The sequence below is a fragment of the Anarhichas minor genome, unplaced genomic scaffold (assembly GCF_050575085.1).
Source record: "Anarhichas minor isolate MPS153535 unplaced genomic scaffold, ASM5057508v1 ptg000096l, whole genome shotgun sequence".
Taxonomy (NCBI): domain Eukaryota; kingdom Metazoa; phylum Chordata; class Actinopteri; order Perciformes; family Anarhichadidae; genus Anarhichas; species Anarhichas minor.
In genome coordinates this window covers 1,055,291-1,199,469 of record NW_027466542.1, presented here as the reverse complement: position 1 = coordinate 1,199,469, position 144,179 = coordinate 1,055,291, and the positions used below count along the sequence as shown (strand labels likewise).

Sequence of the window (144,179 nt, the reverse complement as noted above, 5' to 3'; positions counted from 1 at the left end):
CATCACCCGGCCACAATACCTCCAGAATGTCCCCCGGGTGAAATCCGGGACTTGGTTTTATGGTTCCGAGTGGCGGGCGCTTACCCGTTGGCGCCGGACGCGAGGTCTCCAGCCGCCCCCGCCGTGAGGCACCCCATCGTCAGGTCTGTCAGCCCTCGGAACAGGCCGCGGGGCAACAACTTGTGGGTGGCGGGGGTAGAGGCGAGGCAGATCACAGAAAAATAATAAAGACTAGAGTATGGCAAAGATATGTTGATGAGAAATGTATTTGTAATACGTCAAACACAAACGTAATCAGGGAGAAAATACGTTTATGGTCAAACGTAATTGAGAATGCATTTTAGTTTTGGGGGGGAACGTAATTTTTAGGAGACAGGACTGCACCATTAGACCACCATTACATTTTTCCTCTCACGCACCCTCTAGAGGCAGCGCGAGTTTATTTAGGGTAAATAAAGGTAAATATGTTAAATTTTTGATTGGCTCAGGAGGCATACCAATTAGTGAAATGTACACAAAGCCCTTATCCTGTGTTAGATAACATCACAGTCAAACATTCATTTCTGCTGTCCGATCACTGCCCTATTAATTTAATAGGTAGAGAAATTATGTATGATGGACATTTATTAGACAGAAAATTCTGCTGGTGTCTCTGTTTCTCTGCCTCCCACACAATCTGAGTTTAAGGGGGAGTTCACACATGTGTCCTATGCACAAGGCCCATAATTGGAGGTGGAAGGACATGTCTGACTGGCTGTACAGACTCAACCACACATTTTGGGTATTATGTGTTTATGTTTCGATATGCCCCTGATTGAAGACAGGCTACCATGAAATCTGTGGTTTCAACACCTTAATTATACTGTCCGCACGTCAGTAAATTTCTCTACTCTCGCCTGCCAATGTTAACCAAATTAACTAGTGGCCTATCCAGATGATGGTATGTGTCAATCCTTTTCAGGTAAACCTGTCTGCCTGTTAGGCTACATCCATACTACTCGTTTTTCAAACGAAAACGGAGTTTTCAAACAAAAACGATCTCCGTCCACACGGCGTTTCAGCATCGTTTTCGAATTGATCTCCGTCCATACTAACACACCTGAAAACGAATATCACGTGAGTCTTCACGTACACTGGGAATGCGCGTGGGTGTCGATGTAAACAGGAAGTAGATTGGCTGCTTAGTTTAAAAAAATACGACAGAGTAATAAAGTAGTCTTTAATAATGAAAGGTCGTGTTTACCACGGTAACCACGGGTCTGTCGCCAAATCAGCCCAGACTGAAATCTTTTGGCATATCAACTGTAAGGCACCGTCTGCCATTTTAGTTCAATTAGCTCTGAGCGGTGGGGATGTCGTCAGCTTTAAAGATGTAAAACAGCGTATTTTTGTGGTACAGCTTAAACTGCAGCTTCTGGGCCGGACCGTTCTTCTCCTCCCTCAGGAAAAAAACGAGCAAAGGCCGACTCTCCAACGCTGCAACATCCTAAAAGGGAGAGATAATTACTCAAGCAAAAAAGTTTATAAAAAAGCCACACATAAAATCACAACATAGTTTCATCTTTAAAAAAGCTGAATCATTTCCTAAGACAGATTGCCACTGTAGCTTTTATCAAACGTTAGGAGGAAAAAGTACATTTCTTTAGGGACTATTTTCAGCGGCGGATCAATCCACATGTATTGCTCTGGTGAGTATTTGTGGCAGCAGGATGGTGTATGTGTGAGTTCATGGTAATGAAGGAGCATGTCACCCAACAGTGAGGCTCACAAAGGATCCAAATGGGAGCCTTTGAACCCAACAGGGCCCCGGTGTCGACAACGGCCTTCGCCCTCGGTCAAGATAATAATACACATATATTTTGAAGGCAGAACAACAGTACAACGTAAACTGGATTTAATGATCACTCACCAGAAAGAACACGTGAGGCTGCATGACTTTCCTGGACAGCTTCATTAGAGTGCCCTCCTTCGGAAACACCTGAAAATAAACGGGCTGCATTTAGAAAACACCTGCAGCATGTGGAGTCCAGTGGCTAAATAATGACTTTTTAAGACTCAATCGATACCTGAAACAGAAGCACAGAGCAGCGTGATGTGATGGTGGGAGTAGGTTTGTCATGTTGGGGTGATATCATCAGTCATACAGACTTAAACCACACATGAGTGTATTCTGATTCACAGAGAACCTGCAACATTATTAATGACGCTGCAAAATCTAAAAATGATTAGCAAGAAACTGAAAGATTACATTACATTACATTACAGTAATTGAGCAGACACTTTTATCCATAGCGACTTACAATAAGTGTATTCAACATAAGTATTCAAGAGAACTAGTCACCAGAAGTCATAAGTGCATCTCCTTTTTTAAACAAGCATCTGAGAGCATAAACCACAGCAAAAGTACAGAAACAAACAAATACAATAAGTGCAGCAAACTAGTATGAATACTATATGATTAAAACTAGGAGGGATTTGTATTATTATCAGTTATGGAACCTGTTGAGTCTGGAGTATTTTGTACTGTCTTTGTAATTTTTGATATATTTAGTTAGATATTCGATTTGCGACTTGCAGTTTTTTTGTCTGTTTGGTATAAATTATTCTGAGTGTTCTGCATAAACATTCATCAAATGAATAATAAACACGTTGCACTACTCTTCACTAGTACACCATGGTTTATTCAATGAATGGCCATCTTTCCTTCACTTGGGCTTTTTTAAATTTTGATGGAATGTGCATTCTCAAATGTCTGCATAGAATCTTAAAATGTTAGGTTTCTGTGACTTGTCTTATTTGTTAATTGAGAGAATTTACACCTGTGCGAAAATTATCCCCGCATGACAAACCAAACTGGAATATGAACTTTGGTTTGTAAAAAAAAGTTAGCAACACTTTTGAGACTTACTCTGCCTGGCTGAACGACCTCATGGTGACCAATATGTATAGAGAAAACACATCATGTCCTAAAAAAAGCACATCAAGGACATGCAATACATGTTTTGTAATACATTTTTCAAATGTGTACATTGTGCAGAATATGCTCGAAAAGAAACAAATCAATATCTGCTCTAGGTCTTGGCACCAGGGGAGACATAAAAACAGATATTACAACATGTTATTTCCTTTTTTCCTCCTTTGATGATGTAAAATGTGAAATTCCTTATTTTCAGTGTGCAGTCAGCTTCTAATTTGCCTTAAAATGATTTTAAATATTTGAAATCTGTTCTGCAGAATTCCTCCCTTGTGTTAAACTCCTCAGGTTTGTATTACCGTTACTGTCCACTGGGTGCCAGTACGGTACCAAAGCAAAGAAGGACCTGACTTCAGTCACGTGCTGTCAATAAAGGAGCGCCATGACTCCATGACTCAGGAAACCCTTTGACTTTCAGTGAACAGTGAATGTGTGTCGGGTGGTTGTACCTGTGAGCAGCAGCTGGTACTGAGGAATCCTCTGCACTGGTGTCAGCAGGTAGTGCTTCAGAGCCAGACGGACACATCTTGAACTCATGTCACAAAACAAACACAGCACCGTCCAGTTTACTGTTAGAGATACGCGTAGGGTGTTTTGATGGCTGCTTCTGATAGCAACACTTCTGGATCGAAGCTGCAGACAGCTAAACTATATTACTTTATCTTTAAATGTTAGTTACAGTGAAGGAGTAAAGGCTCCTGAAACTGTATTTCACACATAATATAACATAAATAATCTCAATTAAAATCCTGCTTGAAAACGGTGCTGATGTGATTTAATCTATTAAGTGATTCGATGTTTGAAAGAAAAGCACAAAAAAAAAAAACCTGATCAAATGTTCATATAGAAACCCCAAAAATAATTGTTTTTTGTTAAAACTTTATAAACTAAAGAAGAAGAAATTACTTGCTTACATTGTTTTGCAATTAATACAAACTTTTTTTAAAGACAGGTAATTCAATAGTGGAAAAATTGTTGATTAACAAATATAATCATGCAAATTTAACAACAAGAAAAACACTGATATTACAACGTTCTCTGTAATCATTCTCTTTGCCTCCCCTCCAGCTTTGAGTTTGTCCCTCATGTGCAGAAACACACATGGGAAGTGGACAGAACTGGGACGTTGGTATTTTCTTTACAGCAAAAATGCTAAAGGAGCAGGTCTAAAAATGAAAACACTGAAGGCATCGACTCTGAACCAACAAGCACAGCACAACACTTGTAGATAAAAAGGGAAGCCTGATCATCAAGGATCTCACACTCAAATCCACAAATGGGGAGGAAGTCGGGCATGAATGATGCAAGAAGAGAGGACGAGGAGGGAGGAAAAGACATTGGCGTTAAAGAGAGTAGATGGACGAGGAGGAGGTGATAGACAATGAGTACAGATGAGAGATATGACAGTTGGCAGGAGGGATGATGGAAGATGAAAGAGGGCTAGACACGGAGCATGTCTGGTATCAAGTGTCGTGGAAAAGAAGTTCAGACCAGGCCAGTTGATGAAGTCTAAACCGCCATGTTTCTACAGCAGCCCAGAACAGACACTGGCTCTGGTGAGAGCCATTCGTGTTTTTTGCATTACCTAAAAGGTATAGGGACTGAGACTCGGTATTAATTAAACGTGGCCCGGATTATTAAAAATCGGAGTATTGATAAACTCTGACGTCACTGGTGCTTTTTATTAGTAGTTTTTAATGGTTAGGTGTAATTTAATATCACGCTGAAGTGAGCATTTCCACTACTTTCTCTGTGGGGCTGAGCTCCTCCAACTACACATAGACACAAACACACACATGATGCATCAGTGAGCAGAGAGGCGGGACGGTGGTCCCTGAACCAGGTGAAGTGAAGAATACTTGATTGGACGGCAACTTCGCTTGTTACTGCAAAAAAAAACATTCGCAAGTAAAAGCCAATAATTTATCAATACGTCTGTTCCACAACCACTAACATGTAAACAAAACCTAATTCAATTGGCCGCTCTCATCCACTGTACCCTAACTCGTTATGTTTACACAAACACAGCACATGCGATCAGCCAAAAGCTTTTTTTTCTCTTTTTTTTTTTTTTTTACAAACAAGCTAAAGCGAAGGCTGTCTGTCTGAAGTTTACTGTTTATCTTAGTTTGTTCTTGTAAACTTCTCTACTGGCTGAGACAAAGCAGACAGGAGGACAGAGGACGGGAGGAATGACTGATACTATCTAATGTCTGTGTTCCTCATTATTATTATTATTTATAAACTTTACTCAGGAGGTTTGAAATATTAATGATGTTATATAGTGACTTTGCTGTTGTAAACGTTACTGTTGCTACTCTAGAAACAATATTTAGTAATATCAAAGTTATAATTAATTTCTAATCCTGTTCTGAATTTATTTGTATTTAAAATTCTATATATGCTTTCAAAGCAATAATTTGTCATGAAAAATAACTGAGTATTGATAAAGGTAGCTGTTTGCAGTAATAAAACCTAAAGATAACTATCACTACCTGAAAGCCACCGCAGTTCTCCGATAGGCTTAGAAAGGGGGGGGGGGGGGGCTGAGCTGAGGGTCATATTGTTGCTTGCTATCTGCAACCTCACCACTAGAGGCCACTAACTCTCACACACTGTTCCTTTAAGTTGATTCAAAGTTAGAAACAGTTTTTTCTTCATCTTGAAGTATGCCTTCATGCCACACTGAGTGAAATATTCAAACCCAAGCTCCCACATTGTTTCCCATCAAATGGAAATATTAACTTGGTGTGCATTATGTAATGGGAAATTATGTTATAGTATAGATCGTAATACAGATATCTTGACCACGTATATAGGTTAGGTTATGTTATAGTATCATGTGTAGTGTTTAAAGAATGTACTACTCGATGTGAGGAAGTCAGGAGATGATTTTAAATAGTTTAGTATCCAGGTGTCTTGTTATCTGTTATCTTGTACACTGTTTCTTTGTTGGTAAGACGGAGACACAGAGAGACCTTGACTAACAGACATCCTTTGTCTGAAATACTTTTACTCCCCTTATGACGCATTATCTGAAGTTGTAAAGGCGTGAACTTTTGTATGCATAAATGATGTTGAATATTGCACTTCGAAGAAGCTTTCTTCGAAGAATTTCTTGTATAGTCCATCTTGTATTATCCAAACCGCTTATCCTGTTCAGGGTCGCGGGGCGCTGGAGCATCCCAGCTAACATTGGGCGAAGGCAGGGTACACCCTGGACAGGTCGCCAGTTCATCGCAGGGCACATATAGAGACAGACAAACATTCACGCTCACATTCACACCTACGGGCAATTTCGAGTCTCCAAATAACCTAAGCTGCATGTCTTTGGACTGTGGGAGGAAGCCGGAGAACCCCATGCTGCAACGGGGAGAACATGCAAACTCCACACAGAAGGACCACCCGGGATCGGGGGTAGAACCCGGGTCCCTCTTGCTGTGAGGTGACAGTGCTAGCCACTACACCACCGTGCAGCCCAGTTCTTGTATAGTAACCAGCAAAAAAAAACAACTTGACGAGTTCTTAGTGTCATTGTATATTTAATAGTATTAATAGGTAATTGTGTTCTACGGAGAATCAGCTTGACATACTTTCTATACATACAATCAGCTGCATCTGCTGTGATATTCAGGTTACAGGCATCAAATTTACTATTACATTATTAGAGAATGTTATATTCCACGACTCAAAGAAATACAGCAAAGCAGATTTCACATACTGGTAGTAGTAGGAATAGTAATGTTCTTACATAAACTTAAAATAGGAAAACACATAACAGGAATATAATAAACACAACATTTGATCAAAATATATTGTAATAAACCATGTGATGTTGAATAATGCTAATGACATTTAGACATCACAGTGGATGTTATTAAAAGACCAGTGTTATTGAATGATTCAGCCTGTCATACAAATCGAGTGTACTACTTCCTACGAATATATAGTTGTTTTTTTTAAAAGCTTTTGTGTTCCATTAACTACTAAAGTGTAAAATATTGCAGACACCTGCGTTTTAAAAGGATACAGCTCAATTAATAAGTATTCTCAGATTTTTTTTTTTGGTAATGCAATACTTTTTTTTTTTCTTCAAATTTAGGACCAGTGTGGCTCTGGCAGGTTTTTCAGAAACTCCTCTATTTCTGTCCACATTGGGTTCATGCCTGTTTTTCTAATCTGCTCCAGAACTCTGATGCTGTTCTTACGATAGGAGGAGTGTTGCGGTATCTCTGCCGCCTTCCTGTGATATTCTATTGACTTGTTTTCACCCTGTCGTTGGAAGTATGAATATTTTGCGTAGTTGTTGTAAAGCAGCTGTTTGTCTCCAGGTTCCAGATCACTTTCTAGCAGTTCCTGGTACATCTGCTCAGCTATAGCCTTGGTGTGTTTGGACTTTGAGTATATATTTGCGAGGTCTACTTTCTTCTCACATGAAGAATGAGGGTAAAGAATAATCATCTCCTTATGGAGACTGATTGCTCTCTTTAGCGTTGGACTTTGCTTTTGCCAATCGTTTTTGGAAGGAATGATCTTCCATTTGAGAGTGAGTGCGGCACATCTCTTCAGAAAACGCTCATCTGGATGATTTTTCAGAGCCTCCTCTGCCAAAGCAATGGCCTCATCCTTTGATACATGGTTGCTGCAAACCCTTAGTATTGCTTTCATACCACCGTAGCTGCTGACAGGATTTCTCAAAACCTTTCCGGCTAACTCACGTGCTTCATCCTCAACTCTTTCTCCATTCTTAGCACGTTGCTCAAGGTAGTAAGCAGCAAGGCACAAGTTATCTGGATCGTTTTCCTTGGCGACTTTCATTTTCTTCAAGAATTCAGCCTTCGACCCCTTGTTGCTGAGCAGAACGTGACTGGTGTTCCACTCCACCATGTCCGGCTGCATCCTGATGGCTTTCTGGAAGCAATCTGAAACCAGCTCTCTGTCTGTGTTGAACTTCATCAGGGTCCAGGCTTTTTCAGCGTAGATCTCTGCATGGAGCTCGTCCTGCGATGGAGATGGGTATTTCTTCATCAGGGCTTCAACCTTGGACAGGTAAGCCTCGCTCTCTGCTTGGTCTCCCAGGTGGTGGTGCAGCCAAGCCAGGTTCCCGTAGTTCACCACTAACCAGGGACCGTCATCTGCTTTTCTCATCTGGCGGAAGGCCTCTGCAGCCTTGTTGAAGAAACTCTGGGCGTCTTCGGTGAAGCCCAGCTTGTACTGAATGAACCCCCTCAGGTTGTAAATGTGACCCAGCCAGGTGTTTCCCTCCGTGCCGATGTCCACCAGCTTGTCCCCGAGACGAAAAAATTTCGTCTTGCTGGCGTCCGGATCCCAGGTAAAGTGGCACTGCAGGGCCTTCAGTTTTGAGATCAGTGTTGTTTGACTCTGAGCAGCACTGATGGGGAATAAAAATGCCAAAAATTAAAAGACATCACTAGGTTAATATAATATGCTCGGAGGCGTGCTATGTTTGGATAATCATTGTTCATTTCATGTTGAGGAAGGGAGGGAGATAGAAATAGAGTAAGGAGCATTGAATCTGTTAGCTGCTTCCTTGATCTGGACACAACATAATTTCATTACACATACTGTGTATGGTTGTGTACGGTGGTTTGATTTGAAAGGCAGCAAGAAAAAAAAAGGAATTAAGGAAGGATGGGGGAAATGAAAATGAGTAGGGCGCATTGAATGGTCAGAAAGGAAATAAGGAAGGAGCAATAAAACAAGATAAGGAAAGAAGTATGAGAAGGGGAAGAAAAAAATATGGACCAATAGACAGCTGCAAAGAAAAAGTAAGGTAGTGTGGAGAATTTCAGTATTAAACGCATTATTAGTAAGATTTAATAACACCCCTAGTGGTGAGTAGAAGTGTCACAATAATAAATATGTTAGTCACAATATGTTTCCATATGGAATGTATTATAGGTTTACAATATTCTTTCTTATAGAGGATATTATATGTTACAGTATATTAACTCATTGAATGTATTAAATCATAGAAGTATAGTCACTGTAGGTATTAAAACACTAAGAATAGTCTTGAGGGTCAGATAGGGATTCTGAGTGAGGTGTCAGACATGCAGCAGCAAATGGAGGCGACCTCATCGATGGAGGATGGGGCCAGTGGGACGGTCAAATGCCAAGCTGACCAGCAGGACAGAGAGGAGGAGTCCAAGATGTTTTGCGAGGAGCCAAGATGTTTTGCTAAGGGATCGATAATGGGAGGGGGCATAATTCAAATGAAGCCAATCACTAATCGCCATGGAGGGTCATTCACACATTTTATGACAGTGTCGGACACTTTCCGACTCTCAGGGGATACAAAAGAGAATGTTTTAGGGAGTTTACCTCAGATTACTGCAGCTCTCATTTTCAGCTAACTGGCCGCGCCGGACTGTGAGGAGATGCGTGTATGTGGTCTCTGCTCTCGAGAACATTACTATTGATAGTTAATTCAGTTTGTAAGTGAACTTTGTGTAGTACATTAAATATTGTTTTAATTTTGGACCGGGTCCAGCTCATTCTTCTGATGCGCGTGCGCAGTAAGAAGCTCGCAGAAGAAGAGTACCTGCGGCCTGCAAGCTCCTTCATCCTTTGTTCTTAAAAACCTAACAGTAGGAAGAGGAAAGTAAGTAAAGAAGGAAAACTTGAAAGATAAACAGAAGAGGACAAAGGAAGGCAAATGAGTGGACGTAGAGGAAATGGGACAATGGAGGGAAGGAATGGATAAGAAAAGAGGTATAAGAACGGACAAAATATAAATCCATGGAGGACAAGAAGAAACAAAGGTGAACAAAGTATGCAATGAATACATAGATTAGTAATGAAAGGTAGGATGGCGTCTGTGAGGAAGGAAGAAACAGAGTGAGGCAGGAGGAGGAAAAAAGGGGGGGGGGGGGTCAGAAATGAGAAAGAAAAGATGGCTGAAAGAGGTAAGGAAGGAGGAGGCAAGGAAGAAAGGTAAAGAAATGGTGTGAGCCACAGAGGAGAACAAGGAAGAAAAAAAATGGAGTAAGGAGAATAAAATAATTCAACAACAACGTTTCACATTTGTCCACCAGAATTATATTCCTGGAAGTGTGGGATGAAACAGAAAACAACTGATCAGTAATAATTGTTAAAAAAAAGGGTTTTTAAATCCCTGTGGCTGTGACTGAAAGGCAAGACTGAAGAAACACAGGAGGGATAATAGTAGTAGCTAAAGACAGAAAGGAGGGAATGAAGGAAGGAGGTACCAGAGATCTGACTGAACAACAGTGTTTGAATACATTATCAATGACTTGAAGGATCCATAATGTTAATATTTTTTGGTTGTAGGACACAATGATAAGATATGAAATAAACCATAACAAATACTACCCAGTGAGCACCAACTGGGATTTCAACGTTGATATCTGGTTGAAATTGGGTCTGAACGTCTTAGACCTATTTTCACCGTCTTTTCAATGGGCTAAAATGCAGTTACAACATCAACGTGTCACAAAACACCAATTTATTTTAAAATATTGATGGTTTGTCAGTTGTAGGTTGAAAGAGAGATAATAATGGTTACTGTGAATGTATTTGTCCAAAGTCATATTACACTGGTCGGTGAAATGTGGTCTACACGAAGACGTGACTTCAACGCATTTGATCTTTCATATAAAATGTCATAAAAATGGAACTATAGACTGTGCTGCCAACAAGAAGCTCCCAGGACATCGTAATCAGAGCAGAGTACATTCTGTCTGTATGTTCATGTAAAATACGACTCTGTGTTTACTGCTCGAACACATATGCACAGGAACTTAGGCTCAGAAATCTTCTAAAACTTTGAAACATGCACTGTTTCTGGATACTCGGCACAGGACTTGAGGACCGAATTAAACGAGCTGACGGAATAAACGTGAGGCTTCACGCCAACGACATACTCTGTAAGTACTTGAACTACTGGATTCCAATATTGCAAACCGAAATTAGCACCATTAATATAATTTTATGCTCACGATGCGGGCGAGGCTGCTAGCTTGTAGCATTGGCATGTTAGCTGGTAGCGTTAGCTTGTAGCTACAGCAGCATGGGCCAACAGTAAACATAAACATGTGTGTAGGTCATGTTGGAGACTGTATTTATGGGCTGTCACTGTAGCCCATTGAGTTTTTAGGCAATTTCACATGCAAAATACACGACGCGAGTGGAGCTGTACACAGTTTAAATGGGGAGGAAGTGAGTAAAACAAAGTAATTCATGTAACAAATCAAAACATTGTTGTTTGGCTTACAACAATATACAAACAATATAAAGTATTATACTGTGTAATATCCAAGTAAGCATCTTTCCGTTGAAAATACGTTTAAAAAAATGACTATGGTCAGTGGTGAAAAGACTCTGTCGAGCAAAATAGTAATAAATCTAAAGACAGTCGCCCTACGCGATTTGCCACATGCTCTTAATTAAGTGTCAGTCATTCAGTCATTTATCCATTAAGTCATACCTCGTCAGTGTCCAGGGAACGTTTTGGTTTAGGGTGATCTGAAACAACTGGTTACCTTGGGCGTCTCTAGGGGTGTAATAAATACAAATGAATTGTTTCCTGTGTCACTTGGTCTTCTTTGTCCTGTAAGTGGAAACTGTTGATGTGTTACTATGACTACTTATTTAATTGCAACAGTTTCAACGTTTAAAAGACATATAAAACACGGTGATGTTTTAAAGTGGTTCAAAAGTGAACGTTTTTTCAATGACTATTGAAGACATTGAATAAACGTTCACGTTTAGACCAGATTTCAACGGGATTTGCAATATTGTCTTTCAACTGAGAAATGTGGATTTGGTTTCTTAGTAAGCCTCTAAAATGATGATATACTATTATTAGCACAATGTTTAGTATTGCAAATCCCGTTGAAATCTGGTCGAAACGTCAACGTTCAATCAATGTCTTCAAATAGTCGGTGAAAAAACGTCTTCTCAACAGAAAAATGCTCACTGGGTGATTATTTACTCCAACAATGATATGAAATGCAGAAACAGCTACTCACCTCATCATTTAGCTGTTTCCTCAACTCTGTAACTTCTCTAAGTTAGTGTGGCTGGTTTTGGCTCTTGATGCTGCTTTGGCTTCGCTGGTATAAATGATAAGATGTTGTTGAGCACGCAGCTTTATATGTTCACAATCACGTCGAACCGGATCGTAGAGGAGGGGCACTTGAGTATCATTCTTCTATTCTCTTCTAGAAACACTCCTTGACTTTCGTTTCCTGGAATTGAAGCCTACAGCCATCTGATTAATCTAAAACATGACTCATCAAATGTTGTGATTATATTTTCTCTTGAGAAGATGTTGAGTTAGAAACAGTTTTTTACTTCTTCTTACAGAACATGATGCCACACTGGGGGAAATATTCACATCCAAGATATCACATTGTTATGGCTGCACCTTCACATCGAATGGTAATATCAACGTGTTGTGAAACCTTTGAACGCATCTGTATGTTTTGTGATCTGTCTTCGTCTTCACTTTCATCTGATCAAACTGAAACAAGAAAGTGGATCACATCACTCCAGTTCTGAGGTCTTTGCACTGGCTTCCTGTCCAACAAATAATTGACTAAAATCCTGCTGCTGGTTTATAAAGCACTGAATGGTTTAGGGCCAAAATACATCTCTGATCTGCTCCTACCTTATGAGCCATCCCGACCCCTTAGGTCGTCTGGGACCGGTCTACTTTCTGTTCCCAGAGTCAGAACTAAACATGGAGAAGCAGCGTTCAGTTTTTCTGCTCCACATATCTGGAACAAAGTCCAGAAAGCTGCAGGTCTGCTGAGACCCTCAACTCCTTTAAATCAAGATTGAAGACTTTTCTGTTTGCTGCTGCCTTTAATTGAACCACTTACACTGCTTTTTTGTCTTTTAATGACTGTTTTTAATGTTTCAATTAATGTTCTTAATTGTTTTAAAATCTCCTTGACTTCTGCCTCATGTTTTGATGCTTTTAATGGTTTTATGTGAAGCACTTTAAATTACCTTGTTGTTGAAATGTGCTATACAAATACACTTGCCTTGCCTTTGGCTTCGCTGGTATAAATGATAAGATGTTGTTGAGCACGCAGCTTTAAATGTTCACAATCACGTCGAACCGGATCGTAGAGGCGGGGCACTTGAGTATCATTTCTTCTATTCTCTTTTAGAAACTCTCCTTGACTTTCGTTTCCAGGAATCGAAGCCTACAGCCATCTGATGAATCTAAAACATGACTCATCAACCTACCACATTGTTATGGCTGCACCATAACAAATGGAAATATCAACCTGTATATCAACCTTTGAACACATATGTTTCGTGACCTGTCTTCACCTTCACTGTCTTTCCTGGGATTGAAAACCTACAGCCACATCTGATCAAACTGAAACATAACTCATCAACTTTGGTCACTCAATTTTCTCTTATGAGTTATGAGTTACTGTTTTGCAATTACGAAAAAAGAACTCATACTTATGACAAAAGATCTCGTGATTACGAGATCCGGATTTCATAATTATGAGAAAAGTTAAGGTAGCCTAGTTCGGTAAAGTCGGAGAGATATTCAGATCCGGACTTCTGATATGAAATGCAGAAACAACTACTCACCTCACCATTTAGCTGTTTCCTCAACTCTGTAACTTCTCTAAGTTATAGCGTGGCTGGTTTTGGCTCTTGATGCTGCTCATCTATAAAGAGAGACTTCGCAATTATAATTTGGAACTTAGCAATACAAGGCAGTCCTTCTTGTCTGACATCGTAACCAAAAACAATAACAATACACGCGCCTTATTTGCTACCATCGACAGGCTAACAAACCCTCCAGTGTCAGTAGCTGCTGAGCTCCAATCCACCTGGGCATGCAATCAATTTGCCTCCTTTTTACTGAGAAAATTAGACAAGCAGTCAGTGCCTCCACACCAACCACAGGATATGTGTTGTCCCCATGTCTAAATAACATCCATTCAAATATCATGACACAATTTCATTCAATCGACCGTAGAAGCCTAGAAGACATTATACAACATCTGAAGTCATCTTCCTGCTGCTTGGATATTCTACCAACACACTTTTTCAAAAATATTTAAACTGCATGACCACTGATCTTTTACAAATTGTAAACACATCCCTTCTCTCAGGTGTCTTCCCACAAGCCCTAAAAAATGCAGTTATTAAACCACTCCTAAAGAAGGCTAATTTAGACTCCGCAACAATGAAAAATTATAGGCCCTTATCAAACCTCCCATTTTTAAGTAAAATAATTTAAAAAGCATTTTTTCAACAGCAGAACAACTTCTTGGCCGTAAATAACTGCTTTGATGTCTTCCAGTCAGGCTTTCGACAGCACCACAGTCCTGAAACTGCTCTTTGTTGGAGAAATTTATCATACCGTTCTTCTGTTGTCTTGTATCGCTAAACCTGCATATAATCTCAACCCTGCATTTGATTATTGTTTATTCAAGTGTAAAAATATTGTACATGCAGTTATATAAATGTAAAAATATATTTAAGCACATTTCTGTTATAACTTAAATCCTTTTAATTTAGGGTTAAGAAACCCACATTACTCTATCAAAGATCAAATAATTAAAGAAAATAGCAAAGACAAATATCAAACACAAGTTATTACAATAACTTTGTTCAAGGGTGCATTTGCACAATCCCACGTGAAGTATTTCATGTGTTGTAAAGCTACGTTTAAAGTAGTCTTCAATGTACTCGCAATACATTTCCATTTCAAATGTACAGTAACCAGCCAAAGAGCTGCTTCTATGACTGTGTTTAAGTATCTCACAATTATGACTTTCTATCTCATAACTTCGACTTTCTATCTCATAATTTCGACTATGGGGATATTTTTATTATCAAATCTAATTTAAATTTTTTTTTTTTTATCTGGCAGATTCGCGGGCCACATAAAATGACGTGGCGGGCCGAATCCGGCCCGCGGGCCGTATGTTTGACACCCCTGGTCTACAAGGTGCAATGCTTAAAAAAAGAATAGACATATCACAAAAATATTCAATAACTTCATTATTATGCTGTGGAGTGTGACCACAAGTGTCAGTCATTCAGTCATTTATCCATTAAGTCATACCTCGTCAGTGTCCAGGGAACGTTTTGGTTTAGGATGATCTGAAACAACTGGTTACCTTGGGCGTCTCTAGGGGTGTAATAAAAACAAATGAATTGTTTCCTGTGTCACTTGGTCTTCTTTGTCCTGTAAGTGGAAACTGTTGATGTGTTACTGTTACTTATTTAATTGCTACATATTGAACTGTGAACATTTCAACGTTTAAAAGACATATAAAACACAGTGATGTTTAAAAGTGGTTCAAAAGTCAAGGATTCAAGGATTCAAGGATTAGAGGACTTATGTCTCAACAGGATTTGGAAAAACATGTCCATGCATTGATCTTCAGTAGACTCCACTACTGTAGCGGTGTGTTTACAGGTCTCTGTAAAAAGTCAATCAGAACGCTGCAGCTGATTCAGAACGCTGCAGCTCGAGTCCTCAAGACCAAGAAAGTGGATCACATCACTCCAGTTCTGAGGTCTTTGCACTGGCTTCCCGTCCAACAAAGAATTGACTTTAAAATCCTGCTGTTGGTTTATAAAGCACTGAATGGTTTAGGGCCAAAATACATCTCTGATCTGCTGCTACCTTATGAACCATCCCGACCCCTTAAGTCGTCTGGGACCGGTCTACTTTCTGTTCCCAAAGTCAGAACTAAACATGGAGAAGCAGCGGTCAGTTTTTCTGCTCCACATATCTGGAACAAAGTCCCAGAAAGCTACAGGTCTGCTGAGACCCTCAGCTCCTTTAAATCAAGATTGAAGACTTTTCTGTTTGCTGCTGCCTTTAATTTAACCAGATTTAAGGATATTAATCAAATTCCTGCAATTCTGAATTTTACTACTGTATTTTATTTCTTACACTGTTTTTTTGTGTTTAATGACTGTTTTCAATGTTTCAATGAATGTTCTTAATTGTTTTTAAATCTCCTTTATTTTTGCCTTATGTTTTGATGCTTTTAATGGTTTTATGTGAAGCACTTTGAATTACCTTGTTGTTGAAATGTGCTATACAAATACACTTGCCTTGCATGCCTTTGGCTTCTTTGGTATAAATGATAAGATGTTGTTGAGCACGTAGCTTTAAATGTTCACAATCACGTCGAACCGGATGGTAGAGGAGGGGCACTTAAGTATCATTTCTTCTATTGTCTCCTAGAAATACTCGTTGACTTTCGTTTCCGGGAATTGAAGCCTACAGCCATGTCTGATGAATCTAAAACATGACTCGTCAAATGTTGTGATTATATTTTCTCTTGAGAAAATGTTGAGTTAGAAACAGTTTTTTAGTTCTTCTTACAGAACATGATGCCACACTGGGGGAAATATTCACATCCAAGATATCACATTGTTATGGCTGCACCTTCACATCGAATGGTAATATCAACGTGTTGTGAAACCTTTGAACACATCTGTTCAAAGTTTGTGACCTGTCTTCGTCTTCACTTTCATCTGATCAAACTGAAACAAGAAAGTGGATCACATCACTCCAGTTCTGAGGTCTTTGCACTGGCTTCCTGTCCAACAAAGAATTTACTTTAAAATCCTGCTGTTGGTTTATAAAGCACTGAATGGTTTAGGGCCAAAATACATCTCTGATCTGCTGCTACCTTATGAGCCATCCCGACCCCTTAGGTCGTCTGGGACCGGTCTACTTTCTGTTCCCAAAGTCAGAACTAAACATGGAGAAGCAGCGTTCAGTTTTTCTGCTCCACATATCTGGAACAAAGTCCATAAAGCTGCAGGTCTGCTGAGACCCTCAGCTCCTTTAAATCAAGATTGAAGACTTTTCTGTTTGCTGCTGCCTTTAATTTAACCAGATTCAAGGACATTAATCAATTTCCTGCAATTCTGCATTTTACTACTGTATTTTATTTCTTACACTGCTTTTTTGTGTTTAATGACTGTTTTCAATGTTTCAATGAATGTTCTTAATTGTTTTTAAATCTCCTTTACTTTTGCCTTATGTTTTGATGCTTTTAATGGTTTTATGTGAAGCACTTTGAATTACCTTGTTGTTAAAATGTGCTATACAAATACATTTGCCTTGCCTTTGGCTTCTTTGGTATAAATGATAAGATGTTGTTGAGCACGCAGCTTTAAATGTTCACAATCACGTCGAACCGGATCGTAGAGGCGGGGCACTTGAGTATCATTTCTTCTATTCTCTTTTAGAAACTCTCCTTGACTTTCGTTTCCAGGAATCGAAGACTACAGCCATGTGTGATGAATCTAAAACATGACTCATCAACCTACCACATTGTTATGGATGCACCTTCACATCGAATGTAAATATCAACCTGAACATCAACCTTTGAACACATATGTTTCGTGACCTGTCTTCGCCTTCACTGTCTTTCCTGGGATTGAAAACCTACAGCCACATCTGATCAAACTGAAACATAACTCATCAACTTTCGTCACTCAATTTTCTCCAATGAGTTATGAGTTACTGTTTTGCAATTACAAAAAAATAACTCATACTTATGACAAAAGATCTCGTGATTACGAGATCTGGATTTCATAATTATGAGAAAAGTTAAGGTAGCCTAGTTCGGTAAAGTCGGAGAGATATTCAGATCCGGACTTCTCAGATCAGTAACTCAGAAGCGAAACGTTGTTAAAACACAAACCAAAGAGCACAAGAGTGCGCAGGGACCGTCTACAAGGTGCAATGCTTAAAAAAAGAATAGATATATCACAAAAATATTCAATAACTTCATTATTATTCTGTGGAGTGTGACCACAACTAAGTGTCAGTCATTCAGTCATTTATCCATTAAGTCATACCTCGTCAGTGTCCAGGGAACGTTTTGGTTTAGGATGATCTGAAACAACTGGTTACCTTGGGCGTCTCTAGGGGTGTAATAAATACAAATGAATTGTTTCCTGTGTCACTTGGTCTTCTTTATCCTGTAAGTGGAAACTGTTGATGTGTTACTGTATTTAATTGCTACATATTGAACTGTAAACATTTCAACGTTTAAAAGACATAAAACACGGTGATGTTTAAAAGTTGTTCAAAAGTGAACGTTTTTTCAATGACTATTGAAGACGTTGAATAAACGTTCAACGGGATTTGCAATATTGTCTTTCAACTGAGAAATGTGGATGTGGTCTCTTAGTAAGCCTCTAAAATGATGATATACTATTATTAGCACAATGTTTAGTATTGCAAATCCTGTTGAAATGTGGTCTGAACGTCAATGTTCAATCAATGTCTTCAAATAGTCGGTGAAAAAACTTTGAACTTCTTTTCAACAGAAAAATGCTCGCTGGGTGATTATTTACTCCAACAATGATATGAAATGCAGAAACAACTACTCACCTCATCATTTAGCTGTTTCCTCAACTCTGTAACTTCTCTAAGTTATAGCGTGGCTGGTTTTGGCTCTTGTTGCTGCTCATCTATAAAGAGAGACTTCGCAATTATAATTTGGAAATTAGAACGGGAGATGTGAGTTAGCTGTTAGCCCTCAAAAATGTCAGCCTGTGTTAAAAAAAGAGACTGACACAGAGTGTAGAATTTTTAACAAAATATGGACTTTAAAGTTTTTTTTACTGAAGTCAAAGGTAAAGCCGTGTGCATAGTTTGTGGATAACAAGTCGCAGTGTTGAAGGATTACAATTTGAATCGTCATTACGAGAGGTAACACACGGAGAAATACGAAAACTTGACGGATGCAGAGCGGGTACGGACGTCTGAGGCTTTGCTAGCTAAGCTGCAAAAGCAACAAGGCCTTTTTACCAAAGCTTCACACATCCAGGGATGCAGCCGCCAAGACCAGCTTTGTGATATCCCACAAAATTTCAAAAAACAGTAAGCCATTCTCTGATGGGGAGTTTATCAAAGAGTGTTTGGTGGACTCTGCTGTACTACTATGCCCCCAGAAAAAAGACTCATTCGAGAATGTGCAGCTCTCCAGGCGCACCGCAGCGAGGAGGATCGAGGACATCGAGGGAAATCTGGAGCTTCAGCTGCAATAAAAAGCAGACAATTTCGAACTTTTCTCCTTGGCTCTGGACGAGAGCTGCGATGTCCGCGACACAGCCCAGTTACTCATCTTTGTACGTGGGATAACGAAAGACTTCGTGATTATAGAGGAGCTGGCAGCAATGCAGTCAATGAAAGGGACGACGACGGGGAGTGATTTGTTCACGGAGGTAAATGCATGCTTCCACAAGCTGGGACTCAAATGGGACAAACTGGCATGTGTCACAACCGATGGTTGTCCAAAAAATCTGACGGGGAAAAATGTCGGACTTTTAAAGCGGATGCAAGATAAAGTGACTGAAATCAACCCAGAACTGAACTTGGTATTTTTGCATTGTATTATACATCAGAATGTGTTGTGTAAGTCAGTGCTAAAACTTAACCATGTTATTGATGTTGTAACTAAAATAGTTAACGTCATCAGGGCAAGAGCATTGAATCACAGACAGTTTGTTGCACTCTTGGAGGAGCATGAGACTGAACACAGCTGTCAGGTGGCTCAGCCTGGGCAAAGTGAGTTCGGGACCTGAGAGCAGAGATTCAAGAGTTTTGTGAGAAGAAAGGAAAGGACATCCCAGAGCTCTCTGATGTAAACTGGATGACAGATTTTGCATTTGCTGTTGATGTGATGAATGATCTGAATACCAAACTGCAAGGCAAGGGCCTCTTTGCACATGACATGTAGCCTGGTGAAGGCTTTCATGAGAAAGTTGCAGTTTCTTTCAAGCCAGATGCAGGTATAGGGTTGCACGGTGTATCGATACTAAAAAGGTACCGCGGTACCTGTACGTTAAAAACTATACGATTTTGCATATTTTTAGTATCGATACTTTATTAAAATAGCGCGCGATCAGTGCGCACTCGCTGCTCCGCTCCCTGTCATGCTGCCTGCAGGCACTAGGCTCGTTCGACTTAAGCCAGGCGTGCGCAGAATCGATCACCGGCGATCAGCGCACACTGCATGCTGGGTAGATTTGCGTCCGACTTGCTCTGACGTCATGAAAACGTGCGTAACGATGATCTCACGTGAGCGAGGCGGCCGCAGATTTTAGAGCCAGGCTATGCAGAATTGCTCTCCACCGACTGCATGACCCCAGGGCATGATGGGACTTGCGCTGCCGTCATGATCACGTGGGCAACGATAACCTCACGAGAGCGGGGTGGCCGCAGATTTTAGAGCCAGGCGCTGCAGTTGCTCTCCACTGACTGCGTGACCCCAGGGCATAATGGGAAACTTCTTGCTGTCTTCGGATCAAAGACCTGATTGGCTCTTAGGTCGGCTGTTCGAGCCTTGGCCTTTGACGTGTCATGTGTCGCCTGTCAAAGACATCCCCATATATAGGGATGGGTCAAATGCAGAGACAAAATTATCCTTAATTAACAGGATAAATATAGTATAAACAAATTTTAATCCTAATTTTCTGTCTAATTGTAATACTTAACGCTAGATTGTTGGCTATTAGTCTCATTTTGTGCAATAACAATAATAATATATAAGGTTATTTATTTAGCATCTGTAAATAAAGATATTTATTGAGAAAGCCTACATCCTACTTGATGTCAACATTTTTTCAGTCAGAGCACTGGAATGTGTCCATTGATTAATGATTGTGAAGCATCACAAAACGTATTGAAAGAAAAGCACAATTGTCACTGATGGAAACTTGCAGCGTTGCTTTTCCTCCGTGTGTAGCCTGTTTATGTAGCCGTGATGTTTGGACAGTTGGTTCAGGTTTTTTATTTCTTAAATTTACGGTTGTATGATTTAGAAATGACGCTATCTTCACATATATTTATTTATATAAATGTTTAAATGTTTAAACTAAAATATGCCCAATCTTATATCCTCAATTATAATAATAACATAGTTAAATATATGAAAAGACATCCAAACTTAAAGACCAGCAATTTTGGGGTTAAGTGTCTTGCTCAAGGACACATCGACATGCTCCTAGAGGAGCTGGGGATCGAACCGCCGCTCCTCTGATTGAAGGACGGCCCTGCACTCCAGTTAGCCACAGTCGCCCAAGATCGGTTCTAGACTATGGCTGTGTGGCTTATAGGTCGGCGTCTAAAACCTTGTTGGGAAAACTGGATGTAATACAAGCGTCAAGAATATGTAGTGGGGTCTTTAAAACAACATCTGTGCCGGCATTGCAGGTAGAAATGGGGGAAATGCCGTTGGAGTTGAGAAGAATACAGATCATGATGACATATTGGGTCAGTTTACAAAGACATAACAACCACCCAACAATAAGTGCAATTGAGCCATGCTGGGAACATGACAACAGGCCAACACAGAGCTCTGGTTGGGTTGTTCAGAAGAAGGCTAGTGAATTAGGTTATAGCAGTTATTCTCCAGCTGTGGTCCAGCTGTTCCTCTTTGGTTACTGCCTGTTAAAGAAGCCCAGTCGTGTGGCTGTAAGCTCCTGAGGTGCTCCTCCCTCGGAGTAGCCTGGTTGACGCGCTTGCGGTAGGCTATGCTAAACTATCTGTGAGGTGTGGTGCTTTTGACACATCACAGAGACCTTTGTTTGCTGATCGATAGCACATTTATTTTCGTCGTGGAACAATGTACAGAAAGCCACTCTTTCTCACGATGCAGTAAAATGTGTATAGTATCGCGGTCAAAACCTTTTGCCCTTCCGGGGTCAAACACCTGACAAACACAGTGATTTCAGGACCTATATACCCGAGCCCCGGACAGGAATACAGCGCCACCCAATGTACACACAAAGAAGTACAGTTGTATTTATAATACCATTTTTGGCTCTAACACACCGGCCCCTAATTGTTAACCCAGACAGACATAACAATTCAAACAAAATACAACAAAGGAGCCAAAATGTTAAGTTATGACCAAGTGCATTACAGACAAATCAATTTACACTCCCTGTAGCAAAGATAGTTTTGTGACTGGCCTTTCAAGAATGTTAGATTTGGTCTGTAATCTCACCGAACGCACTAGTCCCTTTTTGTCCGTAAAAACTTCCAGAACCTTGCCCAGTGGCCATGAACCACGAGGAGCTGAAGGATCCATGATTACCACGATATCTCCAGCGACCAAACTCCTTTTCCTCTGGTTCCATTTTTGTCTTTCTTGGAGCAAGGGTAAGTACTCCCTCACCCATCTCTTCCAGAAAAGATCTGAGAGGTACTGCACCTGCCTCCATCGTCTTCTTCCATATTGGTCATGAGGCTCGAACACTCCAGGTGGCAAAGCTGGTTTACCCTTCAGGAGAAGTAGATGATTAGGCGTGAGCGGTTCCAGGTCATTGAGATCATCAGAGAGCTTGGTAATTGGACGATCATTCAAAATAGCCTCCGCTTCACAGAACACTGTATGAAGCCCATCATCATCCAAGCTCTGCTGACGTATAACGGAGCTGAGAACCCTTCTCACCAGGCGGATCAACCATTCCCACACCCCACCATGGTGTGAACCTGCTGGTGGGTTAAAACTCCAACGAATTCCAACTTGTGACAGGACTCCCTGAATCCGATCATGATTCAAAGCAGTGAGTGACTCCTTTAGCTCTCTTTCTGCCCCAATGAAGTTGGTACCATTGTCTGACCTCAAGCTCACCACTTGTCCTCTCCTGCTGATAAAGCGCCGTAAAGCATTGATGCATGCGTCTGTTTCCAGTGAAACGGCTACCTCCAAATGAATGGCCCTGCTCGCCATACAGGTAAATATAACACCATATCGCTTACAGGTTGACCTTCCCCTCTTTACTTCAATTGGTCCAAAGTAATCTACCCCCGTGTTGGTGAATGGTGGTAGATCGGGAAGAATTCTCACCGTAGGAAGATCTGCCATCTTTTGTTCCACTGCTCTTCCATTGTAGCGTTTACAAAAGCTGCATTCAGCAATGATCTTTCTGACAGCGGAATTGGCCTTGGTGATCCAAAACCGCTTCCTCACCACAGACAGTGTATGAGTCCTTCCACCATGGCCCAGATTCTGGTGTACATGCTTGAGAATGAGCATGGATACATGTTGGTCCTTGCAAAGGATTAGTGGATGTTTGGCTTCTTCAGGCATTGCTCCTCTGCTCAACCTCCCTCCAACTCTCAAGAGTCCATCCTCCAAAATTGGATCCAACTTATACACGGGACTCAGTCGACTCACGGTTGCTTTCCTGGATGACAGGGCAGAAATCTCCTCACTAAACCTCTCTCGCTGACAGTAGCAAATGATGGCAATCTCTGCTCCCATTAGATCATCCAGTGTCAAGATGTAAATCTTTGGTTTCTCTATGACACCTTGTCGTTTAGCCTGCATCGACCTATCCTGACTGGTGTTCTCCGGATGATTAGCCACAGACGCTTCCAACTGCTTTCTCGAGCGACTCTGTGCCAACAATATGGCCTTTAACCTGAGAAACCAGGCAACTGCTTTCTTGAGCCTGATCCAGTCAGAAAAGTATGCAATGAGTTGATCAGTAGGACTAGACACGTCAAACACACAGATGACATTTGCTGTGGCCTTCTTTCTCACCTCTTGGTCATCCGAGTCCACGGACACTTCCAACACACTTTTAGGCCAGTCTTCCTCCTGCTTCCAAAGAAATGCAGGACCTTCAAGCCACCTGCTATTCTTCAGAAAGTCTGAGACCTTCATTCCCCTCGACGCATCGTCCGCTGGATTGTCCTTGGAACTGACATGTCTCCACTGTGAGGGCTCAGACGTTTCTCTGATGGTCGAGATTCTGTTGGCCACAAACGTGTGAAAGCGCCTGTCCTCATTGTTAAGGTACTTCAACACTGCAGTGCTGTCAGTCCAAAACACTGAATCCTCCAACTGGAAATTCAACTCTGCCTTTAACATCAAGTCCACTCTGACAGCAAGGACGGCTGCTGACAACTCGAGTCGAGGAATAGTTACAGCCTTCAGTGGTGTCACTCTGGCTTTGCCGAGTAAAAAGGTGACCTGGATGCGGTTTTCCTGATTTAATATCCGGATGTATGTTACAGTTCCGTACCCATCTGTGCTGGCATCAGCAAAGTGATGTAGTTGGGCTTGTCTGACCTCTCCAAAATCCACTGACTTAACGCACCTGTCCACGTTGAATGCAGCCAGCAGATCCAAATCCTCCAACCACTTTTTCCATGGGTGTAAGATGTCTTGTGGTAAAGCATCATCCCAGCCACATCCTCTCCTACAGAGTTCTTGCTGCAAAATTTTGGCCAGCAAAGTGACTGGTGCCAGGAACCCCAGAGGATCATACACTGAGCTGGTAACTGACAGCATACCCCGTCTGGTGTGAGACTGTTGTTTTAACTCCATCTTGAATCTGAAAGAGTCAGTCTCCACACACCACTGCAGACCCAGAGCTCTTTCCACTGGAAGTTTGTCTCGGTCCAAATCCAACTCCCTTAAGTCCTTGGCCCTTTGATCCTCTGCAATGGTTTGCAAAACAACACGACTACTGCTGATCCATTTTTCCAAGTTAAAGCCCCCCTTTCGACACAGAGCAATGAGATCTCTTATCATCCGGATAGCTTCTCCTTCAGTAGCTGAGCTCTTCAAACAGTCATCCACGTAGAAATTCTGCTTGACAGATTGTGATACTTCAGTCGCAAACTCAGACTGGTTATCCTCAGCAGTTTTTCTCAATGCATAGCTTGCACAACTGGGTGATGACACAGCCCCAAAGAGGTGTACAGTCATTCTATATTCAACCAGGTCCTTCGTGACATCTCCATCTGGCCACCAGAGAAAACGAAGAAAATCTCTGTCCTCTTCAGCCACCTTCACCTGGTGGAACATGGCTTGAATGTCACCCATGAATGCAACAGGTTCCCGTCTGAAACGAGTAAGGACGCCAAGGAGTGAGCTGGTGAGGTTAGGACCCTGCAAGAGTTCGCTATTCAATGATGCTCCTTGGAACGTGGCTCCACAGTCGAACACCACTCGGAGGGATCCCTTCTTTGGATGGTGGACGCCATGATGGGGAATGTACCACACCTTCCCTTTCTCGCAATGCAGTTCTTGCGGAGGCACTTGCTCTGCATAGGCCTTACTGATGAGCGTATTCATGTACCCTGCATACTCCTGGTGTAAATATTTATTGTTAAGAAATCTTTTTCTCAAACCTTGAATCCTTTGTTTAGCCACAGCAAAGTTATTGGGCAGATAGACCTCTTGGTTCCTGAAGGGCAACTTCAAGCAATATTTCCCATCCTGAAGTACTGATGAGCGCTCCATGGTTTCCAGAAACTTGAGGTCTTCTCTGGACATTTCCTTTTCCTCAGCCTTTTCATTGAATTCGTGGTTGTACTGATTGGTCAGCATTTTTTCCAATTTGCAAACAGTTATCCTGTTCACCGTAGCAGAGGAAGTCTTTGCCCCTAAAGCACCACTGTTTCCATTCAGCGGACCACTAACAACCCATCCTAGCACTGTCCTGATAGCGTACGGGCCATTTCCACAGCTGTTGATGACCTCCCAAGGTTCCAATATCTTGGGAGCATCAGTTCCAATCAAAAGGTCCACGCTTGCCTTTATGCTTGGGATGTGTACTTTTGACAAATACGACCAGGTAGTGAGTTCTTCAGGAGTCACCATGTTATCAGCAGTGACTGGCATGTTTCTCTGGGTTAGAACATCTGGTAAAGTATAAAAATCATCACTGTCCAGACCAGATATCTCCAAACCACTCAAGGTGTACGCTGGAACAACTGCTTCCTGCCCCATTGTCTGTAGCAAGAAGTTGGTTCTTTTGCCTGTAATATTCAGCTTCTGCATTAGATGTTCTGAGCAGAATGTAGCTGAACTACCAGGATCCAGGAAGGCATACGTTTTGATAATGTGATTTCCTTTTGCAGATTTCACCTTTACAGGGAGAATCGATAGAACACAATGGTCCTTACCAGCCCCTGTATGTCCACATGTTTTCAGTGAAGTTGGCTGGTCAGTAGATGGTTCCTTTAACTGTTCCAAAGCTGTTATTTGCCTTTTGATATGAAGCACGGTGGGATGATTTTTACCACAAACTTCGCAAGACAAGCGCCTTTCGCAGTCCCGGCTCATGTGACCAACACACAAGCATGCAAAGCAAGCTCCCTGTTCCTTCAGAAAGTCAATTTTTTCCTTGTGCTTCCTTCCTTTGAACTGTTTGCACTCCTCCAATGGGTGATTATGGGCACAGCACAGGCATCCAGCCTTTTCGGCTTTCCCTGTATCTGATGTTGGTTCCCTAGCTTCCTCAGGCCAGTCCATAGAAGTTACTGTAGTGGCAACAATATTTCCCCTCACTCTGTTGCTGGGCTGGGATTTAAACCTGCCATAAGTCCTTGTCCCAGTAACACTGGTTGATGGGTCCTGTATGTCACCAAACAGAGGGTCAGAAAGAATTCTGACACGACGCTCAATGAATGTGACTAGATCCATGAAGTGAGCTCTGTGGTCAGTTGTCTCTATAATGCCATGAGCTATGGTCCTCCATTGCTCCCTCATTTTGAATGGTAACTTTGATATAATGGCTCTCATGTGTACAGGCATATCCAGTTCTTGCATGTACTGGAGCTCCTCCATGACATTGCAGCAGCCACGCAAGAATAAAGCATAGGCTTGAAGTGCTTTGCCATCCTCAGATTTTATCGTTTGCCATGCCAAAGCCTTTTCCATGTATGCAGCTGCAATTTTATACTGATTTCCAAAGTGTTCCTGGAGAAGTCCCTTAGCCACTGCATAGCCACGCTCCGGAGCCATATGCTGGCAGCTGCGCACCAGTTCTCTTGGCTGTCCTCCTGTAAATTGTTCCAAATAGTATAAACAATCTGCTCTTCCTGCCTTTTTCTCTACTCCTTGTTCAAAGGCTTTGATAAAGGCTCTGTACTGGAGAGGGTCCCCTTCAAATGTGGGAATTTGTCGTGGTGGCAGTGATGATGAATGCTGCTGGTGCACCAGAGCTGCTGTTATGTCATTTTGCCTGTGCATGATGGCAAGTATATCTCCAGGCGGATTTACACTGATTTGATGGTGGTTTGTAGAATACCTTTCTTCCTCTGACTGAGCCTTCGTCAATTGGTACTGAAACTGATGCGTTCCCAGTATATTATTTTCCTGCTGTTGTTCCTTGGGGCTGCATTGATGTTGTGGAGCAGCTTTAACCCATTGCTCAGTTTCCTTTGGTCGCACATCCGTTGATCGTGGGTTATCAGGTGGTAACAGCCATTCTGTCAAGTCGTTTTGTGTCTTTGATTTTCCCTCCGGTTTGTATTCCTTTGCCATAGGGTTTAAGCAGTTGACAGATTCCTTTTTCCTTTTCTCCCGTTCGAAATAGGAAGCCATACCATCTGAGGGTCCTTGAGAACGACTTTTCAGATCAGAGGCCTGATATACTGCCAACATAGCATTGAAAGCAGCTAGTTCGGCTTCCAAATCAAGCTGCTCTCTTTTCCTCCTCAGCTGTTGCTCCTGCTCCTCCAACGCATGTCTTTCTTTTAAAGCTGACGTGCGGGCGATAAGTGCGGCTCTACTTGCCTCCACCTTTATCCGTGCAGAGGACGTGGTACTGGAGTTACCACTTTTATTACTCCTTTGACTTGAACGTTTACTACCAACATTAGAAACACTGTCATTTGGATTAATACCGTCCTCAACATTACCATTTTCATACACAGTACCTTCATTGGATGAAACCCACAGTTTTGTAGCAGCAATACATTCATCATTAGACAGCATTTTTGCTTTAAACCATGTTTCATGTTTTTCCCTCTCATCACACGGTAGTAAACCCAACAGAGATTCATGCATGCATTTTGCTTCATCACACACCTCAATCAATCCTCCAAGAACATTTGATACCTGTGTTTTATCATCCCCAGACAATAAATATTGTATTGATTTTCTTATGGTGGCTGCTTTATTTAGTTTAACTTTTCTACCATTTTGCAACGTTTCTAATTTGTTAGCAAGCGCTTTTGTAGTGAGCTTAACTACACGGGTTTGCGTTTCAACACCACCAGTCATAGTGCTGGGTTTACCCTCAGTTAGCACACCAGTTCCGGTAGTTTCGTCCAACGCCGCCTCGCGGCTCTCCATGATAAATTGTCAAAATGTCAAATGCAAAGTATATTGTTCTTGTCCGCATGCTTCGGCAACCAATGCATTGGGTTTATGCCCAGTTATGTGTGCACACAATGTAAATGGCCATAAACAGAGTAGCGCTACGCATACCTCTCTGTGCATTTGGCGCCGGGCGATGATCCGGTGGTCCGATGCTCCACGGCCGCGTTAGCATTAGCCCCGTAGCTCCGTCCTCCAACCCTTGCCAGAGACCCGAACAGATCCGAGCAGCCCTCGTCGTGCTGGAATACTCCACGGCTGCCGATGTTTTCCACACAAAGTTCCAACGTTGGCAGAGGGTTTTGACTAATGTTAAAGAAGCCCAGTCGTGTGGCTGTAAGCTCCTGAGGTGCTCCTCCCTCGGAGTAGCCTGGTTGACGCGCTTGCGGTAGGCTATGCTAAACTATCTGTGAGGTGTGGTGCTTTTGACACATCACAGAGACCTTTGTTTGCTGATCGATAGCACATTTATTTTCGTCGTGGAACAATGTACAGAAAGCCACTCTTTCTCACGATGCAGTAAAATGTGTATAGTATCGCGGTCAAAACCTTTTGCCCTTCCGGGGTCAAACACCTGACAAACACAGTGATTTCAGGACCTATATACCCGAGCCCCGGACAGGAATACAGCGCCACCCAATGTACACACAAAGAAGTACAGTTGTATTTATAATACCATTTTTGGCTCTAACACTGCCACAGCCTGGAATAGATCTTGGCCTCCTTGAACTGATGAGAGATGAACGTGGGGGAAACTGTAAGATCTTCAAGTCATACATCAGTTACCACAATTAAATACAGATTTATGGATCTAAAGACCCTAAAACTGGTAGAACAGCAGCAGCAGCAGTGATCCCAGAATTCCATTATGAGTGTGGGAAGAGACTGAGTGATGATTTATCTGTGTTTACATGTGAGATGATGGCCATATAGTTATTGCCTTACAGTGGGTAGAGGAGGTCAGGCCAGAGAGTGGTGATTGCATCAGACTCATGTGCAGTGCTAACGAGTTTGACATTTTGCCACTCCAGAAGCAGAGAGGATTTACTGTTTGAAATACTACAATCATTTTTAAGAATCCATCAAATGCGGATAGCGGTTCATTTTGTGTGGGTCCATGTTGGAGTCGATGGCAATGAGAAGGCGGATAAAGCAGCAAAAAGAGCTTTGAAGAGTGGGAGAAATAACGTTAATGTAAATATAAGTAAGTCAGAAGCTAAAGTGGTGATTAAGGGACAAATCAAAAAGATATGTCAGAATGAATGTAATAAAGGGAGTAAAGGAAGATATCTGTTTAAAGAGGAACCATTGGTTGGGAGCAGGATCTAGTGGACGAACTAGAAAAGAGGAGACGATTATGACAAGACTAAGGAATGGCCATACTGGTCTGAACAGTTCCCTCTATGTTATTAGAAAGCATAATAATGGAAAGTGTACATTTTGTGGAGAAGAAGAAACCGTGGACCATGTTTATTGTCCTGTCAGAGGTACGAGTCAGCGAGATAAGTTTTGAAAAAGGGTCTAAGAGAGATTGGAGAGGAAAGCTTTAGTGACAAATGTTGGAAACGTTTTCTGGAATATTTAGAGTCAACAACACTAATGAATAGAATTTGAGAAAGAAATGTATTATTATTTATTTTTTCTATTTTATTATTTTATTTTTTCTATATGTGTATATATATATATTTATTTATTTATACACATATCTTTATTTATTTACACACATATGTATATGTATGTGTGTGTATATATGTATATGTATTTCTTTTCGTTTGGTTGTCGTATTAGAGTCCTTAGTCCACTCCAGATTAGTGGGAGGCGGTAATGCACCTGAAAGCTTATGGAGCTAAATCCAGGTCAAATGTTTTGTTCATTTGAAAAACAAATTTGAACCTGAACATTGAAAAATACAGCAATGTATTCAAAATAAAAAATAAGTGAATGAAAAGTTTTTTTGGGTTGAATATAATTTTGATTCAGTTCTGGAATTTTTTCGAATACATTTTTTTTTTCAGTTTTCACTTTCATATATATTTTGATATTTGAGTTCTTATATTTTTCAGTTTCAGATTTTATATTTTCAGATTCAAATCTTTTTTTTTCGGTTTCAAATCTTTTTTTCACTTTCAGTTTTTTTTTTTCAGTTCAGATCGTTTTTTTCAGTTCAGACTTTTGACCCTGATCTAACGTGGGGGGCGTGGTATCAACTGAGAGGGGCGTGTCATCATGAGTGACAGCATAACAACGAGGGCTGAGGAGTTCCTCAACCTTCAGGTAACGTGGGCACCGCGAGAATTATGATTCAACACTTTCTATACACCATATTCACGTGATTGGAAGTAAAAAAAAATACGCTAGTGCCAAAATTCTGTTTAGCAAGCTGTTTTAGCCTCTACTTGGGACGAATAACAGTAAAAGAGCAATAAACTATGCCATATTGGGCCGTTCAACTACCACACTTTAATATCTGACGTTTCTCACTTCCACACACAACTGTGAACGCAGCGTACCGCCTGCTGGCGCCAGCGCGCAGGTAAGAAATCGACTTTATTTTTTTATAGATACTAGAAATTATCCTAAATATTATAATGATGATTGTAAGATAGCATCATACATAAAGGGAGAAGATTTATTTAAGTGGGGATTTCGCCAAAGCTAGAAATTAAGCAACTAGCTTAATGCTATTAGCTAGTGTTTGTGAATTTTTCCCTCCTTACACTGACGAGCTCAAGTCCTTCAATGTGTGTTGTCTTTCGTAACAGAATGTCGACTATAATTCGACAGTGGCTGCAGCTGCACAGAGCCTTATAAATGTGCTCGCACAGAACCTCTCTCAGGGACAGCAAGAGCAAGGAAGAACGCAGCAAGAGCCATCGTCTTCTGTAGTACAGGACATGGCCAGGTTTTAGTTTTTATGGAATTTCATTTTTCATGTTCATTTAATGGTAGTTTGACTAGTTCATATGTATATTCATCATATTTTAATCTAATTGTTTTTTTTAATCATGTAGATCTTTCCCTGGGTTTTCCACAAGAAAAAGTAACCGTGGAAAGCGAATGATGCAGAGTCTAAAGACCTGTGGCACAGCATCCACAAAGACCTGGAGGCCTTTTAGTTTCTATGCATACAGTTGTGTGAAAAAGTGTTTGCCCCCTTCCTGATTTCTTTGCATGTTTGTCACACTTAAATGTTTCAGATCATCAAACAAATTTAAATATTAGACAAAGATAACACAAGTAAACACAAAATGCAGTTTTTAAATGAAGGTTTTTATTATTAAGGGGAAAAACAAATCCAAATCTACATGGCCCTGTGTGAAAATGTGATTGCCCCCCCTGTTAAAACATAAATTAACTGTGGTTTATCACATCTTTGGAAAGCTGAGTTCAATTTCTCTAGCCACACCCAGGCCTGATTACTGCCACACCTGTTCTCAATCAAGAAATCACTTAAATAGGACCTGCCTGACAAAGTGAGGTAGACCAAAAGATCCTCAAAAGCTAGACATCATGCTGCGATCCAAAGAAATTCAGGAACAAATGAGAAACAAAGTAATTGAGATCTATCAGTCTGGAAAAGGTTACAAAGCCATTTCTAAAGCTTTGGGACTCCAGCGAACCACAGTGAGAGCCATTATCCACAAATGGCGAAAACATGGAACAGTGGTGAACCTTCCCAGGAGTGGCCGGCCGACCAAAATTACCCCAAGAGCGCAGCGACGACTCATCCAAGAGGTCACAAAAGACCCCAGAACAACATCCAAAGAACTGCAGGCCTCACTTGCCTCAATTAAGGTCAGTGTTCATGACTCCACCATAAGAAAGAGACTGGGCAAAAATGGCCTGCATGGCAGAGTTCCAAGACGAAAACCACTGCTGAGGAAAAAGAACATAAAGGCTCGTCTCAGTTTTGCCAGAAAACATCTTGATGATCCCCAAGACTTTTGGGAAAATACTCTGTGGACTGACGAGACAAAAGTTGAACTTTTTGGAAGGTGTATGTCCCATTACATCTGGCGTAAAAGTAACACGGCATTTCAGAAAAGGAACATCATACCAACAGTAAAATATGGTGGTGGTAGTGTGATGGTCTGGGGCTGTTTTGCTGCTTCAGGACCTGGAAGACTTGCTGTGGTAAATGGAACCATGAATTCTGCTGTCTACCAAAAAATCCTGAAGGAGAATGTCCGGCCATCTGTTCGTGACCTCAAGCTGAAGATGATTGAGATGCTGTGGCATGACCTTAAAAAGGCGGTTCATGCTCGAAAACCCTCCAATGTGGCTGAATTACAACAATTCTGCAAAGATGAGTGGGCCAAAATTCCTCTACAGCGCTGTAAAAGACTCATTGCCAGTTATCGCAAACGCTTGATTGCAGTTGTTGCTGCTAAGGGTGGCCCAACCAGTTATTAGGTTTAGGGGGCAATCACTTTTTCACACAGGGCCATGTAGGTTTGGATTTTTTTTCCCCCTTAATAATAAAAACCTTCATTTAAAAACTGCATTTTGTGTTTACTTGTGTTATCTTTGTCTAATATTTAAATTTGTTTGATGATCTGAAACATTTAAGTGTGACAAACTTGACTGTTGAACATTAATGCAGATGTGACGCACACAAAATGTATGGTCACATTTTTGTTATTAGATTCATATTTGAACGAATTTCTGTGATTTGCCTATCATAATTAAACTTCCTTTAGAAGTGTATTTTTATCTATGCCCAGTAGGTGGCAGTGGAGCGCTGTCGATCTGCCTCGCGACCAGAGATTTGTAGGTGCGCGTTCAGCGTCTTCTCATAGCTTGAGAGGACACTGAAGCGAGAAGCCACAGCGTTTGCCTGTTTCATTTATTTCCTGTTTTTCTCAGGCACAAAATCTGTGATCAGGCCCATTCATGCTGGGACCTGTAACACAGAGACAACCCCAACCTCCTCTGAAGAGTTTGACCTTGCCCAGGCAGGACTTGGAAAAAGACATCTCAACATGTCCAGGGATATGGGCCGTGAAGAGGTATTGCATAAAGAAAACATACTAGTTACAAATTGCACAATTGTTTATATTTGAAACATGCAACTTCATCCTAGTGTTTGGCTTTTCTTCAATATTTTTCTTTTTCTTTTTCACAATATTTATTTTGGCTGAGCAAAGCCATTATCACAATAAGCATACATATAGATTGTGATGGAAGAAGTAATCTTTGACTTAAGTAAAAGTAGCTATACCACTGTAAAAAAACTTTGTTTCAAGTAAATGTCCTGCATTCAAAACCTTAATTATGTCAAAGCACAAAAGTATTAGCATCAAAATATAGCAAAAGTATAATTAGTCATTTTGAAGAATGGCCCATTTCAGTATCATATATATATATATATATATATATATATATATATATATATATATATATATCTCATATTATTGGACTATAATTATTGATGCATTAATGTTGATCACTTTAATGTTGCGGCTGTTGAAGGTGGAACTAATTTTAGTAATATGTATTAATAATCTAAATCTGCAAAGTAACCAGTAACTAAAGCTCTCAATGAATGTTGTGGAGTAAAACATACAAGATTTCCCTCTGAAATAGTTGAGTAGAAGTATAAAGTAGCATGGAATGCAAATACTGAAGTAAAGTACAAGTACTTTTAAATAGTACTTAAGTAAAGTTAGTAAATTAAATTAGTTACACTCCACAACTGCATATACATTATACATACAAATGATACATTTTTTCCTAAACCTGTAGTTCTTAATGAGAACTTTTACAAAGGCCAATCTATATCTCCATTCTATGTAGAAAGACTTAATGTTAACACAGAATGCCATTTATAACCATTGTGCTTGGCCGAAATAGTGGAATATCTCCAAACCTCAGGAAATAACACACATTTGATTACATTTGTTTTGGATCAGCTGTTCTTCTGTGACCGAGAGTGCCTCTGTTTATTTCACTTCTTTAAATTAAAGACCTGCATTGCAATAAAAAAGGAAAACTACATTTTAAACTGTCACATAACTTTTTTTTTATTTTTCTTCTCTTTGCTTCATAGCTGAAGATCATGAAGAGGACGAAGACAGCCCACGGTCCATCACACCTGCAAGGTTTCTGCAGTGGATCACGGGCCAAGGTCACATCCCACTTCTCCCATCCGAGAAGAAGGATTTTGCTGTGATGCTCGGATTTAACCACGACTGCAGTGCAGACTTTGGGCATCACAGCATCTGTTACCGTCTCAGCATGTACAGAGACAATTGCACTACCCGTACGACATATGAGGGCATATGTCGAGTTCAAAAAGGTTATGATGGAGGCTTTTCATCTCGGGCAGGAATTTCACAATGTGTAGACAATTCTCTCTCGTTCAGTCTGATGCAGTACTGCAGAGCACTTTAAATCAGTATCACTGCTGGATTTGTATTCTTCTCTCAAAGAGGAGAACTTTCCACACATGAGGAGGCATGCTCAGAAGATGTTGGTTCTCTTTGGATCTACCTACATCTGTGAACAAACATTATCTGTGATGAAGTTGAACAAATCCAGATCCAGATCCTCTCTCACTGACATCACCTGTCAGCTGTCCTTCACATCTCACCTCACACATTCAGCCTGACTTCAGTCACTCGTTCAAGCTCAACAAAGACTAGATTTTTCGCACTGAACTGAAAAACAGAAAGAGGTAATTGTATAGTAATAGTTATAAAAGTACTAATTTTGCAAAAACATGATCCCCGTCAGTGTTCTACTATTATATATGGATATTACAAATGTATATGTTGTTTGGATCATTATTCCTGCTGCAGATGTTTTAGGTGGAGCTCATTTTAACTCCTTTATACTCTGTTGTTCAGTTTGGGTAGTTTGGAAAGGTTTGAAAAATGATAATGTGCAAAGTAACTAGTAACTAAAGCTGCCAGACAAATGTAGTGGAGTAAAAAGTACAATATTTCCCTCTGAGATGTGGTGGAGTAGAAGTACAAAGTTAAATAAAATATGAATACTAAAGTAAAGTACCTTGAATTTGTACATAAGTATAGTACTTAAGCAAATATACTTAGTTACATTCCACCACTGATCATAACATTTACTCTTACCACTCACAGCTCATCAAAACCAAACAACTTACTGCTTTTTATAAAGAGGTGGAATAATATAGAGCAGGATTGAGTTCAGTCTATTGGTCCGGCCCTCCACAACAGTCCCTCTTTCTCATGTGGCCCCTTGGGAAAAATAATTGCCCACCCCTGGTCTACAAGGTGCAATGCTTAAAAAATAATAGACATATCACAAAAATATTCAATAACTTCATTCTTATGCTGCGGAGTGTGACCAAAAACACTTCACACATCAATGGTCTCTTAAACTAAAAAAGGTAACCCTTATTACAATGGTCATATACATACAGGTGCATGCATGAAATGTGTCCTCTGCATTTAAACCCACCATATGGCTTCAGGAGCAGTGGGCTGCTGTAAAGCAGACCAAGGAGGAACTTGGGGTCTAGTATTTCACTAATGGACAGCAAGACATACAATTAGTAGTAGCCGAGGATCAAACCACCAACCTCGAGTTAAAAGGAAAATGCTCTCTTGCATAAGCAAATTTTCACAAATTTGTTGCGTATAACCAGGAGAAGACCATTGATGTAGTGAGTTTGGTCACACTACACTGCATGTCAAATGAAGTTATTGAATATTTCTGCACTATGTCTATGTCCTTGTGCACTCACTCTCACAGCCGGCTGCACATAGCAACCGATATTATTTGTCCAGCTCGGAGGACGGCTCGTTTTGATGAAAATGAGGATGTAGATCGTTGTCTACCTCAGAACGGTTGCAAAATGGCATCGTTTGTGTTTTAACGTTTCGCTCACAAGTTATTGATCTGGAAAGTCTGAATCTGTGAATATCTTCTGACCTTTACCGAACTAGGCTATCTTATCTTATCTTATTTAATTATTACGAGTTCTTATCTTGTAATTACAAGATAGTAACTCATAATGACGAGATAAGGTGTTTATATATTGTCTTTTTTGGATGCAAAGCGCTTCTATAATTTAGAAAGGTTATTTTCTTCATCTTGAAGAACTTGATCTTATTCTGAGTGAAAGATTAAAACCCGAGATACCACATTGTTATGGCTGCACCTTCACATCGAATGATAATATCAACGTGTTGTGAAACCTTTGAACGCATCTGTATGTTTTGTGACCTGTCGGCCTTCACTTTCGTTTCCTGGGATTGAAAACCTACAGCCACATCTGATCAGACTGAAACATAACTCATCAACTTTGGTCACTCAATTTTCTCTGATGAGTTATGAGTTACTGTTTTGTAATTACAAGAAAATAACTCATACACAATGACAAATGACAAGATATTTTGATTAATAATGACAATTGAGTAAAGGAAGTCGAGAGCTGTAAACAGAGACAGCTCGCCTTCAAAGTAAAAGTTGCGTGTTTTCAAACATCTTTGCTCCAGCGATCAATTTAAGGAGAGTGTTGGAGCTATTTATTTGATATTGAATTTTGTTATTTCATTTAGAGAGCTTTATAATATTTGTTCAGAGAGCTTAGAACAAATATTATCAATAATGAACATAATATATAACTGTTACAAAGTCATATTTCTGCCACTCTTCCACAATTGAAGGTGAATAAACTGCAGATGAGCGGAAACACTGAATTATATGTATGTAATGATTCATTATATTATCAACTTATTTATTTAAATAAATGCTTCTTAAACTATTTGGGTGAATATTTCAGGCTGTAGTGTTGAGACTTGTGATGAGAAAGAGTTGATTTATGTTGAACTTTGACTTTATAGCTGGCTCTGTTGTCATGACAATGACGCCACGAAGCTATCCCATGTAAAATCCTTCAAGCTTATTTACTGTTTGTACTTTTAACTATTCTACAATAAAATAAAATGAATGAATAATAAAAATAATTTTGCAGGATCATCCTCTGGGCTTGAACATCGTGACTTTCCACAGCATAAATATCACTCCTTGTAGAACATTGTCTGTGCCAACCCTTATTTTAATAAAACAAAATTTCACTCTTCAATTTTCTTTACATTTATGAAATTACAAACATTTTCTACTTGTGTCTGCTGCCCGTTGGCATCATGGTAGCATGGATTTCACGCCAGCCAATCAGTTCCTTCCATCAAAAAAAACTTTATTTCAGACTCTTTTGCCGTCTATCATTAAGTAGTACTAATCAATATTATTGCAGTGTCCTCATTAAATTACATTTACATATGTTGAGGGCTGAGTAAGTCTACGACTACTATTATTTACTCAACCCTCAATAATATATTGTAGTATGAAGAAACAAAATTTAACAGCACCACAAACATCCTCCAAAATGACAAACAGTTGAATCAACACCTCTCTTTAGAAGGGAGGATTTATTGGAGGACTGTTGTATTATACTGCATTAGTTGTAGCTCAGTGTACCTAATTTAATTTAATATCCACCTGTGTGTTGTACGTCCAGTCACATTCACACAGTGTAACCCGTCAGCTCTGGAGAATCTCTACACACCTCAGTGTCAACTTTCTCTGGGCTCAGCATCATCCTGCAGTGATTAACACGCAGCAGAGACACTGCTCACTGCTACATACTGTCTCTGCTATGCATTGAACATGCAGGTTTACACTGGAAAGCCGATTGGAGGAGCCCCACTGAAGAATCAGGGCATGAGGGTTGTGCTCAACATGGCAGAGGGTATCAGGGGGCACAACATTACCTGTGACAAGTTTTTCACATCCTACAACCTGGGTCAGGAACTTCTAAAGAAAAAGCTCACCATGGTCGGGACTGTCCGATAAAACAGATCTGAGCTCCCTGCCGAACTGTTGGAGATCAAGAACAGGGCTCCCCAGTCGTCCAAGTTTGTCTTCACAGACACCACAGCCCTAGTGTCTTACTGCCCCAAAAAGGGAAAGAATGTTGTGCTCATGAGCACTCTCCATAGAAATGCAGAAATCAGCACCAGAGAGGACAAGAAACCAAGCATGATTCTAGATTACAATGCCACAAAAGGGGGGGGGGGGGGGGGGGGGGTGGATAATTTGGACAAAGTAACGGGGTCCTACAGCACCAAGAGAATGACTGGCCTTTAGTCATCTTTTATAATATAATTGATGTATCGGCCTACAATGCATTCGTCATCTGGACGGAGATTTTTCCTCAGTGGAACGTGTCGAAGCTGTACAAGAGGCGCATCTTTCTCGAGGAACTTGGGAAGGCACTCGTGGTGCCGCACATACAACGGAGACAGCACATACCGAGGACCCCAGTCGCTGCAGCCACAGTGAGGGAGATCCGGGAGAGAAGTGCACCCAGTACACTAGTGTCTGAAGTAAGTAATTGTGTGTGTGCATGCATGTGTGCGTTTCAGGGGATCAGGAGAAAGACATAGTAAAGTAATCATTATCTTTATCTTTCTAGGTTGCTGCTGGGTGAAAGAGGAAGAGGAAGAGGTGCCAGGTCTGCCAGCCATCTGATGACATCAAGACGAGCACAACATGTGCGACATGTGCAAAATGTATTTGCACAAAGCACACCGTGACGACATGTCACTCGTGTGCTGTGTAGACACAGATACACAGACAAATGCATGCAAACACACACACACACCTCGTTCATTGTGCTCATCTCTTGTTCATTTTTGTAAATGTCTGTTTCTTAACACTATAAATAAACATAAATAAAGTTTACTTTCAATACAAATCCTTATGACTCATTTGGCTTGATTTTGAGTGAGCGGGTCAATATGACCCTGAACATCAGAGGTGTCTCATCTCTATTTATCTACATCACCCCATGAAAAAAAGAAAGTTTCAAAATGTAAAAAAGATTTCGAAAAAAATACATGTTATGGTAGACTAATGCAATTTATATCTAGGTTTTTCCAATGTACCTAAAAAATAGTTTGAACATGTATTTTTTAAGAAAACGAGTGAGTTATCCGAATTGAACTGTGATCTATGGAGGGGTGAATAACTCCATTCCACTAAATACTGATTGAATTGTTAGTAATGGTGTTGGTGATGAGGTAGAAACTATAGTTATTAGGATTTTTTGGTTTCTGACAACTTTTGGATGATTAAACATGCACCGGGTCACATTGACCTGGGAACATCATTGCTGTACCTAAAAAACGAACATAACAGGAGGGTTCTCTTCAAGGAACAGTGTGTAACATTTAGGGGGATTAGTTGGCAGAAAAGGAATATATTATGCAAAACTCTAGTGTATAATGACCTGAAACTAATAATCGTTGTGTTTTATTTAGCTTAGAAAAAGCCATTCATATCTAATTAGGGAGCGGGTCCTTTTCCACGGAGTCCGCCATGTTGCACCGCCATGTTTCTACAGCAGCCCAGAACGGACACTGGCTCTGGTGAGAGACGTTTGTGTTTTTGCATTACCTAAAAGGTAGGGATGGCTACTGAGACTCGGTATTAAACGTGCCCCGGATTATTAAAAATCGGAGTATTGATAAACTCTGACGTTACTGGTGCTTTTTATTAGTACTTTTTAATGGTTAGGTGTAATTTAAAATCACGCTGAAGTGAGCATTTCCACTACTTTCTCTGTGGGGCTGAGCTCCTCCAACTACACATAGACACAAACACACATGATGCATCAGTGAGCAGAGAGGCGGGACGGTGGTCCCTGAACCAGGTGAAGTGAAGAATACTTGATTTGACGGCAACTTCGCTTGTTACTGCAAAAAAAACATTTGCAAGTAAAAGCCAATAATTTATCAATACATCTGTTCCACAACCACTAACATGTAAACAAAACCTAATTCAATTGGCCGCTCTCATCCACTATACCCTAACTCGTTATGTTTACACAAACACAGCACATGCAATCGTCCAAAACCTTTTTTTTTTTTTACAAACAAGCTAAAGTGAAGGCTGTCTGTCTGAAGTTTACTGTTTATCTTAGTTTGTTCTTGTAAACTTCTCTACTGGCTGAGACAAAGCAGAGAGGAGGACAGAGGACAGGAGGAAAGACTGATACTATCTAATGTCTGTGTTCCTCATTATTATTATTATTTATAAACTTTACTCAGGAGGTTTCCAGTGAAATATTAATGACTTTATAAAGTGACTTTGCTGTTGTAAACATTACTGTTATAATTAATTTCTAATCCTGTTCTGAATTTATTTGTATTTAAAATTCTATATATGCTTTAAAATGCAATCATTTGTCATGAAAAAGAACAGAGTATTGTTGTGGAATATTTCTTATGACTAGTCGGGAGAAGAAAGTGAAGGTTTGTTATCAATATAAAATAAACAGAGTCTTGATGAACGATCAAAGTTTGTAAAGTCAATTTATTTGCTTGCAAGCAAAGAGAACAGTCTCACAGACACATTGCAGTCATCTGTAAGAGTGCTCTGGCTAAACAGTCACAATGCATGGACATTTATGCTCAGACAGCTTCCTGTTATCTGCTTAGCTAACAAGAATACACAAAGAACACAATAAAAGGCAGGTCATCCTTCGAGCCTTAGTATACTTCATTTAAGACAGTCAGGAAGGCGCTTTATCTCCTGTTTGCAAATCCCTTTGTTCACAGTTTGCCTTACAATAAACAGTTTAAACTCACAGCAGATGCTTCCTTAGAGGCCACTGTGACATTGTTACAATGACTATTGCAGAGACAGAATAGACATTTTTTACCCTCACACATCATATATGCATGCAAAGGTTTTTAAAGCTTTTGTCTTCCAATAACTACCAAACTGAAAAAAACTTGCAGACACCTGCCTTTATAAAGGATACAGCTCAATTAATAAGTATTCTCAGATTTTATTTTTAGGTAATGCAATGAATTTATTTTTCCAGATTTAGGACCAGTGTTGTAAAGAAACCACTATGGCTCTTGCAGGTCTTCCAGAAACTCCTCTATTTCTCTCCACATTCGGTTCCTGCATTTATTTTTAATCTTCTCCAGAACTTTGATGCTGGTCCTACGATCGTAGGATTGGTGCGGTATCTCTGCCGCCTTCATGTGATATTTTAGTGACTTATTTTTATCCCGTCGATCGTAGTTTAAATATTTTGCGTAGTGGTTGTAAAGGAGCTGTTTTTCGGCAGGTTCCAGATCAATTTTTAGCAGTTCCTGGAACATCTGCTCAGCTTTAGCCTGGCCGTGATTGGACTTTGCGTGTATAGTTGCGAGGTCTACTTTCTTCACAAATGAAGAATGAGGGTAACGAGAAACCACCTCCTCATGGAGACTGATTGCTCTGTCTATCATGGTTTGTTTGTTGCTGAAACGAATGATTTTCCATTTGTAAGTGAGTGCGGCACGTTTCATCAGATAACGCTCATCTGGATGTTGTTCCAGAGCTTTCTCTGCGAAATCAATGGCCTCAGTAAAATATTTAAGGTGTCTGTAAACATTTAGTATTGCTTTCATACCATTGTAGCTGCTGACAGGATTTCTCAAAACCTTTTCGGCTAACTCACGTGCTTCATCCTCAACTCTTTCTTCTTTCTTTGCACGTTGCTCAAGGTAGTAAGCAGCAAGGTACAAGTTCTCTGGATCCTGTTCCTTGGCGACTCTCATTTTCTCAAAGATGTCAGCCTCCAGCACTGTGTCGCTGTCATCAAAAGCACTCGCTAACTCCATGACGTGACTGGTGTTCCACTCCACCATGTCCGGCTGCATCCTGATGGCTTTCTGGAAGTAATCTGAAACCAGCTTTCTGTCTGTGCTGAACTTCATCAGGGTCCAGGCTTTTTCAGCGTAGATCTCTGCATGGAGCTCGTCCTGCGATGGAGATGGGTATTTCTTCATCAGGGCTTCAACCTTGGACAGGTAAGCCTCGCTCTCTGCTTGGTCTCCCAGGTGGTGGTGCAGCCAAGCCAGGTTCCCGTAGTTCACCACTAACCAGGGACCATCATCTGCATTTCTCATCTGGCGGAAGGCCTCTGCAGCCTTGTTGAAGAAACTCTGTGCGTCTTCGGGGAAGTCCAGCTTGTACTGAATGAACCCCCTCAGGTTGTAAATGTGACCCAGCCAGCTGTTTCCCTCCTCCGTGCCGATGTCCACCAGCTTGTCCCTTTGATATAAAAGTTTGGTCTTGCTGGGGTCCAGATCCCAGGTAAAGTGGCACTGCAGGGCCTCCAGTTTTGAGAGCAGTGTTGTTTGACTCTGAGCAGCACTGATGGGGAATAAAAATGACAAATATTAAAACACATCACTAGGTTAATATATGCTCGGAGGCGTGCTATGTTTGGATAATCATTGTTCATTTCATGTTGAGGAAGGGAGGAAGATAGAAATAGAGTAAGGAGCATTGAATCTGTTAGCTGCTTCCTTGATCTGGACACAACATTTCACTACACTACTGTGTATGGTTGTGTATGGTGGTTTGATTTGAAAGGCAGCAAAAAAAAAAGTAAGGGAGGATCGGAGGGGGGAATGAAAAATAGAGTAGAGCGCATTGAATGGTCAGAAAGGAAATAAGGAAGGAGCAATAAAAGAAGATGAAAGAAGTATGAGAGGAGGAAGAAAAAATATGGACCAACAAATGGCTGCATAGAAAAAGTAAGGTAGGAAGAGGAAAGTAGGTAAAGAAGGAAGTGAAAGAGAAACAGAAGAGGACAAAGGAAGGCAAATGAGTGGAAGTAGAGGAAATGGGACAATGGAGGAAAAGAATGGATAAGAAAAGACGTATAAGAACGGACAAAATATAAAACCATGGAGGACAAGAAGAAACAAAGGCCGGAAAAAATACAAAGGTAAACGAAGTATGCAATGAATACATCAATCAGTAATGAAAGGTAGGATAGCGTCTGTGAGGAAGGAAGAAACAGAGTGAGGCAGGAGGAGGAAAAAAAGGGGGGGGGGTCAGAAGGACAGAAGGGAGAAAGAAAAGATGGCAGAAAGACGTAAGGAAGGAGGAGGCAAGGAATAAAGGTGAAGAAATGGTGTGAGCCACAGAGGAGAACAAGGAAGAAAAAAATAGATAATAAAATAATTCAACAACAACATTGCACATTTGTCCACCAGAATTATATTCCTGGAAGTGTTGGATGAAACTTCAAGAAAACTGATCAGTAATAATTGTTAATAAAAAGGGTTTCTAAATCCCTGTGGCACTGACTGAAAGGCAAGACTGAAGAAACACAGGAGTGATAATAGTAGTAGCCTAAAGACAGAAAGGAGGGAATGAAGGAAGGAGGTACAAAGATCTGACTGAACAACAGTGTTTGAATACATCATCAATGACTTGAAGGATCCATAATGTTAATATTATTTGGCTGTAGGACACAATGATAAGATATTAAATAAATCACAATGATACTGATTATTTACTCCAACAATGATATGAAATGCAGAAACAGCTACTCACCTCATCATTTAGCTGTTTCCTCAACTCTGTAACTTCTCTAAGTTAGTGTGGCTGGTTTTGGCTCTTGATGCTGCTTTGGCTTCGCTGGTATAAATGATAAGATGTTGTTGAGCACGCAGCTTTAAATGTTCACTATCACATCGAAGCAGATCGTAGAGGCGGGGCACTTGAGTTTCATTCTTCTATTCTCTTTTAGAAACGCTGCTTGACTTTCGTTTCCCTGGAATCGAAGCCTACAGCCATCTGATGAATCTAAAACATGACTCATCAATTTACCACATTGTTATGGATGCACCTTCACATCGAATAGAAATATCAACCTGTACATCAACCTTTGAACACATATGTTTCGTGACCTGTCTTCGCCTTCACTTTCGTTTCCTGGGATTGAAAACCTACAGTCACATCTGATCAAACTGAAACATAACTCATCAACTTTGGTCACTCAATTTTCTCTTATGAATTTCTCTTGAGAACATGTAGAGTTAGAGTTTTTACTTCTTCTTACAGAACACGAGTGAAAGATTCAAACCCAAGACACCACATTATTATGGCTGCACCTCAGTGACGTGCGGTGAGGTTCGTGGCTCATTTACAAATATGCACCCAATAGAGTAGCTTAAATCACCATTCAATTGGCAGCTTGCACATTGACTACTGGTTGTTTTTCATATTTCATATCAGCATTTTTTACACACACATAGGTACGGTACATAACATATTTGATTCCACCGGGAGCGTGTGCGACGCGATCCGGCTGCGCATAGGGTTTTATTTTGAAAAATTACCGGATACTCTATCCTTTTTCGATGTCTGACTTCCTGTCTGGGGCGATCTGCTCTGTGTAGCTTGACGCGACTTCAGCGCTTGTCCGTGAAAAACAGAGGCCAAATCCCAATGTCCCCCCTAAACCCTCAAACCCTGAACCCTCAAGGACTTACTGACGTCACCTGGTAAGTGGGTGAGTGTGAGAGGCTGTGAGGGCTTGAGATGGTGTAAATAGGAACGGGACAGCACTTTGCTGCAACATATCACGTTACCATGAAAATGACAATAAATATGATGTATAATTGTGTGTATTTATTTTATACGTTGTACTCCCTGATTTGAACGTCTTCAGTCTCTTTCCTCACTTGATGAGAGGTAACTTCATATAATCTATTTACTCGTTTTTGTCAAAACAGCTTCAATGACAAAATCAAATATTTGATCAATAAATAAATAAATATCTTCTGATTTCATGTTTATTTTTTGTTCCATCTTTAACCATTAATGTTTCTGAGTACATTTATTATGACAGGCTGAAGGTTGTTTACCTTTTTATTAAGTCTCCATGCGTCCACTGGTTACCCCGTGTTTAACGTCACATTGCAATGATTTGTGGGTAATTCCCTTAGGCTAAATCAGCATACCATGCTGATTTATGGAAAGGGTTCATAAAGGGCTCAAAATGTCTGCGAGAGAGCCCTCAAACATTTGACGATGTGACAGTGGGACAGCCCTAAACCCTCACGGACTTCGCGGGAGCGCGCCTCAAAGTCCGTGAGTCCTTAAGGGGGGACATTGGGATTTGGCCAGACCCTCGCAATGTCTGTTTGAGAAAGCAAAAGGCACGCGCTCAACCCAGTTTGTGAGGGATTGCACAATCTGAGATGAGGCACAGCTCGTCGCTGCCTCACCTCGCGTGTCTCCTCTCTGTTTGAACAGGACATGCGCAAATTCAGCGATTTGGATTATAAAAATGCTTGAAATGATTGGAATCATACCGAAATTACATTTATAACACAGATCAGTAGAGAAATATTAATATTTATTTTATTTTATAATTATTTGTTTTTTTTCATGATGACCCGCATGTCTCAGTGCACCTTCACATTGTGTGATAATATCAACGTGTTGTGAAACCTTTGAACGCATCTGTATGTCCTGTGACCTGTCTTCGTCTTCACTTTCATCTGATCAAACTGAAACATAACTCATCAACTTTGGTCACTCAATTTTCTCTTAAGAGTTATGAGTTACTGTTTTGTAATCACAAGAAAATAACTCATACTTATGACAAAAGATCTCGTGAATACGAGATCCGGATTTCATAATTATGAGAAAAGTTAAGGTAGCCTAGTTCGGTAAAGTCGGAGAGATATTCAGATCCGGACTTCTCAGATCAGTAACTCAGAAGCGAAACGTTGTTAAAACACAAACAAAAGAGCACAAGAGTGCGCAGGGACCGTCTACAAGGTGCAATGCTTAAAAAAAGAACTGACATATCACAAAAATATTCAATAACTTCATTATTATGCTGTGGAGTGTGACCAAAATCACTTCACACATCAATGGACTCCTCATGGTTAAACTAAAGAAGGTAAACCTTATTACATTGGTCATAAACAGGTGCATACATGAAATGTGTCCTCTGCATTTAAACCCACCATATGGCTTCAGGAGCTGCTGTAAAGCAGACCAAGGAGGAACTTGGGGTCTAGTATTTCACTAATGGACAGCAAGACATACAATTAGTAGTAGCCGAGGATCAAACCACCAACCTCGAGTTAAAAGGAAAATGCTCTCTTGCATCTTGTTATTGTGTATAACCAGGAGAAGACCATTGATATATGAAGTGAGTTTGGTCACACTACAATGCATGACAAATTAAGTTATTGAATATTTTTGCACTATGTCTATGTCCTTGTGCACTCACTCTCACAGCCGGCTGCACATAGCAACCGATATTATTTGTCCAGCTCAGATGACGGCTCGTTTTGATGAAAATGAGGATGTAGATCGTTGTCTACCTCAGAACAAGTTGCAAAGTGGCATCGTTTGTGTTTTAACGTTTCGCTCACGAGTTATTGATCTGGAAAGTCTGAATCTGTGATTCTGACCTTTACCGAACTAGGCTATCTTATCTTATCTTATTTAATTATTACGAGTTCTTATCTTGGAATTACAAAATAGTAACTCATAATGACGAGATAAGGTGTGTATATATTGTCTTCTTTGGATGCAAACTTTTTTTAAATTTAATTTAATTTAATTTAATTTAGAAAGGTTATTTTCTTCATCTTGAAGAACTTGATCCTATTCTGAGTGAAAGATTCAATCCCAAGATATCACATTGTTATGGCTGCACCTTCAAATCGAATGATAATATCAACGTGTTGTGAAACCTTTGAACGCATCTTATGTCTTGTGACCTGTCTTCGCCTTCACTTTTGTTTCCCGGGATTGAAAACCTACAGCCACATCTGATCAAACTGAAACATGTAATGGTAATTGTTTACGTAGTATATATTTCTACTCAGTATATTGTATTCATGCAACTAACTGTGTTGTATGAGAATGTTCCAGCGCCAAGGCCTTTGGGCCGCTTGTTTTGGTTGCTGGCCGTTTGTTTTTCCTTGTTGTTCCTATCAGTCTGAGACCAAATGTCTGTAACATTGGCCATCGGCCCCCACCTTTGCTCATTCTGTATAAAGAAAGCTTGTTCACTTTTTTCTTGGTTCTTCCTCACTGAGACTGTACGCTTTCTGTTGTGATGATTGAACCTTCTCTGCGCAGAGAATAAATACTTAAAAGACAACATGGTTTTTGGTATTATGTATTTCAGCATTAAAAGACTCACGCAAAGCGGGTATAGGAATATTTTCCACTACAATTGGCGTCACAAACAGCATCCCTTGTAAGATCGTCAGGAGCCAACAGGGATCGGTGAACTGGCCCTTCTGCCTCGACTTACCTCCAGACAAAATTAAGAGAGAGAGGCCCGATTCCTGTCCTGATCGTATAACTACAAATTCTCATTTGGTGAGTCGCTGAATTTTTTTAAATTAATCGTATTAGTGAAATTGATCCAGGAAGACCATATTGTGAGACTGAAAAGCAAATATGTCTGTTGTTGTTCATATTGGTTTTTTTATTTTCTTTTGTGGGTTTATTGTGGATGTTGGTTAAACTCGTATCCTAGCGTTTTTCTGGGCATCACGATTGGGTTACTGGAATGAGGGGTCAGTGTTTGGCGTTGCATGTTGACGTGAGTGTTTGACAGTGTAGACGTTAAAAGCTGAAGTCCTTTGACCTAAGAGATGTTAGAGTCCTGTAAGGGTAAATGTTATCTAGAGAAGGAGGACTGGTACAAGGATGAGTGTTTAGCGTTGCATGTTGCAGACCTTGGAGAGAGGTAGACGTAAGCATTGGATTCCTTGGAATCCAAAAGAATAGACATTTCACAAAAATATTCAATAACTTCATTATTATGCTACTGCGGTCAAGTCAGCAGAAACTCAGATCTCTGTGGTCAACTCAGCAGACACTTCAATTTTAGTGCACCTATAAGCTAAAATTCATGGTAAATACATTCAAACGGCACAGATCGGGACCAAGCGATGGACTTTGAAAGTTAGCGGAAAGATTAATGTGAGACGACATCCGGTTTCTTCAGACGAACATCCGGTTTTCAGAATATGATGCCAACAAAGTATACTGCATAATGGGAATTAGATTAAATGAATTATATCCACATTAAGTATAAGACATGCTACCTGCATCTTGTGAGTTAAAGGGAAAATGCACCTAAATTGTGCGTAAAGTGTCTTTATTCTTTGATTTGAGGGTTGCTGGAAATTAATAATACCTGACTGACATTCAATTAAGATATTTTACCAAGCAAAAACTCTGAACTGAATTTGTACCTTCAAATGGCACATTTACAAAATGGGTAATATCACAATATTTGAGGTGCTACAAAAATATTTTTCTCAATAATTCCATACAATGACTGATGTTTATGTAATCAAGGCATCGTTGACTCCACCCATACAGAAAATCAGACATTTGTACTGTACGAATTAAGAGATATTTCACAGTAAATATCATATATTTGTACAGAGGAAATATCTAATAACTGAATATATGAAGTGTTATAAAAAGTATTTTATCAATAATTCCAAACAATGACTGATAAATATGTGTTCAACACATCTCTGACTCTACCCATACTGAAAATCAGAAATGTTTACTGTACCAAGTAGGAGATATTTCAAATCAAATGTCTTAATTTTGTACAGAGAAACAGGTACATTTCTGTATATTTGAGGTGCTATAAAAACTATTTTCTCAATAATTCCAAACAATGACTGATGCATATGTGTTCAAGACATCGTTGACTCCTCCCATAGTGAAAATGAAACATTTTTACTGTACAAATTAAAAGATCTTTCAGAGTATAAGTCCTATATTTGAATGTTCAAAAAGCTAATTTCAGAATATTTGAGGTGATATAGAAATACTTTTCTCAATAATTCCACACAATGACTAATGCATATAAGTTGAGGAAATCTCTGACTACACATATACAGAAAATTAAACATTTTTACTGTAGTAATTAAGAGATTTTCTAAAGTAAATGTCCACGTAAATTATGAGATAGAAAGTCATAATGATGAGATAGAAAGTCGAAATGATGAGACAGAAAGTCATAATTATGAGATAGAAAGTCGAAATGATGAGATAGAAAGTCGAAATGATGAGATAGAAAGTAATAATTATGAGATAGAAAGTCGAAATGATGAGATAGAAAGTCAAAATGATGAGACAGAAAGTCATAATGATGAGATAGAAAGTCGAAATGATGAGACAGAAAGTCATAATGATGAGATAGAAAGTCGAAATGATGAGACAGAAAGTCATAATTATGAGATAGAAAGTCATAATGATGAGATAGAAAGTCGAAATGATGAGATAGAAAGTCGAAATGATGAGACAGAAAGTCATAATGATGAGATAGAAAGTCGAAATGATGAGATAGAAAGTCATAATGATGAGATAGAAAGTCGAAATGATGAGATAGAAAGTCGAAATGATGAGATAGAAAGTCGAAATGATGAGATAGAAAGTCATAATGATGAGATAGAAAGTCATAATGATGAGATAGAAAGTCGAAATGATGAGATAGAAAGTCGAAATGATGAGATAGAAAGTCGAAATGATGAGATAGAAAGTCATAATGATGAGATAGAAAGTCGAAATGATGAGATAGAAAGTCATAATGATGAGATAGAAAGTCAAAAATGATGAGATAGAAAGTTATAATGATGAGATAGAAAGTCGAAATGATGAGACAGAAAGTCATGATGAGATAGAAAGTCATAATGACGAGATAGAAAGTCGAAATGATGAGATAGAAAGTCGAAATGATGAGATAGAAAGTCATAATGATGAGATAGAAAGTCGAAATGATGAGATAGAAAGTCATAATGATGAGATAGAAAGTCAAAAATGATGAGATAGAAAGTTATAATGATGAGATAGAAAGTCGAAATGATGAGACAGAAAGTCATAATGATGAGATAGAAAGTCGAAATGATGAGACAGAAAGTCATAATGATGAGATAGAAAGTCAAAATGATGAGATAGAAAGTCATAATGACGAGATAGAAAGTCGAAATGATGAGATAGAAAGTTGAAATGATGAGACAGAAAGTCATAATGATGAGATAGAAAGTTGAAATGATGAGATAGAAAGTCATAATGATGAGATAGAAAGTTGAAATGATGAGATAGAAAGTCATAATTATGAGATAGAAAGTCAAAATGATGAGATAGAAAGTCATAATTATGAGATAGAAAGTCGAAATGATGAGATAGAAAGTCATAATGATGAGATAGAAAGTCAAAATGATGAGATAGAAAGTCATAATTATGAGATAGAAAGTCGAAATGATGAGATAGAAAGTCATAATTATGAGATAGAAAGTCATAATTATGAGATAGAAAGTCTAAATGATAAGACAGAAAGTCATAATGATGAGATAGAAAGTCTAAATGATGAGACAGAAAGTCATAATGATGAGATAGAAAGTCGAAATGATGAGACAGAAAGTCATAATTATGAGATAGAAAGTCGAAATGATGAGATAGAAAGTCATAATTATGAGATAGAAAGTCTAAATTATAAGATACTTAAACACAACAGTCATAGAAGCAGCTCTTCCGTTACCATATTTGACATATAAATGTATTGGGAGTACATTGAAGACTACTTCAAACGTGGCTTTACAACAGATGAAATACTTCACATGGATTGTACTAAGTAAACACACCCTTGAGAGGATTTTCGGTAAGAAGTAACTCTGGCGTAGAAAGAATAAAACCAGGTGGCTGAGGTGACAACCTTCATTGAACAACAACAGGAAACATCTGGTCAGTGTCATGGTTACAGATGGATGCATGGATGCAAAATATAGGGATATTTTTAGTCTAACTTTTCATCTTTTTTTGCTGCCTTAAATGGGCTTCCATATAAAAGGCCTATGATTGTTGCCTTAAAATTAAAGTCTATGCTGCTTTACGGTGTACAGTGACCATAAACTACATCTCCCACAATGTATGTCGATTTTGTGACCGGCTAAATGACGGCATCCTGCCGCTAGACAGCATTCTTTTTGCATTTAATGAAAGATGGGAAAGCGAATACATGTTTGTGCTTCATGGAGAAAAACCAGTATGTCTTCTGTGTTATGAGGCAGTGTCAGTGATGAATGAATCCAATTTACGTCGGCATTTTGACACCAAACACGAAGCCAAGTATGCTAAATTTAGCCTCCAAGAAAAACATAAAATAGTTATAATAAGTTATTATAAGAAACAAGAAGCATTATATGCTTACATATATTTTTACATTTATATAACTGCATGTACAATATGTTTACTCTTGAATAAACAATAATCAAATGCAGAGACCGTTATTTAACAATATGTTAGGGAGTAGTAACATTTATACAGTCTTACAGTTACAACCGGCCCTTTGAGGGAAACCATAATGCTGATGTGGCCCAGGGTGAAAATTAGTTTGACACCCCTGCTCTAGGGGATGGTTTGGAGGAAGAAAAAGAAGAAAGAGAAGAAGATAGTCCCCTAAATGTAAGATTCAGCACACACCACGTCTGTGATACTGTTTATTGTCCAAGAGGGGGCGCTGTTACTTTTGGTTTCTGTCTTGTGACTCAGCCCTGCCACTGCATCAGTACAAGATCAGTGAGAGAGAATGAAAGAAGCTTTTGGCATCCTCTGGTGTCAGCATTTCATCGCACAACAATCCTCTCTCGTCTTTATTTAGAAACCAGTTGAGACTCTGAGAATGGAGGCAGCATCTCATCCATTGAAATTAAATAAGAAAAATGAGCCAGAAGTGCTCTGACGAATGGCAATAAGCTCGAGTGCCATTGAAATTTGTGGACGGTTCATTTGTTGCCCTTTGGTTTTCTCGCAGCAGCTGATCGCTATTGTCTGATTCATCCGCTGCAAAATGGAGCAGATAATGCTAAATGGACTGTACTTGCATAGTCTTTCCGACCACTCAAAGCACTTTCACACTACATGTCATCATTCACCCATTCACACACTGATGGCACCTGCCCATAACATTCACACAACACTCATACACCGTAGGCACAACTACGGGAGCAATTTGGGGTTAAGTGTCTTGCCCACATGGACTACTAGCGGAGCCGGGGATCGAACCTCTGATTGAAGGACGACTCTGCTCTCCACTGAGCCACAGTCGCCACATAGGCTCTCTCAGTCTTTAAGTGCTGACGCGGCAGTATACTGAAGCTGCTAGTGATGCCAGCTGGGTGCCAGAAAGAGGCTAAAGAGGGTCGTCTTGATACCCAGACACTGGCCCTCTTTCCTCTTCCGTCATCCCTCCTGCCAACTGTCATATCTCTCATCTCATAGTCCATCACTTCTTCCTCGTCCATCTACTCTCGCAGCTTTAAATGTTCACAATCACATCGAAGCGTATCGTAGAGGCGGGGCACTTGAGTTTCATTTCTTCTATTCTCTTTTAGAAACGCTGCTTGACTTCCGTTTCCAGGAATTGAAGCCTACAGCCATCTGATGAATCTAAAACATGACTCATCAAATGTTGCGATTATATTGTCTCATGAGAAAATGTAGAGTTAGAAACAGTTTTTTACTTCTTCTTACAGAACATGATGCCACACTGGGGGACATATTCACATCCAAGATATCACATTGTTATGGCTGCACCTTCACATCGAATGCTAATATCAACATGTTGTGAAACCTTTGAACGCATCTGTATGTCCTGTGACCTGTCTTCGTCTTCACTTTCATCTGATCAAACTGAAACATAACTCATCAACTTTGGTCACTCAATTTTCTCTTAAGAGTTATGAGTTACTGTTTTGTAATTACAAGAAAATAACTCATACTTATGACAAAAGATCTCGTGAATACGAGATCCGGATTTTATAATTATGAGAAAAGTTAAGGTAGCCTAGTTCGGTAAAGTCGGAAATATATTCAGATTCGGACTTCTCAGATCAGTAACTCAGAAGCGAAACGTTGTTAAAACACAAACAAAAGAGCACAAGAGTGCGCAGGGACCGTCTACAACAATGCTTAAAAAAAGAATAGACATATGACAAAAATATTCAATAACTTCATTAGTATGCTGTGGAGTGTGACCAAAAACACTTCACTCATCAATGGACTCCTCATGGTTAAACTAAAAAAGGTAAACCTTATTAAAATGGTCATATACATACAGGTGCATACATGAAATTTGAAGAGTGAAATTTTGCTTTTTATGTTATTACTAATGTTAATAAGTATTGTAATACAGACCTGTGATGTTAACAGAAACATGTGCACCCGTTTCACCCAAATAGTTTAAGAAGCATTTATTTTAATAAATTAATAAATTGATAATATAATGAACCATTACATACATATAATTCAGTGTTTGCGCCCATTGGCAGTTTATTCAATCAGTTGTGGAAAAGTGGCAGAAATATGACTTTGTAACAGTTATATATTTTGTTCATTATTTAGAATATTTGTTTATTTATTTAATTTAGCTCTCCTTAAATTGATCGCTGGAGCAAAGACGTTTGAAAACGCGCAACTTTTACTTTGAAGGCGAGCTGTCTCTGTTTACAGCTCTGGACTTCCTGTACTCAATTGTCATTATTAAAGTTAGATAATGGAAGAAGCTGATGTTTTGGTGCTGAATTGCATTGCACGTATTCATTCAATGTGACAATAACACAGACAAACCGTTTACCACGTTTAGGCAGCATCGGCTATCGAACAACGAACTCACACGTAGCAGAAAACATTTACATTAACACAAGTAGACCAATGAGATATTAGGTAACACCCCTAAACTGACATTGTTCATTATACAACGTGACAATGGAAAATGAATTATACTTTTTGCACGGACCATATATATATATATATATATATATATATATATATATATATATATATATATATATATATATATATATATATATATTAATCAATACATAGCTGTACTTTTTTTTGTGCTAATTAGCATACGAGCGTCATTTGCTAATATGGTTAATGTTAGCTTTTAGCTAGCTCAAAGCCAAGTAGGCTACAGCCTCCCAGAGTAGTTAGCGTGGCTGTAGACTAGGTTGTTGTAAGTGTTGTTCAAATGTGAGTCTCTTTTTTACTTTTTTAAACAATTTGTGATTATAATTTTTTAAGTGTGAAATCTGAGTTTCGGTGCATAAAATATTGCCGGCCTCACAGAGCAGCTAGCATGGCCGTGGGTTAGCATAGCTAAATGTTGTTTAACGAACATCAATAATCCTAATCCGGCAATAGAATATATATTATTCTGAAATGGGCCATTCTATAAAATGTGTACTTTTTCTTTTGGTATTGTGAGTATATTTTGATGCCAATACTTTTGTGCTTTTACTTGTAACTGTATTTCTACACCGGTGTTGCTAACGTTACTTTTGCTGATCTGAGTAACGTTACTTCTTACATTTGTGTTTCAGCAGTTGAGACATGAATCGTCTTTCTAGTTTCAGATATCTGGAGCTGTTGAGGAGGAGACTCACTGTTTCATCACTTTACCCTCGAGGGGATGGTTTGGAGGAAGAAAAAGAAGAAAGAGAAGAAGATAGTCCCCTAAATGTAAGATTCAGCACACACCACGTCTGTGATACTGTTTATTGTCCAAGAGGGGGCGCTGTTCCTTTTGGTTTCTGTCTTGTGACTCAGCCCTGCCACTGCATCAGTACAAGATCAGTGAGAGAGAATGAAAGAAGCTTTTGGTATCCTCTGGTGTCAGCATTTCAGCGCACAACAATCCTCTCTCGTCTTTATTTAGAAACCAGTGGAGACTCTGAGAATGGAGGCAGCATCTCGAATGAATTAAGCATGAATTAAGAAAAATGAGCCAGAAGTGCTCTGACGAATGGCAATAAGCTCGAGTGCCATTGAAATTTGTGGACGGTTCATTTGTTGCCCTTTGGTTTTCTCGCAGCAGCTGATCGCTATTGTCTGATTCATCCGCTGCAAAATGGAGCAGATAATGCTAAATGGACTGTACTTGCATAGTCTTTCCGACCACTCAAAGCACTTTCACACTACATGTCATCATTCACCCATTCACACACTGATGGCACCTGCCCATAACATTCACACAACACTCATACACACAACTACGGGAGCAATTTGGGGTTAAGTGTCTTGCCCACATGGACTACTAGCGGAGCCGGGGATCGAACCTCTGATTGAAGGACGACTCTGCTCTCCACTGAGCCACAGTCGCCACATAGGCTCTCTCAGTCTTTAAGTGCTGACGCAGCAGTATACTGAAGCTGCTAGTGATGCCAGCTGGGTGCCAGAAAGAGGCTAAAGAGGGTCGTCTTGATACCCAGACACTGGCCCTCTTTCCTCTTCCATCATCCCTCCTGCCAACTGTCATATCTCTCATCTCATAGTCCATCACTTATTCCTCGTCCATCTACTCTCTTTAACACCAATGTATTTTCCTCCCTCCTTGTCCTCTCTTCTTGCATCATGCATGCCCGACTTCCTCCCCATTTGTGGATTTGAGTGTGAGATACTTGATGATCCAGGCTTCCCTTTTTATCTACAAGTGTGCTGCGCTTGTTGGGTCAGAGTCGATGCCTTCAGTTTGCATTTTTGCTGTAAAAAATACCAATGTCCCAGTTCTGTCCACATGTGTGTGTTTCTGCACATGCGGGAGAAACTCAAAGCTAGAGGGGAGGTAAAGAGAATGATTACAGAGAACGTTGTAATATCATTGTTTTATTTTCTGTTATATTTGCATGATTATATTTGTTAATCTGGTTTATAGCCAGCAATTTTTCCACTATTGAATTACCTGTCTTTAAAAAAAGTTTGTATTAATTGACAAAACAATGTAAGCAAGTCATTTCTTCTTCTTTAGTTTATAAAGTTTTAACAAAAAACAATTATTTTTTGGGGTTTCTATATGAACATATAGTTTGTTTTTTTGTGCTTTTCTTTCAAACATCTAATCACTTAGTAGATTAAATCACATCAGCACCGTTTTCAAGCAGGATTTTAATTGAGATTATTTAGAATCAGAATCAGCTTGATTGGCCATGTATGCGTATGCACACATGGAATTTGACTCCGGTTTCCACTTTGGTCTCAAGTACACAAGTTTAGAAATAAACTAAAATATTAAAGAAAAATATAAAAAATAAGACAAGGACAACCAAAAAAGTAGAACAGATGTAAGTATAAACATTTAAAGACAACAATATAAATATATATATATATATCCAAAAGTATATATATATGAACGTAAACCTGTACAGCAACAGTGTCAATGGAATTAAGGTGATCGTTGATGGATAACTTCCTGCAGCTGTTCATTTTGTCTACTTTTGCTTTTCTTTCTTTTAGTTCAGCAAACCCATCTCTTACATTTGTCCTGTAGCGATGACTTATAATCTTAAACAATTTAATTGTTTCTAGTTCTAGTTCTCTTTTCTGCAGACGTTTCTTGCTTTTATCTTTTGGTTTGTAATCCTTGATTCTTAGTTCCATATCCTAACACAAACCCACATCAAATGTGCCTTCTTTTGGCCAGGATGGATCTAGTCCTTTTGTGCGTTTTGCATGCTCTGGGTTTTTGATCCCCACAATATCTACTGGTCTCACACTCATTTTCTTCATTTAAACTCACAAACTCGCAAAATTCCAAGTCAAAAGGCAAGGTTAATTCTGGTTTAAATGATTATGCTACTGATACATTTATACAGGTTACACTTGTGCTGTTTATTCCGACAAATAATTGGATTGCTTTTATTAACTTGAAATAGTATTGTACGATACTGTAGGATATTGAGGTTCTTCACTTCAGGTTATTTAGGAACGTACTATGATCAATGTCTCTATGTATGATGGCTTTTACTCCTCATGTGCAGTTACAGGCTGCGTCACTCAACAATTTCTGGGCGTTCAGCCAACAATCACCACTAGGGAGCCAAACAGGAAAGTGGGGGGAAACCACGTTGGCCGGCAATTATGTTCTGGCAAAATGACGAGAAGAGACGTTGAATTGGAGTTGCAACCAAGCAGGAAGTGTTTTAATGAGCTCAAGGCAACATACAACAGATCCAAAGTATTAGTTATTGCGTTCTTACACTTATAGTCTATCTTCAGCCCCCTTATGTCACCTTCCACCAATCAAACCAGTTGGTTGAACCACAACCAAAGCACATCTTGCTCTCCAAATATGGTATGTTCTTTCTGTCCACGTTTGAATCAGATATCGGACCAATTTGACAGAACATTTGGTGTGCGTAGGGGAAGTGTTTATCGCACCCGCCCAGGTTTCCTGACGCCGTCGTTCTAGGAGCTACTGGCGTTCTTATTTCAAGGAACTATCTGTTATAAAACCAACTGTGTTGTTTTCAGCTTGGTTATATGATGATTTTCTTCAACACTAGTAGTAGTAATAGTAATGTTCTTACATAAACTTAAAATACAGTGCTAAGAGGGAAAAAACACACAACAGGAATATAATAAACACAACATCTGATCAAAATCTATTGTAATAAACCATGTGATGTTGAATAATGCTAATGACATTTAGACATCACAGTGGATGTTATTTAAAAGACCAGTGTTATTGAATGTCGTACAAATCGAGTGTACTACTTCCGACAAATATATAGGTTTTTGATATAATTTTTAAAGCTTTTGTGTTCCATTAACTACTAAAGTGTAAAAACTTGCAGACACCTGCCTGATAAAAGGATACAGCTCAATTAATAAGTATTCTCAGATTTGTTAAGTAATGCAATACATTTTTTTTTCCAGATTTAGGACCAGTGTTGTAAAGAAACCACTATGGCTCTTGCAGGTTTTCCAGAAACTCCTCTATTTCTCTCCACATTCGGTTCCTGCGTTTATTTTTAACATTCTCCAGAACTTTGATGCTGTTCCCACGATAGAAGGATTGATGCGGTATCTCTGCCGCCTTCATGTGATATTTTAGTGACTTGTTTTGATCCTGTCGATCGTAGTTTAAATATTTTGCGTAGTGGTTGTAAAGCAGCTGTTTGTCTGCAGGTTCCAGATCAATTTTTAGCAGTTCCTGGTACATCTGCTCAGCTATAGCTATGTTGGACTTTGCGTATATAGTTGCGAGGTCTACTTTCGTCACAAATGAAGAATGAGGGTAACGAGAAATCACCTCCTCATGGAGACTGATTGCTCTGTCTATCATGCTTTGCTTTGGGTGACCGTCGCTGAAAAAAATGATCTTCCATTTGAGAGTGAGAGCGGCACATCTCTTCAGATAACGCTCATCTGGATGTTGTTCCAGAGCCTCCTCTGCCAAATCAATGGCCTCATCAATAGATACATAGTTTCTATAAACCCTTAGTGTTGCTCTCATACCACTGTAGCTGCTGAGAGGATTTCTCAAAATCTTTCCGGCTAACTCACGTGCTTCATCCTCAACTCTTTCTCCTTTCTTTGCACGTTGCTCAAGGTAGTAAGCAGCAAGGTACAAGTTCTCTGGATCCTGTTCCTTGGCGACTCTCATTTTCTCAAAGATGTCAGCCTCCAGCCCTGTGTCACTGTGATCAAAAGTACTCGCTAACCCTATGACGTGACTGGTGTTCCACTCCACCATGTCCGGCTGCATCCTGATGGCTTTCTGGAAGTAATCTGCAACCAGCTCTCTGTGTGCGCTGAACTTCATCAGGGTCCAGGCTTTTTCAGCGTAGATCTCTGCATGGAGCTCGTCCTGCGATGGAGATGGGTATTTCTTCATCAGGGCTTCAACCTTGGACAGGTAAGCCTCGCTCTCTGCTTGGTCTCCCAGGTGGTGGTGCAGCCAAGCCAGGTTCCCGTAGTTCACCACTAACCACGGACCGTCATCTGCTTTTCTCATCTGGCGGAAGGCCTCTGCAGCCTTGTTGAAGAAACTCTGGGCGTCTTCGGGGAAGCCCAGCTTGTACTGAATGAACCCCCTCAGGTTGTAAATATGACCCAGCCAGCTGTTTCCCTCCTCTGTGCCGATGTCCACCAGCTTGTCCCTTTGATATAAAAGTTTGGTCTTGCTGGGGTCAAGATCCCAGGTAAAGTGGCACTGCAGGGCCTCCAGTTTTGAGAGCAGTGGTGTTTGACTCTGAGCAGCACTGATGGGGAATAAAAATGACAAATATTAAAATACATCACTAGGTTAATATAATATGCTCGGAGGCGTGCTATGTTTGGATAATCATTGTTCATTTCATGTTGAGGAAGGGAGGAAGATAGAAATAGAGTAAGGAGCATTGAATCTGTTAGCTGCTTCCTTGATCTAGACACAACATAATTTCATTACACATGGTTGTGTACGGTGGTTTGATTTGAAAGGCAGCAAGAAAAAAAAAGGAATTAAGGAAGGATCGGAGGGGGGAATGAAAAATAGAGTAGGACGCATTGAATGGTCAGAAAGGAAATAGGGAAGATAAAAGATAAAAGAAGATAAGGAAAGAAGTATGAGAGGAGGAAGAAAGAATATGGACCAACAAATGGCTGCAAAGAGAAAGTAAGGTAGGAAGAGGAAAGTAAGTAAAGAAGGAAAACTTGAAAGAGAAACAGAAGAGGACAAAGGAAGGCAAATGGGTGGACGTAGAGGAAATGGGACAATGGAGGGAAAGAATGGATAAGAAAAGACGTATGAGAACGGACAAAATATAAAACCATGGAGGACAAGAAGAAACAAAGGTGAACAAAGTATGCAATGAATACATAGATTAGTAATGAAAGGTAGGATGGCGTCTGTGAGGAAGGAAGAAACAGAGTGAGGCAGGAGGAGAAAAAAAGAGGGGGGGTCAGAAGGACAGAAGGGAGAAAGAAAAGATGGCTGAAAGGTAAAGGAGGAGGAGGCAAGGAAGGAAGAAAGGTAAATAAATGGTGTGAGCCACAGAGAGAAGGGAAGAAAAAACTGGAGTCAGCAGAATAAAATAATTCAACAACAACATTTCACATTTGTCCACCAGAATTATATTCCTGGAAGTGTGGGATGAAACTTCAAGAAAACAACTGATCAGTAATAATTGTTAAGAAAAAGGGTTTTTAATCCCTGTGGCACTGACTGAAAGGCAAGACTGAAGAAACACAGGAGTGATAATAGTAGTAGCCTAAAGACAGAAAGGAGGGAATGAAGGAAGGAGGTACCAAAGATCTGACTGAACAACAGTGTTTGAATACATCATCAATGACTTGAAGGATCCATAATGTTAATATTATTTGGCTGTAGGACACAATGATAAGATATTAAATAAATCATAATGATACTGATTATTTACTCCAACAATGATATGAAATGTAGAAACAGCTACTCACCTCATCATTTAGCTGTTTCCTCAACTCTGTAACTCCTCTAAGTTAGTGTGGCTGGTTTTGGCTCTTGATGCTGCTTTGGCTTCGTTGGTATAAATGATAAGATGTTGTTGAGCACGCAGCTTTAAATGTTCACAATCACATCGAAGCGTATCGTAGAGGCGGGGCACTTGAGTTTCATTCTTCTATTCTCTTTTAGAAACGCTGCTTGACTTCCGTTTCCAGGAATTGAAGCCTACAGCCATCTGATGAATCTAAAACATGACTCATCAAATGTTGTGATTATATTTTCTCTTGAGAAAATGTTGAGTTAGAAACAGTTTTCTACTTCTTCTTACAGAACATGATGCCACACTGGGGGACATATTCACATCCAAGATATCACATTGTTATGGCTGCACCTTCACATTGTGTGATAATATCAACGTGTTGTGAAACCTTTGAACGCATCTGTATGTCCTGTGACCTGTCTTTGTCTTCACTTTCATCTGATCAAACTGAAACATAACTCATCACCTTTGGTCACTCAATTTTCTCTTAAGAGTTATGAGTTACTGTTTTGTAATTACAAGAAAATAACTCATACTTATGACAAAATATCTCGTGAATACGAGATCCGGATTTCATAATTATGAGAAAAGTTAAGGTGTAGCCTTGTTCGGTAAAGTCGGAAAGATATTCAGATTCGGACTTCTTAGATCAGTAACTCAGAAGCGAAACGTTGTTAAAACACAAACAAAAGAGCACAAGAGTGCGCAGGGACCGTCTACAACAGAGGTATCCAACACGGTGCCCGCGGGCACCCTGTCGCCCGCAGGGACCACGTGAGTCGCCCGCGAGACATGTTCTAAAAATAGCACTAGTCACCATTGGAGCTCAGTCTAAAATTGTAGTTGCTGTTCTTTTTTAATCAAAAACGCTTGCATTATTGTAGATTTTAAAATGACAATATTTCTTGTCATAAGAGAGTTGGGTACCCGGAGGCGCACGGCGGACAGCCAGGACTAGGCCGCCGCACTAGGTTTTCAGGTTCCGAATGGCGGGCGCTTCCCGTTGGCGCCAGACGCGCGCGGCGAGAGCACCCCGTCGTCAGGTCCGTAAATCCTCGGAACAGACCGCGGGGCAATCCGATCGAAAATGCCCAGACTAGAGGTTTGAACGCGGGCGCCCGAAGACGCTCGCGCGCCTCGGAGGGTTGGATCCCCCGCTCGGCTATAGACGAGACTTTTTACTGGTTTCTTCGTGGAGAAAAAGGTACCGTTGGAAAAGCTGGTGTCTGTGACAACAGACGAGGCTCCCGCGATGACGGGCCGGCATGCAGGCTTCATTGCGCAATGCAAAGGTGACCCAGACTTCGCAAAATGTCTACATTACCACTGCATCATTCACCAGCAGGCGCTAGGTGCAAAAGTAACCGGCTTTAATCATGTGATGATACAAAAATATCAGAGATGTGATACCTCTGACTTTCAAATGTTGAAACAGATTAACAGAAATAAAAGTTGCATGTTTAAATATGTATGTGTAGCTATACCATCATTGTTGTGGAAATCATTCTTAATAATTATTGTGAGGAATAATTAACTGACGTGATCAAACAGTCTCTTTACATATATTATTATTAATAAAAGGTGATCTGTGCAATTTTGTTATTCAGGAAGTTTGTATCAAATAAGTAGCCCTTTGTACTACTCGGTACCCTTGAAGTAGCTCTCAGTTTCAAAAAGGTTGGTGACCCCTGGTCTACAAGGTGCAATGCTTAAAAAAACCTGTTCAACTGCGCGAGGACGCCGGCATCCTCGATCCCCGCCCCTTCCGTTCCTACGGCTTGCTTACGCAAAATACGTCACAAAACATGGCCGTATTTGGTATCCCAGCATGCCCCAAATCCTCATCTTTGCAAAGAAAATATCGATTTTCTATGGATTTTTCACAAAAGGAGCCCAACCACACACTGTTTAAAGTCGCCATAACCGCTGCAAGTCGGATTCTGCAGCATTTCGACGGAAAAAGACACATTATAGACCCAACAATGTGCTAGCGGATGTTACCATGGAACTAGTGCCATCAGAAAACGCTAGTACTTATAGTGCAAACCTTATCTGTTTCATACATGAGCCGTAAACCAACGAATAACCTTTGCGTAAATGCGCCACCCGTATACTCGATCTTGCGCTCGGTTTTCGCCATTACGCACAGCAAGTCCGCTGCTTACGTACCACGTCTTCGAACATATATACATAGTTTTTGCAATTTGCAAAGGCTAAAAATAAAAGGAAAATAATATAATTTCAAAATATAAAGGGAGAAACACCTTTAGTGTGTCAGAATAGCATTTGGTTACCATGTGTCCATTTGGGTCTCCAAATATACTTTTAGAGCTCCGCCTGGATCTCTTCATGGAAAAAACACTGTAGAATGGTCATACTTTGTCCAATCGTCTTCAAATTCGAGGCAGTTGTTCACTGATAGTGTAGTTACAGCCCTATACTGTCATTTACCTGTACAGATACAGCCACAGGCAGTTATTTATACTGAAAGACACTTTGTTATTTTAGGCGGACAAAAATCTTCAATTTGTACTGACTTCAAAGGCCCACTGCTCTGTCTCTATATGACCTACAGGTTTTCTGACACTTCCACAAGGAACCTTAGGGGGTTTTCTTTCATTGATGCATATAGTCAGAGTGGTTCAGAAGCTACAGCCATCTTTAATTTGGGTATGTCATTTTAGGCGGTTTTGCTCCAAAATAGGGGTGGAGTAGATTGAAAAAAGAATAGACATATGATAAAAATATTCAATAACTTCATTATTATGCTGTGGAGTGTGACCAAAATCGCTTCACTCATCAATGGACTCCTCATGGTTTAACTAAAAAAGGTAACCCTTATTAAAATGGTCATATGGTGCACACATGGAATTTGAAGAGTGAAATTTTGCTTTGTATGTTATTACTAATATTAATAAGTATTGTAATACAGACCTGTGATGTTAACAGAAACATGTGCACCCTTTTAGAGACTACCATATTGAAAATGGTATTGAACTATGTTTGGCACTACAAATGCAAGTTTGTTCAATAGTGACATTTATGCTGTGGAAAGTCATAATGTGGAAGCTCTGTACACAGCCCAGCTGATAATCCTGCATTTTTATTCATTCATTTTATTTTATGTAGAATAGTTAAAAGTACAAACAGTAAATAAACTTGAAGGATTTTACATGGGATAGCTTCGTGGCATCATTGTCATGACAACAGAGCCAGCTATAAAGTCAAAGTTCAAGATAAATCAACTCTTTCTCTTCACAAGTCTCAACACTACAGCCTGAAACATTCACCCAAATAGTTTAAGAAGCATTTATTTAAATAAATTAATAAATTGATAATATAAGGAACCATTACATACATATAATTCAGTGTTTGCACCCATTGACAGTTTATTCAATCAGTTGTGGGAAAGTGGCAGGAATATGACTTTGTAACAGTTATATATTTTGTTCATTATTTAAAATATTTGTTAATTTATTTAATTTAGCTCTCCTTAAATTTATCGTTGGAGCAAACACGTTTGAAAACGTGCAACTTTTACTTTGAAGGCGAGCTGTCTCTGTTTACAGCTCTGGACTTCCTTTACTCAATTGTCATTATTAAAGTTAGATAATGGAACAAGCTGATGTTTTGGTGCTGAATTGCATTGCACGTATTCATTCAATGTGACAATAACACAGACAAACCGTTTACCACGTTTAGGCAGCATCGGCTATCGAACAACGAACTCACACGTAGCAGAAAACATTTACATTAACACAAGTAGACCAATGAGATATTAGGTAACACCCCTAAACTGACATTGTTCATTATACAACGTGACAATGGAAAATTAATTATACTTTTTGCACGGACTATATATATATATATATATATATATATATATATATATATTAATCAATACATAGCTGTACTTTTTTTAGTGCTAATTAGCACACAAGCATCATTAGCTAATATGGTTAACGTTAGCTTTTAGCTAGCTCAAAGCCAAGTAGGCTACAGCCTCCCAGAGTAGTTAGCGTGGCTGTAGACTAGGTTGTTGTAAGTGTTGTTCAAATGTGAGTCTCTTTTTTACTTTTTTTAACAATTTGTGATTATAATTTTTTAAGTGTGAAATCTGAGTTTCGGTGCATAAAATATTGCCGGCCTCACAGAGCAGCTAGCATGGCCGTGGGTTAGCATAGCTAAATGTTGTTTAACGAACATCAATAATCCTAATCCGGCAATAGAATATATATTATTCTGAAATGGGCCATTCTATAAAATGTGTACTTTTTCTTTTGGTATTGTGAGTATATTTTGATGCCAATACTTTTGTGCTTTTACTTGTAACTGTATTTCTACACCGGTGTTGCTAACGTCACTTTTGCTGATCTGAGTAACGTTACTTCTTACATTTGTGTTTCAGCAGTTGAGACATGAATCGTCTTTCTAGTTTCAGATATCTGGAGCTGTTGAGGAGGAGACTCACTGTTTCATCACTTTACGGTTTGGAGGAAGAAAAAGAAGAAAGAGAAGAAGATAGTCCCCTAAATGTAAGATTCAGCACACACCACGTCTGTGATACTGTTTATTGTCCAAGAGGGGGCGTTGTTCCTTTTGGTTTCTGTCTTGTGACTCAGCCCTGCCACTGCATCAGTACAAGATCAGTGAGAGAGAATGAAAGAAGCTTTTGGCATCCTCTGGTGTCAGCATTTCAGCGCACAACAATCCTCTCTCGTCTTTATTTAGAAACCAGTGGAGACTCTGAGAATGGAGGCAGCATCTCGAATGAATTAAGCATGAATTAAGAAAAATGAGCCAGAAGTGCTCTGACGAATGGCAATAAGCTCGAGTGCCATTGAAATTTGTGGACGGTTCATTTGTTGCCCTTTGGTTTTCTCGCAGCAGCTGATTGCTATTGTCTGATTCATCCGCTGCAAAATGGAGCAGATAATGGTCTGTACTTGCATAGTCTTTCCGACCACTTTCACACTACATGTCATCATTCACACACTGATGGCACCTGCCCATAACATTCACACAACACTCATACACACAACTACGGGAGCAATTTGGGGTTAAGTGTCTTGCCCACATGGACTACTAGCGGAGCCGGGGATCGAACCTCTGATTGAAGGACGACTCTGCTCTCCACTGAGCCACAGTCGCCACATAGGCTCTCTCAGTCTTTAAGTGCTGACGCAGCAGTATACTGAAGCTGCTAGTGATGCCAGCTGGGTGCCAGAAAGAGGCTAAAGAGGGTCGTCTTGATACCCAGACACTGGCCCTCTTTCCTCTTCCATCATCCCTCCTGCCAACTGTCATATCTCTCATCTGTACTCATAGTCCATCACCTCCACCTCGTCCATCTCTCTTTAACGCCAATGTCTTTTCCTTCCTCCTCGTCCTCTCTTCTTGCATCATTCATGCCCGACTTCTTCCCCATTTGTGGATTTGAGTGTGAGATCCTTGATGATCAGGCTTCCCTTTTTATCTACAAGTGTTGTGCTGTGCTTGTTGGTTCAGAGTCGATGCCTTCAGTCTTTTCATTTTTAGGCCTGCCCCTTTAGCATTTTTGCTGTAAAAAAAATACCAACGTCCCAGTTCTGTCCACTTCACATGAGGGAGAAACTCAAAGCTAGAGGGGAGGCAAAGAGAATGATTACAGAGAACTTTGTAATTGTTTGCATGATTATATTTGTTAATCTGGTCTATAGCCAACAATTTTTCTATTATTGAATTATCTGTCTGTAAAAAAAGTTTGAATTAATTGACAGATGTACAATGTAAAGCAAGTCATTTCTTCTTCTTTAGTTTATAAAGTTTTAACAAAAACAATAATTTTTTTGGGTTTCTATATGAACATTGTATCAGGTTTGTTTTTTTGTGCTTTTCTTTCAAACATCTAATCACTTAGTAGATTAAATCACATCAGCACAGTTTTCAAGCAGGATTTTAATTGAGATTATTTAGAATCAGAATCAGCTTGATTGGCCATGTATGCGTATGCACACATGGAATTTGACTCCGGTTTCCACCTGGGTCTCAACTTACATACACAGGTTTAGAAATAAACAAGAAAAATATAAAAAATAAGACAAGGACAACAAAAAAAGTCGAACAGATGTAAGTACAAACATTTAAAGACTATGTACAATATAAATATAAATATATATCCAAAAGTATATATATATATATATGAACATAAACCTATACAGCAACAGTCTCAATGGAATTAAGGTGATAGTGCAAATGGAGGCAATAGTGCAGTACTGTCTGATTAATTGTTCATCAGAGTGAGAGAGGGGTCTTCCTAGGATACACTGAGCTCCTCTCTCTTCTTCATCTCTTTCTGTATGAATTGATGTTAATGCTCATTACTAACTTTACTTCTTCCCCGGAGTCTTTGTGCTTTCTCGCCTCACAGGTTCCCATGGATCGTTTTATCTCGGACACTGGTCCTTCCACCCGCCATGGCCCTGCTGACACCTACTATCTTTATTATTAACATTATTAACCCTATTACCGATACCATTAATGCACAGTACTGACTTTGTTTCTTCCCCGGAGTCCTTGTGCTTTCTCTCCTCACAGGTTTCCATGGAGCATGGTTTCATCTGGACCCTGGTCCTTCCTCCTACCATGGCCCTGCTGACTCCAACTGCTAATATCACTTTTATTATTACTCACACTATTTCATATTACCGATGCCATTAATGCACATTATGCTTCTTCACCAGAGTATATGCTTTCTCGCCTCACAGGTTCCTGTGTATCCGGGTTATACCTGGACCTGGTCTTGCCTCCTGCCGTGGTTCTGTCATACATTGAATGTGTTGTAATTCTGTTATGCTGTTCTACACATGACATCTATTGCACTTCTGCCCATCATGGGAGAGGGATCCCTCCTCTATTGCTCTCCCACAGGTCTCTTCCTCTTTTTTCCCCGTTAAAGGTTTTTTGTTTGTTTGTTTTTTCCTGTTCCGATGTGAGGGTTCCGGGACAAGAGGATGTCAAATGTGTACATATTGTAAAGCCCTCATTTGTGATTTTGGGCTATACAAAAATATATTGAATTGAATTGAACAACCAGTGAAAGAAGCTGTTCCTGGGTCTGGTGGTTTTGGCGTATGTGCTCTGTAGTGCCTACCAGAGGGGAAGAGTTGGAACAGGTTGTGTGTATTTAGGCAGTTATTTGCTGAGGTTTGCTCTGTTAAAGTCCCCAAGAACAATGAGCAGGGAGTCTATGTGTTTGTGCTCCATGTTGGTGATCTGCTCAGCCAGGTGTTGGAGAGCCTCACTCACACAGACCTGAGGTGGGATGTAAACACCGACCAGAATGAATGAGGAAAACTCCCACGGTGAATAAAATGGTTTACAGTTTATATGCAGTTCATCCACCTTGTTGGCCAGAGAGCGGACATTTGCCAGATGGATTGACGGGAGCGCAGTTCTGAATCCCCGCTGACGCAGCTTAACTAGCGCTCCTGCTCTCTTCCCCCGTCGGCATCTCCGGCAAATCCAGAGGAGAGCCGCTGCTCCTCCAACTAAAAGCTCTGTGAAATACGGCGAAAATGTTTGACCAGTGGATTGTCGGATGTTTAAAAGAAACAAAACAGAAAAAATACGAGAGAGCGCAGTAGGCTACTGAGGCTGCCATCCGCGGCGCCATCTTGATCATCTTTATGTTATATTATGTGTGAAATACAGTTTCAGGAGCCTTACTTCTTCACTGTAACTAACATTTAAAGATAAAGTAATATAGTTCAGCTGTCTGCAACTTCAATCCAGAAGTGTTGCTCCCAGAAGCAGCCTCGGGGGCTGCTTCTGGGAGCTGAAGCTGAAGCCCCCCTAAAATGTTCTTCAGCCCCCCCAAATAATTTGGCATTATTGGCATTTTACTTTTTGTTAATTTTAATTTTGGTGATGTCATTAAATTAAACTATTGTTCCTCACATGGACAAGTTATTTATAACTCTAACATGCTATATATATATACAAGATGTGACGTTAATGAATACTAAATTAATGAATTATTTTCATTATTATCATTTTTTATAACACTGCTGTAGTTTATTTCAAAATGATCATATAGAACTTACCAACACTGGAGAGGCACAGATGATAACAAAATAAGGAACTACATAGAAAATAACTTCAAGGTACATTTGTGTTTTTACTTTGCAACAAACCGAAGTAGAGGTAGAAGAGTACTGTCAGGTGCATACTGTTGGCCTAAATAGGTCATTGAAAAATTTGAGTCATTGCACAATATCAAAATGAAGTTATGATATGACGAGGTCATCTTGTCATACAGTTACTGATAGGTCTGTCGTTCAAATGTTTAAGCAGCCAAAAGAACACATTCCCCATTACTCAAATTCTGAGAGAGCTCAGTGACAAAATTGATAACCTGCAAGTTCAACATCAATTGTTCTGCTGTCCTCGATGGTGCAATAACGGTGTTTCAGATGGCTCTCCTAGGACCCAAATAAAAACATGTCCATAACATTTTCAGTCAAATTAAATATTCCTAATGAGGTTGTGGTGACTAGTCTTCAATGGGTTCCAATGAAATGATCTGGTCGTGTATTTCTTTACTTCAAGGCGTTTTGGCCTCTGGGTGTGCACCACGTCAATGACTGGATCAATCAACCCATCAATCAATTATCTTAACTACGTAATCCCTTGTAATGTCATTTGTCATGGCTCATCATAAGTTCAGGAGGAAGAGCAAAGGGAAGTCAAAGGAACACTGTTGTGCTATCAGGAACACAAATCAATCAAAGCATAGTTGTCAATATCTAAATCAGGGGTTCTTAACCTTTTTGACCTCGGGGCCCAACTTTTCAAGTAGAAAGTGTCCCGGGGCCCATTCAAATATTAACACTACTAGTTTAACTAATTGATCTCACTCTTGGTTTGATTTGTATTCAATAACTATATTGTTACCTGTTCAACTCCACCCCTATTTTGGAGCAAAACCGCCTAAAATGACATACCCAAATTAAAATGGCTGTAGCTTCTGAACCACTCTGACTATATGCATCAATGAGGTCTTTCTAGAAAGAAAACCCCCTAAGGTAGAAGAAAACCTGTAGGTCATACAGAAACAGAGCAGTGGGCCTTTGAAGTCAGTAAAAATTGAAGATTTTTGTCCGCCTAAAATAAAAAGTATCTTTCAGTATAAATAACTGCCTGTGGCTGTATCTGTACAGGTAAAGGACAGTATAGGGCTGTAACTACACTATCAGTGAACAACTGCCTCAAATTTGAAGAAGATTGGACAAAGTATGACGATTCTACAGTGTTTCTTCCATGAAGAGATCCAGGCGGAGCTCTAAAAGGATATTTGGAGACCCAAATGGACACATGGTAACCAAATGATATTCTGACACACTAAAGGTGTTTCTCCCTTTATATTTTGATATTATATTATTTCCCTTTTATTTTTAGCCTTTGCAAAAACTATATATATGGTCGAAGACGTGGTATGTAAGTAGCGGACTAACTGTGCATAATGGCTGACACTGAGCGCACGATCGAGTATGAGGGTACCTCAGTTACGCAAGGTTGTACGTTGGTTGACGGCTTATAGAAGAGGAAGATAAGGTTTGTACTTTAAGTACTAGCGTTTTCTGAAGCTACTAGCTCCATGGTAACATCCGCTAGCACATTGTTGGGTCTGTAATATGTCTTTTTCCGTCGAAATGCTGCAAGATCCGACTTGCAGCGGTTATTCCTCGACTTTGGACAGTGTGTTTGGGCTCCTTTTGTGAAAAATCCATAAGAAATGAAAGAAAATCGATGACTTTGCAAAGATGAGGGTTTTGGGCATGCTGGGATACCAAACACGGCCATGTTTTGTGACGTAGTTTGCGCAAGCAAGCCGTAGGAACGGAACGGAAGGGGAGGGGATCGAGGACGCCGGCGTCCTCGCGGAGTTGAACAGGCAAAACCCTTGTCAAATAAATGAGATGATACAATGTGATGATCACAAATACATTTATTTATCATGTGTATGTAAACCTGCACACACAACAAGAAGCCCAACAGTCTTTCCCACGAGCGTTGGATGTTTCGTCGCTAGGTGTCGCTTTATTTTTGAAGGCTTCAGTGCTTCGTTTGTTAGCATTAGCCCACATTCCACACACTGAAAGTATTAAGAAAGTCAGGATTGTACTTGCGCACACATTTAGACTTTTGGGGGGGGGGAGGGGGGTATGGCACCACTGTCGTCTTCATTTTTTCTACCACTATACCACTACAGTGTAGTGGTTAAATCGTGTAATGTTTATGTTCATTAAATGATGTAACACTGCTGCCCTCTAGTGGTTAAATCGTGGAATGTTTATGATTCAAAAATGTCAATAGTCAAAGTATTTTTACCACATCCAGAACGGTGAAGGTTTGAATCCGAGCACTGACGATAACATCCAGCTGTTATCACAACACTAATGTACAAAATCATCACAGAACACTGTTCCCTAAAATATAACAGTTTATTTACTGAACAATACTGATCATAAATCAATAATATACATCAACAAACAAACAATTACTACAAGCATACTACCTAAAAGCAACAAACAATCGTGTGTGTGTGTGTGTGTGTGTAGGAGGGGGTGGGGGGGTTCAACCTTGACCTCTACGTTCCTGAGAGCAGTCTCTAGACGAAGTTTATGACTTCAGATTGTGTCATTGTTGTTATTGTCACATTTCAGTTTCATCATCTTTACGTGGATGTTCTCTCCGGCTGACTACCAAGGTGGAGAGCGATTGGTTCAGAAACGATGATGCACGTCCACGGTTACGTTGTGGCTGCTTCTGAAGGTTCTATCCACTGTTTCTACGGTGGCAGGTTTACGTACATTAGTCGACTATAACTGCCCACATGATCACATCTCAGCCGCACTTTATGGACGATGCAGGTTCTTTGAATACTTCTTAACAATGTTGGGTAGTGCCACACTTATTTGCCATGTAAACTATTGATGACCTCATTGCTGCTGGTGCGTTGTGTCTTTACATTTTGTGTCGGCATGTCTGTTTGGTAACTGTGCACAGGGAGTGTAAGAGGGAATGATGGCAGGAAATAAAAGTGTATGTACAGGAGACTATTTGCTCAATACTAACATTTCTTTGTAACGTCTCTGTGTGTGTTTACTGTTTTCCTGCAGACGTCCAGCAGCTGTTGGTGGTTCAAGAAGAGGTTCCCCCTGATCAGCAGGAGTGGTGCTCCAGTCTGGACCAGGAGGACCCAGAACCCCCACACATTAAAGAGGAACAGGAGGAACTCTGGACCAGTCAGGAGGGAGAGCAGCTTCAAGGGCTGGAGGAAGCTGATGTCTCTCAAGTTCTCATTCACTCCTGTGAAGAATGAAGATGATGAAGAGGAAGCTCAGTCCTCACAGCTTGTTTTAGCTTTTTTTGTTGTTGCTTCGGCTGCTTTATTAGTAATAAAATCGAACTCTGCAGTGTTACCAATTACTTACTGGAGGACATGAATGAAACATGTTAAACGGTCAATCGGCTGTGGCGTACGCCAGATCAGTTCATATTTAGTTTGTTTGTTTTCACGATATTTGATTGTTTATGTATTAAAATGGGCCTGCAATCTACATTTGGTTGTGTAACCCTGTTGTATGACAATGAATGAATAAAATGAATATAAATAACCTTGTAATAAAAGCTGCCGGTAATACATTAAAATGGATTGTCGTCGGCTAATAAAGAGAAGCCGACTTTTGTCTAACTGTCTGAATTCAAGGGCCCATTGTTTAAACAAAATAAAAACTACCAAGAATTTCAATGAATTCTGTCGCTCTTACTGTCACTGCAAATGTGCCATCATGCAGGAATGGAAAGTTATTCCTGCAGGTGTCCACCTCCTGCATACCTTTTACATGAACCTCTTGTGATAGCCTACCTGCTGCAGTGTTGGGCGGATTTCTTTCACAGAGAGGGAATCTAGTAAAATAATAATAATAGTATTAAGAGGCGTCTGTTTGCAAAAGGACCACAGACTGTTGTTTTTCAAATATTCAGCCAGAGAAGGATCGGTTTAAAATCCACATCAACGTTTAACATTTAAGGATGTTTCTCTTGTTTTCTCCTCTTCATTGAAAATACATGACAGTACCTCATTACTCAAATAAAACGCACTTCATCAGAAAGTTTTGAAAGTCAGAAATGCACGTAAAAATACCCATAAAATATACATTTCAGTCAGGTTTCTGTTCTGAAAATCATAATTGACACATTCTTTGATGCATCCATGATTGTAGCTTTGAGAAATGTATGAACATAAACTTAGTGTTTGAAACAAAAATAAAAAACAAATGTGTGGACATACGTGCAGAGAAGCATCTGTCAATGAGGAGCCATGTAGGTGTAACATGCAGGATGTTCATGCTATTCCGCCAGATCTTCCAACCAATTAGACTCTAGTGCAGGCATGGGCAAACTACGGCCCGCGGGCCATATACGGACCGTTGGGCTTTTTAATCCGGCCCGTCAAATATCGGTACAAAATTATCCAAATTATAGTCAAGACCGCATTAATTTTGCCTTTTTCCTGCAATATCCGGCGTTTCAGTTGATCCCACTAGATGGCGCACTCCAGACACAATTGACCTTTGCTGGAGTCTGGTCTATTCTCTCTAGATGACGCCCACATTTGCGTTTGCTACTTGATTGGTACTTAGCAGTCACAACGTGTCCTTGATTGATTCGTCACACCCCTATCACGTGACCCTTTCCTGGAAGATCACAAACAACAACAGCCTTGATTACCGATCATCTACCAGGTTAATTCAACATGGACAACTGAGTACAGGTGTTGCTGACCTTGTTGTCGTTACTAGCAGCTGTTTCCAGTTAAATTATGCATTTCTGCGGAGGAAGTAGCTGTTACTGGAGCGATTAGCGAGCGGCGTGTCCAGCGGGGTTATCAGACCTACAGAGCGGCCGTCTGAAGTCACGGTTAGCGGCTTTGAGGAGAACGGACACAAAACGGAGGACTTTACTTTTCTTATTAATGCTTATTTTGTTCTGCACAACTATTGTGAAGTCCGCAGATAAAATGTAAAGGAACAAAACATGAATTGCTCTCCAGAACGACAGAGACTTCAGCCACCAGCAGAGCTACGAGTGAGAACAGACAACAACGACACCGAGGAAACGAGTGAGAGACGTGTGTTGACCTCATTTATGGACCCATAATCTAGTAAACCTTTATGTGTAAGTGTTGATTTTAAAGTGAATTTGATGTGAGAGAGAGAGAGAGAGAGACCCGCAGCGCTGAAACTAAGTCTGAAAAATAAAACTTTTAAAACTCTTAAAACACAACCTTTCATTCTTAAAGACCATTTTATTACTCTGTCCTATGTTTAGCTAAGCAATCAATCTACTTCCTGTTTACACCGGCACCCACCATCATGCCCAGTGTACGTGAATAGTCACATGATATTCGTTTTCGGGTGTTTTAGTCTGGGCGGAGATCATTTAGAAAACGATGCTGAAACGCTATCTTTGAAATTTGAAATTCCCCTTTGCCACTGCATTGAGCCCCTCTGTAACAATGAGTGGACCAAAGAAAAGAAAAGTCGACACTGAGTGCCGAGTGTTTAGTGAGGAGTGGACAGCTAAATATTTTTTCATCGAAGTAAGATCAAAGGCTGTGTGTCTTATTTACCAAGAAACCGTTGTGATTTTTAAAGAATACAATATTAAACCTCGAGGCTTTAAAACAGTAGTCCACAAATCAACGGGTGACATCACGACGACTATCTCCACTTCTTATACACAGTCTATGGTTACTGTTTACCAGAGGGAGTTTAAATACACTCAGAGCATTTCGCTAAAAGGAAACTCAATAAATTATCTTACAGTAGCTTCAAGGCTATAACATGTTTACCTCAGACAGACTGCCCGTCGCTGCTCTGGCTCAATAGGATGCTGGTAGTTGGTCCTCTGCCTGCGTGAATCTGTTCAAACCTTTCAATGAAAAAGTGCTGCAACAGTCGCAAACTCGCATCTCTGCTGGTGTTAATAGTTTCGTTCCAAACTATTCGCAGGCTCCTGTTGCGTAAAGTCCATAATAGTGTACATCCTGTTAGGTATTTAAACACAGCAGAGCTTTGAGCTAAACGCTAACATTAGCATGATTACATGCTCACAATGACAATGCTAAGATGGTGAACTTTAGCAGGTTTAATGTCTGTTTTTAATGACATTTGTTTTGCAGATGTTTGCTTGTAAACCAAACATTTAGACAAAGTGAAAATTTGACCTGAAGATGGTGCTCGAGGAAAAGTCAAGAGATTGCCAAAGTAATTATGCTTCATCCTTCGGGGAATATGAACATCTGTATTACATTTCATGACAATCCATTCAAAGATTGTGAAGATATTTCATTTTAAATCGCATACGTCAACCTCATGGTGGTGCTTAAAGTTATAAATAATTTCTAATCTGAGGGTCATATTGTTGCTTGCTATCTGCAACCTCACCACTAGAGGCCACTAAATCTCACACACTGTTCCTTTAAGTTGGTTCAAAGTTAGAAACAGTTTTTTCTTCATCTTGAAGTATGCCTTCATGCCACACTGAGTGAAATATTCAAACCCAAGCTCCCACATTGTTTTGGTTGCACCCTCCCATCAAATAGAAATATTAACTTGGTGTGCATTATTTTAAACAGACTTATATATCTAGTATATGTGAACATTTTCAGCAGCGGCCGTCTGCAGAGTGTTGGTGTGAACAGCGGTGACAGCGGTTACCTGGAGACACCTGCATTACGACACTCTGCTGCCATCTTCCTTGTAACCTGGTTACTGTTTGGTTACCACTTCACACTGACGGGGCTGTTTAACTGAAAACCAACAATTCAATTTGGCAGTAGCTTTCAAGAGCTGTAGTTTGACTAACATCCATCAACGCCCTGTGAAGAGGACTGCAAGATTGTGTAGAGTACATGGATTTCTTGTACAGTAACCAGCAAAAAAAAACACAACTTTGAACAAGAGTTCTTAGTGTACACATTGTATATTTAATAGGTAATTGTGTACTACTGAGACACAGCTTGACATACTTTCTATACATACAATCAGCTGCATCTGCTGTTATATTCAGGTTACAGGCATCAAATGAACTATTACATTATTAGAGAATGTTATATTAGTAGTAGTAATAGTAATGTTCTTACATAAACTTAAAATACAGTGCTAAGAGGGAAAAAACACACAACAGGAATATAATAAACACAACATCTGATCAAAATCTATTGTAATAAACCATGTGATGTTGAATAATGATAATGACATTTAGACATCACAGTGGATGTTATTTAAAAGACCAGTGTTATTGAATGATTCAGCCTGTCATATGTGATAGAAAATTTCATTGTGCTGTATAATGTTCTACTGTGACTTGATTATATGCTTTATTCTATGTTTAACTTACTATTGTACTGTAGTAACACAGCTCCCTTCAAAGGAAGAATCTGGAAGGGAGTGCTGAGAGCATGTTTAGATTAGATTAGTCGTAAATCTAAACAGTCGTGAGTGTTGTTGTTTAGAATAGATCAGTCATAGACCTCTGATGTTAGGGAGTGCAGATGGTAATCACTGAGTGTTAAGTTTAAAGGTAAACCACAGGATCTATAGATTAGGATCTGTAGCAAATGGTTATTACGGGTACTATTGTAAATAAAATGTGTAGATTAGAAACAAACCAGATGTCTTGGAGAAACAGACCTTACCCCCTCTCTTTTGATGCTCTGACCCTTTAAAAGTGTACTCAGACGGCACACAGGTCACTCTCTCCATCTTACAGACAACACAGGCACTCTGTGTGATGATTGAGTCTTCTCTGCGCAGAGAATAAATATTAAAGACAAACTTCTTTCCTGAATGTTTCTTGTTTCAGTATGCAGTATTATAGGACTCACTCGGTACTATTGAATCGTTTTTTTTCCACCACACATACAAATCGAGTGTACTACTTCGGACAAATATATACGTTTTTTGATATAATGTTTTTTTTTTAAAGCTTTTGTCTTCCATTAACTACAAAAGTGTAAAAACATGCAGACACCTGCCTTTATAAAGGATACAGCTCAATTAATAAGTATTCTCAGATTTTTAGGTAATGCAATACATTTATTTTTTCCAGATTTAGGACCAGTGTTGTAAAAACAAAACACTATGACTCTTGCAGGTTTTCCAGAAACTCCTCTATTTCTCTCAACATTGGGTTCGAGCGTCTATTTTTAATTTTCTCCAGAATTTTGATGCTGTTCCTACGAAAGGAGGATTGATGTGGTATCGCTGCCACCTTCATGTGATACTGTACTGACCTTTGGTACTCCTGTCGATCGCACTTTACATATTTTGCGTAGTTGTTGTAAAGCAGCTGTTTGTCTGCAGGTTCCAGATCACTTTCTAACAGTTCCTGGTACATCTGCTCAGCTATAGCCTTGGTGTGATTGGACTTTGCGTATATATTTGCGAGATCTACTTCCTTCATAAGCGAACAATGAGGGTAAAGAGAAATCACCTCCTTAAGGAGACTGACTGCTCTGTCTATCATGCTTTGCTTTGGGCGACTGCTACTAAAATAAATGAACCATTTGTAGTAGAGTGCAGCACATCTCTTCAGATAACGCTCATCTGGATGGTTTTCCAGAGCCAAATCAATGGCCTCATCAATAGATAAGTAGTTTCTGTAAACCCTTAGTATTCCTTTTATACCACTGTGGCTGCTGACAGGATTTCTCAAAACCCTTCTAGCCAACTCGCGTGCTTCATCTTCAACTCTTTCTCCATTCTTAGCACGTTGCTCAAGGTAGTAAACAGCAAGGGACAAGTTCTCTGGATCCTGTTCCTTGGCGACTCTCATTTTCTCCAAGACATCATCTGTGTTGCTGTACAGTATGTGACTGGTGTTCCACTCCACCATGTCCGGCTGCATCCTGATGGCTTTCTGGAAGTAATCTGAAACCAGCTCTCTGTCTGTGCTGAACTTCATCAGGGTCCAGGCTTTTTCAGCGTAGATCTCTGCATGGAGCTCGTCCTGCGATGGAGATGGGTATTTCTTCATCAGGGCTTCAACCTTGGACAGGTAAGCCTCGCTCTCTGCTTGGTCTCCCAGGTGGTGGTGCAGCCAAGTCAGGTTCCCGTAGTTCACCACTAACCAGGGACCGTCATCTGCTTTTCTCATCTGGCGGAAGGCCTCTGCAGCCTTGTTGAAGAAGCTCTGGGCGTCTTCGGGGAAGCCCAGCTTGTACTGAATGAACCCCCTCAGGTTGTAAATGTGACCCAGCCAGCTGTTTCCCTCCTCTGTGCCGATGTCCACCAGCTTGTCCCTTCGGTGTAAAAGTTTGGACCTGCTGGCGTCCAGATTCCAGGTAAAGTGGCACTGCAGGGCCTCCAGTTTTGAGACCAGTGGTGTTTGACTCTGAGCAGCACTGATGGGGAATAAAAATGACAAATATTAAGACAAAAAAGAGGGGTGGACATACGGTAATGGCGACAAAATATCAAATGCGGTGTCACAGCTTTTTTAAGTGGTTTGATAACCATGTCTTAAACACAGGTAGTAAAAGTACAAACACATTTTCTGCTTGGAACTTTGTAACAGTTCCGCAAAACACTTCTTACACAGCACTACACACTGCTTCCTCTATTAGAAACACACACAGGCATAAAATCTCTTGCAATCAATGGGAAAACACTTCTATTCAAAATGCAAACCATACCTGGAATTGGCAACACACACAACCAATCTGAGCCTTATCACTACCAATATACCTCTGGGAAGGTCACCTCTTTGGTGAGGACTTAACAAACATAGAGTCAGTGAGAGGAAGAAGAAAAGAACAAACAATGGGGACCAGAGATGACATTGCTTTTGATGTGGATGAAGTGACGTGGTCAGACCCGAACAGAGGGCGGGATCCAAAACCAGCCGCCATCCCTTACTTTACTATTTTTTGTTTACAAACAAAAATATATCATTTTTTTGTGTTCATTATAATGTGAGTAGATGTAATTCACTGGAACAATCTTTCACACAAGCCAGTATTAGAAAATTACAAAGGTAAACAAAGTACTAACGACAGCATTGTTTGGTATAGAGCACATCGGTGAGTTGTTGCTGCTTTGAAAGAGTAATTCAAATGGTGCATGTGTGCAACCGTCTCTGCCACAACCATCTACGCAGGACGGGGTGTTGAGGAGAAATGCAGTGGGATTCATATTAACGTTGAGGAAATAAGGAGAGATTAATGGAAAAAAATGGATGAGAAAAGAAAGGAGTGAAGGAACTGGCTGAAAAGGAAGAAGGAAGAAAGGGAAGGGACAAGAAACAGAAGAGGGAGATGTGGAGAAAGAGAGAAGGAAGTAACAGGGGACTCAGTGATTGTAGAATCCTTCAAATAAATATTTTAGGCTCTGGCACTCCATCATTTTTATTCAATTAGAGACCATCTTGCGATGGGATAACACCAGCCTCGACGGGCCAGTAGCGACGGTCAGTCAGACCACATCCATCTTCAAACGCCTTCATTTTGAGCTCAACTACCAAATTGGGCCAGGGGCGTAAAAAGTGTCTCGGAAGGAGACGATGGCCCCTTTGCCCCTCCTCCCCCCTTGCTCGGACCCCGCCCATCTTTGAACTCAGCCTTTATTTTGATCTCTACTACACATCTTTGAAGTTTCGTGACTGCACCTTAGAGTTGCGAAGCTATCGTGGTCACAAAATCTGTCCACAGACAGAGAAAATGAAACAGGGTAGTTTCCCGCTACAGTGGGTGTCTCCAGGACCACATTTTGCCATGATGACATACACAGACTCAAAAGGTGAAAACAATGGCAGCGTCACAGTTGCGGCTGGTTATGATATGACTGTTTATTATTTACTCCAACAATGATATTAAGAAGCAGCCACTCACCTCATCATTCAGCTGTTTCCTCAACTCAGTAGTTCTCTGAATATTAGTTTGAGTGGCTGGATTTTGCTCTTGATGCTGCTTTGGGTTCGCTGGTATGAAATCAGTGATGTCCAACTCCTGCTTTGTTTTAAATCATGTGATGTTGTGGAGAGCGCAGCTTTAAATATGAAAAAATGTATAGAGGCGGGGCATTTGCATGTGAAGTCTTGTCTTCTGTCATAATATGCTTTCACTTTTATTTCCCAGTAATGGAAACCACAGCCACATCTGATCAAACTAAAACATGACTCATCAAATGTTGTGATTATTTTTTCTCTTAAAGGAACAGTGTGTAAAATTTAGGGGGATTAGTTGGCAGAAAATGAATATATTATGCATAACTCTAGTGTATAATGACCTGAAACTAATGATTGTTGTGTTTTATGTAGCTTAGAAAAAGCCATTTATATCTAATTAGGGAGCGGGTCCTTTTCCACGGAGTCCGCCATGTTGCACCGCCGTGTTTCTACAGCAGCCCAGAACGGACACTGGCTCTGGTGAGAGATGTTTGTGTTTTTGCATTACCTAAAAGTTAGGGATGGCTACTGAGACTCGGTATTAAACGTGCCCCGGATTATTAAAAATCGGAGTATTGATAAACTCTGACGTTACTGGTGCTTTTTATTAGTACTTTTTAATGGTTAGGTGTAATTTAAAATCACGTTGAAGTGAGCATATCCACTACTTTCTCTGTGGGGCTGAGCTCCTCCAACTACACATAGACACAAACACACATGATGCATCAGTGAGCAGAGAGGCGGGACGGTGGTCCCTGAACCAGGTGAAGTGAAGAATACTTGATTTGACGGCAACTTCGCTTGTTACTGCAAAAAAAACATTCGCAATTAAAAGCCAATAATTTATCAATACATCTGTTCCACAACCACTAACATGTAAACAAAACCTAATTCAATTGGCCGCTCTCATCCACTATACCCTAACTCGTTATGTTTACACAAACACAGCACATGCAATCGGCTAAAAGCTTTTTTTTCTCCTTTTTTTTTTTTTTACAAACAAGCTAAAGCGAAAGATGTCTGTCTGAAGTTTACTGTTTATCTTAGTTTGTTCTTGTAAACTTCTCTACTGGCTGAGACAAAGGAGACAGGAGGACAGAGGACGGGAGGAAAGACTGATACTATCTAATGTCTGTGTTCCTCATTATTATTACTATTTATAAACTTTACTCAGGAGGTTTCCAGTGAAATATTAATGACGTTATATAGTGACTTTGCTGTTGTATACATTACTGTTGCTACTCTAGAAACAATATTTAGTTATATCAAAGTTATAATTAATTTCTAATCCTGTTTTAATTTTATTTGTATTTAAAATTCTATATATGCTTTCAAAGCAATAATTTGTCATGAAAAAGAACAGAGTATTGATAAAAGTAGCTCTTTGCAGTAATAAATCCTCAAGATAACTCACCACCTGAAGGCCTCCACAGTTCTCCGATAGGCTTAGAAAGGGGGGGGGGGGGGGGGGGGGGGGCTGAGCTGAGGGTCATATTGTTGCTTGCTATCTGCAACCTCACCACTAGAGGCCACTAAATCTCACACACTGTTCCTTTAAGTTGATTCGAAGTTAGAAACAGTTTTTTCTTCATCTTGAAGTATGCCTTCATGCCACACTGGGGGAAATATTCAAACCCAAGCTCCCACATTGTTTTGGCTGCACCCTCCCATCAAATGGAAATATTAACTTGGTGTGCATTATTTTAAACACACTTATATATCTAGTATATGTGAACATTTTGAGCAGCGGCCGTCTGCAGAGTGTTGGTGTGAACAGCGGTGACAGCGGTTACCTGGAGACACCTGCATTACGACACTCTGCTGCCATCTTCCCTTGTAACCTGGTTACTGTTTGGTTACCACTTCACACTGACGGGGCTGTTTAACTGAAAACCAAAAATTCAATTTGGCAGTAGCTTTCAAGAGCTGTAGTTTGACTAACATCCATCAGCGCCCTGTGAAGAGGACTGCAAGATTGTGTAGAGTACATGGATTTCTTGTATAGTAACAAGCAAGAAAAAACACAAGTGGAAGACTTCTTAGTGTACACATTGTATATTTAATAGTATTAATAGGTAATTGTGTACTACTGAGAATCAGCTTGACATACTTTCTATACATACAATCAGCTGCATCTGCTGTTATATTCAGGTTACAGGCATCAAATTAACTATTACATTATTAGAGAATGTTATATTCCACGACTCAAAGGCATACAGCAAAGCAGATTTCACATACTGCTAGTAGTAGTAATAGTAATGTTCTTACATAAATTTAAAATACAGTGCTAAGAGGGAAAAAACACATAACAGGAATATAATAAACACATTTGATCAAAATCTATTGTAATAAACCATGTTATGTTGAATAATGCTAATGACATTTAGACATCACAGTGGATGTTAATTAAAAGACCAGTGTTATTGAATGATTCAGCCTGTCGTACATATCGAGTGTACTACTTCCTACAAATATATAGCTTTTTGGATATAATTTTTAAAGCTTTTGTGTTCCATTAACTACTAAAGTGTAAAAACTTGCAGACACCTGCCTTATAAAAGGATACAGCTCAATTAATAAGTATTCTTCTTTTTAGGTAATGCAATACATTTATTTTTCCAGATTTAGGACCAGTGTTGTAAAGAAACCACTATGGCTCTTGCAGGTTTTTCAGAAACTCCTCTATTTCTCTCCACATTCGGTTCCTGCGTTTATTTTTAATCTTCTCCAGAGCTTTGATGCTGTCCCCACGATAGAAGGATTGATGCGGTATCTCTGCCGCCTTCATGTAATATTTTAGTGACTTGTTGTGATCCTGTCGATCATAGTTTAAATATTTTGCGAATTTGTTGTAAAGCAGCTGTTTGTCTGCAGGTTCCAGCTCACTTTTTAGCAGTTCCTGGTACTTCTGATCAGCTATAGCTATGTTGAACTGTGCGTATATAGATGCGAGGTCTATTTTCTTCACAAATGAAGAATGAGGGTAAAGAGAAATCACCTCCTCTTGGAGTCTGATTGCTCTGTCTATCGTGCTTTGCTTTGGGCGATTGTCGCTGAAAAGAATGATCTTCCATTTCAGAGTGAGTGCGGCACATCTCTTCAGATAACGCTCATCTGGATGTTGTTCCAGAGCCTCCTCAGCCAAAGCAACGGCCTCATCAATAGATACATAGTGTCTGTAAACCCTTAGCATTGCTTTCCAACCACTGTAGCTGCTGACAGGATTTCTCAAAACCTTTCCGGCTAACTCACGTGCTTCATCCTCAACTTCTTCTCCATTCTTTGCACGTCGCTCAAGGTAGTAAACTGCGAGGAGCAAGTTCTCTGGATCCTGTTCCTTGGCAACTCTCATTTTCTCCAAGATGTCAGCCTCCATCCCTGTGTCACAGTGCTCATAAAAACTCGCTAACCCTATGACGTGACTGGTGTTCCACTCCACCATGTCCGGCTGCATCCTGATGGCTTTCTGGTAGTAATCTGAAACCAGCTCTATGTCTGTGCTGAACTTCACCAGGGTCCAGGCTTTTTCAGCGTAGATCTCTGCATGGAGCTCGTCCTGCGATGGAGATGGGTATTTCTTCATCAGGGCTTCAACCTTGGACAGGTAAGCCTCGCTCTCTGCTTGGTCTCCCAGGTGGTGGTGCAGCCAAGCCAGGTTCCCGTAGTTCACCACTAACCAGGGACCGTCATCTGCTTTTCTCATCTGGCGGAAGGCCTCTGCAGCCTTGTTGAAGAAACTCTGCGCGTCTTCGGGGAAGCCCAGCTTGTACTGAATGAACCCCCTCAGGTTGTAAATGTGACCCAGCCAGCTGTTTCCTTTCTCCGTGCCGATGTCCACCAGCTTGTCCCTGAGACGAAAAATGTTTGTCTTGCTGGCGTCCAGATCCCAGGTAAAGTGGCACTTCAGGGCCTCCAGTTTTGAGAGCAGTGTTGTTTGACTCTGAGCAGCACTGATGGGGAATAAAAATGATAAATATTAAGACACATCACTAGGTTAATATAATATGCTCATGTTGAGGAAGGGAGGAAGATATAAATAGAGTAAGGAGCATTGAATCTGTTAGCTGCTTCCTTGATCTGGACACAACATAATTTCACTACACATACTGTGTATGGTTGTGTACGGTGGTTTGATTTGAAAGGCAGCAAAAAAAAAAGGAAGTAAGGAAGGATCGGAGGGGGGAATGAAAAATAGAGTAGGGCGCATTGAATGGTCAGAAAGGAAATAAGGAAGGAGCAATAAAAGAAGATAAGGAAAGAAGTATGAGAAGGGGAAGAAAAAAATATGGACCAACAAATGGCTGCAAAGAAAAAGTAAGGTAGGAAGAGGAAAGTAAGTAAAGAAGGAAAACTTGAAAGAGAAACAGAAGAGGACAAAGGAAGGCAAATGAGTGGACGTAGAGGAAATGGGACAATGGAGGGAAGGAATGGATAAGAAAAGAGGTATAAGAATGGACACAATATAAAATCATGGAGGACAAGAAGAAACAAAGGCTGAAAAAAGGTAGGATGGCGTCTGTGAGGAAGGAAGAAACAGAGTGAGGCAGGAGGAGAGAAAAAAGGGGGGGGGGGTCAGAAGGGAGAAAGAAAAGATGGCTGAAAGAGGTAAGGAAGGAGGAGGCAAGGAAGAAAGGTAAAGAAATGGTGTGAGCCACAGAGGAGAACAGGGAAGAAAAAAAATGGAGTAAGGAGAATAAAATAATTCAACAACAACGTTTCACATTTGTCCACCAGAATTATATTCCTGGAAGTGTGGGATGAAACTTCAAGAAAACAACTGATCAGTAATAATTGTTAAAAAAAAGGGTTTTTAAATCCCTGTGCCACTGACTGAAAGGCAAGACTGACGAAACACAGGAGGGATAATAGTAGTAGCCTAAAGACAGAAAGGAGGGAATGAAGGAAGAAGGTATCAGAGATCTGACTGAACAGCAGTGTTTGAATACATCATCAATGACTTGAAGGATCCATAATGTTAATAGTTTTTGGTTGTAGGACACAATGATAAGGTATGAAATAAATCATAATAAATACTACCCAGTGAGCACCAACTGGGATTTCAACGTTGATATCTGGTTGAAAACTGGTTGAAAACTGCTTGAAATTGGGTCTGAACGTCTTAGACCTATTTTCACCGTCTTTTCAATGGGCTAAAATGCGGTTACAACATAAACGTGTCACAAAACACCAATTTATTTTATAATATTGATGGTTTGTCAGTTGTAGGTTGAAAGAGAGATAATAATGGTTACTGTGAATGTATTTGTCCAAAGTCATATTACACTGGTCGGTGAAATGTGGTCTACACGAAGACGTGACTTCAACGCATTTGATCTTTCATATAAAACGTCATAAATATGGAACTATAGACTGTGTGCTGCCAACAAGAAGCTCCTAAGACATCGTAATCAGAGCAGAGTACATTCTGTCTGTATGTTCATGTAAAATACGACTCTGTGTTTACTGCTCGAACACACATGCACAGGAACTTAGGCTCAGAAATCTTCTAAAACTTTGAAACATGCACTGTTTCTGGATACTCGGCACAGGACTTGAGGAGCGAATTGAACGAGCTGACCGAATAAACGTGAGGCTTCACGCCAACGACATACTCTGTAAGTATTTGAACTACTGGATTCCAATGTTGCAAACCGAAATTAGCACCATTAATATAATTTTATGCTCACGATGCGGGCGAGGCTGCTAGCTTGTAGCATTGGCATGTTAGCTGGTAGCGTTAGCTTGTAGCTACAGCAGCATGGGCCAACAGTAAACATAAACATGTGTGTAGGTCATGTTGGAGACTGTCTTTATGGGCTGTCACTGTAGCCCATTGAGTTTTTAGGCAATTTCGCATGCAAAATACACGACGCGAGTGGAGCTGTACACAGTTTAAATGGGGAGGAAGTGAGTAAAACAAAGTAATTCATGTGACAAATCAAAACATTGTTGTTTGGCTTACAACAATATACAAACAATATAAAGTATTATACTGTGTAATATCCAAGTAAGCATCTTTCCGTTGAAAAGACGTTTAAAAAATGACTATGGTCACTGGTGAAAAGACGTTCACAACTGGTCCCAAAGTGAATATGTTTTTCTCGTCTGTTTTTTTACAGATGTCCACCTTGAAAATATGGCAGACCTTCTGAAACCATGTTACAACCCTTACTGGTTTTAAAACCTACTGGTTTCCCTACCGTCCATGTGTTGTGTTCATTTAACAGCAGCAGCTGTTTTCTGCCTCTGTCGCCAGATTCGTCACACATTCACAAACATATTGCTGGAGATCTATAAGCCACATCTCATATCCATTGCGGGGATTACGATTGTATAAGTGAGCACTACATCACAGCCACGTATGAAGAAATACATTGAAGAAAATATATTTATGGAAAGACCTGGATTCAAACTGTCGAGCAAAATAGTAATAAATCTAAAGACAGTCGCCCTACGTGATTTGCCACGTGTTCTTAATTAAGTGTCAGTCATTCAGTCATTTATCCATTAAGTCATACCTCGTCAGTGTCCAGGGAACGTTTTGGTTTAGGGTGATCTGAAACAACTGGTTACCTTGGGCGTCTCTAGGGGTGTAATAGATACAAATGAATTGTTTCCTGTGTCACTTGGTCTTCTTTGTCCTGTAAGTGGAAACTGTTGATGTGTTACTATGACTACTTATTTAATTGCTACATATTGAACTGTGAACATTTCAACATTTAAAAGACATATAAAACACGGTGATGTTTTAAAGTGGTTCAAAAGTGAACGTTTTTTCAACGACTATTGAAGACGTTGAATAAACGTTCACGTTTACACCAGATTTCAACGAGATTTGCAATATTGTCTTTCAACTGAGAAATGTGGATGTGGTTTCTTAGTAAGCCTCTAAAATGATGATATACTATTATTAGCACAATGTTTAGTATTGCAAATCCCGTTGAAATCTGGTCTAAACGTCAACGTTCAATCAACGTCTTCAAATTGTCGGTGAAAAAACGTCTTCTCAACAGAAAAATGCTCGCTGGGTGATTATTTACTCCCACAATGATATGAAATGCAGAAACAGCTACTCACCTCATCATTTAGCTGTTTCCTCAACTCTGTAACTTCTCTAAGTTAGTGTGGCTGGTTTTGGCTCTTGATGCTGCTTTGGCTTCGCTGGTATAAATGATAAGATGTTGTTGAGCACGCAGCTTTATATGTTCGCAATCACGTCGAAGCGCATCGTAGAGGCGGGGCACTTGAGTTTCATTCTTCTATTCTCTTTTAGAAACATTCCTTGACTTTCGTTTCCAGGAATCGAAGCCTATAGCCACGTCTGATGAATCTAAAACATGACTCATCAACCTACCACATTGTTATGGATGCACCTTCACATCAAATGGAAATATCAACCTGTATATCAACCTTTGAACACATGTGTCTTGTGACCTGTCTTCGCCTTCACTTTCGTTTCCCGGGATTGAAAACCTACAGCCACATCTGATTAAATTGAAACATAATTCATCAACTTTGGTCACTCAATTTTCTCTTATGAGTTATGAGTTACTGTTTTGCAATTCCGAAAAAAGAACTCATACTTATGACAAAAGATCTCGTGATTACGAGATCCGGATTTCATAATTATGAGAAAAGTTAAGGTAGCCTAGTTCGGTAAAGTCGGAGAGATGTTCAGATCCGGACTTCTGATATGAAATGCAGAAACAACTACTCACCTCACCATTTAGCTGTTTCCTCAACTCTGTAACTTCTCTAAGTTATAGCGTGGCTGGTTTTGGCTCTTGTTGCTGCTCATCTATAAAGAGAGACTTCACAATTATAATTTGGAACTTAGCAATACAAGGCAGTCCTTCTTCTCTGGCATCGTAACCAAAAACAATAACAATACACGCGCCTTATTTGCTACCGTCGACAGGCTAACAAACCCTCCAGTGTCAGTAGCTGCTGAGCTCCAATCCACCTGGGCATGCAATCAATTTGCCTCCTTTTTTTACTGAGAAAATTGAGAAAATTAGACAAGCAGTCAGTGCCTCCACACCAACCACAGGATATGTGTTGTCCCCATGTCTAAATAACATCCATTCAAATATCATGACACAAATTCATTCAATCGACCGTAGAAGCCTAGAAGACATTATACAACATCTGAAGTCATCTTCCTGCTGCTTGGATATTCTACCAACACACTTTTTCAAAAATATTTAAACTGCATGACCACTGATCTTTTACAAATTGTAAACACATCCCTTCTCTCAGGTGTCTTCCCACAAGCCCTAAAAAATGCAGTTATTGAACCGTTCCTAAAGAAGGCTAATTTAGACTCCGCAACAATGAAAAATTATAGGCCCTTATCAAACCTCCCATTTTTAAGTAAAATAATTTAAAAAGCGTTTTTTCAACAGCTGAACAACTTCTTGGCCGTAAATAACTGCTTTGATGTCTTCCAGTCAGGCTTTCGACAGCACCACAGTCCTGAAACTGCTCTTTGTTGGAGAAATTTATCATACCGTTCTTCTGTTGTCTTGTATCGCTAAACCTGCATATAATCTCAACCCTGCATTTGATTATTGTTTATTCAAGTGTAAAAATATTGTACATGCAGTTATGTAAATGTAAAAATATATTTAAGCACATTTCTGTTATAACTTAAATCCTTTTAATTTAGGGTTAAGAAACCCACATTGCTCTATCAAAGATCAAACAATTAAAGAAAATAGCAAAGACAAATATCAAACAAAAGTTATTACAATAACTTTGTTCAAGGGTGCATTTGCACAATCCCACGTGAAGTATTTCATGTGTTGTAAAGCCACGTTTAAAGTAGTCTTCAATGTACTCGCAATACATTTCCATTTCAAATGTAGTGTAACCAGCCAAAGAGCTGCTTCTGTGACTGTGTGTTTAAGTATCTCACAATTATGACTTTCTATCTCATAATTTCGACTTTCTATCTCATAATTTCGACTATGGGGATATTTTTATCATCAAATCTAATTTAAATATATATATTTTTTTTACCTTTTTTTTTTTTAATCTGGCAGATTCGCGGGCCACATAAAATGACGTGGCGGGCCGAATCCGGCCCGCGGGCCGTATGTTTGACACCCCTGGTCTACAAGGTGCAATGCTTAAAAAAAGAATAGACATATCACAAAAATATTCAATAACTTCATTATTATGCTGTGGAGTGTGACCACAAGTGTCAGTCATTCAGTCATTTATCCATTAAGTCATACCTCGTCAGTGTCCAGGGAACGTTTTGGTTTAGGATGATCTGAAACAACTGGTTACCTTGGGCGTCTCTAGGGGTGTAATAAATACAAATGAATTGTTTCCTGTGTCACTTGGTCTTCTTTATCCTGTAAGTGGAAACTGTTGATGTGTTACTATTACTTATTCAATTGCTACATATTGAACTGTGAACATTTCAACGTTTAAAAGACATATAAAACACGGTGATGTTTAAAAGTGGTTCAAAAGTCAAGGATTCAAGGATTCAAGGATTAGAGGACTTATGTCTCAACAGGATTTGGAAAAACTTGTCCATGCATTGATCTTCAGTAGACTCCACTACTGTAGCGGTGTGTTTACAGGTCTCTGTAAAAAGTCAATCAGAACGCTGCAGCTGATTCAGAACGCTGCAGCTCGAGTCCTCAAGACCAAGGAAGTGGATCACATCACTCCAGTTCTGAGGTCTTTGCACTGGCTTCCTGTTAAACAAAGAATTGACTTTAAAATCCTGCTGTTGGTTTATAAAGCACTGAATGGTTTAGGGCCAAAATACATCTCTGATCTGCTGCTACTTTATGAACCATCCCGACCCCTTAAGTCGTCTGGGACCGGTCTACTTTCTGTTCCCAGAGTCAGAACTAAACATGGAGAAGCAGCGGTCAGTTTTTCTGCTCCACATATCTGGAACAAAGTCCCAGAAAGCTGCAGGTCTGCTGAGACCCTCAACTCCTTTAAATCAAGATTGAAGACTTTTCTGTTTGCTGCTGCCTTTAATTTAACCAGATTCAAGGATATTAATCAATTTCCTGCAATTCTGCATTTTACTACTGTATTTTATTTCTTACACTGCTTTTTTGTGTTTAATGACTGTTTTCAATGTTTCGATGAATGTTCTTAATTGTTTTTAAATCTCCTTTACTTTTGCCTTATGTTTTGATGCTTTTAATGATTTTATGTGAAGCACTTTGAATTACCTTGTTGTTGAAATGTGCTATACAAATACACTTGCCTTGCATGCCTTTGGTTTCTTTGGTATAAACGATAAGATGTTGTTGAGCACGCAGCTTTAAATGTTCACAATCACGTCGAACCGGACCGTAGAGGCGGGGCACTTGAGTATCATTTCTTCTATTGTCTCCTAGAAATACTCGTTGACTTTCGTTTCCGGGAATTGAAGCCTACAGCCATGTCTGATGAATCGAAAACATGACTCATCAACCTACCACATTGTTATGGATGCACCTTCACATCGAATGTAAATATCAACCTGTACATCAACCTTTGAACACATATGTTTCGTGACCTGTCTTCGCCTTCACTGTCTTTCCTGGGATTGAAAACCTACAGCCACATCTGATCAAACTGAAACATAACTCATCAACTTTCGTCACTCAATTTTCTCCTATGAGTTATGAGTTACTGTTTTGTAATTACAAAAAAATAACTCATACTTATGACAAAAGATCTCGTGATTACGAGATCTGGATTTCATAATCATGAGAAAAGTTAAGGTAGCCTAGTTCGGTAAAGTCGGAGAGATATTCAGATCCGGACTTCTCAGATCAGTAACTCAGAAGCGAAACGTTGTTAAAACACAAACCAAAGAGCACAAGAGTGCGCAGGGACCGTCTACAAGGTGCAATGCTTAAAAAAAGAATAGATATATCACAAAAATATTCAATAACTTCATTATTATTCTGTGGAGTGTGACCACAACTCAGTGTCAGTCATTCAGTCATTTATCCATTAAGTCATACCTCGTCAGTGTCCAGGGAACGTTTTGGTTTAGGGTGATCTGAAACAACTGGTTACCTTGGGCGTCTCTAGGGGTGTAATAAATACAAATGAATTGTTTCCTGTGTCACTTGGTCTTCTTTGTCCTGTAAGTGGAAACTGTTGATGTGTTACTATTACTTATTTAATTGCTACATATTGAACTGTAAACATTTCAACGTTTAAAAGACATAAAACACGGTGATGTTTAAAAGTTGTTCAAAAGTGAACGTTTTTTCAATGACTATTGAAGACGTTGAATAAACGTTCAACGGGATTTGCAATATTGTCTTTCAACTGAGAAATGTGGATGTGGTCTCTTAGTAAGCCTCTAAAATGATGATATACTATTATTAGCACAATGTTTAGTATTGCAAATCCCGTTGAAATGTGGTCTGAACGTCAATGTTCAATCAATGTCTTCAAATAGTCGGTGAAAAAACTTTGAACTTCTTTTCAACAGAAAAATGCTCGCTGGGTGATTATTTACTCCAACAATGATGCAGAAACAGCTACTCACCTCATCATTTAGCTGTTTCCTCAACTCTGTAACTTCTCTAAGTTATAACGTGGCTGGTTTTGGCTCTTGTTGCTGCTCATCTATAAAGAGAGACTTCGCAATTATAATTTGGAAATTAGAACGGGAGATGTGAGTTAGCTGTTGGCCCTCAAAAATGTCAGCCTGTGTTAAAAAAAGAGACTGACACAGAGTGTAGAATTTTTAACAAAATATGGACTTTAAAGTTTTTTTTACTGAAGTCAAAGGTAAAGCCGTGTGCATAGTTTGTGGAGAACAAGTCGCAGTGTTGAAGGATTACAATTTGAATCGTCATTACGAGAGGAAACACGCGGAGAAATACGAAAACTTGACGGATGCAGAGCGGGTACGGACGTCTGAGGCTTTGCTAGCTAAGCTGCAAAAGCAACAAGGCCTTTTTACCAAAGCTTCACACATCCAGGGATGCAGCCGCCAAGACCAGCTTTGTGATATCCCACAAAATTTCAAAAAACAGTAAGCCATTCTCTGATGGGGAGTTTATCAAAGAGTGTTTGGTGGACTCTGCTGTACTACTATGCCCCCAGAAAAAAGACTCATTCGAGAATGTGCAGCTCTCCAGGCGCACCGCAGCGAGGAGGATCGAGGACATCGAGGGAAATCTGGAGCTTCAGCTGCAAAAAAAAGCAGACAATTTCGAACTTTTCTCCTTGGCTCTGGACGAGAGCTGCGATGTCCGCGACACAGCCCAGTTACTCATCTTTGTACGTGGGATAACGAAAGACTTCGTGATTACAGAGGAGCTGGCAGCAATGCAGTCAATGAAAGGGACGACGACGGGGAGTGATTTGTTCACGGAGGTAAATGCATGCTTCCACAAGCTGGGACTCAAATGGGACAAACTGGCATGTGTCACAACCGATGGTTGTCCAAAAAATCTGACGGGGAAAAATGTTGGACTTTTAAAGCGGATGCAAGATAAAGTGACTGAAATCAACCCAGAACTGAACTTGGTATTTTTGCATTGTATTATACATCAGAATGTGTTGTGTAAGTCAGTGCTAAAACTTAACCATGTTATTGATGTTGTAACTAAAATAGTTAACGTCATCAGGGCAAGAGCATTGAATCACAGACAGTTTGTTGCACTCTTGGAGGAGCATGAGACTGAACACAGCTGTCAGGTGGCTCAGCCTGGGCAAAGTGAGTTCGGAACCTGAGAGCAGAGATTCAAGAGTTTTGTGAGAAGAGAGGAAAGGACATCCCAGAGCTCTCTGATGTAAACTGGATGACAGATTTTGCATTTGCTGTTGATGTGATGAATGATCTGAATACCAAACTGCAAGGCAAGGGCCTCTTTGCACATGACATGTAGCCTGGTGAAGGCTTTCATGAGAAAGTTGCAGTTTCTTTCAAGCCAGATGCAGGTAACACTCTCACCAACCTGCAAACCCTGAAAGAAGCCATACCATCAGTTGAACATCTCCACAGGTACTCATCCATGTTACGGGCACTGCATGGTGAGTTTTCAAGGCCATTTCAAGACTTTAAAACAGTTGAGAGTGAAATGCACATGATTTCTTCTCCCTTCACGTGTGGTGTGGATAATGCTCCCAGTGATGTTCAGCTCTAACTCATTGACCTGCAGTCTGATGCAGTACTGCAGAGCACTTTAAATCAGTATCACTGCTGGATTTGTATTCTTCTCTCAAAGAGGAGAACTTTCCACACATGAGGAGGCATGCTCAGAAGATGTTGGTTCTCTTTGGATCTACCTACATCTGTGAACAAACATTATCCGTGATGAAGTTGAACAAATCCAGATCCAGATCCTCTCTCACTGACATCACCTGTCAGCTGTCCTTCACATCTCACCTCACACATTCAGCCTGACTTCAGTCACTCGTTCAAGCTCAACAAAGACTAGATTTCTCGCACTGAACTGAAAAACAGAAAGAGGTAATTGTATAGTAGTAGTTATAAAAGTACTCATTTTGCAAAAACATGATCCCCGTCAGTGTTCTACTATTATATATGGATATTACAAATGTATATGTTGTTTGGATCATTATTCCTGCTGCAGATGTTTTAGGTGGAGCTCATTTTAACTCCTTTATACTCTGTTGTTCAAAAATGATAATGTGCAAAGTAACTAGTAACTAAAGCTGCCAGACAAATGTAGTGGAGTAAAAAGTACAATATTTCCCTCTGAGATGTAGTGGAGTAGAAGTACAAAGTTAAATAAAATATGAATACTAAAGTAAAAAAGTACCTTGAATTTGTACATAAGTACAGTACTTAAGCAAATATACTTAGTTACATTCCACCACTGATCATAACATTTACTCTTACCACTCACAGCTCATCAAAACCAAACAACATACTGCTTTTTATAAAGAGGTGGAATAATATTGAGCAGGATTGAGTTCAGTCTATTGGTCCGGCCCTCCACAACAGTCCCTGTTTCTCATGTGGCCCCTTGGGAAAAAGAATTGCCCACCCCTGGTCTACAAGGTGCAATGCTTAAAAAATAATAGACATATCACAAAAATATTCAATAACTTCATTCTTATGCTGCGGAGTGTGACCAAAAACACTTCACACATCAATGGTCTCTTAAACTAAAAAGGGTAACCCTTATTACAATGGTCATAAACAGGTGCATACATGAAATGTGTCCTCTGCATTTAAACCCACCATATGGCTTCAGGAGCAGTGGGCTGCTGTAAAGCAGACCAAGGAGGAACTTGGGGTCTAGTATTTCACTAATGGACAGCAAGACATACAATTAATAGTAGCCGAGGATCAAACCACCAACCTCGAGTTAAAAGGAAAATGCTCTCTTGCATCTTGTTATTGTGTATAACCAGGAGAAGACCATTGATATATGAAGTGAGTTTGGTCACACTACACTGCATGTCAAATGAAGTTATTGAATATGTTTGCACTATGTCTATGTCCTTGTGCACTCACTCTCACAGCCACATAGAAACCGACATTATTTGTGCAGCTCAGATGACGGCTCGTTTTGATGAAAATGAGGATGTAGATCGTTGTCTACCTCAGAACGGTTGCAAAGTGGCATCGTTTGTGTTTTAACATTTCGCTCACAAGTTATTGATCTGGAAAGTCTGAATCTGTGAATATCTTCTGACCTTTACCAAACTAGGCTATCTTATCTTATCTTATTTAATTATTACGAGTTATTATCTTGTAATTACAAAATAGTAACTCATAATGACGAGATAAGGTGTTTATATATTGTCTTCTTTGGATGCAATGCGCTTCTATAATTTAGAAAGGTTATTTTCTTCATCTTGAAGAACTTGATCTTATTCTGAGTGAAAGATTAAAACCCGAGATACCACATTGTTATGGCTGCACCTTCACATCGAATGATAATATCAACGAGTTGTGAAACCTTTGAACGTATCTGTATGTTTTGTGACCTGTCGGCCTTCACTTTCGTTTCCTGGGATTGAAAACCTACAGCCACATCTGATCAAACTGAAACATAATTCATCAACTTTGGTCACTCAATTTTCTCTTACGAGTTATGAGTTATGAGTTACTGTTCTGTAATTACAAGAAAATAACTCACACAAAATGACAAATAACGAGATCTTTTGATTAATAATGACAATTGAGTAAAGGAAGTCGAGAGCTGTAAACAGAGACAGCTCGCCTTCAAAGTAAAAGTTGCATGTTTTCAAATGTCTTTGCTCCAGCGATCAATTTAAGGAGAGTGTTGGAGCTATTTATTTGATATTGAATTTTGTTATTTCATTTAGAGAGCTTTATAATATTCGTTCAGAGAGGTTAGAACAAATATTAAAAATAATGAACATAATATATAACTGTTACAAAGTCATATTTCTGCCACTCTTCCACAATTGAAGGTGAATAAACTGCCGATGAGCGGAAACACTGAATTATATGTATGTAATGATTCATTATATTATCAACTTATTTATTTAAATAAAGGCTTCCTAAACTATTTAGGTGAATATTTCAGGCTGTAGTGTTGAGACTTGTGAAGAGAAAGAGTTGATTTATCTTGAACTTTGACTTTATAGCTGGCTCTGTTGTCATGACAATGATGCCACGAAGCTATCCCATGTAAAATCCTTCAAGTAAAAATAATTTTGCAGGATCATCCTCTGGGCTTGAACATCATGACTTTCCACAGCATAAATATCACTCCTTGTAGAACATTGTCTGTGCCAACCCTTATTTTAATAAAACAAAATTTCACTCTTCAATTTTCTTTACTTTTATGAAATTACAAACGTTTTCTACTTGTGTCTGCTGCCCGTTGGCATCATGGTAACATGGATTTCACACCAGCCAATCAGTTCCTTCCATCAAAAAAACTTTATTTCAGACTCTTTTGCCGTCTATCATTAAGTAGTACTAATCAATATTATTGCAGCGTCCTCATTAAATGACATTTACATATGTTGAGGGCTGAGTAAGTCTACGACTACCATTATTTACTCAATCCTCAACAATATATTGTAGTATGAAGAAACAAAATTTAACAGCACCACAAACATCCTCCAAAATGACAAACAGTTGAATCAACACCTCTCTTTAGAAGGGAGGATTTATTGCAGGACTGTTGTATTATACTGCATTAGTTGTAGCTCAGTGTACCTAAATTAATTTAATATCCACCTGTGTGTTGTACGTCCAGTCACATTCACACAGTGTAACCCGTCAGCTCTGGAGAATCTCTACACACCTCAGTGTCAACTTTCTCTGGGCTCAGCATCATCCTGCAGTGATTAACACGCAGCAGAGACACTGCTCACTGCTACATACTGTCTCTGCTATGCATTGAACATGCAGGTTTACACTGGAAAGCCGATTGGAGGAGCCCCACTGAAGAATCAGGGCATGAGGGTTGTGCTCAACATGGCAGAGGGTATCAGGGGGCACAACATTACGTGTGACAAGTTTTTCACATCCTACAACCTGGGTCAGGAACTTCTAAAGAGAAAGCTCACAATGGTCAGGACCGTCCGATAAAACAGATCTGAGCTCCCTGCCGAACTGTTGGAGATCAAGAACAGGGCTCCCCAGTCGTCCAAGTTTGTCTTCACAGACACCACAGCCCTAGTGTCTTACTGCCCCAAAAAGGGAAAGAATGTTGTGCTCATGAGCACTCTCCATAGAAATGCAGAAATCAGCACCAGAGAGGACAAGAAACCAAGCATGATTCTAGATTACAATGCCACTAAAGGGGGTGTGGACAATTTGGACAAAGTAACGGGGTCCTACAGCACCAAGAGAATGACTGGCCTTTAGTCATCTTTTATAATATAATTGATGTATCGGCCTATAATGCGTTCGTCATCTGGACGGAGATTTTTCCTCAGTGGAACGTGTCGAAGCTGTACAAGAGGCGCATCTTTCTCGAGGTACTTGGGAAGGCACTCGTGGTGCCGCACATACAACGGAGACAGCACCTACCGAGGACCCCAGTCGCTGCAGCCACAGTGAGGGAGATCCAGGAGAGAAGTGCACCCAGTACACTAGTGTCTGAAGTAAGTAATTGTGTGTGTGCATGCATGTGTGTGTTTCAGGGGATCAGGAGAAAGACATAGTAAAGTAATCATTATCTTTATCTTTCTAGGTTGCTGCTGGGTGAAAAAGGAAGAGGGAGAGGTGCCAGGTCTGCCAGCCATCTGATGACATCAAGACGAGCACAACATGTGCGACATGTGCAAAATGTATTTGCACAAAGCACACCGTGACGACATGTCACTCGTGTGCTGTGTAGACACAGATACACAGACAAACGCATGCAAACATACACACACCTCGTTCATTGTGCTCATCTCTTGTTCATTTTTGTAAATGTCTGTTTCTTAACACTATAAATGAACATAAATAAAGTTTACTTTCAATACAAATCCTTATGACTCATTTGGCTTGATTTTGAGTGAGCGGGTCAATATGACCCTGAACATCAGAGGTGTCTAATCTCTATTTATCTACATCACCCCATGAAAAAAAGAAAGTTTCAAAATGTAAAAAAGATTTCGAAAAAAATACATGTTATGGTAGACTAATGCAATGTATATCTAGGTTTTTCCAATGTACCTAAAAAATAGTTTGAACATGTATTTTTCATGAAAACGAGTGAGTTATCCGAATTGAACTGTGATCTATGGAGGGGTGAATAACTCCATTCCACTAAATACTGATTGAATTGTTAGTAATGGTGTTGGTGATGAGGTACAAACTATAGTTATTAGGATTTTTTGGTTTCTGACAACTTTTGGATGATAAAACATGCACCGGGTCACATTGACCCGGGAACATCATTGCTGTGAGAAACGAACATAACAGGAGGGTTCTCTTCAAGGAACAGTGTGTAACATTTAGGGGGATTAGTTGGCAGAAAAGGAATATATTATGCATAATTCTAGTGTATAATGACCTGAAACTAATAATCGTTGTGTTTTATTTAGCTTAGAAAAAGCCATTTATATCTAATTAGGGAGCGAGTCCTTTTCCACGGAGTCCGCCATGTTGCACCGCCGTGTTTCTACAGCAGCCCAGAACGGACACTGGCTCTGGTGAGAGACGTTTGTGTTTTTGCATTACCTAAAAGGTAGGGATGGCTACTGAGACTCGGTATTAAACGTGGCCCGGATTATTAAAAATCGGAGTATTGATAAACTCTGACGTCACTGGTGCTTTTTATTTGTACTTTTTAATGGTTAGGTGTAATTTAATATCACGCTGAAGTGAGCATTTCCACTACTTTCTCTGTGGGGCTGAGCTCCTCCAACTACACATAGACACAAACACACACATGATGCATCAGTGAGCAGAGAGGCGGGACGGTGGTCCCTGAACCAGGTGAAGTGAAGAATACTTGATTTGACGGCAACTTCGCTTGTTACTGCAAAAAAAAACATTCGGAAGTAAAAGCCAATCATTTATCAATACATCTGTTCCACAACCACTAACATGTAAACAAAACCTAATTCAATTGGCCGCTCTCATCCACTATACCCTAACTCGCTATGTTTACACAAACACAGCACATGCGATCAGCCAAAAGCTTTTTCTTTTTTTTAATAAACAAATTAAACCGATAGATGTCTGTCTGAAGTTTACTGTTTATCTTAGTTTGTTCTTGTAAACTTCTCTACTGGCTGAGACAAAGCAGACAGGAGGACAGAGGACGGGAGGAATGACTGATACTATCTAATGTCTGTGTTCCTCATTATTATTATTTATAAACTTTATTCAGGTACTGGTTTACTCCAGTGAAATATTAATGACTTTATAAAGTGACTTTGCTGTTGTAAACATTAGTTATAATTAATTTGAATTTTTTTTATTCTATATACAGTATGCTTTCAAAGCAGTCATTTGTCATGAAAAAGAACAGAGTATTGATAAAAGTAGCTCTTTGCAGTAATAAAACCTAAAGATACCTCACTACCTGAAGGCCACCGCAGATCTCCGATAGGCTTAGAAAGGGGGTGGGGGGGGCTGAGCTGAGGGTCATATTGTTGCTTGCTATCTGCAACCTCACCACTAGAGGCCACTAAATCTCACACACTGTTCCTTTAAGTTGATTCAAAGTTAGAAACAGTTTTTTCTTCATCTTGAAGTATCCCACATTGTTTACCATCAAATGGAAATATTAACTTGGTGTGCATTACTTTAGACACACTTATATATCTAGCATATGTGAACATTTTGAGCAGCGGCCGTTTGCAGAGTGTTGGTGTGAACAGCGGTGACAGCGGTTACCTGGAGACACCTGCATTACGACACTCTGCTGCCATCTTCCAATTTGGCAGTAGCTTTCAAGAGCTGTAGTTTGACTAACATCCATCAGCGCCCTGTGAAGAGGACTGCAAGATTGTGTAGAGTACATGAATTTCTTGTATAGTAACCAGCAAAAAAAAACACAACTTAAAGAGTTGATTAATTTGTTGGATAATAACAAGCTAGAAAAAACACAGGTGGAAGATTTCTTAGTACACATTGTATATTTAATAGTATTAATAGGTAATTGTGTTCTTCTGAGACACAGCTTGACATACTTTCTATACATACAATCAACTGCATCTGCTGTGATATTCAGGTTACAGGCATCAAATTTACTATTACATTATTAGAGAATGTTATATTCCACGACTCAAAGAAATACAGCAAAGCAGATTTCACATACTGCTAGTAGTAGTAATAGTAATGTTCTTACATAAACTTAAAATACAGTGCTAAGAGGGAAAAAACACACAACAGGAATATAATAAACACAACATCTGATCAAAATCTATTGTAATAAACCATGTGATGTTGAATAATTCTAATGACATTTAGACATCACAGTGGATGTTATTAAAAGACCCGTGTTATCGAATGATTCAGCCTGTCGTACAAATCGAGTGTACTACTTCCTCCAAATATATAGTTGTTGTTTTTTTTCAAGCTTTTGTGTTCCATTAACTACTAAAGTCTAAAAACGTCAAGACACCTACCTTTTAAAGGGATACAGCTCAATTAATAAGTATTCTCAGATTTTTTTAGGTGATGCAATGAATTTATTTTTCCAGCTTTAGGACCAGTGTTGTAAAGAAACCACTATGGCTCTTGCAGGTTTTCCAGAAACTCCTCTATTTCTCTCCACATTGAGTTCCTGCGTTTATTTTTAACATTCTCCAGAACTTTGATGCTGTTCCCACGATAGAAGGATTGATGCGTAATCTCTGCCGCCTTCATGTGATATTTTAGTGACTTGTTTTGATCCTGTCGATCGAAGTTTAAATACTTTGCGTACTGGTTATAAAGCAGCTGTTTGTCTGCAGGTTCCAGATCACTGTTTAGCAGTTCCTGGTACATCTGCTCAGCTTTAGCCTGGCCGTGATTGGACTTCGCATATATATTTGCGAGTTCTATTTTCTTCACAAATGAAGAATGAGGGTAAAGAGAAATCACCTCCTCTTGGAGACTGATTGCTCTGTCTATCGTGCTTTGCTTTGGGCGACCGTCACTGAAACAAATGATCTTCCATTTGAGAGTGAGAGCGGCACATCTCTTCAGATAACGCTCATCTGGATGTTGTTCCAGAGCCTCCTCTGCCAAATCAACGGCCTCATCAATAGATACATAGTGTCTATAAACCCTTAGTATTGCTTTCATACCATTGTAGCTGCTGAGAAGATTTCTCAAAATCTTTCCGGCTAACTCACGTGCTTCATCCTCAACTCTTTCTCCATTCTTTGCACGTTGCTCAAGGTAGTAAGCAGCAAGGTACAAGTTCTCTGAATCCTGTTCCTTGGCGACTCTCATTTTCTCCAAGATGTCAGCCTCCAGCACTGTGTCAATGTGATCAAAACCACTCGCTAACCCCATGACGTGACTGGTGTTCCACTCCACCATGTCCGGCTGCATCCTGATGGCTTTCTGGAAGTAATCTGCAACCAGCTCTCTGTCTGTGCTGAACTTCATCAGGGTCCAGGCTTTTTCAGCGTAGATCTCTGCATGGAGCTCGTCCTGCGATGGAGATGGGTATTTCTTCATCAGGGCTTCAACCTTGGACAGGTAAGCCTCGCTCTCTGCTTGGTCTCCCAGGTGGTGGTGCAGCCAAGCCAGGTTCCTGTAGTTCACCACTAACCAGGGACCGTCATCTGCTTTTCTCATCTGGCGGAAGGCCTCTGCAGCCTTGTTGAAGAAACTCTGGGCGTCTTCGGGGAAGCCCAGCTTGTACTGAATGAACCCCCTCAGGTTGTAAATGTGACCCAGCCAGCAGTGTCCCTTCTTGCCGATATCTACCAGCATGTCGCTGAGACGTAAAAGTTTGTTCTTGCTGGGGTCCAGATCCCAGGTAAAGTGGCACTGCAGGGCCTCCAGTTTTGAGACCAGTGTTGTTTGACTCTGAGCAGCACTGATGGGGAATAAAAATGACAAATATTATAACACATCACTAGGTTAATATAATATGCTCGGAGGCGTGCTTTGTTTGGATAATGATTGTTCATTTCATGTTGAGGAAGGGAGGAAGATAGAAATAGAGTAAGGAGCATTGAATCTGTTAGCTGCTTCCTTGATCTGGACACAACATCATTTCACTACACATACTGTTTAAAAAAAAGGAAGTAAGGAAGGATCAGAGGGGGGAATGAAAAATAGAGTAGGGCGCATTAAATGATCAGAAAGGAAATAAGGAAGGAGCAATAAAAGAAGATAAGGAAAGAAGTATGAGAGGAGGAAGAAAAAAATATGCACCAACAAACTGCTGCAAAGAAAAAGTAAGGTAGGAAGAGGAAAATAAGTAAAGAAGGAAAACTTGAAAGAGAAACCGAAGAGGACAAAGGAAGGCAAATGAGTGGACGAGGAAATGGGACAATGGAGGGAAGGAATGGATAAGAAAAGAGGTATAAGTGCAGACACAATATAAAACCTTGGAGGACAAGAAGAAACAAAGGTGAACAAAGTATGCAATGAATACATAGATTAGTAATGAAAGGATGGCATCTGTGAGGAAGGAAGAAACAGAGTGAGGCAGGAGGAGGAAAAAAAGGGGGGGTCAGAAGGACAGAAGGGAGAAAGAAAAAATGGCTGAAAGAGGTAAAGAAGGAGGAGGCAAGGAAGGAAGAAAGGTAAAGAAATGGTGTGAGCCACAGAGGAGAACGAGGAAGAAAAAAAGATAATAAAATAATTCAACAACAACATTTCACATTTGTCCACCAGAATTATATTCCTGGAAGTGTGGGATGAAACTTCAAGAAAACAACTGATCAGTAATAATTGTTAAGAAAAAGGGTTTTTAATCCCTGTGGCACTGACTGAAAGGCAAGACTGACGAAACACAGGAGGGATAATAGTAGTAGCCTAAAGACAGAAAGGAGGGAATGAAGGAAAGAGGTACCAGAGATCTGACTGAACAACAGTGTTTGAATACATCATCAATGACTTGAAGGATCCATAATGTTAATATTATTTGGCTGTAGGACACAATGATAAGATATTAAATAAATCATAATGATACTGATTATTTACTCCAACAATGATATGAAATGCAGAAACAGCTACTCACCTCATCATTTAGCTGTTTCCTCAACTCTGTAACTCCTCTAAGTTAGTGTGGCTGGTTTTGGCTCTTGATGCTGCTTTGGCTTCGCTGGTATAAATGATAAGATGTTGTTGAGCACGCAGCTTTATATGTTCACAATCACATCGAAGCGGATCGTAGAGGCGGGGCACTTGAGTTTCATTCTTCTATTCTCTTTTAGAAACGCTGCTTGACTTCCGTTTCCCTGAAATCGAAGTCTACAGCCATCTGATGAATCTAAAACATGACTTATCAACTTACTACATTATAATGGCTGCACCTTCACCTCGAATGATAATATCAACGTGTACATCAACCTTTGAACACATCTTATGTCTTGTGACCTGTCTTCGCCTTCACTTTTGTTTCCCGGGATTGAAAACCTACAGCCACATCTGATCAAACTGAAACATGTAATGGTAATTGTTTACGTAGTATATATTTCTACTCAGTATATTGTATTCATGCAACTAACTGTGTTGTATGAGAATGTTCCAGCGCCAAGGCCTTTGGGACGTTTGTTTTGGTTGCTGGCCGTTTGTTTTTCCTTGTTGTTCCTATCAGTCTGAGACCAAATGTCTGTAACATTGGCCATCGGCCCCCACCTTTGCTCATTCTGTATAAAGAAAGCTTGTTCACTTTTTTCTTGGTTCTTCCTCACTGAGACTGTACGCATTCTGTTGTGATGATTGAACCTTCTCTGCGAGATATATATAAACACTTAAAAGACAACCTGGTTTTTAGTATTATGTATCTCAGCATTAAAAGACTCACGCAAAGCGGGTATAGGAATATTTTCCACCACAATTGGCGTCACAAACAGCATCCCTTGTAAGATCGTCAGGAGCCAACAGGGATCGGTGAACTGGCCCTTCTGCCTCGACTTACCTCCAGACAAAATTAAGAGAGAGAGGCCCGATTCCTGTCCTGATCGTATAACTACAAATTCTCATTTGGTGAGTCGCTGAATTTTTTTAAATTAATCGTATTAGTGAAATTGATCCAGGAAGACCATATTGTGAGACTGAAAAGCAAATATGTCTGTTGTTGTTCATATTGGTTTTTTTTATTTTCTTTTGTGGGTTTATTGTGGATGTTGGTTAAACTCGTATCCTAGCGTTTTTCTGGGCATCACGATTGGGTTACTGGAATGAGGGGTCAGTGTTTGGCGTTGCATGTTGACGTGAGTGTTTGACAGTGTAGACGTTAAAAGCTGAAGTCCTTTGACCTAAGAGATGTTAGAGTCCGGAAGGGTAAATGTTATCTAGAGAAGGAGGACTGGTGTAAGGATGAGTGTTTAGCGTTGCAAGTTGCAGACCTTGGAGAGAGGTAGACGTAAGCATTGGATTCCTTGGACCTAAGACTGGAATACTAGGGGTGACCGTTTGGTGTCTGCCTTAGAGGTTGAATATCTTGGGGTTAGGCAGTAAGCACTGGGTTCCCTTGACCTAAGAGACTTTAGAGTCCGCAAGGACAAATGTTGTCTCGAGAGAAGGCTTAGACTGGGAGTCTAGAGCAACGGCTTTTATTCAGATTGTGCCAAAAACAAATCTAGAAACTCACTGTGACGACTGTGTTTAAAGAGAAAACGCGTTGCCCCATATAAAGAAAGCATAATATAATATGGGGGGGGGGGGGGGGGGAAGAGTAAGTTCCAGGCTACTTCGCCTGATGAACCCAATGTCATGTTCATGAAAGGAAAATATGGGAAAGTGAGCTGCCAACATCCAAACGAATGGGTGAATGAATGTGGTTTTCCTGCGGGAGGTTTATTCAGTCTCAATTTGATACAGAAATTACACAGAGTTGGGGAAAAAAGAAAAAAGAGAATGATATGGAAAAAATAAATAAATAAAATAAAGGTGAAACATTTGGACATGAAAAAAAGTCATAGAATAAGCCTGAGCAGCCTGATGCCAAGGTCTTACCTCCAATAATAAAATACATGTGGGACAAAGATAATCAGACAGCCAAACAATTGGAAGAACGGATAAAATTGGGGTTCGCGGAAAAAGGCAACTTTAGCCTACGACCAAAATTGGATCAACTCAAACCGTGTGTGGAGCAGAGAGGAAAAGGCGAAGCAGAAACAGATGAAGTAATGTCCAAGAGGTAAAGAAAGAAAGAGATGTATTTGAATAAGACATATACAACTGATAGAAAAGGAAAATATGCTGCTGAACTTTTGTTTTTTGTTTTTGTTTTGTATTTGTGTTACATGGTCGAGTGGATCCTGATCTGGTCTCCGCAACGCCGCTGCTGTATGCTCCCCAGGCACAAACAACATGACCGCCAACACCCACCACTCAACACTCCTAGGATGAAGAAGGACGAGACTCATCCAAATCTACAGGCACCATGTCAACGCTCACAACTACAGCCCCATCAAGGAACACTGATGACAATATAAATCTGGATTATCTGAACGCGAGACAAAGAGGACATTACAACAGAGAAAGAAGATGTAAAGAAGAAGAAGCCATGACTCATGTGGAGAGTTCAAAGAGCAACTTCACAGAATTCAAGAGAACTTTGACCTCCTTTGTGCATTATCATAAAATATCTGCGGCATTCAGCCGTAATCAACCTGGAATGTGTTATATACGACTATGATGTATAACCATAAAGTGACAGCCCTGACTGAACTTTGTAAGAACGCTTTCCTGCCATCTATGAATCTGAAAAACATCACACTAAAGAAAGTTGTGTGATATGGAAGACTGCAACCATATTGCAACATGCTGAACACGTTGAGGAGCAACAACGACAGAGAACAAGCAAAGACTTTCGTCAGCGCAAACTCGAGGATGCCCAGCTGACAATGTAATCAGGCCATGACAGGCGAGGAGGAGAATTGAGGGGCAGAGACTTTCGAAAACACACACCAGCTGAAAACTTTGTGTGCCATAAATGTGACAACTTGGACATTGTCTAAGGGACTGCCCACAATCTCCATGGAGGCAGGACTGGTGGGAGGGCTCAACATCAGCAGTCAGGAGGGGAGGAGCAGGCGGCGGGGCGGACCTCAGTGATGGACCAACGACGCACACACATTACAACAGAGGGTGAACTTTAGATTCTGCATATGACAAACTTGTACATTCAATACACACATTAGAAATTAGACAAACACCACTCACACCCACATACCAGATGTGTATTTGAAATAAAATGAAAGTTTTCTAAAATTACCACAAGTCACGTTAACTATTAAAGGTAAATATGTTACATTTTTGATTGGCTCAGGAGGCATACCAATTAGTGAAATGTACACAAAGCCCTTATCCTGTGTTAGATAACATCACAGTCAAACATTCATTTCTGCTGTCCGATCACTGCCCTATAAATTTAGTAGGTAGAGAAATTATGTATGATGGACATTTATTAGACAGAAAATTCTGCTGGTGTCTCTGTTTCTCTGCCTCCCACACAATCTGAGTTGTTTAAGGGGGAGTTCACACAAGTGTCCTATGCACAAGGCCCATAATTGGAGGTGGAAGGACATGTCTGACTGGCTGTACAGACTCAACCACACATTTTGGGTATTATGTGTTGATGTTTCGATATGCCCCTGCTTGAAGACAGGCCACCACGAAATCTGTGGTTTCAACACCTTAATTATACTGTCCGCACGTCAGTAAATTTCTCTACTCTCGCCTGCCAATGTTAACCAAATGAACTAGTGGCCTATCCAGATGATGGTACGTGTCAATCCTTTTCAGGTAAACCTGTCTGCCTCTTAGACTACATCCGTACTACTCGTTTTTCAAACGAAAACGCAGTTTTCAAACAAAAACGATCTCCGTCCACACGGCGTTTCAGCATCGTTTTCGAATTGATCTCCGTCCATACTAACACACCTGAAAACGAATATCACGTGAGTCTTCACGTACACTGGGCATGCGCGTGGGTGTCGATGTAAACAGGAAGTACATTGGCTGCTTAGTTAAAAAAAATACGACAGAGTAATAAAGTAGTCTTTAATAATGAAAGGTCGTGTTTACCACGGTAACCACGGGTCTGTCGCCAAATCAGCCCAGACTGAAATCTTTTGGCATATCAACTGTAAGGCACCGTCTGTCATTTTAGTTCAATTAGCTCTGAGCGGTGGGGATGTCGTCAGCTTTAAAGATGTAAAACAGCGTATTTTTGTGGTACAGCTTAAACTGCAGCGTTCTTCTCCTCCCTCGGGAAAAAAACGAGCAAAGGCCGACTGTCCAATGCTGCAACATCCTAAAAGGGAGAGATAATTACTCAAGCAAAAAGCTTTAAAAAAAGCCACACATAGTTCAGGAGAGCAACAAAACCACACAGTGTGCGTACCTCACTGGCAGCGTAGGTGTTCAGGACTTTGATTTTGGACAACAGTGCAGCTCAGAGGAAGAAAATATATCACAGACAATACTTTTTAGTAGATAAATTCCTTATTGTTTCTTTAATAAATAATGTCATCAGACTTTAAATCTGATTTTGTGCTGCTGAATGTTCAGAACTCCGCGTTTACTTATTGGCAGAGCACGCCTGACGCACCACCTGTCAGACACACATGTAACTGTGATGAGAAGGGGGTTCATTAAACAATGCTTTGTATGAGCAGCAATAGTCGTAGTGTTACAGACCCTTCCACAGACAGTGATGCCTCCTCCAGGTGAGGGTGAACTCACAGGTGCAGATCATGCACATGGTGGCCCTCAGGTCTGGGATCCAAATGGGAGCCTTTGAACCCAACAGGGCCCCGGTGTCGACAACGGCCTTCGCCCTCGGTCAAGATAATAATATACATATATTTTGAAGGCAGAACAACAGTACAACGTAAACTGGATTTAATGATCACTCACCAGAAAGAACACGTGAGGCTGCATGACTTTCCTGGACAGCTTCATTAGAGTGCCCTCCTTCAGAAACACCTGAAAATAAACAGGCTGCATTTAGAAAACACCTGCAGCATGTGGAGTCCAGTGGCTAAATGATGACTTTTTAAGACTCAATCGATACCTGAAACAGAAGCACAGAGCAGCGTGATGTGATGGTGGGAGTAGGTTTGTCATGTTGGGGTGATATCATCAGTCATACAGAATTAAACCACACATGAGTGTATTCTGATTCACAGAGAACCTGCAACATTATTAATGACGCTGCAAAAACTAAAAATGATTAGCAAGAAACTGAAAGATTACATTACATTACATTACAGTAATTGAGCAGACACTTTTATCCATAGCGACTTACAATAAGTGTATTCAACATAAGTATTCAAGAGAACTAGTCACCAGAAGTCATAAGTGCATCTCCTTTTTTAAACAAGCATCTAAGAGTATAAACCAGAGCAAAAGTACAGAAACAAACGAATACAATAAGTGCAGCACACTAGTATGAATACAATAAGTGTAGCAAACTAGAATGAATGAAGATCATGCACATGGTGGCCCTCAGGTCTGGGATCCAAATGGGAGCCTTTGAACCCAACAGGGCCCCGGTGTCGACAACGGCCTTCGCTTCGCTTTCTGCATAGAATCTTAAAATGTTAGGTTTCTGTGACTTGTCGTATTTGTTAATTGAGAGAATTTACACCTGTGCGAAAATTATCCCCGCATGACAAACCGAACTGGAATATGAACTTTGGTTTGTAAAAAAAAGTTAGCAACACTTTTGAGACTTACTCTGCCTGGCTGAACGATCTCATGGTGACCAATATGTATAGAGAAAACACATCATGTCCTAAAAAAAGCACATAAAGGACATGCAATACATGTTTTGTAATACATTTTTCAAATGTGTACATTGTGCAGAATATGCTCGAGAAGAAACAAATCAATATCTGCTCTAGGTCTTGGCACCAGGGGAGACATAAAAACAGATATTACAACATGGTATTTCCTTTTTTCCTCCTTTGATGATGTCAAATGTGAAATTCCTTATTTTCAGTGTGCAGTCAGCTTCTAATTTGCCTTAAAATGATTTTAAATATTTGAAATCTGTTCTGCAGAATTCCTCCCTTGTGTTAAACTCCTCAGGTTTGTATTACCGTTACTGTCCACTGGGTGCCAGTACGGTACCAAAGCAAAGAAGGACCTGACTTCAGTCACGTGCTGTCAATAAAGGAGCACCATGACTCCATGACTCAGGAAACCCTTTGACTTTCAGTGAACAGTGAATGTGTGTCGGGTGGTTGTACCTGTGAGCAGCAGCTGGTGCTGAGGAATCCTCTGCACTGGTGTCAGCAGGTAGTGCTTCAGAGCCAGACAGACACATCTTGAACTCATGTCACAAAACAAACACAGCACCGTCCAGTTTACTGTTAGAGATACGCGTAGGGTGTTTTGATGGCTGCTTCTGATAGCAACACTTCTGGATCGAAGCTGCAGACAGCTAAACTATATTACTTTATCTTTAAATGTTAGTTACAGTGAAGGAGTAAAGGCTCCTGAAACTGTATTTCACACATAATATAACATAAATAATCTCAATTAAAATCCTGCTTGAAAACGGTGCTGATGTGATTTAATCTACTAAGTGATTCGATGTTTGAAAGAAAAGCACAAAAAAACAAACCTGATACAATGTTCATGTAGAAACCCCAAAAATAATTGTTTTTTGTTAAAACTTTAAACTAAAGAAGAATAAATGACTTGCTTACATTGTTTTGCAATACAAACTTTTAAATACAAACTTTTTTTAAAGACAGGTAATTCAATAGTGGAAAAATTGTTGATTAACAAATATAATCATGCAAATATAACAAAAAGAAAAACAATGATATTACAACGTTCTCTCTAATCATTCTCTTTGCCTCCCCTCTAGCTTTGAGTTTCTCCCTCATGTGAAGTGAACAGAACTGGGACGTTGGTATTTTTTTTACAAAAAATGCTAAAGGGGCAGGCCTAAAAATTTAAAGACTGAAGGCATCGACTCTGACCCAACAAGCACAGCACAACACTTGTAGATAAAAAGGGAAGCCTGGTTCATCAAGGATCTCACACTCAAATCCACAAATGTGGAGGAAGTCGGGCATTAATGATGCAAGAAGAGAGGACGAAGAGGAAGGAAAAGACATTGGTGTTAAAGAGAGATGGACGAGGAGGACGAGGAGGAGGTGATGGACTATGAGTAGCTACAGATGAGAGATATGACAGTTGGCAGGAGGGATGATGGAAGATGAAAGAGGGCTAGACACGGAGCTTGTCTGGGTATCAAGTGTCGTGGAAAAGAAGTTCAGACCAGGCCAGTTGATGAAGTCTAAACCGCCATGTTTCTACAGCAGCCCAGAACAGACACAGGCTCTGGTGAGAGCCATTCATGTTTTTGCATTACCTAAAAGGTATAGGGACTGAGACTCGGTATTAATTAAACGTGCACCGGATTATTAAAAATCGGAGTATTGATGAACTCTGACGTTACTGGTGCTTTTTATTCGTACTTTTTAATGGTTAGGTGTAATTTAATATCACACTGAAGTGAGCATTTCCACTACTTTCTCTGTGGGGCTGAGCTCCTCCAACTACACATAGACACAAACACACACACATGATGCATCAGTGAGCAGAGAGGTGGGACGGTGGTCCCTGAACCAGGTGAAGAATACTTGATGTGACGGCAACTTCGCTTGTTACTGCAAAAAAAAACATTTGCAAGTAAAAGCCAATAATTTATCAATACATCTGTTCCACAACCACTAACATGTAAACAAAACCTAATTCAATTGGCCGCTCTCATCCACTATACCCTAACTCGTTATGTTTACACAAACACAGCACATGTAATCGTCCAAAAGCTTTTTTTTCTCCTTTTTTTTTTTTTTTTTTTTACAAACAAGCTAAAGCGAAGGCTGTCTGTCTGAAGTTTACTGTTTATCTTAGTTTGTTCTTGTAAACTTCTCTACTGGCTGAGACAAAGCAGACAGGAGGACAGAGGACGGGAGGAATGACTGATACTATGTCTGTTCCTCATTATAATTAATGGGGGGCTGAGCTGAGGGTCATATTGTTGCTTGTTATCTGCAACCTCACCACTAGAGGCCACTAAATCTCACACACTGTTCCTTTAAGTTGATTCAAAGTTAGAAACAGTTTTTCATCATCTTGAAAAAGGGAAATATTCAAACCCAAGCTCCCACATTGTTTCCCATCAAATGGAAATATTAACTTGGTGTGCATTATTTTAAACACACTTATATATATAGTATACGTGAACATTTTGAGCAGCGCCCATCTGCAGAGTGTTGGTGTGAACAGCGGGGACAGCGGTTACCTGGAGACACCTGCATTACGACACTCTGCTGCCATCTTCCCTTGTAACCTGGTTACTGTTTGGTTACCACTTCACACTGACGGGGCTGTTTAACTGAAAACCAACAATTCAATTTGGCAGTAGCTTTCAAGAGCTGTAGTTTGACTAACATCCATCAACGTCCTGTGAAGAGGACTGCAAGATTGTATAGAGTACATGAATTTATTGTACAGTAACCAGCAAAAAAAAACACAACTTAAAGAGTTCTTAGTGTACACATTGTATATTTAATAGTATTAATAGGTAATTGTGTTCTACGGAGTATCAGCTTGACATACTTTCTATACATACAATCAGCTGCATCTGCTGTTATATTCAGGTTACAGGCATCAAATTTACGATTACATTATTAGAGAATGTTATATTCCACGACTCAAAGAAATACAGCAAAGCAGATTTCACATACTGCTAGTAGTAGTAATAGTAATGTTCTTACATAAACTTAAAATACAGTGCTAAGAGGGAAAAAACACAACAGGAATATAATAAACACAACATCTGATCAAAATCTATTGTAATAAATCATGTGATGAGAGTGTACTATTTCTGACAAATATATAGATTTTTAAAAATGTTTTTTAAAGCTTTTGTCTTCCATTAACTACTAAAGTGTAAAATATTGCAGACACCTGCCTTTATAAAGGATACAGCTCAATTAATAAGTATTCTCAGATTTGTTTTTTTTCGGTAATGCAATGAATTTATTTTTCCAGCTTTAGGACCAGTGTTGTAAAGAAACCACTATGGCTCTTGCAGGTTTTCCAGAAACTCCTCTATTTCTCTCTACATTGAGTTCTTGCGTTTATTTTTAATCTTCTCCAGAACTTTGATGCTGTTCCCACGATAGTAGGATTGATGCGGTATCTCTGCCGCCTTCATGTGATATTTTAGTGACTTGTTTTGATCCTGTCGATCGAAGTTTAAATATTTTGCGTAGTGGTTGTAAAGGACCTGTTTTTCGGCAGGTTCCAGATCACTGTTTAGCAGTTCCTGGTACATCTGCTCAGCTTTAGCCTGGCCGTGATTGGACTTCGCATATATATTTGCGAGGTCTATTTTCTTCACAAATGAAGAATGAGGGTAACAAGAAATCACCTCCTCATGGAGACTGATTGCTCTCTCTACTGTGCTTTGCTTTGGGCGATTGTCGCTGAAAAAAATGATCTTCCATTTCAGAGTGAGTGCGGCACATCTCTTCAGATAACGCTCATCTGGATGTTGTTCCAGAGCCTCCTCTGCCAAATCAATGGCCTCATCAATAGATACATAGTTTCTGTAAACCCTTAGTATTGCTTTCATACCACTGTAGCTGCTGACAGGATTTCTCAAAACCTTTCCGGCTAACTCACGTGCTTCATCCTCAACTCTTTCTCCTTTCTTTGCACGTTGCTTAAGGTAGTAAGCAGCGAGGTACAAGTTCTCTGGATCCTGTTCCTTGGCGACTCTCATTTTCTCCAAGATGTCAGCCTCCAGCCCTGTGTCGCTGTGCTTAAAAGCACTCGCTAACCCTATGACGTGACTGGTGTTCCACTCCACCATGTCCGCTGCATCCTGATGGCTTTCTGGAAGTAATCTGCAACCAGCTCTCTGTGTGCGCTGAACTTCACCAGGGTCCAGGCTTTTTCAGCGTAGATCTCTGCATGGAGCTCGTCCTGCGATGGAGATGGGTATTTCTTCATCAGGGCTTCAACCTTGGACAGGTAAGCCTCGCTCTCTGCTTGGTCTCCCAGGTGGTGGTGCAGCCAAGCCAGGTTCCCGTAGTTCACCACTAACCAGGGACCGTCATCTGCTTTTCTCATCTGGCGGAAGGCCTCTGCAGCCTTGTTGAAGAAACTCTGGGCGTCTTCGGGGAAGCCCAGCTTGTACTGAATGAACCCCCTCAGGTTGTAAATGTGACCCAGCCAGCTGTTTCCCTCCTCTGTGCCGATGTCCACCAGATTGTCGCTGAGACGTAAAAGTTTGGTCTTGCTGGGGTCCAGATCCCAGGTAAAGTGGCACTGCAGGGCCTTCAGTTTTGAGAGCAGTGGTGTTTGACTCTGAGCAGCACTGATGGGGAATAAAAATGACAAATATTAAAACACATCACTAGGTTAATATAATATGCTCGGAGGCGTATTATGTTTGGATAATCATTGTTCATTTCATGTTGAGGAAGGGAGGAAGATAGAAATAGAGTAAGGAGCATTGAATCTGTTAGCTGCTTCCTTGATCTAGACACAACATAATTTCATTACACATGGTTGTGTACGGTGGTTTGATTTGAAAGGCAGCAAGAAAAAAAAAGGAATTAAGGAAGGATCGGAAGGGGGAATGAAAAATAGAGTAGGACACATTGAATGGTCAGAAAGGAAATAGGGAAGATAAAAGATAAAAGAAGATAAGGAAAGAAGTATGAGAGGAGGAAGAAAGAATATGGACCAACAAATGGCTGCAAAGAGAAAGTAAGGTAGGAAGAGGAAAGTAAGTAAAGAAGGAAAACTTGAAAGAGAAACAGAAGAGGACAAAGGAAGGCAAATGGGTGGACGTAGAGGAAATGGGACAATGGAGGGAAAGAATGGATAAGAAAAGACCTATGAGAACGGACAAAATATAAAACCATGGAGGACAAGAAGAAACAAAGGTGAACGAAGTATGCAATGAATACATAGATTAGTAATGAAAGGTAGGATGGCGTCTGTGAGGAAGGAAGAAACAGAGTGAGGCAGGAGGAGAAAAAAAGAGGGGGGGTCAGAAGGACAGAAGGGAGAAAGAAAAGATGGCTGAAAGGTAAAGGAGGAGGAGGCAAGGAAGGAAGAAAGGTAAATAAATGGTGTGAGCCACAGAGAGAAGGGAAGAAAAAACTGGAGTCAGCAGAATAAAATAATTCAACAACAACATTTCACATTTGTCCACCAGAATTATATTCCTGGAAGTGTGGGATGAAACTTCAAGAAAACAACTGATCAGTAATAATTGTTAAGAAAGAGGGTTTTTAATCCCTGTGGCACTGACTGAAAGGCAAGACTGAAGAAACACAGGAGGGATAATAGTAGTAGCCTAAAGACAGAAAGGAGGGAATGAAGGAAGGAGGTACCAAAGATCTGACTGAACAACAGTGTTTGAATACATCATCAATGACTTGAAGGATCCATACTGTTAATATTATTTGGCTGTAGGACACAATGATAAGATATTAAATAAATCATAATGATACTGATTATTTACTCCAACAATGATATGAAATGTAGAAACAGCTACTCACCTCATCATTTAGCTGTTTCCTCAACTCTGTAACTTCTCTAAGTTAGTGTGGCTGGTTTTGGCTCTTGATGCTGCTTTGGCTTCGCTGGTATAAATGATAAGATGTTGTTGAGCACGCAGCTTTAAATGTTCACAATCACATCGAAGCGTATCGTAGAGGCGGGGCACTTGAGTTTCATTCTTCTATTCTCTTTTAGAAACGCTGCTTGACTTCCGTTTCCAGGAATTGAAGCCTACAGCCATCTGATGAATCTAAAACATGACTCATCAAATGTTGTGATTATATTTTCTCTTGAGAAAATGTTGAGTTAGAAACAGTTTTTTACTTCTTCTTACAGAACATGATGCCACACTGGGGGACATATTCACATCCAAGATATCACATTGTTATGGGTGCACCTTCACATTGTGTGATAATATCAACGTGTTGTGAAACCTTTGAACGCATCTGTATGTCCTGTGACCTGTCTTCGTCTTAACTTTCTCTGATCAAACTGAAACATAACTCATCACCTTTGGTCACTCAATTTTCTCTTAAGAGTTATGAGTTACTGTTTTGTAATTACAAGAAAATAACTCATACTTATGACAAAATACCTCGTGAATACGAGATCCGGATTTCATAATTATGAGAAAAGTTAAGGTGTAGCCTTGTTCGTTAAAGTCGGAAATATATTCAGATTCGGACTTCTTAGATCAGTAACTCAGAAGCGAAACGTTGTTAAAACACAAACAAAAGAGCACAAGAGTGCGCAGGGACCGTCTACAACAGAGGTATCCAACACGGTGCCCGCGGGCACCCGGTCGCCCGCAGGGACCACGTGAGTCGCCCGCGAGACATGTTCTAAAAATAGCACTAGTCACCATTGGAGCTCAGTCTAAAATTGTAGTTGCTGTTCTTTTTTAATCAAAAACGCTTGCATTATTGTAGATTTTAAAATGACAATATTTCTTGTCATAAGAGAGTTGGGTACCCGGGCGCACGGCGGACAGCCAGGACGAGGCCGCCGCACTAGGTTTTCAGGTTCCGAATGGCGGACGCTTCCCGTTGGCGCCAGACGCGCGCGGCGAGAGCACCCCGTCGTCAGGTCCGTAAATCCTCGGAACAGACCGCGGGGCAATCCGATCGAAAAGGCCCAGACTAGAGGTTTGAACGCGGGCGCCCGAAGACGCTCGCGCGCCTCGGAGGGTTGGATCCCCCGCTCGGCTATAGACGAGCCTTTTTACTGGTTTCTTCGTGGAGAAAAAGGTACCGTTGGAAAAGCTGGTGTCTGTGACAACAGACGAGGCTCCCGCGATGACGGGCCGGCATGCAGGCTTCATTGCGCAATGTAAAGGTGACCCAGACTTCGCAAAATGTCTACATTACCACTGCATCATTCACCAGCAGGCGCTAGGTGCAAAAGTAACCGGCTTTAATCATGTGATGATACAAAAATATCAGAGATGTGATACCTCTGACTTTCAAATGTTGAAACAGATTAACAGAAATAAAAGTTGCATGTTTAAATATGTATGTGTAGCTATACCATCATTGTTGTGGAAATCATTCTTAATAATTATTGTGAGGAATAATTAACTGACGTGATCAAACAGTCTCTTTACATATATTATTATTAATAAAAGGTGATCTGTGCAATTTTGTTATTCAGGAAGTTTGTATCAAATAAGTAGCCCTTTGTACTACTCGGTACCCTTGAAGTAGCTATCAGTTTCAAAAAGGTTGGTGACCCCTGGTCTACAAGGTGCAATGCTTAAAAAAACCTGTTCAACTGCGCGAGGACGCCGGCGTCCTCGATCCCCGCCCCTTCCGTTCCTACGGCTTGCTTACGCAAAATACGTCACAAAACATGGCCGTATTTGGTATCCCAGCATGCCCCAAATCCTCATCTTTGCAAAGAAAATATCGATATTCTATGGATTTTTCACAAAAGGAGCCCAACCACACACTGTTTAAAGTCGCCATAACCGCTGCAAGTCGGATTTTGCAGCATTTCGACGGAAAACGACACATTATAGACCCAACAATGTGCTAGCAGATGTTACCATGGAACTAGTGCCATCAGAAAACGCTAGTACTTATAGTGCAAACCTTATCTGTTTCATACATGAGCCGTAAACCAACGAATAACCTTTGCGTAAATGCGCCACCCGTATACTCGGTCTTGCGCTCGGTTTTCGCCATTACGCACAGCAAGTCAGCTGCTTACGTACCACGTCTTCGAACATATATACATAGTTTTTGCAATTTGCAAAGGCTAAAAATAAAAGGAAAATAATATAATTTCAAAATATAAAGGGAGAAACACCTTTAGTGTGTCAGAATAGCATTTGGTTACCATGTGTCCATTTGGGTCTCCAAATATCCTTTTAGAGCTCCGCCTGGATCTCTTCATGGATAAAACACTGTAGAATGGTCATACTTTGTCCAATCGTCTTCAAATTCGAGGCAGTTGTTCACTGATAGTGTAGTTACAGCCCTATACTGTCATTTACCTGTACAGATACAGCCACAGGCAGTTATTTATACTGAAAGACACTTTGTTATTTTAGGCGGACAAAAATCTTCAATTTTTACTGACTTCAAAGGCCCACTGCTCTGTCTCTATATGACCTACAGGTTTTCTGACACTTCCACAAGGAACCTTAGGGGGTTTTCTTTCATTGATGCATATAGTCAGAGTGGTTCAGAAGCTACAGCCATCTTTAATTTGGGTATGTCATTTTAGGCGGTTTTGCTCCAAAATAGGGGTGGAGTAGATTGAAAAAAAATAGACATATGACAAAAATATTCAATAACTTCATTATTATGCTGTGGAGTGTGACCAAAATCGCTTCACTCATCAATGGACTCCTCATGGTTTAACTAAAAAAGGTAACCCTTATTAAAATGGTCATATGGTGCACACATGGAATTTGAAGAGTGAAATTTTGCTTTGTATGTTATTACTAATGTTAATAAGTATTGTAATACAGACCTGTGATGTTAACAGAAACATGTGCACCCTTTTAGAGACTACCATATTGAAAATGGTATTGAACTATGTTTGGCACTACAAATGCAAGTTTGTTCAATAGTGACATTTATGCTGTGGGAAGTCATAATGTGGAAGCTCTGTACACAGCCCAGCTGATAATCCTGCATTTTTATTCATTCATTTTATTTTATGTAGAATAGTTAAAAGTACAAACAGTAAATAAACTTGAAGGATTTTACATGGGATAGCTTCGTGGCATCATTGTCATGACAACAGAGCCAGCTATAAAGTCAAAGTTCAAGATAAATCAACTCTTTCTCTTCACAAGTCTCAACACTACAGCCTGAAACATTCACCCAAATAGTTTAAGAAGCATTTATTTAAATAAATTAATAAATTGATAATATAAGGAACCATTACATACATATAATTCAGTGTTTGCACCCATTGACAGTTTATTCAATCAGTTGTGGAAAAGTGGCAGGAATATGACTTTGTAACAGTTATATATTTGGTCATTATTTAGAATATTTGTTAATTTATTTAATTTAGCTCTCCTTAAATTGATCGTTGGAGCAAACACGTTTGAAAACGTGCAACTTTTACTTTGAAGGCGAGCTGTCTCTGTTTACAGCTCTGGACTTCCTGTACTCAATTGTCATTATTAAAGTTAGATAATGGAACAAGCTGATGTTTTGGTGCTGAATTGCATTGCACGTATTCATTCAATGTGACAATAACACAGACAAACCGTTTACCACGTTTAGGCAGCATCGGCTATCGAACAACGAACTCACACGTAGCAGAAAACATTTACATTAACACAAGTAGACCATGAGATATTAGGTAACACCCCTAAACTGACATTGTTCATGATACAACGTGACAATGGAAAATGAATTATACTTTTTGCACGGACCATATATATATATATATATATATATATATATATATATTAATCAATACATAGCTGTACTTTTTTTAGTGCTAATTAGCATACGAGCGTCATTTGCTAATATGGTTAATGTTAGCTTTTAGCTAGCTCAAAGCCAAGTAGGCTACAGCCTCCCAGAGTAGTTAGCGTGGCTGTAGACTAGGTTGTTGTACGTGTTGTTCAAATGTGAGTCTCTTTTTTACTTTTTTAAACAATTTGTGATTATAATTTTTTAAGTGTGAAATCTGAGTTTCGGTGCATAAAATATTGCCGGCCTCACAGAGCAGCTAGCATGGCCGTGGGTTAGCATAGCTAAATGTTGTTTAACGAACATCAATAATCCTAATCCGGCAATAGAATATATATTATTCTGAAATGGGCCATTCTATAAAATGTGTACTTTTTCTTTTGGTATTGTGAGTATATTTTGATGCCAATACTTTTGTGCTTTTACTTGTAACTGTATTTCTACACCGGTGTTGCTAACGTTACTTTTGCTGATCTGAGTAACGTTACTTCTTACATTTGTGTTTCAGCAGTTGAGACATGAATCGTCTTTCTAGTTTCAGATATCTGGAGCTGTTGAGGAGGAGACTCACTGTTTCATCACTTTACCCTCGAGGGGATGGTTTGGAGGAAGAAAAAGAAGAAAGAGAAGAAGATAGTCCCCTAAATGTAAGATTCAGCACACACCACGTCTGTGATACTGTTTATTGTCCAAGAGGGGGCGCTGTTCCTTTTGGTTTCTGTCTTGTGACTCAGCCCTGCCACTGCATCAGTACAAGATCAGTGAGAGAGAATGAAAGAAGCTTTTGGCATCCTCTGGTGTCAGCATTTCAGCGCACAACAATCCTCTCTCGTCTTTATTTAGAAACCAGTGGAGACTCTGAGAATGGAGGCAGCATCTCGAATGAATTAAGCATGAATTAAGAAAAATGAGCCAGAAGTGCTCTGACGAATGGCAATAAGCTCGAGTGCCATTGAAATTTGTGGACGGTTCATTTGTTGCCCTTTGGTTTTCTCGCAGCTTTTCTCGCAGCTTTCCGACCACTTTCACACTCCATGTCATCATTCACACACTGATGGCACCTGCCCATAACATTCACACAACACTCATACACACAACTACGGGAGCAATTTGGGGTTAAGTGTCTTGCCCACATGTACTACTAGCGGAGCCGGGGATCGAACCTCTGATTGAAGGACGACTCTGCTCTCCACTGAGCCACAGTCGCCACATAGGCTCTCTCAGTCTTTAAGTGCTGACGCAGCAGTATACTGAAGCTGCTAGTGATGCCAGCTGGGTGCCAGAAAGAGGCTAAAGAGGGTCGTCTTGATACCCAGACACTGGCCCTCTTTCATCTTCCATCATCCCTCCTGCCAACTGTCATATCTCTCATCTGTACTCATAGTCCATCACCTCCACCTCGTCCATCTCTCTTCAACGCCAATGTCTTTTCCTTCCTCCTCGTCCTCTCTTCTTGCATCATTCATGCCCGACTTCTTCCCCATTTGTGGATTTGAGTGTGAGATCCTTGATGATCAGGCTTCCCTTTTTATCTACAAGTATTGTGCTGTGCTTGTTGGTTCAGAGTCGATGCCTTCAGTCTTTTCATTTTTAGGCCTGCCCCTTTAGCATTTTTGCTGTAAAAAAAATACCAACGTCCCAGTTCTGTCCACTTCACATGAGGGAGAAACTCAAAGCTAGAGGGGAGGCAAAGAGAATGATTACAGAGAACTTTGTAATTGTTTTATTTTCTGTTATATTTGCATGATTATATTTGTTAATCTGGTCTATAGCCAACAATTTTTCTATTATTGAATTATCTGTCTGTAAAAAAAGTTTGAATTAATTGACAGATGTACAATGTAAGCAAGTCATTTCTTCTTCTTTAGTTTATAAAGTTTTAACAAAAATAGTAATTTTTTTGGGTTTCTATATGAACATTGTATCAGGTTTGTTTTTTTGTGCTTTTCTTTCAAACATCTAATCACTGAGTAGATTAAATCACATCAGCACCGTTTTCAAGCAGGATTTTAATTGAGATTATTTAGAATCAGAATCAGCTTGATTGGCCATGTATGCGTATGCACACATGGAATTTGACTCCGGTTTCCACCTTGGTCTCAACTTACATACACAAGTTTAGAAATAAACAAGAAAAATATAAAAAAATAAGACAAGGACAACAAAAAAAGTCGAACAGATGTAAGTACAAACATTTAAAGACTATGTACAATATAAATATATATCCAAAAGTATATATATATATATTTATGAACATAAACCTATACAGCAACAGTCTCAATGGAATTAAGGTGATAGTGCAAATGGAGGCAATAGTGCAGTACTGTCTGATGACAGAGGGGTCTTCCTAGGATACACTGAGCTCCTCTCTCTTCTTCATCTCTTTCTGTATGAATTGATGTTAATGCTCATTACTAACTTTACTTCTTCCCCGGAGTCCTTGTGCTTTCTCTCCTCACAGGTTTCCATGGAGCATGGTTTCATCTGGACCCTGGTCCTTCCTCCTACCATGGCCCTGCTGACTCCAACTGCTAATGTCACTTTTATTATTACTCACACTATTTCATATTACCGATGCCATTAATGCACATTATGCTTCTTCACCAGAGTATATGCTTTCTCGCCTCACAGGTTCCTGTGTATCCGGGTTATACCTGGACCTGGTCTTGCCTCCTGCCGTGGTTCTGTCATACATTGAATGTGTTGTAATTCTGTTATGCTGTTCTACACATGACATCTATTGCACTTCTGCCCATCATGGGAGAGGGATCCCTCCTCTATTGCTCTCCCACAGGTCTCTTCCTCTTTTTTCCCCGTTAAAGGTTTTTTTTTTTTTTTTTTTTCCTGTTCCGATGTGAGGGTTCCGGGACAAGAGGATGTCAAATGTGTACATATTGTAAAGCCCTCCTTTGTGATTTTGGGCTATACAAAAATATATTGAATTGAATTGAACAACCAGTGAAAGAAGCTGTTCCTGGGTCTGGTGGTTTTGGCGTATGTGCTCTGTAGTGCCTACCAGAGGGGAAGAGTTGGAACAGGTTGTGTGTATTTAGGCAGTTATTTGCTGAGGTTTGCTCTGTTAAAGTCCCCAAGAACAATGAGCAGGGAGTCTATGTGTTTGTGCTCCATGTTGGTGATCTGCTCAGCCAGGTGTTGGAGAGCCTCACTCACACAGACCTGAGGTGGGATGTAAACACCGACCAGAATGAATGAGGAAAACTCCCACGGTGAATAAAATGGTTTACAGTTTATATGCAAAGTGATTCTAAGTGAGGGCTGCATGATTCCTTCAACATTGTGACATCTGTACACCAATCTTCGTTGCAGATTCCGCCTCCTCTCGTTTTCCTTGCGCTGTCCGGGATGTGCGCACCGAGTCAGGTTTCAGTGAAGCACAGGGCGGCGGATCTGCTAAAGTCTGTGTTTGCTTTGTTGAGGAGCAGCAGTTCATCCACCTTGTTGGCCAGAGAGCGGACATTTGCCAGATGGATTGACGGGAGCGCAGTTCTGAATCCCCGCTGACGCAGCTTAACTAGCGCTCCTGCTCTCTTCCCCCGTCGGCATCTCCGGTAAATCCAGTGCTACCAGAAGCAGCCTCAGGGGCTGCTTCTGGTAGCTGAAGCTGAAGCCCCCCTAAAATGTTCTTCAGCCCCCCCAAATAATTTGGCATTATTAGCTTTAAAAAAAACAAAAACTTTTTTTTTAATTTTAATTTTAATTAAACTATTGTTTCTCACATGGTCAAGTTATTTATAACTCTAACATGCTACATATATACAAGATGTGACGTTAATGAATACTAAATTAATGAATTATTATCATTATTATCATTTTTTATAACACTGCTGTAGTTTATTTCAAAATGATCATATAGAACTTACCAACACTGGAGAGGCACAGATGATAATAAAATAAGGAACTACATAGAAAATAACTTCAAGGTACATTTGTGTTTTTACTTTGCAACAAACCGAAGTAGAGGTAGAAGAGTACTGTCAGGTGCATACTGTTGGCCTAAATAGGTCATTGAAAAATTTGAGTCATTGCACAATATCAAAATGAAGTTATGATATGACGAGGTCATCTTGTCATACAGTTACTGATAGGTCTGTCGTTCAAATGTTTAAGCAGCCAAAAGAACACATTCCCCATTACTCAAATTCTGAGAGAGCTCAGTGACAAAATTGATAACCTGCAAGTTCAACGTCAATCGTTCTGCTGTCCTCGATGGAGCAATAACGGGGTTTCAGATGGCTCTCCTAGGACCCAAATAAAAACATGTCCATAACATTTTCAGTCGAATTAAATATTCCTAATGAGGTTGTGGTGACTAGTCTTCAATGGGTTCCAATGAAATGATCTGGTCGTGTATTTCTTTACTTCAAGGCGTTTTGGCCTCTGGGTGTGCACCACGTCAATGACTGGATCAATCAACCCATCAATCAATTATCTTAACTACGTAATCCCTTGTAATGTCATTTGTCATGGCTCATCATAAGTTCAGGAGGAAGAGCAAAGGGAAGTCAAAGGAACACTGTTGTGCTATCAGGAACACAAATCAATCAAAGCATAGTTGTCAATATCTAAATCAGGGGTTCTTAACCTTTTTGACCTCGGGGCCCAACTTTTCAAGTACAAAGTGTCCCGGGGCCCATTCAAATATTAACACTATTAGTTTAACTAATTGATCTCACTCTTGGTTTGATTTGTATTCAATAACTATATTGTTACCTGTTCAACTCCACCCCTATTTTGGAGCAAAACCGCCTAAAATGACATACCCAAATTAAAATGGCTGTAGCTTCTGAACCACTCTGACTATATGCATCAATGAGGTCTTTCTAGAAAGAAAACCCCCTAAGGTAGAAGAAAACCTGTAGGTCATACAGAAACAGAGCAGTGGGCCTTTGAAGTCAGTAAAAATTGAAGATTTTTGTCCGCCTAAAATAAAAAGTATCTTTCAGTATAAATAACTGCCTGTGGCTGTATCTGTACAGGTAAAGGACAGTATAGGGCTGTAACTACACTATCAGTGAACAACTGCCTCAAATTTGAAGAAGATTGGACAAAGTATGACGATTCTACAGTGTTTTTTCCATGAAGAGATCCAGGCGGAGCTCTAAAAGGATATTTGGAGACCCAAATGGACACATGGTAACCAAATGATATTCTGACACACTAAAGGTGTTTCTCCCTTTATATTTTGATATTATATTATTCTCCTTTTATTTTTAGCCTTTGCAAAAACTATATATATGGTCGAAGACGTGGTGTGTAAGTAGCGGACTAACTGTGCGTAATGGCTGACACTGAGCGCACGATCGAGTATGAGGGTACCTCAGTTACGCAAGGTTGTACGTTGGTTGACGGCTTATAGAAGAGGAAGATAAGGTTTGTACTTTAAGTACTAGCATTTTCTGAAGCTACTAGCTCCATGGTAACATCCGCTAGCACATTGTCAGGTCTGTAATATGTCTTTTTCCGTCGAAATGCTGCAAGATCCGACTTGCAGCGGTTATTCCTCGACTTTGGACAGTGTGTGTTTGGGCTCCTTTTGTGAAAAATCCATAAGAAATGAAAGAAAATCGATGACTTTGCAAAGATGAGGGTTTTGGGCATGCTGGGATACCAAACACGGCCATGTTTTGTGACGTAGTTTGCGCAAGCAAGCCGTAGGAACGGAACGGAAGGGGAGGGGATCGAGGACGCCGGCGTCCTCGCGGAGTTGAACAGGCAAAACCCTTGTCAAATAAATGAGATGATACAATGTGATGATCACAAAGACATTTATTTATCATGTGTATGTAAACCTGCATACACAACAAGAAGCCCAACAGGCTTTCCCACGAGCGTTGGATGTTTCGTCGCTAGGTGTCGCTTTATTTTTGAAGGCTTCAGTGCTTCGTTTGTTAGCATTAGCCCACATTCCACACACTGAAAGTATTAAGAAAGTCAGGATTGTACTTGCGCACACATTTAGACTTTTGGGGGGGGGGGGGGGGGGGGGTATGGCACCACTGTCGTCTTCATTTTTTCTACCACTATACCACGTGCAATGTTTCGTGTAATGTTTATGATTCATTAAATGATGTAACACTGCTGCCCTCTAGTGGTTAAATCGTGGAATGTTTATGATTCAAAAATGTCAATAGTCAAAGTATTTTTACCACATCCAGAACGGTGAAGGTTTGAATCCGAGCACTGACGATAACATCCAGCTGTTATCACAACACTAATGTACAAAATCATCACAGAACACTGTTCCCTAAAATATAACAGTTTATTTACTGAACAATACTGATCATAAATCAATAATATACATCAACAAACAAACAATTACTACAAGCATACTACCTAAAAGCAACAAACAATCGTGTGTGTGTGTGTGTGTGTGTAGGAGGGGGTGTGGGGGGGTTCAACCTTGACCTCTACGTTCCTGAGAGCAGTCTCTAGACGAAGTTTATGACTTCAGATTGTGTCATTGTTGTTATTGTCACATTTCAGTTTCATCATCTTTACGTGGATGTTCTCTCCGGCTGACTACCAAGGTGGAGAGCGATTGGTTCAGAAACGATGATGCACGTCCACGGTTACGTTGTGGCTGCTTCTGAAGGTTCTATCCACTGTTTCTACGGTGGCAGGTTTACGTACATTAGTCGACTATAACTGCCCACATGATCACATCTCAGCCGCACTTTATGGACGATGCAGGTTCTTTGAATACTTCTTAACAATGTTGGGTAGTGCCACACTTATTTGCCATGTAAACTATTGATGACCTCATTGCTGCTGGTGCGTTGTGTCTTTACATTTTGTGTCGGCATGTCTGTTTGGTAACTGCACAGGGAGTGTAAGAGGGAATGATGGCAGGAAATAAAAGTGTATGTACAGGAGACTATTTGCTCAATACTAACATTTCTTTGTAACGTCTCTGTGTGTGTTTACTGTTTTCCTGCAGACGTCCAGCAGCTGTTGGTGGTTCAAGAAGAGGTTCCCCCTGATCAGCAGGAGTGGTGCTCCAGTCTGGACCAGGAGGACCCAGAACCCCCACACATTAAAGAGGAACAGGAGGAACTCTGGACCAGTCAGGAGGGAGAGCAGCTTCAAGGGCTGGAGGAAGCTGATGTCAAGTTCTCATTCACTCCTGTGAAGAATGAAGATGATGAAGAGGAAGCTCAGTCCTCACAGCTTGTTTTAGCTTTTTTTGTTGTTGCTTCGGCTGCTTTATTAGTAATAAAATCGAACTCTGCAGTGTTACCAATTACTTACTGGAGGACATGAATGAAACATGTTAAACGGTCAATCGGCTGTGGCGTACGCCAGATCAGTTCATATTTAGTTTGTTTGTTTTCACGATATTTGATTGTTTATGTATTAAAATGGGCCAGCAATCTACATTTGGTTGTGTAACCCTGTTGTATGACAATGAATGAATAAAATGAATATAAATAACCTTGTAATAAAAGCTGCCGGTAATACATTAAAATGGATTGTCGTCGGCTAATAAAGAGAAGCCGACTTTTGTCTAACTGTCTGAATTCAAGGGCCCATTGTTTAAACAAAATAAAAACTACCAAGAATTTCAATGAATTCTGTCGCTCTTACTGTCACTGCAAATGTGCCATCATGCAGGAATGGAAAGTTATTCCTGCAGGTGTCCACCTCCTGCATACCTTTTACATGAACCTCTTGTGATAGCCTACCTGCTGCAGTGTTGGGCGGATTTCTTTCACAGAGAGGGAATCTAGTAAAATAATAATAATAGTATTAAGAGGCGTCTGTTTGCAAAAGGACCACAGACTGTTGTTTTTCAAATATTCAGCCAGAGAAGGATCGGTTTAAAATCCACATCAACGTTTAACATTTAAGGATGTTTCTCTTGTTTTCTCCTCTTCATTGAAAATACATGACAGTACCTCATTACTCAAATAAAACGCACTTCATCAGAAAGTTTTGAAAGTCAGAAATGCACGTAAAAATACCCATAAAATATACATTTCAGTCAGGTTTCTGTTCTGAAAATCATAATTGACACATTCTTTGATGCATCCATGATTGTAGCTTTGAGAAATGTATGAACATAAACTTAGTGTTTGAAACAAAAATAAAAAACAAATGTGTGGACATACGTGCAGAGAAGCATCTGTCAATGAGGAGCCATGTAGGTGTAACATGCAGGATGTTCATGCTATTCCGCCAGATCTTCCAACCAATTAGACTCTAGTGCAGGCATGGGCAAATTACGGCCCGCGGGCCATATACGGACCGTTGGGCTTTTTAATCCGGCCTGTCAAATATCAGTACAAAATTATCCAAATTATAGTAAAGACCGCATTAATTTTGCCTTTTTCCTGCAATACCCGGCGTTTCAGTTGATCCCACTAGATGGCGCACTCCAGACACAATTGACCTTTGCTGGAGTCTGGTCTATTCTCTCTAGATGACGCCCACATTTGCGTTTGCTACTTGATTGGTACTTAGCAGTCACAACGTGTCCTTGATTGATTCGTCACACCCCTATCACGTGACCCTTTCCTGGAAGATCACAAACAACAACAGCCTTGATTACCGATCATCTACCAGGTTAATTCAACATGGACAACTGAGTACAGGTGTTGCTGACCTTGTTGTCGTTACTAGCAGCTGTTTCCAGTTAAATTATGCATTTCTGCGGAGGAAGTAGCTGTTACTGGAGCGATTAGCGAGCGGCGTGTCCAGCGGGGTTATCAGACCTACAGAGCGGCCGTCTGAAGTCACGGTTAGCGGCTTTGAGGAGAACGGACACAAAACGGAGGACTTTACTTTTCTTATTAATGCTTATTTTGTTCTGCACAACTATTGTGAAGTCCGCAGATAAAATGTAAAGGAACAAAACATGAATTGCTCTCCAGAACGACAGAGACTTCAGCTACCAGCAGAGCTACGAGTGAGAACAGACAACAACGACACCGAGGAAACGAGTGAGAGACGTGTGTTGACCTCATTTATGGACCCATAATCTAGTAAACCTTTATGTGTAAGTGTTGATTTTAAAGTGAATTTGATGTGAGAGAGAGAGAGAGAGAGAGACCCGGGAGTTTAAATACACTCAGAGCATTTCGCTAAAAGGAAACTCAATAAATTATCTTACAGTAGCTTCAAGGCTATAACATGTTTACCTCAGACAGACTGCCCGTCGCTGCTCTGGCTCAATAGGATGCTGGTAGTTGGTCCTCTGCCTGCGTGAATCTGTTCAAACCTTTCAATGAAAAAGTGCTGCAACAGTCGCAAACTCGCATCTCTGCTGGTGTTAATAGTTTCGTTCCAAACTATTCGCAGGCTCCTGTTGCGTAAAGTCCATAATAGTGTACATCCTGTTAGGTATTTAAACACAGCAGAGCTTTGAGCTAAACGCTAACATTAGCATGATTACATGCTCACAATGACAATGCTAAGATGGTGAACTTTAGCAGGTTTAATGTCTGTTTTTAATGACATTTGTTTTGCAGATGTTTGCTTGTAAACCAAACATTTAGACAAAGTGAAAATTTGACCTGAAGATGGTGCTCGAGGAAAAGTCAAGAGATTGCCAAAGTAATTATGCTTCATCCTTCGGGGAATATGAACATCTGTATTAAATTTCATGACAATCCATTCAAAGATTGTGAAGATATTTCATTTTAAATCGCATACGTCAACCTCATGGTGGTGCTTAAAGTTATAAATAATTTCTAATCTGAGGGTCATATTGTTGCTTGCTATCTGCAACCTCACCACTAGAGGCCACTAAATCTCACACACTGTTCCTTTAAGTTGGTTCAAAGTTAGAAACAGTTTTTTCTTCATCTTGAAGTATGCCTTCATGCCACACTGAGTGAAATATTCAAACCCAAGCTCCCACATTGTTTTGGTTGCACCCTCCCATCAAATAGAAATATTAACTTGGTGTGCATTATTTTAAACAGACTTATATATCTAGTATATGTGAACATTTTCAGCAGCGGCCGTCTGCAGAGTGTTGGTGTGAACAGCGGTGACAGCGGTTACCTGGAGACACCTGCATTACGACACTCTGCTGCCATCTTCCTTGTAACCTGGTTACTGTTTGGTTACCACTTCACACTGACGGGGCTGTTTAACTGAAAACCAACAATTCAATTTGGCAGTAGCTTTCAAGAGCTGTAGTTTGACTAACATCCATCAACGCCCTGTGAAGAGGACTGCAAGATTGTGTAGAGTACATGGATTTCTTGTACAGTAACCAGCAAAAAAAACACAACTTTGAACAAGAGTTCTTAGTGTACACATTGTATATTTAATAGGTAATTGTGTACTACTGAGACACAGCTTGACATACTTTCTATACATACAATCAGCTGCATCTGCTGTGATATTCAGGTTACAGGCATCAAATGAACTATTACATTATTAGAGAATGTTATATTAGTAGTAGTAATAGTAATGTTCTTACATAAACTTAAAATACAGTGCTAAGAGGGAAAAAACACACAACAGGAATATAATAAACACAACATCTGATCAAAATCTATTGTAATAAACCATGTGATGTTGAATAATGCTAATGACATTTAGACATCACAGTGGATGTTATTTAAAAGACCAGTGTTATTGAATGATTCAGCCTGTCATATGTGATAGAAAATTTCATTGTGCTGTATAATGTTCTACTGTGACTTGATTATATGCTTTATTCTATGTTTAACTTACTATTGTACTGTAGTAACACAGCTCCCTTCAAAGGAAGAATCTGGAAGGGAGTGCTGAGAGCATGTTTAGATTAGATTAGTCGTAAATCTAAACAGTCGTGAGTGTTGTTGTTTAGAATAGATCAGTCATAGACCTCTGATGTTAGGGAGTGCAGATGGTAATCACTGAGTGTTAAGTTTAAAGGTAAACCACAGGATCTATAGATTAGGATCTGTAGCAAATGGTTATTACGGGTACTATTGTAAATAAAATGTGTAGATTAGAAACAAACCAGATGTCTTGGAGAAACAGACCTTACCCCCTCTCTTTTGATGCTCTGACCCTTTAAAAGTGTACTCAGACGGCACACAGGTCACTCTCTCCATCTTACAGACAACACAGGCACTCTGTGTGATGATTGAGTCTTCTCTGCGCAGAGAATAAATATTAAAGACAAACTTCTTTCCTGAATGTTTCTTGTTTCAGTATGCAGTATTATAGGACTCACTCGGTACTATTGAATCGCTTTTTTTCCACCACACATACAAATCGAGTGTACTACTTCGGACAAATATATACGTTTTTTGATATAATGTTTTTTTTTTAAAGCTTTTGTCTTCCATTAACTACAAAAGTGTAAAAACATGCAGACACCTGCCTTTATAAAGGATACAGCTCAATTAATAAGTATTCTCAGATTTTTAGGTAATGCAATACATTTATTTTTTCCAGATTTAGGACCAGTGTTGTAAAAACAAAACACTATGACTCTTGCAGGTTTTCCAGAAACTCCTCTATTTCTCTCAACATTGGGTTCGAGCGTCTATTTTTAATTTTCTCCAGAATTTTGATGCTGTTCCTACGAAAGGAGGATTGATGTGGTATCGCTGCCACCTTCATGTGATACTGTACTGACCTTTGGTACTCCTGTCGATCGCACTTTAAATATTTTGCGTAGTTGTTGTAAAGCAGCTGTTTGTCTGCAGGTTCCAGATCACTTTCTAACAGTTCCTGGTACATCTGCTCAGCTATAGCCTTGGTGTGATTGGACTTTGCGTATATATTTGCGAGATCTACTTCCTTCATAAGCGAACAATGAGGGTAAAGAGAAATCACCTCCTTAAGGAGACTGACTGCTCTGTCTATCATGCTTTGCTTTGGGCGACTGCTACTAAAATAAATGAACCATTTGTAGTAGAGTGCAGCACATCTCTTCAGATAACGCTCATCTGGATGGTTTTCCAGAGCCTCCTCTGCCAAATCAATGGCCTCATCAATAGATAAGTAGTTTCTGTAAACCCTTAGTATTCCTTTTATACCACTGTGGCTGCTGACAGGATTTCTCAAAACCCTTCTAGCCAACTCGCGTGCTTCATCTTCAACTCTTTCTCCATTCTTAGCACGTTGCTCAAGGTAGTAAACAGCAAGGGACAAGTTCTCTGGATCCTGTTCCTTGGCGACTCTCATTTTCTCCAAGACATCATCTGTGTTGCTGTACAGTATGTGACTGGTGTTCCACTCCACCATGTCCGGCTGCATCCTGATGGCTTTCTGGAAGTAATCTGCAACCAGCTCTCTGTCTGTGCTGAACTTCATCAGGGTCCAGGCTTTTTCAGCGTAGATCTCTGCATGGAGCTCGTCCTGCGATGGAGATGGGTATTTCTTCATCAGGGCTTCAACCTTGGACAGGTAAGCCTCGCTCTCTGCTTGGTCTCCCAGGTGGTGGTGCAGCCAAGCCAGGTTCCCGTAGTTCACCACTAACCAGGGACCGTCATCTGCTTTTCTCATCTGGCGGAAGGCCTCTGCAGCCTTGTTGAAGAAGCTCTGGGCGTCTTCGGGGAAGCCCAGTTTGTACTGAATGAACCCCCTCAGGTTGTAAATGTGACCCAGCCAGCTGTTTCCCTCCTCTGTGCCGATGTCCACCAGCTTGTCCCTTCGGTGTAAAAGTTTGGACCTGCTGGCGTCCAGATTCCAGGTAAAGTGGCACTGCAGGGCCTCCAGTTTTGAGACCAGTGGTGTTTGACTCTGAGCAGCACTGATGGGGAATAAAAATGACAAATATTAAGACAAAAAAGAGGGGTGGACATACGGTAATGGGGACAAAATATCAAATGCGGTGTCACAGCTTTTTTAAGTGGTTTGATAACCATGTCTTAAACACAGGTAGTAAAAGTACAAACACATTTTCTGCTTGAAACTTTGTAACAGTTCCGCAAAACACTTCTTACACAGCACTACACACTGCTTCCTCTATTAGAAACACACACAGGCATAAAATCTCTTGCAATCAATGGGAAAACACTTCTATTCAAAATGCAAACCATACCTGGAATTGGCAACACACACAACCAATCTGAGCCTTATCACTACCAATATACCTCTGGGAAGGTCACCTCTTTGGTGAGGACTTAACAAACATGGAGTCAGTGAGAGGAAGAAGAAAAGAACAAACAATGGGGACCAGAGATGACATTGCTTTTGATGTGGATGAAGTGACGTGGTCAGACCCGAACAGAGGGCGGGATCCAAAACCAGCCGCCATCCCTTACTTTACTATTTTTTGTTTACAAACAAAAATATATCATTTTTTTGTGTTCATTATAATGTGAGTAGATGTAATGCACTGGAACAATCTTTCACACAAGCCAGTATTAGAAAATTACAAAGGTAAACAAAGTACTAACGACAGCATTGTTTGGTATAGAGCACATCGGTGAGTTGTTGCTGCTTTGAAAGAGTAATTCAAATGGTGCATGTGTGCAACCGTCTCTGCCACAACCATCTACGCAGGACGGGGTGTTGAGGAGAAATGCAGTGGGATTCATATTAACGTTGAGGAAATAAGGAGAGATTAATGGAAAAAAATGGATGAGAAAAGAAAGGAGTGAAGGAACTGGCTGAAAAGGAAGAAGGAAGAAAGGGAAGGGACAAGAAACAGAAGAGGGAGATGTGGAGAAAGAGAGAAGGAAGTAACAGGGGACTCAGTGATTGTAGAATCCTTCAAATAAATATTTTAGGCTCTGGCACTCCATCATTTTTATTCAATTAGAGACCATCTTGCGATGGGATAACACCAGCCTCGACGGGCCAGTAGCGACGGTCAGTCAGACCACATCCATCTTCAAACGCCTTCATTTTGAGCTCAACTACCAAATTGGGCCAGGGGCGTAAAAAGTGTCTCGGAAGGAGACGATGGCCCCTTTGCCCCTCCTCCCCCCTTGCTCGGACCCCGCCCATCTTTGAACTCAGCCTTTATTTTGATCTCTACTACACATCTTTGAAGTTTCGTGACTGCACCTTAGAGTTGCGAAGCTATCGTGGTCACAAAATCTGTCCACAGACAGAGAAAATGAAACAGGGTAGTTTCCCGCTACAGTGGGTGTCTCCAGGACCACATTTTGCCATGATGACACACACAGACTCAAAAGGTGAAAACAATGGCAGCGTCACAGTTGCGGCTGGTTATGATATGACTGTTTATTATTTACTCCAACAATGATATTAAGAAGCAGCCACTCACCTCATCATTCAGCTGTTTCCTCAACTCAGTAGTTCTCTGAATATTAGTTTGAGTGGCTGGATTTTGCTCTTGATGCTGCTTTGGGTTCGCTGGTATGAAATCAGTGATGTCCAACTCCTGCTTTGTTTTAAATCATGTGATGTTGTGGAGAGCGCAGCTTTAAATATGAAAAAATGTATAGAGGCGGGGCATTTGCATGTGAAGTCTTGTCTTCTGTCATAATATGCTTTCACTTTTATTTCCCAGTAATGGAAACCACAGCCACATCTGATCAAACTAAAACATGACTCATCAAATGTTGTGATTATTTTTTCTCTTAAAGGAACAGTGTGTAAAATTTAGGGGGATTAGTTGGCAGAAAATGAATATATTATGCATAACTCTAGTGTATAATGACCTGAAACTAATGATTGTTGTGTTTTATGTAGCTTAGAAAAAGCCATTTATATCTAATTAGGGAGCGGGTCCTTTTCCACGGAGTCCGCCATGTTGCACCGCCGTGTTTCTACAGCAGCCCAGAACGGACACTGGCTCTGGTGAGAGATGTTTGTGTTTTTGCATTACCTAAAAGTTAGGGATGGCTACTGAGACTCGGTATTAAACGTGCCCCGGATTATTAAAAATCGGAGTATTGATAAACTCTGACGTTACTGGTGCTTTTTATTAGTACTTTTTAATGGTTAGGTGTAATTTAAAATCACGTTGAAGTGAGCATATCCACTACTTTCTCTGTGGGGCTGAGCTCCTCCAACTACACATAGACACAAACACACACACATGATGCATCAGTGAGCAGAGAGGCGGGACGGTGGTCCCTGAACCAGGTGAAGTGAAGAATACTTGATTTGACGGCAACTTCACTTGTTACTGCAAAAAAAACATTTGCAAGTAAAAGCCAATAATTTATCAATACATCTGTTCCACAACCACTAACATGTAAACAAAACCTAATTCAATTGGCCGCTCTCATCCACTATACCCTAACTCGCCATGTTTACACAAACACAGCACATGCAATCGGCCAAAAGCTTTTTTTCTCCTCTTTGTTTTTTTACAAACAAGCTAAAGCGAAAGATGTCTGTCTGAAGTTTACTGTTTATCTTAGTTTGTTCTTGTAAACTTCTCTACTGGCTGAGACAAAGCAGACAGGAGGACAGAGGACGGGAGGAATGACTGATACTATCTAATGTCTGTGTTCCTCATTATTATTATTATTTATAAACTTTAACAGGTACTGGTTTACTCCAGTGAAATATTAATGACTTTATAAAGTGACTTTGCTGGTGTAAACATTAGTTATAATTCATTTTTATTTTTTTTATTCTATATATGCTTTCAAAGCAATAATTTGTCATGAAAAAGAACTGAGTATTGATAAAAGTAGCTCTTTGCAGTAAAACCTAAAGATAACTATCACTACCTGAAGGCCACCGCAGATCTCCAATAGGCTTAGAAAGGGAGGGGCTGAGCTGAGGGTCATATTGTTGCTTGCTATCTGCAACCTCACCACTAGAGGCCACTAAATCTCACACACTGTTCCTTTAAGTTGATTCAAAGTTAGAAACAGTTTTTTCTTCATCTTGAAGTATGCCTTCATGCCACACTGAGTGTAATATTCAAACCCAAGCTGCCACATTGTTTCCCATCAAATAGAAATATTAACTTGTGCATTATTTTAAACACACTTATATATCTAGTATATGTGAACATTTTGAGCAGCGCCCGTCTGCAGAGTGTTGGTGTGAACAGCGGGGACAGCGGTTACCTGGAGACACCTGCGTTACGACACTCTGCTGCCATCTTCCCTTGTAACCTGGTTACTGTTTGGTTACCACTTCACACTGACGGGGCTGTTTAACTGAAAACCAAAAATTCAATTTGGCAGTAGCTTTCAAGAGCTGTAGTTTGACTAACATCCATCAGCGCCCTGTGAAGAGGACTGCAAGATTGTGTAGAGTACATGAATTTCTTGTATAGTACCGAGCAAGAAAAAACACAAGTGGAAGACTTCTTAGTGTCATTGTATATTTAATAGTATTAATAGGTAATTGTGTACTACTGAGACAAAGCTTGACATACTTTCTATACATACAATCAGCTGCATCTGCTGTTATATTCAGGTTACAGGCATCAAATGAACTATTACATTATTAGAGAATGTTATATTCCACGACTCAAAGGCATACAGCAAAGCAGATTTCACATACTGCTAGTAGTAGTAATAGTAATGTTCTTACATAAACTTAAAATACAGTGCTAAGAGGGAAAAAACACACAACAGGAATATAATAAACACAACATTTGATCAAAATCTATCGTAATAAACCATGTGATGTTGAATAATGCTAATGACATTTAGACATCACAGTGGATGTTATTTAAAAGACCAGTGTTATTGAATTATTCAGCCTGTCGTACAAATCGAGTGTACTACTTCCTACAAATATATAGCTTTTTGGATATCTTTTTTAAAGCTTTTGTCTTCCATTAACTACTAAAGTGTAAAAACTTGCAGACACCTGCCTTATAAAAGGATACTCAATTAGCTCAATTAATAAGTATTCTTTTTTGAGGTAATGCAATACATTTATTTTTTCCAGCTTTAGGACCAGTGTTGTAAAGACACCACTATGGCTCCTGCAGGTTTTCCAGAAACAACTCTATTTCTCTCCACATTGAGTTCCTGCGTGTATTTTTAATCTTCTCCAGAGCTTTGATGCTGTTCCCACGACAGAAGGATTGGTGCGGTATCGCTGCCGCCTTCATGTGATATTTTAGTGACTTGTGATACTGTCGATCGTACTTTATTAAATATGTTGCGTAGTTGTTGTAAAGCAGCTGTTTGTCTGCAGGATCCAGCTCACTTTTTAGCAGTTCCTGGTACATCTGCTCAGCTATAGCTATGTTGGACTTTGCGTATATAGATGCGAGGTCTATTTTCGTCAGAAATGAACAATTGGGGTAAAGAGAAATCACCTCCTCTTGGAGACTGATTGCTCTGTCTATCATGCTTTGCTTTGGGCGACTGTCCCTGGAACGAATGATCTTCCATTTCAGAGTGAGTGCGGCACATCTCTTCAGATAACGCTCTTCTGGATGGTTTTCCAGAGCTTTCTCAGCCAAATCAACGGCCTCATCAATAGATAAATATTTTCTGTAAACCCTTAGTAATGCTTTCATACCACTGTCGCTGCTGACAGGATTTCTCAAAACCTTTCCGGCTAACTCACGTGCTTCATCCTCAACTCTTTCTCCATTCTTTGCACGTCGCTCAAGGTAGTAAACTGCGAGGAGCAAGTTCTCTGGATCCTGTTCCTTGGCGACTCTCATTTTCTCCAAGATGTCAGCCTCCATCCCTGTGTCACTGTGATCAAAAAAAGCAGTTAACCCCATGATGTGAGTGGAGTTCCACTCCACCATGTCCGGCTGCATCCTGATGGCTTTCTGGAAGTAATCTGCGACCAGCTCTCTGTCTGCGCTGAACTTCACCAGGGTCCAGGCTTTTTCAGCGTAGATCTCTGCATGGAGCTCGTCCTGCGATGGAGATGGGTATTTCTTCATCAGGGCTTCAACCTTGGACAGGTAAGCCTCGCTCTCTGCTTGGTCTCCCAGGTGGTGGTGCAGCCAAGCCAGGTTCCCGTAGTTCACCACTAACCAGGGACCGTCATCTGCTTTTCTCATCTGGCGGAAGGCCTCTGCAGCCTTGTTGAAGAAACTCTGGGCGTCTTCGGTGAAGCCCAGCTTGTACTGAACGAACCCCCTCAGGTTGTAAATGTGACCCAGCCAGCAGTGTCCCTTCTCCGCGCCGATATCTACCAGCATGTCGCTGACACGTAAAAAATTGGTCTTGCTGGGGCCCAGATCCCAGGTAAAGTGGCATTGCAGGGCCTCCAGTTTTGAGATCAGTGGTGTTTGACTCTGAGCAGCACTGATGGGGAATAAAAATGACAAATATTAAAACACATCACTAGGTTATGGATAAGGAAAGAAGTATGAGAGGATAGGAAGAAAAAATATGGACCAACAAATGGCTGCAAAGAGAAAGTAAGGTAGGAAGAGGAAAGTAGGTGAAGAAGAAAAACTTGAAAGAGAAACAGAAGAGGACAAAGGAAGGCAAATGGGTGGACGTAGAGGAAGGTATTAAGGAAATGGGACAATGGAGGGAAGGAATTGAAAAGAGTTATAAAAACGGACAAAATATAAAACCATGATGGACAAGAAGAAACAAAGGCTGAAAAAAACACACAAAGGTAAACAAAGTATGCAATGAATACATAGATCAGTAATGAAAGGTAGGATAGCGTCTGTGAGGAAGGAAGAAACAGAGTGAGGCAGGAGGAGAGAAAAAAGGGGGGGGCGGAAGTGTAGGAAATTTAGGTTCAGAAGTGTTTTTCAGTAGGATTTATAGCACCCCTAGAGGTGGATAGTAAAATGTTAGAAAGTACTTGGTATGCCATTTATACTTGTAAAAATGTCAAAGTATTTGGAACATCACAAGAATACTTATCAAATGTATAGTATGTTTACAGTATGTTTACCATAGAAGTGTTAAGCCATAAAAGATAATCATTGAATGTATTAAACTGTGAAGAATAGCCAAGGGACAGACAGGGATTTTGAGACAGGCATTTCAGGGACCACCATCGCCACAGAAGGAAGTCCAACCGGGGCCTAACAGAGGGAGGGACGCGCAGAAGGAGCGACTGACCAGCGCCAATGGTCACGCGAGGGCGGTCAGCTGACCAAAGCCAAGGAGGAGTCAGCTGGATTTAAGCCAATTATAACAGAGACAGACATTTTGTGGATGCTTTACGGACTATGAAAGTAAATTCAAAGAAAGAATTTGTTCAGTCCATCACATTTCATCTTGCAGGTAACACGCTTCCAGGCTGTAACGTGTATGAGCTCTTTTCCGGGGATCATATTTCTATATCGATACTGTAAATATTTCTATAGATTCTGTAAATAGTATAATTCACTTTGCAATTGTTTTAGCTTCAGTAGGATTAAATACTTTTGATCATAATTTGGCTGGAAGCCATGCGGCTCTCCCACAGTTTCGAGAGGTTCCTGAACCTAACAGCAGAAGGACAGAAGGGAGAAAGAAAAGCTGGCTGGAAGAGGTAAGGAAGGAGGAGGCAAGGAAGGAAGGTCGGAAGGAAGAAAGGTAAAGAAATGGTGTGAGCCACAGAGGAGAACGAGGAAGAAAAAAATGGAGTCAGCAGAATAAAATAATTCAACAACAACATTTCACATTTGTCCACCAGAATTATATTCCTGGAAGTGTGGGATGAAACTTCAAGAAAACAACTGATCAGTAATAATTGTTAAGAAAGAGGGTTTTTAATCCCTGTGGCACTGACTGAAAGGCAAGACTGAAGAAACACAGGAGGGATAATAGTAGTAGCCTAAAGACAGAAAGGAGGGAATGAAGGAAGAAGGTACCAGACATCTGACTGAACAATCAACAATGATATGAAATGCAGAAACAGCTACTCACCTCATCATTTAGCTGTTTCCTCAACTCTGTAACTTCTCTAAGTTAGTGTGGCTGGTTTTGGCTCTTGATGCTGCTTTGGCTTCTTTGGTATAAATGATAAGATGTTGTTGAGCACGCAGCTTTATATGTTCGCTATCACGTCGAAGCGCATCGTAGAGGCGGGGCACTTGAGTATAATTTCTTCTATTGTCTTCTAGAAACACTCCTTTACTTTCGTTTCCGGGAATCGAAGCCTACAGCCACGTCTCATGAATCTAAAACATGACTCGTCAAATGTTGTGATTATATTTTCTCTTGAGAAAATGTTGAGTTAGAAACAGTTTTTTAGTTCTTCTTACAGAACATGATGCCACACTGGAGGAAATATTCACATCCAAGATATCACATTGTTATGGCTGCACCTTCACATCGAATGGTAATATCTACGTGTTGTGAGACCTTTCAACGCATCTGTATGTTTTGTGACCTGTCTTCGTCTTCACTTTCATCTGATCAAACTGAAACAAGAAAGTGGATCACATCACTCCAGTTCTGAGGTCTTTGCACTGGCTTCCTTTCCAACAAATAATTCACTTTAAAATCCTGCTGTTGGTTTATAAAGCACTGAATGGTTTAGGGCCAAAATACATCTCTGATCTGCTGCTACCTTATGAGCCATCCCGACCCCTTAGGTCGTCTGGGACCGGTCTACTTTCTGTTCCCAAAGTCAGAACTAAACATGGAGAAGCAGCGTTCAGTTTTTCTGCTCCACATATCTGGAACAAAGTCCAGAAAGCTGCAGGTCTGCTGAGACCCTCAGCTCCTTCAAATCAAGATTGAAGACTTTTCTGTTTGCTGCTGCCTTTAATTTAACCAGATTCAAGGATATTAATCAATTTCCTGCAATTCTGCATTTTACTACTGTATTTTATTTCTTACACTGCTTTTTTTTGTGTTTAATGACTGTTTTCAATGTTTCAATGAATGTTCTTAATTGTTTTTAAATCTCCTTTACTTTTGCCTTATGTTTTGATGCTTTTAATGGTTTTATGTGAAGCACTTTGAATTACCTTGTTATTGAAATGTGCTATACAAATACATTTGCCTTCCATGCCTTTGGCTTCTTTGGTATAAATGATAAGATGTTGTTGAGCACGCAGCTTTAAATGTTCACTATCACGTCGAACCGGATGGTAGAGGCGGGGCACTTGAGTATCATTCTTCTATTGTCTTCTAGAAACACTCCTTGACTTTCGTTTCCAGGAATTGAAGCCTACAGCCACGTCTCATGAATCTAAAACATGACTCGTCAAATATTGTGATTATATTTTCTCTTGAGAAAATGTTGAGTTAGAAACAGTTTTTTAGTTCTTCTTACAGAACATGATGCCACACTGGGGGAAATATTCACATCCAAGATATCACATTGTTATGGCTGCACCTTCACTTCGAATGGTAATATCTACGTGTTGTGAGACCTTTCAACGCATCTGTATGTTTTGTGACCTGTCTTCGTCTTCACTTTCATCTGATCAAACTGAAACAAGAAAGTGGATCACATCACTCCAGTTCTGAGGTCTTTGCACTGGCTTCCTTTCCAACAAATAATTCACTTTAAAATCCTGCTGTTGGTTTATAAAGCACTGAATGGTTTAGGGCCAAAATACATCTCTGATCTGCTGCTACCTTATGAACCATCCCGACCCCTTAGGTCGTCTGGGACCGGTCTACTTTCTGTTCCCAAAGTCAGAACTAAACATGGAGAAGCAGCGTTCAGTTTTTCTGCTCCACATATCTGGAACAAAGTCCAGAAAGCTGCAGGTCTGCTGAGACCCTCAGCTCCTTCAAATCAAGATTGAAGACTTTTCTGTTTGCTGCTGCCTTTAATTTAACCAGATTCAAGGATATTAATCAATTTCCTGCAATTCTGCATTTTACTACTGTATTTTATTTCTTACACTGCTTTTTTTGTGTTTAATGACTGTTTTCAATGTTTCAATGAATGTTCTTAATTGTTTTTAAATCTCCTTTACTTTTGCCTTATGTTTTGATGCTTTTAATGGTTTTATGTGAAGCACTTTGAATTACCTTGTTATTGAAATGTGCTATACAAATACATTTGCCTTGCATGCCTTTGGCTTCTTTGGTATAAATGATAAGATGTTGTTGAGCACGCAGCTTTAAATGTTCACTATCACGTCGAACCGGATGGTAGAGGCGGGGCACTTGAGTATCATTCTTCTATTGTCTTCTAGAAACACTCCTTGACTTTCGTTTCCAGGAATTGAAGCCTACAGCCACGTCTCATGAATCTAAAACATGACTCGTCAAATATTGTGATTATATTTTCTCTTGAGAAAATGTTGAGTTAGAAACAGTTTTTTAGTTCTTCTTACAGAACATGATGCCACACTGGGGGAAATATTCACATCCAAGATATCACATTGTTATGGCTGCACCTTCACTTCGAATGGTAATATCTACGTGTTGTGAGACCTTTCAACGCATCTGTATGTTTTGTGACCTGTCTTCGTCTTCACTTTCATCTGATCAAACTGAAACAAGAAAGTGGATCACATCACTCCAGTTCTGAGGTCTTTGCACTGGCTTCCTTTCCAACAAATAATTCACTTTAAAATCCTGCTGTTGGTTTATAAAGCACTGAATGGTTTAGGGCCAAAATACATCTCTGATCTGCTGCTACCTTATGAACCATCCCGACCCCTTAGGTCGTCTGGGACCGGTCTACTTTCTGTTCCCAAAGTCAGAACTAAACATGGAGAAGCAGCGTTCAGTTTTTCTGCTCCACATATCTGGAACAAAGTCCAGAAAGCTGCAGGTCTGCTGAGACCCTCAGCTCCTTCAAATCAAGATTGAAGACTTTTCTGTTTGCTGCTGCCTTTAATTTAACCAGATTCAAGGATATTAATCAATTTCCTGCAATTCTGCATTTTACTACTGTATTTTATTTCTTACACTGCTTTTTTTGTGTTTAATGACTGTTTTCAATGTTTCAATGAATGTTCTTAATTGTTTTTAAATCTCCTTTACTTTTGCCTTATGTTTTGATGCTTTTAATGGTTTTATGTGAAGCACTTTGAATTACCTTGTTATTGAAATGTGCTATACAAATACATTTGCCTTGCATGCCTTTGGCTTCTTTGGTATAAATGATAAGATGTTGTTGAGCACGCAGCTTTAAATGTTCACTATCACGTCGAACCGGATGGTAGAGGCGGGGCACTTGAGTATCATTCTTCTATTGTCTTCTAGAAACACTCCTTGACTTTCGTTTCCAGGAATTGAAGCCTACAGCCACGTCTCATGAATCTAAAACATGACTCGTCAAATATTGTGATTATATTTTCTCTTGAGAAAATGTTGAGTTAGAAACAGTTTTTTAGTTCTTCTTACAGAACATGATGCCACACTGGGGGAAATATTCACATCCAAGATATCACATTGTTATGGCTGCACCTTCACTTCGAATGGTAATATCTACGTGTTGTGAGACCTTTCAACGCATCTGTATGTTTTGTGACCTGTCTTCGTCTTCACTTTCATCTGATCAAACTGAAACAAGAAAGTGGATCACATCACTCCAGTTCTGAGGTCTTTGCACTGGCTTCCTTTCCAACAAATAATTCACTTTAAAATCCTGCTGTTGGTTTATAAAGCACTGAATGGTTTAGGGCCAAAATACATCTCTGATCTGCTGCTACCTTATGAACCATCCCGACCCCTTAGGTCGTCTGGGACCGGTCTACTTTCTGTTCCCAAAGTCAGAACTAAACATGGAGAAGCAGCGTTCAGTTTTTCTGCTCCACATATCTGGAACAAAGTCCAGAAAGCTGCAGGTCTGCTGAGACCCTCAGCTCCTTCAAATCAAGATTGAAGACTTTTCTCTTTGCTGCTGCCTTTAATTTAACCAGATTCAAGGATATTAATCAATTTCCTGCAATTCTGCATTTTACTACTGTATTTTATTTCTTACACTGCTTTTTTGTGTTTAATGACTGTTTTCAATGTTTCAATGAATGTTCTTAATTGTTTTTAAATCTCCTTTACTTTTGCCTTATGTTTTGATGCTTTTAATGGTTTTATGTGAAGCACTTTGAATTACCTTGTTGTTGAAATGTGCTATACAAATACATTTGCCTTGCCTTTGGCTTCTTTGGTATAAATGATAAGATGTTGTTGAGCACGCAGCTTTAAATGTTCACAATCACGTCGAACCGGATCGTAGAGGCGGGGCACTTGAGTATCATTTCTTCTATTCTCTTTTAGAAACTCTCCTTGACTTTCGTTTCCAGGAATCGAAGCCTACAGCCATCTGATGAATCTAAAACATGACTCATCAACCTACCACATTGTTATGGATGCACCTTCACATCGAATGTAAATATCAACCTGTATATCAACCTTTGAACACATATGTTTCGTGACCTGTCTTCGCCTTCACTGTCTTTCCTGGGATTGAAAACCTACAGTCACATCTGATCAAACTGAAATATAACTCATCAACTTTGGTCACTCAATTTTCTCCTATGAGTTATGAGTTACTGTTTTGTAATTACAAAAAAATAACTCATACTTATGACAAAAGATCTCGTGATTACGAGATCTGGATTTCATAATTATGAGAAAAGTTAAGGTAGCCTAGTTCGATAAAGTCGGAGAGATATTCAGATCCGGACTTCTCAGATCAGTAACTCAGAAGCGAAACGTTGTTAAAACACAAACCAAAGAGCACAAGAGTGCGCAGGGACCGTCTACAAGGTGCAATGCTTAAAAAAATAATAGATATATCACAAAAATATTCAATGACTTCATTATTATTCTGTGGAGTGTGACCACAACTAAGTGTCAGTCATTCAGTCATTTATCCATTAAGTCATACCTCGTCAGTGTCCAGGGAACGTTTTGGTTTAGGGTGATCTGAAACAACTGGTTACCTTGGGCGTCTCTAGGGTGTAATAAATACATATGAATTGTTTACTGTGTCACTTGGTCTTCTTTGTCCTGTAAGTGGAAACTGTTGATGTGTTACTATTACTTATTTAATTGCTACATATTGAACTGTAAACATTTCAACGTTTAAAAGACATAAAACACGGTGATGTTTAAAAGTTGTTCAAAAGTGAACGTTTTTTCAATGACTATTGAAGACGTTGAATAAACGTTCAACGGGATTTGCAATATTGTCTTTCAACTGAGAAATGTGGATGTGGTCTCTTAGTAAGCCTCTAAAATGATGATATACTATTATTAGCACAATGTTTAGTGTTGCAAATCCCGTTGAAATGTGGTCTGAACGTCAATGTTCAATCAATGTCTTCAAATAGTCGGTGAAAAAACTTTGAACTTCTTTTCAACAGAAAAATGCTCGCTGGGTGATTATTTACTCCAACAATGATGCAGAAACAGCTACTCACCTCATCATTTAGCTGTTTCCTCAACTCTGTCACTTCTCTAAGTTATAGCGTGGCTGGTTTTGGCTCTTGTTGCTGCTCATCTATAAAGAGAGACTTCGCAATTATAATTTGGAAATTAGAATGGGAGATGTGAGTTAGCTGTTGGCCCTCAAAAATGTCAGCCTGTGTTAAAAAAAGAGACTGACACAGAGTGTAGAATTTTTAACAAAATATGGACTTTAAAGTTTTTTTTACTGAAGTCAAAGGTAAAGCCGTGTGCATAGTTTGTGGAGAACAAGTCGCAGTGTTGAAGGATTACAATTTGAATCGTCATTACGAGAGGTAACACGCGGAGAAATACGAAAACTTGACGGATGCAGAGCGGGTACGGACGTCTGAGGCTTTGCTAGCTAAGCTGCAAAAGCAACAAGGCCTTTTTACCAAAGCTTCACACATCCAGGGATGCAGCCGCCAAGACCAGCTTTGTGATATCCCACAAAATTTAAAAAAACAGTAAGCCATTCTCTGATGGGGAGTTTATCAAAGAGTGTTTGGTGGACTCTGCTGTACTACTATGCCCCCAGAAAAAAGACTCATTCGAGAATGTGCAGCTCTCCAGGCGCACCGCAGCGAGGAGGATCGAGGACATCGAGGGAAATCTGGAGCTTCAGCTGCAAAAAAAAGCAGACAATTTCGAACTTTTCTCCTTGGCTCTGGACGAGAGCTGCGATGTCCGCGACACAGCCCAGTTACTCATCTTTGTACGTGGGATAACGAAAGACTTCGTGATTATAGAGGAGCTGGCAGCAATGCAGTCAATGAAAGGGACGACGACGGGGAGTGATTTGTTCACGGAGGTAAATGCATGCTTCCACAAGCTGGGACTCAAATGGGACAAACTGGCATGTGTCACAACCGATGGTTGTCCAAAAAATCTGACGGGGAAAAATGTCGGACTTTTAAAGCGGATGCAAGATAAAGTGACTGAAATCAACCCAGAACTGAACTTGGTATTTTTGCATTGTATTATACATGAGAATGTGTTGTGTAAGTCAGTGCTAAAACTTAACCATGTTATTGATGTTGTAACTAAAATAGTTAACGTCATCAGGGCAAGAGCATTGAATCACAGACAGTTTGTTGCACTCTTGGAGGAGCATGAGACTGAACACAGCTGTCAGGTGGCTCAGCCTGGGCAAAGTGAGTTCGGGACCTGAGAGCAGAGATTCAAGAGTTTTGTGAGAAGAAAGGAAAGGACATCCCAGAGCTCTCTGATGTAAACTGGATGACAGATTTTGCATTTGCTGTTGATGTGATGAATGATCTGAATACCAAACTGCAAGGCAAGGGCCTCTTTGCACATGACATGTAGCCTGGTGAAGGCTTTCATGAGAAAGTTGCAGTTTCTTTCAAGCCAGATGCAGGTAACACTCTCACCAACCTGCAAACCCTGAAAGAAGCCATACCATCAGTTGAACATCTCCACAAGTACTCATCCATGTTAGGGGCACTGCATGGTGAGTTTTCAAGGCCATTTCAAGACTTTAAAACAGTTGAGAGTGAAATGCACATGATTTCTTCTCCCTTCACGTGTGGTGTGGATAATGCTCCCAGTGATGTTCAGCTCTAACTCATTGACCTGCAGTCTGATGCAGTACTGCAGAGCACTTTAAATCAGTATCACTGCTGGATTTGTATTCTTCTCTCAAAGAGGAGAACTTTCCACACATGAGGAGGCATGCTCAGAAGATGTTGGTTCTCTTTGGATCTACCTACATCTG

At 40.1% G+C, this 144,179-nt stretch overlaps 7 protein-coding genes, 5 long non-coding RNA genes and 4 pseudogenes across 15 annotated transcripts; 6 read left to right on the top strand and 10 right to left on the bottom strand.

Annotated features, from left to right (window-relative positions):
* Positions 1–7,057: 7,057 nt before the first annotated feature.
* LOC142939312 (interferon-induced protein with tetratricopeptide repeats 2-like) lies at positions 7,058–8,543 on the bottom strand (annotated as a pseudogene).
* Positions 8,544–19,159: 10,616 nt separating this feature from the next.
* Positions 19,160–20,009, top strand: LOC142939317 (general transcription factor II-I repeat domain-containing protein 2B-like; annotated as a pseudogene).
* An 8,796-nt stretch (positions 20,010–28,805) lies between these two features.
* LOC142939348 (uncharacterized) lies at positions 28,806–31,233 on the top strand. The gene is made up of 3 exons (XR_012949961.1): positions 28,806–30,646; positions 30,876–31,015; positions 31,125–31,233. It is a non-coding gene; the product is annotated as an uncharacterized LOC142939348 (long non-coding RNA).
* Positions 31,234–32,784: 1,551 nt separating this feature from the next.
* On the top strand, positions 32,785–37,183 carry LOC142939329 (uncharacterized). Its single transcript, XR_012949955.1, has 2 exons — positions 32,785–33,122; positions 34,163–37,183. It is a non-coding gene; the product is annotated as an uncharacterized LOC142939329 (long non-coding RNA).
* A 3,275-nt stretch (positions 37,184–40,458) lies between these two features.
* On the bottom strand, positions 40,459–43,582 carry LOC142939326 (protein IFIT1 homolog B-like). The gene is made up of 2 exons (XM_076082608.1): positions 43,510–43,582; positions 40,459–42,315 (listed from the first exon to the last, which is right to left on the bottom strand). Exons 1-2 carry the CDS (start codon positions 43,515–43,517, stop codon positions 41,019–41,021), a joined length of 1,305 nt encoding a protein of 434 aa, XP_075938723.1. The 5' UTR covers positions 43,518–43,582; the 3' UTR covers positions 40,459–41,018.
* Positions 43,583–49,782: 6,200 nt separating this feature from the next.
* LOC142939300 (uncharacterized) lies at positions 49,783–124,881 on the top strand. Of its 3 annotated transcripts, XR_012949949.1 has the most exons (5): positions 49,800–51,426; positions 54,375–54,486; positions 64,684–65,186; positions 117,835–117,946; positions 124,258–124,881. It is a non-coding gene; the product is annotated as an uncharacterized LOC142939300 (long non-coding RNA). The 3 variants fall into 3 exon arrangements; XR_012949947.1 differs by lacking the exons at positions 117,835–117,946; positions 124,258–124,881 and adding an exon at positions 71,411–72,038 and having other exon boundaries at positions 49,783–51,426; positions 64,684–69,605; XR_012949948.1 differs by lacking the exons at positions 117,835–117,946; positions 124,258–124,881 and adding an exon at positions 71,411–72,038 and having other exon boundaries at positions 49,788–51,426; positions 64,684–67,157.
* Positions 56,915–60,288, bottom strand: LOC142939295 (antiviral innate immune response effector IFIT1-like). 2 transcript variants are annotated; one of them, XM_076082571.1, is made up of 3 exons: positions 60,202–60,288; positions 58,009–59,006; positions 56,915–57,859 (listed from the first exon to the last, which is right to left on the bottom strand). In XM_076082571.1, exons 1-3 carry the CDS (start codon positions 60,207–60,209, stop codon positions 57,774–57,776), a joined length of 1,092 nt encoding a protein of 363 aa, XP_075938686.1. In that variant the 5' UTR covers positions 60,210–60,288; the 3' UTR covers positions 56,915–57,773. The 2 variants fall into 2 exon arrangements, with proteins under 2 accessions (XP_075938686.1, XP_075938685.1); XM_076082570.1 differs by having other exon boundaries at positions 56,915–59,006; positions 60,202–60,271.
* LOC142939324 (interferon-induced protein with tetratricopeptide repeats 2-like) lies at positions 76,413–79,208 on the bottom strand. The gene is made up of 2 exons (XM_076082597.1): positions 79,189–79,208; positions 76,413–77,703 (listed from the first exon to the last, which is right to left on the bottom strand). The coding sequence occupies exons 1-2, from the start codon at positions 79,194–79,196 to the stop codon at positions 76,440–76,442; spliced, it is 1,272 nt and encodes a 423-aa protein (XP_075938712.1). The 5' UTR covers positions 79,197–79,208; the 3' UTR covers positions 76,413–76,439.
* LOC142939299 (antiviral innate immune response effector IFIT1-like) lies at positions 81,321–83,214 on the bottom strand (the record flags this gene model as incomplete). Its single annotated transcript, XM_076082575.1, has 1 exon — positions 81,321–83,214. A coding segment is annotated over one exon (1,320 nt), but the record flags the coding sequence as incomplete, so codon positions are not given.
* LOC142939311 (general transcription factor II-I repeat domain-containing protein 2B-like) lies at positions 91,125–95,538 on the top strand (annotated as a pseudogene).
* Positions 98,757–101,496, bottom strand: LOC142939335 (antiviral innate immune response effector IFIT1-like). The gene has a single exon (XM_076082613.1). It carries the CDS (start codon positions 100,558–100,560, stop codon positions 99,364–99,366), a length of 1,197 nt encoding a protein of 398 aa, XP_075938728.1. The 5' UTR covers positions 100,561–101,496; the 3' UTR covers positions 98,757–99,363.
* On the bottom strand, positions 105,800–106,960 carry LOC142939338 (uncharacterized). The gene is made up of 3 exons (XR_012949959.1): positions 106,829–106,960; positions 106,453–106,740; positions 105,800–106,366 (listed from the first exon to the last, which is right to left on the bottom strand). It is a non-coding gene; the product is annotated as an uncharacterized LOC142939338 (long non-coding RNA).
* LOC142939301 (uncharacterized) lies at positions 107,965–109,684 on the top strand. Its single transcript, XR_012949950.1, has 2 exons — positions 107,965–108,057; positions 108,635–109,684. It is a non-coding gene; the product is annotated as an uncharacterized LOC142939301 (long non-coding RNA).
* Positions 110,263–113,722, bottom strand: LOC142939290 (antiviral innate immune response effector IFIT1-like; annotated as a pseudogene).
* Positions 124,882–128,732: 3,851 nt separating the features above from the next.
* LOC142939306 (antiviral innate immune response effector IFIT1-like) lies at positions 128,733–131,525 on the bottom strand. Its single transcript, XM_076082581.1, has 2 exons — positions 131,506–131,525; positions 128,733–130,020 (listed from the first exon to the last, which is right to left on the bottom strand). Exons 1-2 carry the CDS (start codon positions 131,511–131,513, stop codon positions 128,748–128,750), a joined length of 1,281 nt encoding a protein of 426 aa, XP_075938696.1. The 5' UTR covers positions 131,514–131,525; the 3' UTR covers positions 128,733–128,747.
* Positions 131,526–134,133: 2,608 nt separating this feature from the next.
* Positions 134,134–137,010, bottom strand: LOC142939316 (antiviral innate immune response effector IFIT1-like). Its single transcript, XM_076082593.1, has 2 exons — positions 137,006–137,010; positions 134,134–135,433 (listed from the first exon to the last, which is right to left on the bottom strand). The coding sequence occupies exons 1-2, from the start codon at positions 137,008–137,010 to the stop codon at positions 134,134–134,136; spliced, it is 1,305 nt and encodes a 434-aa protein (XP_075938708.1).
* Positions 137,011–144,179: the final 7,169 nt, after the last annotated feature.

Bases quoted from the DNA above. Each gene is read 5' to 3' on its own strand.
- LOC142939335 (XM_076082613.1), bottom strand. From the start codon at position 100,560: ATGCTGGTAGATATCGGCAAGAAGGGACACTGCTGGCTGGGTCACATT.